This window comes from Sphaeramia orbicularis, chromosome 9, assembly GCF_902148855.1.
Source record: "Sphaeramia orbicularis chromosome 9, fSphaOr1.1, whole genome shotgun sequence".
NCBI lineage: Eukaryota > Metazoa > Chordata > Actinopteri > Kurtiformes > Apogonidae > Sphaeramia > Sphaeramia orbicularis.
In genome coordinates, this window is record NC_043965.1 from 5,748,101 (window position 1) to 5,890,061 (window position 141,961).

General features: G+C 33.1%; 6 protein-coding genes across 7 annotated transcripts; 4 read left to right on the forward strand and 2 right to left on the reverse strand.

Annotated features, from left to right (window-relative positions):
• Nucleotides 1-17,555: 17,555 nt before the first annotated feature.
• On the reverse strand, nucleotides 17,556-35,998 carry mrpl1 (mitochondrial ribosomal protein L1). 2 transcript variants are annotated; one of them, XM_030143130.1, is made up of 10 exons: nucleotides 35,869-35,998; nucleotides 34,208-34,316; nucleotides 33,154-33,421; nucleotides 31,577-31,660; nucleotides 29,392-29,463; nucleotides 29,173-29,284; nucleotides 28,980-29,080; nucleotides 26,994-27,075; nucleotides 18,048-18,172; nucleotides 17,556-17,958 (listed from the first exon to the last, which is right to left on the reverse strand). In XM_030143130.1, the coding sequence occupies exons 1-9, from the start codon at nucleotides 35,972-35,974 to the stop codon at nucleotides 18,060-18,062; spliced, it is 1,047 nt and encodes a 348-aa protein (XP_029998990.1). In that variant the 5' UTR covers nucleotides 35,975-35,998; the 3' UTR covers nucleotides 17,556-17,958; nucleotides 18,048-18,059. The 2 variants fall into 2 exon arrangements, with proteins under 2 accessions (XP_029998990.1, XP_029998989.1); XM_030143129.1 differs by lacking the exon at nucleotides 17,556-17,958 and having other exon boundaries at nucleotides 17,972-18,172.
• A 2,110-nt stretch (nucleotides 35,999-38,108) lies between these two features.
• On the forward strand, nucleotides 38,109-77,265 carry cnot6l (CCR4-NOT transcription complex, subunit 6-like). Its single transcript, XM_030143128.1, has 12 exons — nucleotides 38,109-38,266; nucleotides 41,417-41,538; nucleotides 44,219-44,405; nucleotides 48,531-48,616; nucleotides 51,032-51,121; nucleotides 51,244-51,312; nucleotides 52,800-52,957; nucleotides 61,502-61,656; nucleotides 63,039-63,190; nucleotides 65,460-65,687; nucleotides 68,617-68,819; nucleotides 75,048-77,265. Exons 2-12 carry the CDS (start codon nucleotides 41,427-41,429, stop codon nucleotides 75,267-75,269), a joined length of 1,662 nt encoding a protein of 553 aa, XP_029998988.1. The 5' UTR covers nucleotides 38,109-38,266; nucleotides 41,417-41,426; the 3' UTR covers nucleotides 75,270-77,265.
• An 8,568-nt stretch (nucleotides 77,266-85,833) lies between these two features.
• On the reverse strand, nucleotides 85,834-90,475 carry cxcl13 (chemokine (C-X-C motif) ligand 13). Its single transcript, XM_030144590.1, has 4 exons — nucleotides 90,342-90,475; nucleotides 89,206-89,323; nucleotides 87,086-87,166; nucleotides 85,834-86,186 (listed from the first exon to the last, which is right to left on the reverse strand). Exons 1-4 carry the CDS (start codon nucleotides 90,406-90,408, stop codon nucleotides 86,090-86,092), a joined length of 363 nt encoding a protein of 120 aa, XP_030000450.1. The 5' UTR covers nucleotides 90,409-90,475; the 3' UTR covers nucleotides 85,834-86,089.
• Nucleotides 90,476-123,899: 33,424 nt separating this feature from the next.
• LOC115426490 (nuclear factor 7, brain-like) lies at nucleotides 123,900-125,761 on the forward strand. The gene has a single exon (XM_030144634.1). It carries the CDS (start codon nucleotides 124,058-124,060, stop codon nucleotides 125,495-125,497), a length of 1,440 nt encoding a protein of 479 aa, XP_030000494.1. The 5' UTR covers nucleotides 123,900-124,057; the 3' UTR covers nucleotides 125,498-125,761.
• Nucleotides 125,762-128,307: 2,546 nt separating this feature from the next.
• Nucleotides 128,308-131,151, forward strand: LOC115426489 (nuclear factor 7, ovary-like). The gene has a single exon (XM_030144632.1). The coding sequence runs from the start codon at nucleotides 128,462-128,464 to the stop codon at nucleotides 129,899-129,901; it is 1,440 nt and encodes a 479-aa protein (XP_030000492.1). The 5' UTR covers nucleotides 128,308-128,461; the 3' UTR covers nucleotides 129,902-131,151.
• Nucleotides 131,152-133,184: 2,033 nt separating this feature from the next.
• Nucleotides 133,185-134,745, forward strand: LOC115426491 (nuclear factor 7, ovary-like). Its single transcript, XM_030144635.1, has one exon. The coding sequence runs from the start codon at nucleotides 133,312-133,314 to the stop codon at nucleotides 134,716-134,718; it is 1,407 nt and encodes a 468-aa protein (XP_030000495.1). The 5' UTR covers nucleotides 133,185-133,311; the 3' UTR covers nucleotides 134,719-134,745.
• Nucleotides 134,746-141,961: the final 7,216 nt, after the last annotated feature.

Genomic DNA, 141,961 nt, shown 5'->3' on the forward strand with positions numbered 1-141,961 from the left:
CACAGGAACATTTTGTGATATAGCATTAGATCCTGTTCTGATTAAATAAAAATGTGTTTAGTATTTGTGCATAATTCTCTAATGTAATTCAATTCTTCAAAAAGAAACAAAAAATTGCCTTTTTAACAGTATCATGATATATCGTGATACACCATATCGTGATCCTAGTATTGGGATTTGTATCATATTGCCAGATATTTGCCAGTACACACCCCTACTGCTAATTCATTGTGCTCTGCACTAGTGGGTTGGAATCCCATCCTCATCGACACTTTTCTTAATTTCTGGAGTACTTAACCTGAGGGATCATTAAAACCTGATTTACTGATCGTCTAAATCAGGGATGTCAAACATGTGGGATGAAGTTGCAGAAATTACAAGGAAGATTTTAACAGCAAAGGCTGTAAGATTCTCTGTAGTTTAGTTCCACATACAGACCAATGTGATCTCAAGAAAACTAACTTGTGGATCTACAAAACATTTAGTATATTTAGTAACATATGCTACAATGCACTAAAATATACAAAAAAAAAATCGGACCAATGGTCCTGTAGCTTACCGGCCAAATTACAAGCTTTGGGAAATGTATCCAGATGCCATTTATTCTCACCCAGTTCTGCGTATTTATTCTATTACAGAAATAGCCCATGTTTTGGTCATATTCCAATCAGATCTGTAAAAAATTCAAATTCCAGTTTGATAACATTGATACTGATTTATTGGATCAATCCACTTCCTATCTGTTATAATGGGAACATTTTTCAAAGTGGCACCAAATCCAGAATCAGATCCAGATCAAAATAATTTCAATACCTTGTGTTGACATCATCATACAGAAGCTGTATACCAAGTTGGAAGTCAATCAGAACTGGAGTTTGGGAGAAAAAGACCATTGAAATGTTTTCCCCATAAGAGCCCATGTTAAATTTTCCATAAGTTCCCGGATCCAGAAGAAGATCCTGATCAGCATGTGGACATTATGTTTGGGTCATCTCCCCATCAGGGCTGAACTGGAGAAATTTACACTGGATATCATTTATATTTACTGACTTATTGCATCCATCCACTTCCTATCTCTTACAATGGGGAAATTTTTCAAAGTCAGATCCAGATCCAAATAATTTCACTAACTTTGTTGACATCATCATGCAGAAGCTGTATACCAAGTTTGAAGTAAATTGGAATTGTACTTTCGGCGAAGAAGACGATTGAATTTTTTGTAACGGACGACGACAGATGCCGCCGCCAATGGGCGCCGCAGACATTTTTAGCTTGTCGGCCGGTAAGCTAAAAATGGCTTTTCTGCCTCCCTCCCTAATAATATACATTATATAGCCTAAATGTCGTCTAAAATTGAGGTTTATTTACAACATAGTACACTGTAAGCCCGGAATTTGTATTTACTAAAATGCTTTAATTACAATGCACTTAAATGATTTAAGTTTCATGACGTCACTATAAAATATTCAGTATATTCTACTCATTTGTAGACATAGTTGAAAGTACGAAAAAGTTGAAGCTGAATGGAATTAAATCACTCAGTTTTAGTCATGACCACACCTTTTTATCTCTGCATTGCATTGTGGGTATTGGGCATGTTGTTGAAAATGTGTTCTTTTTCTGTGCAGGGGTTCAGCAGGGTTGTGGTGTTAGTGTTCATTTGGATTTAATGTGTGTATGGCAGTGTTTATCGGCCTTTTTGTGTTTGTTTTTGTATTTTTGTAGAGCTGCACCATGAGTCAGAGCCAGAGGAAGAACAATGGCTTTACTGTTCAAATAAGACTATTACTGTATAACAAAATTCTTTGTGATATGTTAAAATAAAAGCACTTCCTGTACTGACAAGTGACATTGAGCTAGTTTCTACTCATACTACAATAAATTAAGTCGAATAATTTCATAACAATTTTGCTCAGGAATAGAATTTTGAGTTGGAGTAACTTAAAAAAAGTTGTTTAATCAATGATAAATAAATCTGGCTGCAACTGAGAAAATTAGTCAGTATAACCTAAAATGCTGAATTGAATGGTTGGATAGTGGGGTTGATTTTACAACAGATTTAAAGTACAAATAACTTAGTGTTTTCTACCTAATAGTTTAAGTTCAATACTTTTAGCATTAAAGTTGAACCTACTTAAACCAACTGATTAGTTGATCATTACTCAAATCATTTAAGTGCAATCACTTGCCTCAAATTTTTGGAGTAAACTCTACTTATCCGGGCTTACAGTGTATATCAAACTATTACACGATCAAAAATAAATTAATTTTAGCAAAAAAAAAGTCTGTGTTTTGAATGTCTGGGGTTGCCAGAAATTTGTGAGGTTAAAACGGGGTCATGAAATAAAAAAGTTTGAGAACCACTGCGTTAATCACAGCTGCTTTTACTTGTTCTATTCAGGTCTTGAGCGTCTCCGAGGTTCCTGAACATGCTCAGAACCACTAGATTAAATCCTATCAGGGTCAAAGCACATCCGTCGACTTCTCTCCAACAGGAAACTCATTGAAAATACTGTGATTACTTCGACTTTCCCTCCAGTTTTCATTTCTCCTTCCCTCCCTTCCTCCCACCCACCTGCCAAATCCTATTACATTAGCTGCTGCAAGAGCCTAATTTCCCCACAGAGAGCAATAAAAGTACCAACTTATCTCAATCTTACTATCAACCTGCGCAGCATCAGAGGATTAATGTTCGATTGGCGGCGTTAATTCAACACACGCAGTTTGAGACGACACCTGGAAACATGGCGTATGTAGTTAGCAGAACATAAAAACGGCTGTTGTAATCAGAGTAGGGGAGCAACAGCAGCCTGGAGTCACGCAATAAACGCTTTTTTTTTTTTTTCCTCTGTATTCCTGAGCAGGAAAAACTCCGATAACACAATCTAATACAGCTGGAGGAGTTTAAACTCAATAAAATGAGCTTTAAATCTGCATTTTGGAGGTGAGACATCCCCAAACTTCAGTTCTACTCGCCAGGAAGTTTTGTCCGTTGAACTTTGCATTAACAGAAATATCAATCTGTGCTTTTTAATTCAGGATGGAAGTGCTGGAGAGGAGAAAAACAGGCTCTTCAAGGTGATTTTCAAGCAGTTTTCCACACATTATTCAGTCTTTGTTTACCCTCAGATACATTAACGTCCGCTGAAAGGATTTAGATCAGGGGTGTCCAAACTTTTTGTCCAGAGGGCCAGATCTGATAATGTGGACATGGCCAGGGGCCAGTGGTCCCTTCAGACATTTTTTAAACAGTAAAAATTACATATAAATGCGCTGTTCTACAACAATTTTATTTTCATTGTCACAATATTGTTTTTTTAAATGGCAATGTAACCAAATCTAAGCCACTCAGGTGTGAACAAATAGAAAAAAAAAAAAAAAAAACAATTCTGCCTTCCTTTCACATCTGGAGTCAGATAACATAGAACAAACTGTACAGCGTATCTTAAACTTCCAAGTTGATAAAAATCTTAACCCCACATTCATTTTAAACATGACTTATATGAGTAATCATTACTCATATATTACTCAGTAATGTAAAGTCTGTTAACGTTTAAGATTAAAACAAATGACTCTTACTCTTTGAAAAAAACATTCAGAAAGTAATATTTTGTGTCACATCTATAAGTACATAACACCAGCAGTTAGAGGCAACTAACCTGGCAACTTGGTAGCCTGCCTTGGTGGTGAATTCATTGAACTCAGGTTCACATGAAAAGTCACTGTTGTGAGTTTAAAGCAGCTTGAATTTGCTTCACTTTTTCGGAACGCTTACTCCCTGCTAGCTTGTCGTATGCGTTAGCATGTTTTGTCTGCTCGTGTCTCTTTACATTGAATTCCTTAAACAAGGCAACAGTCTCTTGACAAATTAGGCAAACATAATTGCCTCAATTTTCAGTGAAAAAAAATTGTAATATCCATCTCTCCTGGAAGCGGCGGCCCTCACTGTCAACTTTCGTTTTTTTATTTACAGGCGCCGTGGTTAGAAATTAGCGAAAAAGGGTTCACGGTGAGGTCACAGAGCCAGATAGAGTTAGAGTGGTGCTGCCACCATGAGGTGAAAGGAGGAACTGCATTTTGAACCTTTTAGGATTCATGTACTCGGTTCAACAGTCCAAGCGGGCCATAAATAATACATTATAAAACTGAAGCTGTGGGCCGTATAAAATCTGACCGCGGGCCGTGATTGGCCCCCGGGCCGGACTTTGGGCATGCCTGATTTAGATCTTGTACTTGAGTTAAAGTATTTTCTATTTCTGTCTATGATTATATTTGGCATCATTAAGTTATTAGTAGTGAAGCATCAGCTGCTGTTTCTGCAGATTTAAATACTTTACAGACACAGACGACAGATAAATCTAAGGAATACTAATTAGATGATTAATGGAAGAGCAAAGAACTTAGTGGAGTTTTGTCTAATCTTTGATGTTTTTTGACAACGCAGATGATTTGAGAGTTTATTAAATGAACTAAAATTAACTTAACCCGTAAAGACCCAGTGCTTCTTTTGTGGCAGTTCCCAAATGAATTTTTCTCTCTATTCTAACGTTTCTTAAGCAATTTACCACAATTTATTCTAATATCATCCTCTGTATTTTCCATTTTTTGTCAATCAGGCATTTTGCTAAATATAATTCACTGATCATGTAGATTATTATACAATATAAATGTAAAATATGTATTATAAAACTGAACTTTCTTTATTTTTTCATCAAGCTCAGATGAAAATGATCAATAATAATCAATGTTTAATTCAGTTATTGAGGTTTTGCAGCCTGAAAATGGTCAATAATACCCAAATTGCATTATTGCTCAAGAAAAAAACCTGCTCTTCTTGCAGTACATTAATTTAGCGTTTTTTTTGTGAAAATCAGGTATTTTCCTATATATGATTGACTGATCATGTAGATTATCATACAATATAAATGTAAAATATATATTATAAAATTGAACTTTTATTTTTTCATCAAGCTCAGATGAAAATGATCAACAATGAATGTTTAATTCAGTTATTGAGGTTTTATCGCTTGAAAATGGTCAATAATGCCCAAATTGCATTATTGTTCAAGAAAAAAACCTGTTCTTCTTGCAGTATATTAACTCTGCTTTTTCTTGTGAAAATCAGGTATTTTACGATATACAATTCACTGATCATGTAGATTATCATAAAAAACTCAAATTAAAGTTGAGGGTTATTACATCAAAAACAGAGAAAACTGAAGAAAAAGTGACTTTTTCAGCAAAATCTCTCATTAACTGAACATAAACCCAGCATGTCCATCCACTTTATGCTCTGTATTTTGCATTTTTAAATGAAAATCAACTATTTTCCTATATTTAATTCACTGATTATGCAGATGTTCATTAAAAGCTCAAGTTAAAGTTGAGGGTTATTACATCAAAAACACTGAAAACTGAAGAAAATGTGACTTTTTCAGTAAAATATGTCATTAACTGAACATAAACCCAGTGTGTCCGTCCACTGTCATTGATCCAACTCCATGGGTTTTACTGGTGAATCAGTGTTGTAGAAGATGACGGTGTTTCCACGGTAACTACGGAGCCTCTGAACGTCCAAATGGGTCATATCTGATGACCATGAAAAGATGAAGAACTGTATTTTAACCATCTACTGATGTAAACTGTTTAATACCTGTTGATACATGAAATAATTGGTGTAAAATACAGTTATTCATCTTTTCATGGTCATCAGATATGACCCATTTGGACGTTCAGAGGCTCCGTAGTTACCATGGAAACACCGTCATCTTCTACAACATTGATTCACCAGTAAAACCCATGGATTTTTGATGACAGTGGATGTTGTTATGTTCAGTTAATGATATATTTTTGAATTTACTCTGAGCTTTAATGAACATCTACATGATCAGTGGATTAAATATAGAAAAATGTGTATTTTTTTTCACTGAAACAGAAAGTTGATAAAATAAAGTGATTAATACTTACACGCAGATGAAAACTTAAGTGCTGCTTTTGTGTGTCAGTTCCCAATTTAATTTTTCTCTCTATTTAACCTTTACTGAAGTGATTTATATTCATTTATTATAACACCCTCTGAATTTTGCTTTTTTTTTTTTTTTTAACTGTAAATCATGTTTGTCCCTATATTTAATTTACTCTTTAATTTAGATGTTCATGAAAACTCAGTGTAAATTCAAAGGTTATTACATTTAACAGAGAAAACTGAAGAAAAATTGACTTTTTCTGCAAAGATATCAATAACTGAATGCAAAAACAAGTATCTCCATCCACTGTCATTGATCCAGCTCCATGGGTTTTACTGGTGAATCAATGTTGTAGAAGATGACGGTGTTTCTACGGTAACCACGGAGCCTCTGAACATCCAAATGGGTCATATCTGATGACCATGAAAAGATGAATAACTGTATTTTACACCAATTACTGATATGTATTGATAGGATTAGTGGATCAACAGGTATTAAACAGTTTAGATCAGTAGATGGTTTTGGTTAATGGTGGATACTTGGGTCTTTATGGGTTATAAATGTTTTAGTTTCTCTGATTTCTGGTGTCAATTTAATTTTATTTAGTGCAATATGTGCAAAAGTAGCTGTGTATTGTGAGAAAAGGTATAGATATAGTGGTTTAAGAAGAGCCTTGATTTACAGAAGATGAAAAAGATAGACTGACTGAATGCATGACAATGGTTCAGTACATCCCATTATTATGAAAATACATTTTATTCTTCACTGCTTCACAGATCAGACCAAAGATTTGCACTGCAACATAATCATTTGAATAGTTTAATCATCCTCTGCAACACTGATTCGCCAGTAAAAGCCATGAAGTTTGACTAAACTGTAGCTGTAGATGCTTGTTTTTATGTTCAGTTAATGATATATTTTGTTGAAACAGTCACTTTTTCTTCAGTTTCCTCTGTTTTGATATAATAACCTTCAGATTTACTTTGAGCTTTAATGAACATCTGCATGATCAGTGAATTAAATATAGAAAAAAAAAACCTGATTTTCACAATTAAAAAAAGTTGATAAAAATAAATAGTGCTAACTTCTTGAGACGGGTTACATGTAGATGAAAAAATCATTATGAATATGCCACAAATATACTTATAGGTCTTTTTTTCTGTTTTTGGTATAATACCCTTTGAATTTACTCTGGGTTTTGGTTAAAATCTACGTGATTGGTAAATTAAATATAGGAAAATATGATTTAGACTGAAAAATGCGGAGAATAAAATGATAAATAATAACTCCTTTAGGTAAGTGTCTGTAGAGAAAAGATAATTATTGGGAAGTCACTACAAAAATAGCTGTAGGTCTTTAAAGGTTGAAACTATGAGAGGTTCAGAGCGAAAAATCCTTATTTTTTAATGTTGTTGATACAAAAAGGAAAGGAAATGATGGGTTCAGTCTTTGCCAGTGTGTTGGATTATATCAACTGTAACAAATCTCCATGTGAAAGTGGAGTAAATCCCCAATATCTGCCTCTGAGATGCGATAGAGTAAAATAAAATGTAAATAAATAAACAAACAATGTGGAGGCAAGGGGTATTGATTTGGTTTAGTTTGTTTGTTTGTTTGTTAACACTCTAGCAGCAAAACTATGGGTTGAATTCATACCAAATTGGGTTTGTAGATTGCCAGTGACCCAGAATAGATGTGATTACATTTTGGGAAAAGTAGGTCAAAGTTTCAATTTTTAGGAATTTTTAAAAATCTTGTTTCTTCTCTCATTTACTTATAATGGGCGAGATTTCAAATGTCAATAAAAACATCAGTTTTGTTTAAATTTACTTCAAACTTGGCACATTATATAGAGGCAACTGATGGGCTGACATCAGCACACGCATAGACATGATGACATCAGCTGTCTCTTTTAATTTCATTGTACATATTTATAATGACAATAAAGGCATTCTATTCTATCCTATCAGCTGGATCGATGCCAAAAGCAACAATATGTGTGAGGGGAGGGGTTTGTTGTGCCTGGAACCACTTGTTTTGGCATCAATCCAGCTCATGTCAGCATATCAATTAACTCTATATATGTGCCAAGTTCGAAGTAAATTGGAACAAAATTGATGATTTTATAGACATTTCAAATTTCGCCCATTAAAAGTAAATGGAGAGAAAATAGATTTTAAAAAAATTAAAAAATTTGTACTTAACCCTTTCATGCATGAATTATGAGACCCTTAATCAAGATTTTTTTTTTTTTCCTGAGTGTTTTTATTCCTCTTTAGGCATGAAAAAAAACAATGCAATTGATCTTTTATGACCCCATGTTTCATGTAGTTACAAAAATGCCCACTCAGCTGGACCTCATGTATTTAACCCTTTCATGCATACTGGTCACTACAGTGGACAGCTATTCTACAGCTGTTCTATTGTTTTTTCATGGGTTTTGTTGTTTTAGTTCCATATCAGCCGACATAGTGGAGCTTATGCATCATCCCAAACACTGCAATTCATACAATTACTGTAACTTTTCTGCTTTTGATAAACCTGATCTGCAGTAACATGTTTTAGTGTAAATCAATTGCTAATTGTTATTAGACTGTAATAAACAGTTTTCTGAAACAATTTTTTTTTTTTTTTTTTGCATATCCACCTGAAACCCAGCAAAGCATTTTGTCCTCTATAGGGGACAAAAGTTTGACAGGTTTACTTTAAAAATGCAATGCATTGCAAAGGACATTCCATTAAAAAAAAAAATCAGTCAATAAATAAAAATAATTTTAAAAATGTATCTGAAAAAACTGTTGCATTATGCAGTTTCCAATCAAGACAATTTTTTAATGTAAAACAGCTAAAACTGTTAATTTCCTGGGTCTCAGGAGGATATTATTTCCATGAAATGAGTAATAACTAATATCAGAGTATGATAAAATGTGAGAAAACATTAGCAATTTAGCAATTAGCAGCATTAAAATTTTTTTTATTTCATAGTTTTCACACAGTATATCACTATCTGATGATGATTTTTTTTTTTTATGAAGGTTCATTAAAAACAATTTCAATTGCATTCTTATTTTCATGCCTAAAGAGGAATAAAAACACTCAAGAAAAACATACTGACTAAGGTTCTCATAATTTATGCATGAAAGGGTTAATTTTTGAAGCAAAGAAACATGTATTTGCTGATATACTGTGAGAAAACTATGAAATAAAAACATTTTTAATGTTGCAAATCTGATGTTTTCTCACATTTTAACATACCTGCATGGAGATATGAAAACAATAATTAAAAACAAAACAACATAACAAAACTGTTAATTACAGTCTAATAACACTTTTTTTTTTTTTTTACACTCAAACATGTTAGTGCAGATCAGGTTTACCTAGAACAGTAAAGTTATAGTAATGGTATGAATGACAGTGTATGGGATGATACATAAGCGTCCACTGTGTTGGCTGACATGGAATTAAAACAACAAATCCATGAATAAAGAGAACACCTTTGAACAGCTGTCCACTGGAGTGACCACCATGCATCAAAGGGTTAAAGCTACTTTTCCCAATATGGAATCACATCTATAGTGGGTCAGTGGTAATCTATAAACCCAATTTGGTATGAATTCAACAAATAGTTTTGCTGCTAAAAGTGTTAAACAAACAAACTGAACCAAAATAAATAACTTGTGCTCAAACCAGCATCAGCATTTACACTGAAGCACATGATAAAGCTGATAAATTATGAAGGAGAACATCTTCGATATACAAATCAATGACCATGTTTACAGCTACTGACACTTTCCCAGTGAGAGCAGCGTTTGTTGCCCCTCAGGCTTGTGTGAATTATTGAGCAACATGTCAAAAAAATAAATAAATCAGAATCATCTGTTTTTTTTATTGGCAGTGGGCATGATGCTGAGAAAAGTAGATTCAACAGGTTGTAGTTCCTGCTATGCAGCGTGAAGCTGCATGGAGAAAGTCCATACTGCCCCCATGTGGTTACAAATGGAACTGCACCTGAAGAATCAGTTCAGTTCTTGTAGTTTAATTTAATTTAATTTAATCTCTATTGAAGGAGATGTTGGAATGTAGGAAAAGTCAGCACAGCCTCAGAGGAACAGGCATTTTAAAAAAAAAAAAAAAAAAAAAAAAAGCTAAAGCAAGAACATAAAAAAAAGTATTTGTGTTTCTGTTAGAGGGGTTAATCTGTGGAATGGCCTGGAAGATCGATTCAAACAGTCTAAAACAATTAAAACTTTTAAAAACGTACAAATTAACTATTATTAAAAATATAGAGCTCAGGATTGACTAAAAACATACTTGTTTAAAAGACTAGGATCAATATTGGTAGTTGAAATAAGGACATGATTTACCTGAACTAAATTAAATATGTATTCTCTTCTGTTGTATATTTAGCAATGATTGCATTGAAATATTTTTTTTGCTTGCTTTCATGTGGAAACATTGTGTTAATTATAAATAGGTTTAGGCAAAATAAGTCTGTACTTTAAGCCTAAACCCTTTTGGTTGCACTGTATATGGAATAATTATTATTATAGCCTTTATTTAACCAGGAAAAAAGCTCAGTGAGATTAAAAATCTGTTTCAAGAGTGTCCTGGACAAGACAGCAGCAGAAGTTACACAAAACGGAAATCACAGCCAGACACATACACTAAAAATATACATAAACACTATGAAAGTCAGTCCTAAAAACAAACTTAAAACTGATAAGAACATACATATAAAACATCACCATTATTATAAAAGGTACTCAAAATGTAACGACAATGCTCCTTAAAAATATTTCAAAGCTGAACCCAATTAATCAATTAGAAAAACATCTACACCCACATTTAGTCCTTTTCCCACTGATTTAAAATGACTTTGAATGGATTAAAAGAGACCAGTTCCAGCAGTTTAGTGTCCTTCTGTATGGATATGTTGGTTTTTTTTTGTTGTTTAAAGTAATTAACGAGCAAATAAACTACTACTACTAGTACTACTAGTAAGTTTTTCCAGAATAAATGCAAACAGTCAGCGACACTATGTTCACAATTATTAGACGAGTGAGTTTTCTGACCTTACCTTTAAGTCAAAGCATATTTTTCAAATCCAAACCATATAAACTTGAGCGCTTGTTGAATTTAATTATTCTCAGGTCATTTATATTTGTATAATGAGGAGAGGGTGTGGCCATAAGTGATTAAGACCCCATATGAGCATGTGCAGAATTATCAGGTAGCTTGTGTACTTTTTGTTTTTTTTTTAGTTTAGTTTAGTTTATTTCAAATATGCATCAAGACAAAGTAACCTTATTTAGTCCTTAGAAATAAAACATAATAAGAAGTCATGGGAAAAAAATACTTATACATATACATGACTTCATTTGCACATTTGAAAAGGAGTGGGAGGAAGTTTAATTTATTTAATCCCACCCCTTCTTCCCACAACAGTCTATCCTTTAGCTTCCGATCAGCATAATATATGAAAAGTCAAGTCCTTTAGTTCTTTTTTAAGTAATTAACCTCACTTATCATCCTCTTATACACATGCATGCACACCCATGTTGACATACCAGAAAAGTAAATAAATAAATAAGTACATACATACATACATTAAGTGCTTGAAGGCAACACAAATGAATACATAATAAAGTAAATAATAAGACAAAGTAAACAAAAACAGCAATCAAACAAAACATAACAATCAACAAACACACAAAAAAAACAAGGCGCAAACAAAATAAGACAAGACAGAATATTAATGTACCTACTTCAGGTAAAACGGCTGAAAAACAGATTTAACTGACAGTGAAAAGTCAATAAATGTAAAAATAATGGAACATTGTTGAATTAGTACACCTATCAGATTACGCCAGTCGACAGTTTTGTAGAAATTATCTGTCTCAGAGCTTAAATGTGCTAAATCTTATATATTTTAATAAGATGAACACAAATGACAAAAGTGCTGGATATCGGATGTTTTCAATGTATATGATAAAGTGTTTTTACTCGTATGTATTGATTTATTTCCATTTATCCGACAGATTTATAAATGCTCCAGTATAAAGAACCTGTAAAGTGAATGTATTGTAATGAACAGTGTTTTTCTCCAACATAAATATTCCTTTAGACCAAAGGTGTCAAATATCCAATCCAGCCCCTGGGATGAATTTTTAAACAGAAGATATTCAGTCAAAGGTGTTTTAGTTCCAAATGCCAAAACTGTTCCAATATTCTGCCTGTTATTTAATGTTTTGTGTATTTGTAGATCCACTGTGATCTGTAAGTTGTAATGCACATGTGTAAATGTTAAGATGGGGCATAATATTGTTAAAATCGCATTTAAAAAAAAAAAAGAAATGTCAGGTTGTTCATGGTTATTCACATGTTTTGTTGAAGGATAGCTTGTAAATGTAAACACTTTCACAATTAAATCTTGCTTTTTTTCACATAAAAGAACAATTTGGAGTTTTCATTATTTATTATTAGTTTTTATTTTTATTATTATCATCACTATTATTCACTTTGTTTTAATTCTTGGGTTCTGGCTTATTCTAACGTGGTCTTAACTTATTTATCTATTGTCCTTTGTATTATATCATGATGTTTTTATCATGCTTTTTACAGGTTTTATATTGACATTTTTAGTGATGTCTGATGACTTTTATTGATTTTAGTCTGTTTTTTTTTAAAAATCTATTTATTTCTAGTCTGTTTTCACCATGATCAGCGAACTGCTGGGAGTACCTGTTCATGTCTTTTGTCTGTGCTGTTTTTAATCTGTCCCCAGTATGTGTCCTGTGGTTATAGTGTTTTTTGTGTTTGAGATGCCCTCTCCAGACTGCAGAACAAATCTACCTACAGGTATTAATAAATTCACCTTGAACCTTGATTATTGTTATTATTATTTTAGTATTACTTATTAAGCTATTACTTTACTGGTCCGGCCCACTTGAGATCAAATTGTGTTATATATATTTATTATTTGTATATATTTATCTTTTACATTTTAACGTAAGACTGTAGCTTGAAACTACAACCAACCAGAACTTGGACTGATTTGTTATTAGTGACTTAAACTTGGTAAAGTTTCACAACTGTTATTCTGAAGGCTGTGTACTTGTAAACCAGTGCTATTTTGTTGAAAATAGTCAAACAGGGTTGGATGCAAATTAACCGCAAAGACCTAAGAATCAAGCAGGAAGATTCCAGTAACCCTCTGTCCACAGGTGAAACCTACCTGGAGGTTCCAGATGTAAACAGCTCAGGGACACAACCACTGCTGAATATGATCCACAAGGATGAGGATCAGGACAAACTGAAGCACCAGCAGACCCTCCTGTGACACCTGATGATGGTCCGGTAGAAAGAAACCACGTCCACCAGGCAGGTCAGCCTGGGCTCCATCCTCCTGATGAACAGCTCCAGGTGGTGGACAAATGAAATGAGCAGACAGGTGGACCTGAGGCTGGATCACTGACGGACACAGGGCGCCGTTTCCAGTCAATGTGGAGGATGGGCATACAAAATACACTAAAATACACTGAGAAATGCAAAACAGTGCACTACAATATACAAAAAAATATGCTAAAATGTACTAAAATATATAAAAAATATGCTACAAAGGACTAATAAATAAATAAATAAAAAAGCTAAAATACAGTAAAATAGACCAAAATATGCTAAAATACACTGAAAAATGCAAAACAGTGCACTAAAATATACAAAAATACACTATAACGCACTAAAACATAGAGGAAAAAAAGCTAAAATACAGTAATATAGACCAAAATACGCTGAAATACACTGAAAAATGCATAACAGTGCACTAAAATATACAAAAAATATGCTGCGACACAGTAACATTAAAAAAATATGCAAAAATGCCCTAAAATATACAAAAAATGTGCTTCGATGCACTAAAATATACAAAAAAATATGCTGCAACACACTAAAATATACAAAACATATCCTAAACTGTACTAAAATACACAAAACATATGCTACAACACACTAAAATATTCAAAACATGCTACAACGCACTAAAATATACAAAACATATGCTACAACGCACTAAAATATACAAAAAATATGCTACAACGCACTAAAATATAGAGAAAAAAATCTAAAATATCGTAATATAGACCAAAATATGCTAAAATACACTGAAAAATGCATAACAGTGCACTAAAATATACAAAAAATATGCTACAACGCACTAACATATTAAAAAAAATACACTAAAATGCACTAAAATATACAAAAAAATGTGCTTCGATGCACTAAAATATACAAAAAGTATGCCGCAACGCACTAAAATATACAAAAAAATATGCTAAAATGTACTAAAATATATAAAAAATATGCTACAAAGGACTAATAAATAAATAAATAAAAAAGCTAAAATACAGTAAAATAGACCAAAATATGCTAAAATACACTGAAAAATGCAAAACAGTGCACTAAAATATACAAAAATACACTATAACGCACTAAAACATAGAGGAAAAAAAGCTAAAATACAGTAATATAGACCAAAATACGCTGAAATACACTGAAAAATGCATAACAGTGCACTAAAATATACAAAAAATATGCTGCGACACACTAACATTAAAAAAATATGCTAAAATGCCCTAAAATATACAAAAAATGTGCTTCGATGCACTAAAATATACAAAAAAATATGCTGCAACACACTAAAATATACAAAACATATCCTAAACTGTACTAAAATACACAAAACATATGCTACAACACACTAAAATATTCAAAACATGCTACAACGCACTAAAATATACAAAACATATGCTACAACGCACTAAAATATACAAAAAATATGCTACAACGCACTAAAATATAGAGAAAAAAATCTAAAATATCGTAATATAGACCAAAATATGCTAAAATACACTGAAAAACGCATAACAGTGCACTAAAATATACAAAAAATATGCTACGACGCACTAACATATTAAAAAAATACACTAAAATGCACTAAAATATACAAAAAATGTGCTTCGACGCACTAAAATATACAAAAAGTATGCCGCAACGCACTAAAATATACAAAAAAATATGCTAAAATGTACTAAAATATATAAAAAATATGCTACAAAGGACTAATAAATAAATAAATAAAAAAGCTAAAATACAGTAAAATAGACCAAAATATGCTAAAATACACTGAAAAATGCAAAACAGTGCACTAAAATATACAAAAATACACTATAACGCACTAAAACATAGAGGAAAAAAAGCTAAAATACAGTAATATAGACCAAAATACGCTGAAATACACTGAAAAATGCATAACAGTGCACTAAAATATACAAAAAATATGCTGCGACACAGTAACATTAAAAAAATATGCAAAAATGCCCTAAAATATACAAAAAATGTGCTTCGATGCACTAAAATATACAAAAAAATATGCTGCAACACACTAAAATATACAAAACATATCCTAAACTGTACTAAAATACACAAAACATATGCTACAACACACTAAAATATTCAAAACATGCTACAACGCACTAAAATATACAAAACATATGCTACAACGCACTAAAATATACAAAAAATATGCTACAACGCACTAAAATATAGAGAAAAAAATCTAAAATATCGTAATATAGACCAAAATATGCTAAAATACACTGAAAAATGCATAACAGTGCACTAAAATATACAAAAAATATGCTACAACGCACTAACATATTAAAAAAAATACACTAAAATGCACTAAAATATACAAAAAAATGTGCTTCGATGCACTAAAATATACAAAAAGTATGCCGCAACGCACTAAAATATACAAAAAAATATGCTAAAATGTACTAAAATATATAAAAAATATGCTACAAAGGACTAATAAATAAATAAATAAAAAAGCTAAAATACAGTAAAATAGACCAAAATATGCTAAAATACACTGAAAAATGCAAAACAGTGCACTAAAATATACAAAAATACACTATAACGCACTAAAACATAGAGGAAAAAAAGCTAAAATACAGTAATATAGACCAAAATACGCTGAAATACACTGAAAAATGCATAACAGTGCACTAAAATATACAAAAAATATGCTGCGACACACTAACATTAAAAAAATATGCTAAAATGCCCTAAAATATACAAAAAATGTGCTTCGATGCACTAAAATATACAAAAAAATATGCTGCAACACACTAAAATATACAAAACATATCCTAAACTGTACTAAAATACACAAAACATATGCTACAACACACTAAAATATTCAAAACATGCTACAACGCACTAAAATATACAAAAAATATGCTACAACGCACTAAAATATAGAGAAAAAAATCTAAAATATCGTAATATAGACCAAAATATGCTAAAATACACTGAAAAATGCATAACAGTGCACTAAAATATACAAAAAATATGCTACGACGCACTAACATATTAAAAAAAATACACTAAAATGCACTAAAATATACAAAAAAATGTGCTTCGATGCACTAAAATATACAAAAAGTATGCCGCAACGCACTAAAATATACAAAAAAATATGCTAAAATGTACTAAAATATATAAAAAATATGCTACAAAGGACTAATAAATAAATAAATAAAAAAGCTAAAATACAGTAAAATAGACCAAAATATGCTAAAATACACTGAAAAATGCAAAACAGTGCACTAAAATATACAAAAATACACTATAACGCACTAAAACATAGAGGAAAAAAAGCTAAAATACAGTAATATAGACCAAAATACGCTGAAATACACTGAAAAATGCATAACAGTGCACTAAAATATACAAAAAATATGCTGCGACACACTAACATTAAAAAAATATGCTAAAATGCCCTAAAATATACAAAAAATGTGCTTCGATGCACTAAAATATACAAAAAAATATGCTGCAACACACTAAAATATACAAAACATATCCTAAACTGTACTAAAATACACAAAACATATGCTACAACACACTAAAATATTCAAAACATGCTACAACGCACTAAAATATACAAAAAATATGCTACAACGCACTAAAATATAGAGAAAAAAATCTAAAATATCGTAATATAGACCAAAATATGCTAAAATACACTGAAAAATGCATAACAGTGCACTAAAATATACAAAAAATATGCTACGACGCACTAACATATTAAAAAAATACACTAAAATGCACTAAAATATACAAAAAATGTGCTTCGATGCACTAAAATATACAAAAAGTATGCCGCAACGCACTAAAATATACAAAACATATGCTAAAATGTACTAAAACATACAAAACATATGCTAAAATGTACTAAAATATACAAAACATATGCTACAACGCACTAAAATATACAAAACATATGCTACAACGCATTAAAATATACAAAAAAAAAGGCTTTTCTGCCTCCGTCCCTAATAATAGACATTATGTAGCCTAAATGTCATCTAAAATTAACATTTATTTGCAACATAGTACAGCAAACTGTTACATGATCAAAAACAAATTAATTTTAGCAAAATAAATAAATAAATAAATAAAGTCTCCGTTTTGAATGTCTGGGGTCGCCAGAAATTTGTGACGTTAAAATTGGGTCACGAGCCAAAAAAGGCTGAAAACCACTGCTTAGGGTCTACAGACACCGCCCCATGTGGTCTGGAGAACATCGCCTTTATAACCCTGTGGAAAGTGAGCTGAAACTATGTCATACATGAAAGGGTTAATATTCCAGAACACCTGAAGGATAAACTCTGGAGCTGTTACCAAAAACAAATAATCACTGCTGTTTTAAAAGGCGTTTGAAGGTGATTAAAACCAAACACCGACGGACCAGAAAGTGAATCTGATAAGAGAAATGAAGAGTGTTCATAAAAGCAGACCTGAGGCTCCTGTTCTTTGAATTCTAAACCCTTTTCCAGCTCTGATCCAGACTTGTTTACGACTCTGGAGCTGATTTATGAGCCGTCACTCTCCTCTCCTGGTCACCTTGTATGATGAACCTCTGATTCACCTGGGGTTTTAACAAGCAGACCATGTTCAGGAGTCTACACACACTTTATTGCTTACACATATTATATCTATATTTATACACAGACACACATCTGAGGTCGGTCACTCCTCCTTTTCTTCCGTTTTTGCTGCTGGTTTGGGTAAAACGTCATCGCTCCTGAACCACAGAGCTTCACTGGTGCGACTGGCGATGATGGCTCTTTCAATGAACGGACCTGAGACGAAGAAGGAAAAAGAAACTGTCACTGACTAAAACACACAGAGAACTTCAAGAAGGTTTAATCAAATACAATCTACACCACAGGTGTCAAACATGCGGCCCGGGGGCCAAAACTGGCCCGCCAAAGGTTCCGATATGGCCCCTGGGATGAATTTGCAAGTAAAATAATAGCAGAATAATCTAAAAATAATGACTCCAAATATTCTTTTTGGTTTCATGTGAAAAAATAATATATTATGCCTATAAATAGTGACATCTTCATTTTTTCCCCTTTGTTTTAGTGCAAAAAATAATAAATTATTAAAATATTTACATTTACAAACTATCCTGTAACAAAAAAGATGTGAATAACCTGAACAAATATAAGCAATGTCTAAAGAAAATTAAGTGCATTTTTAACTATATTCTGTCTGTTACTAAATGTTTTGTCCCTTTGTAGATCTGATCTGTAACGCACATGTATAAATGATAAGTTTAGGCAGAATATTATTAAAATTGCACTTATTTTTCTTAAGACATTTCAGTTTTTTCATCTTATTCACATCTTTTTTGTTCAGATAGTTGGAAATGTAAATATTTTCATAATTTAATGTTATTTTTTTGCGCTTAAACAAAAACAAAAGTTTGGAGTTGTCCTTATTTAAGGCTATTATGCTGCTATTTTACTGGTCTGGCCCACTGGAGATCAAACTGGGCTGTATGTGGCCCCTGAACTAAAATGAGTTTGACATCCCTGATCTACACTATGTGGACAAAAGTATGTGGACACGGTGAATTCAGGTGTTTCTTTTCCTACAAGGGTCTGGGATACAAAACAATAACAAATAACATAATATAGTTTAGATTAGATTAGATTAGATAGAACTTTATTGATCCTTTGGGCAAAGACCTCAGGAAATTGAGGTTCTAATAGCAGCACGACACTGAATATACACACAAGAAATAATACAAGAAAACAGCAAAATAATAACTCTAAAAAAAGAAAACAGCATTGAAAAAAAACAGACAAATGCACATTATTAAGCACTAGTAGAAATAACAAGTAGCAAGGTGGTAATAATAAAGAAATAATAATAATTATAATACTAGATAGCTAATTATGTTGTATGTACGTACAGTATATTATATCTATATATGTATGTGTGTATGTATAGTTTAATAATCACTAGGGGTGTTAGAAAATATCGGTTCTCCAATATATTGCTGTACTGATATTAAAAAGTACTGTATCGATACTTTTTAGGTATTTCTTCAAATGCAGGTATTGCTGAGGTTCATTTTTGTTTTTTTATTTTTCTTTTATTTGTTATTATTTAATACCTTTATTAAAGAATGTTAGTTCCTTTGTTGGGATTGCACAAAAATAATGTTCTGATGTTAGTTCTGAACTAATAGAATATGAACATTGGAACAGGATCTTAAACTGTAATGTCTGTAAAACATAATTTAAGTTTGAACACAGGAACATTTTGTGACATAACATTAGATCCTGCTGTGATCAAATAAAAATGTGTTTAGTATTTGTGCAGATTTCTGGTGTAATTCAACTCTTCCAGGAAATAATCATTTAAAAAAAAGAAACAAAAAAAAAAAAATAGCCTAGTATTGTGATTTGTATCGTATCACCAGATTCTTGCCGATACACAGCCCTAATAATCACAGCATAAAAGTTATAATAAGGCATGTTTTTATGTATGTATGTATGAGGTGTGTGTATATTTTAGGTTTTTTCTCTATAACATTTTTAACGTATTTTAACTTATTTATTATAGGTCATGTATTTTATGTATTTTTAGTAGCATGTGTTCTGTTTTATGTGTTGCAGTGCAGCTTGTTTGCGCTCTTGTTTAAGCCAAATTTCTCCCACGGGAAACAATAAAGTGAACCTTGACCTTGAGGTGGTAACAGTATTAGTCAAAATTATACATTGCAATAATAATAATATTAACAATGTATATATTGCGATAAATATCATCGCATTGGTTAGTTTGGTTTAAATTGTTATCTTTGCTTCTAAAATGCCTCAGTGGTGGTTTTGAGTTAACATCTCAACATTGATTTTATTTTATTTTTTTATCCGTGACTATAATTTTAAATGTCCTACCTCTAAATTTCTAAAATATGTTTCATGCCCTGACTGCAAATAATAAACTACGTGGACATAAATATTGGGATGCATCATGTCTACAGCTGTGAGACATCCTGTTCATGATGATTTGAGATAAAAACATCAATATTTCCTTTAAGTTTCAAGGGAGATTTTTCTTGATGGGATGATTTAGTTCATTTTCTTGGTTATTTCATTTATTTCTATCTGTTTTTTTAATGTTGTTATTATTTTGTAAGTCTTTTGTTCATTGTCTCAATTGTTTTGTTCATTTTTTTTTTTTTTTTAGATATTTGGTGCATTTGTCCATTTTATTTATTATTTTCTGAATTTTTTTGTTCATTTCGTTAACCACTTCTTCATTTTTTGCTGATTTTGTGATTTTTTTCCCTGAATTATGTATTGTTTTGTCCATTATCTTAATTATTTTCTTCATTTTTATCTATTTTACTGTCTACTCTCTAAATTATTTGTTCATTTTTTCCATTTAGCCCTTTCATTTTTATTCATTTTTTAATTATTTTATTCATTTAATTCCTACCAGTTGGAAAAAAGCTGTTACTTCATTATGTCAATTGTTTTGTTCATTTATGTTAATTTTCTAGATTTATTGTGCATTTGTCCATTTGATTTAATATTTTCTGAATTTTTTGTTAATTTTGTTGACCACTTCCCTCATTTTTTGCTCATTTTTTAAATTTTTCCCCTGAATTATTTATTGTTTTGTCCATTAACTTGATTATTTTCTTGATATTATCAATTTTACTGTCTACTCTCGAAATGATTTGTTCATTTTTTTGTGTTCATCCCTTTCATTTTTATTCATTTTGTTATTTATTTCATTCATTTAATTCCTACCACTGGTGGAAAAAAGCTGTTTTTCGACCAAAATGAAACCCTCTAAGCTCCTTTGATGCTTCAATCTAGAACTAATCAATTACTTGACTTGATTAAAACTAAATTAAGTCAAGAGCGCTTCAGTTTCCGGCTCATTTACCGGAAACTTTGCTGGTATTTAGTGTTAATTATCAAGAAATGTCAGTGCACTTTGGTGAAAATCAGAAAGGAAAAGGACAGACAAAACCACATTTCATATCAAAGAGGACAAGGGGGACCAGTTGATTATTAAAATATGTGGTGGGAGTCTTTTTTTTGTTTTTCATCTCTGTGAAAATTAGAAGAATAAGCAGACTGTGGATCCATTTCCGTCTGGTATCAGTATGCATGACATTATGTTAAACAGCTTCTTCAGTCTCTCCCCCACAGTTCCGTCTCCATTATTCCAAAAACATGCACAAACTCCCATTCCCTCCGGTCCTTAAACGCCTCTCTTGTATTTACATTTAACTAACTTCTGAATAGTTATCTCAGCATCGCTCAAACTTTATTATGGTCTTGATTTAGCCGCGTAGGGTTGTGCTTTTGTCATGAATAATTCCCATAAGCCCCTTGGGGTTCCTCTGGCTCACCCACACATTGTGTCTTTTCTCAGTTTTAAGTGTTTTTTCTGTGAAGTCTCCTCCAGTTTTTTTTTTTTTTTGCCCACGCTGCAGCCATTAGCTTCAGTCCAAATGGCTCTCTAAAACACATTAATGGGAATGAAGAAGCAGCTCCAGCGCCTCATGCAGCTCATTCAAGTTAACGCTAAGTATTCCACACATTCACGTCTTCTGATCCTTGACTTCTGGGTGCAGAGGTAATTAAATTCCTCCCGGTCCTTGTACGCCTCTTATCAGGGAGCTGAACTGCTGCATAATGTTTGCTGGCGTGAACTGAAAGAGGGTTCTACCACTGACAGAGTTCAGAAAAACCCAGATGGCTCGACTTGACACGACGCCTTCATCAACCAACAGCGCCCGGCGATGAAAGTGACGGAGTCAGAGTGAGTTTAACGTCTATAACAGGACGTTTCAACCGCCTGCTCTTGCTCGTACCACTCCTGGAATTTCCCCTTGTGGGACTAATAAAGGCAGATCTTATATCCTACACCGGGGATGTCAAACTCATTTTCTTTCAGGGGCCATATTCAGCCCAATTTGATCTCCAGCGGGCCGGAACCAGTCAAATAATAGCATAATAACCTATAAATAATGACAACTCCAAATTTTTTAGTGCACAAAATAACATTAAATGATGGAACTACTTCTGTCCAAAACAAAAAAAAAAGATGTGAATAACTGGAAAAAACTGAAATTTCTGAAGAAAAATAAGTGCAATTTTACCAATATTACACCTCATCTTATGATTTATACATGTGCATTACAGATCACATCTACCAAGGCGCAAAATAGGCAGAATATTGTTAAAATTGCACTTATTTTTCTTTAGACATTCCAGGTTTTTCATATTTGTTCAGGTTATTGACATTTTATTGTTAAAGGATATCAGAATTTAATGTTCTTTGCAATAAATCAAAGAGAAAAAATTGGTGTTGTCATTATTTAGAGGCGTAATGTCTTATTATTTTTCTCACATTAAACCAAGAAGAACATTTGGAGTCATTATTTCTAGGTTATTATGCTATTATTTTTGAGTTTAATGCCCTTGACTGTTAATATCTGCAGGGTAATTTTTGCATTTTGCACTTTGCAAATTCATCTCGCGGGCCAGATTGTTTGCCGCGTGTTTGACACCTGCGTCCTGCATCATATGGACAAAAGTATTGGGACACGTTGAATTCAGGTGCTTCTAAAACACAGTGTGGATGAAGCCTATTTCGTTATACACTAGTCAACATTTGCTAGGGATCAGGACTATAACTTTGCTATATTCGTGGGTGTAATTCTGGAAACTTGAAAATTTACTTTCCCAGTGGAGTACAGCCTGCAGATGCAGATGGTGGCCACACACATTACTGACATCACACCGTATGTGTTTCAGAACATTCTGAGTGGTTTCAGTGAAAACAAAATTGGAAGAGTAATTGTTGTGAACTCTAATTTCTAGGGTTGTATCACCCTTTTGCCTGAAAGTGCAATAAAAATGTATGTTTTTTTACCTTTTGGTCCATTTTTCTTTACATGACTAGCCAAAGTACACACATAATATATGAAGTCACTCAAAATATTATACAACATCAATTATTGTGCAAATATAAAACTGATCCCTAGCAAATGTTGACTAGTATATTTTGCCTAAGGACTCAACATTCTGAAAGTTTTCAAGGTTCCCTCTGTGGATCCTTCTGATTGTATAATGTTATCACCCTGCCCCCCGAAAATGTGGCAAGGGGGCTTGTTTTTGGTTCAGTTTGTTTCGCTGTTAACACTTTAGCAGCAAAACTGTTGGTTGAATTCATACCATATTGGGTTTATAGATTGCCAGTGACCCAGAATAGATGTGATTACATTTTGGGAACAGTAGGTCAAAGTTCTAATTTTTTATGATTTTTTTTCCCCATTTACTTAAAATAGGAGAAATTTGAAATGACTGTAGCAGTAAAACTACGGGTTGAATTCATATCAAATTGGGTTTATACAGTCGCGGAAAAAATTATTAGACCATCAAAAGTCATCAGAAACAATGGTTATGCAATTAAGTACTAACTCCTGTGAGTGTCATGTGACTAAAACAGAGAAAAGAAAACATGCAATGCCTAGAAGCACTGTTTTTGTCAGTACAATGCCATAGATATTGATGTAAGAACTGAAATGGTTTTGGTTATTAACAAGAAAACATGGAAAATGGATAGATATCAGCTCTGAAATGAAACTCTTATGAGCTATTTTTGTTGTTGTCATTATATTTGTCCAAACAAATGTACCTTTAGTTGTACCAGACATTAAAATGAACAAGAATTTTTCCGCGACTGTAGATTGCAAGTGACCCCGAATAGATGTCATTACATTTTGGGAACCGTAGGCTCAAAGTTGACATTTTTTATTTAAAAAAAAAAAAAAAAAAAAACACAGCAGAGTGGAAACTCCAGGAGCCTTTAAGGTCCAGAAGGAGCAGATGTGCATAATGTAAGTACCACCTTTAATTACAAAATGTTCAACTGGATAAAATGCACAAATATAACAAACACACAACTGTAACTTCACTACATCCCAGCTTCAGTCGGTGCTATGGTGATTATTACAGGACCTTCATCGCCACATATTAATAATAACTATTTCAAGTGCATGTGTTACTGAACCATGAAATTGGAAGCAGGAACGTTTCGATGACCTAAACCTCACTAGACTGTTTCATTATGTGTCTCTGATTGGAGGACGGACTCTGGCCCGGACAGGAACCCAAGGAACTCTGACTATTGAAGTTTGTTGTCATCTTGAAACATGATATTTCCATGTGGGGTTAATCTGCTTTGCTCATCCTTTTCAGTGAATCCAGGAGGGTTTATGTTTGGGAGTGGATTACTGCTTGGACATTTTTTCATTTCTTGGTGTTTCAGGAAATAAAAAAAAACCAATTAAGATTGCCTTTTTCTGTGTCAGTTTTGTATCCAAATCCATGTAATCCTTGTCAATAACATGCATCTCTTTGTCAAATCACTTTTTCTTAAGGATAAACATTATTAAAAGAATGATATTTTGCTTTTTTTTAAACGGAATTATGCATTTTCAAATATTTCCCTGTGGTCTCCATAAACTGGAAATGCTCTGCTTGGGTCTGAATCCTTCATTAATTCAACTCCACAGGTCCATCTTCAACCCTATTTCTGAGTAATGACACCAGAAAGGTGGTTTCGAGCCCTGGCCCTTTAAATGCACATGAGCCACTTCAGGCCCCACCCCCTCAAGTTTGTTGGCTATGCTGCTCTGTCCAGTACAACCAACAACTGAACATTTAAGCTAATGGGCTCCAGGTTTGGACATATTTTCAGTATGGACTGCAACTGCTGCTGCTGATAAAATGTTCGTCGGACGTCTTGACCTTATATGTGCAAATGTCGTGACGTAAGCCTCAGAATCAATCTCACCTGTGTAGAAGAAACACTTACATTTCAGCGTCAAACTTAATTGTTTACATTTACAGCTGTGTCCAGTAGAGAAAACAACAGCTTCGATTTTAAATACTTCTTTTCTCTGAGTCTAAAAAGTTTTTTATTTCAATTTTGTTGCTGTTTTGTTAGTTTTTCTCACCATGTTAGACCAACAGAGTGACTCACTACTTCCTCTAGTGGTCACATAAATCCCCATTTCTGAAAATACAGTCGCGTACAAAAAATATTAGACCATCAAAAGTCCTCAAAAACAACGGTTATGCAATCAAGTACTACCTCCTGTGTGTGTCATGTGACTAAAACAGACAGAAAAGAAAACATGGAATGCCTAAAAGCACTGTTTTTGTCAGTACAATGCCATAGATATTAATGTAAGAACTGAAGTGATTTGGGTTATTATCAAGAAAACCATGGAAAATGGATAGATATCAGCTCTAAAATTAAACTACTATGAGCTATTTTTGTTATTATATTTGTTCAAACAAATGTACCAGGCATTAAAATGAACAAGAAATTGAAGAAAACAAGGGGTGGTCTAACAACTTTTTCCGTGACTAAATACAGTTCACATCGCTACAATATGATAATTTTAGGTAATTTTCATAATATTTGAAAGTAGAAATACTACACATCGACACTTGAATCTTGAAATTAATACTGACTCGCTGGCGGGATGTGGGAAAATCAAAGTCTGTACTAATTTATTGAAACTGGAGTGAAAATGACTTTGAGCAGTTCTGGGTTGTTATGTAATGAGAAATGGCCACAGAGTTAATAATAAGAAACCTATTAGTCAGGGTTCTGCTGAAGAGACAAACGTTTATAGTCCTCAGGAGAGAGATTGGAGATAAATTAGAAAGGAAAGATTCCTGATATGAGAACCGGCGGGTCACACCGGGTCACTGCCTTTAAAGAGTCCTCTGTCAGTTTTTCTAAAAGCGCTGCACATTTAGAACGGGGAGGGCGCCGCTAATGACATTTTATTTAGAAAGCTTAATTATTTTTTAGACAATTTAAGCCTCGCGCACTAATGAGGCGTCGGCTGATGATTACAGTCGGAGTCTTATTACTGAACTCTCCTTCGTTCATATCAGCGGCGTCGCACCAGGACCAGGCTCATTTTCATAACAAGGCTTTTCAGGTTTACACTTAAAAGGAATTTCATTACCACCTTTAAACAGACACAAATACGGAGCAGTATGGAAAATGCAAATGAAATAAGAAAGCAGCGATGTCCAGGGTTCGTATATATTTTTCAAAGATCAAATTCAAGCACTTTTAAGGGTCACTTTCAAAATCTTTCCTGCACAGCCCCGTATCACTGGGGTAAAATAAATACCTACAGGAATACATATAGTTAGGATTATTTTTTCACTTTTTATCACAATGATGTACATCAATGCATGTAAATAATTGGTGTAAAATGCAGTTTGTCATCTTTTCATGGTCATCAGATATGACCCATTTGGACGTTCAGAGGCTCTGTAGTTACCGTGGAAACATCATCATCCTCTACAACATTGATTCACAAGTAAAATCCATGGAGTTGGATCAATGGCAGTGGATGGACACACTGGGTTTATATGCAGTTCATGACAGATCGGACAGAAAAAGTAACTTTTTGTTTAGTTTTCATTGTTTAGATTCCCATTTAACTTCCAGTTGAATTTACTCTGACCTTTAATGAACACAGTCTGTGATGGAACTGAGGGAGTGGAAGCTGAATGTATGTTTGTGTTTTATTGGTTTTTGTGAACATACCTAAATCGGCCGGTCGGTGTGAACACACGTCCATCAGAACCGTCTGCAGGTTGGCGTAGATGTGCTCCTTAGGCATGTCAAGCTGCACAAAAGAGAATTAAAGTCAGATGCTGATTCCCCGGGGTTGGGGGGGTGGGGGGGGTGGATGAGATTTTAAATTGTATGTTTTTGGGGGTTTTTTTGTCTTTTTTTCCTTCTTCTTTCCTTCCTCTTTTTTCACTCTGTCAATGTGGGTTATTTCTGGATGTGCGTTTGTTGTGTTATGTTGATATTAAAAATGAAGCATAATGTACCAAGCGGGGGATTTCAAACCTGTACTATGATAAAGCTTTGAAAAAAAAAATCTGAAACAGATGCTGATTCCTGTTTTCTTTAAAGCTGCGTATGACTTTCATCACCAATTTTTCATCAAATCTGTACAACCCGAGTGATAGCTGAAGTATCGCAAATCCGTTCGTCTTTTTCCGTGATTACGTTCCTCAATCACTTCCCTCACAGTGAACAACTTCAAAGTGTACTCCATCACAAGCAGTCCATTTGTTTACATACCAAACCGTTATGTCACTTGGGTCTTTTCAGAAATTTTGCTGTGAAGTGCATTGTGGGAATGGGAATTCCACGCAGCTGCAGTATGGCTGCAGCAGCAACAAACACGGAAACAGCTTCATTGCTTCTTGCTGCTGCAGCTGCATGAAAAGGCCCACGTGACGGTTTGGTTTCAGTTTGGTATGTAAATAAACAGATGGCTTGTGATGGAGTACACTTCGAAGTTGTTCACCATCAGCCTGGTACACCCTATAAGGACTACCATTACAACAGGCTGTCTAGATTGCTTCGTTATTTTTTACAATTAAAGTGTCAGAAAATGTCTTTTTTGCCGATTCTTTTACACTGTTTTTCCAGGAAGAACTTAACTTTCAATATTTGGGCAGTAATTATTATTATTATTATTATTATTATTATTATTATTATTATTATTATTATTATTATATGTAATAAACACTTAAAACAGTGTGTTATAGCAAAAAATTTAAAACTGAATGTGAATTGCTTTCATATTTATTATGAAAAACAAGTGAAAATCTTCAGAACAAAAATTTATGATTAAAGAAATAAACTTTCAACTATTTTATATGTGCTCAAACATTTTTGTTTCTCTAGATCATTCTGTGTCCGTGTTCTTCTTATTATTTTTAGTTATTTCTAGTCATTTTTTATCCTGTGTGACAGTCTGTGTTCACTTTCTGTCTAGCTGTAGACAGAGCCCCTCATTTCACTGACAAAAACATCAATGATCTGCTTCTTTTACAGACACTGAACATATTTCTGCCCTGGCTAGCTCTCTGCATATAGATTTACAAAAATAAAAATAAAGATTTATATAATATTTACAGCTAAAATACAACTATCAATGAACTATACAAAACAGATAAATACAGATGAAAACAGTGGAAAAAACGCCATCAAAACACACTAGTAGAACATTTCAAAACAGCACTATCACTATAATATACAAAACACGAATTCACAGTTAAAAGTAAGTAATAAAAATCTTCCATCTCTCTCTCAATGATTGCACTCTGCTGCTCTCTGCTCCGCCCACTTCCACCCCTCTCCCTCAGCCAATGCAGACCTCTACCCTAATGTGTTATAGACCAATAGAAAGCTCTGAATCTCAGCTTTCAGATGCTGTTTTCAATTCAATTCAACTTAATTTACAGAGCACGTTTCATGCTCAAGGCAGACTCAATGTGCTTCACAACAGGTATATAACATAAAAACAAAATAAATAAATAAATAAATAAATAAAACAAAAAACAAAAACACAGGGCTTTACAGAATTAGTTGGATACGAGTTGGCTGTTTGAACTTTGTCAGGAGTTATAATAACTTCAATGACAGTCGATGCAGAAATGTGGACGGTGGAGGGCAACATCGTCCTAAAAATGTTAACGACGCTGAATATTTTAACTTTTGTCGACGTACCGTGGCGATCTGCGTCTGGACGTAGCAGTCGTTCATCACCAGGTACTCATGTCCCGTCTTAAACAACTTCAGCATCTCAGGAATGTTGTTGCCGACTGAGCCTGAGCGTTAACAGACAGTGAGATGAATTGAGACGATGAGTGAAAACCAACAGAGGGATTAAAGACTAGGGGGAAGCAGAGTCTGATGGTACCTCTCTTGCTCTTGGGAAATTTCTTCCTCAGTTTGTTTTTCAGCGGTATGAGCTTCGGGAGCATGTCTGGCACGGCTACGTAAAAGTCTGCAGAGATCTGGTCCTCTAAGATCTGGAAGAGGAAAACAAAGTCACGTCAGTGTTGATTTGAAGACAACACTTTCATCCGGCCCTAGAGGAGCCAATCTGAACAAGGACTGTACAGTGAAAGTTATGCACCGGCTCTATGAGCTCTGCTCCTCCGACAAACACCGCTCCGTTGTCCTGGGCAGCTTTGGCCTGATTCGCATCCTGCAGAGACGACACAGACAGAGTTCACTATTAGATCTGGGTGTGTTCAAGTCTGACAGATCCCAGCAGTGTCGTTCATTATAGTCGTTAAGTCGCAGGTCTGAGTTACAGCCCACAACCTGCACCCATCAGCAGCCATATTCATCAAACACCCGCTTTGTGTTCCGGCGTCTCCTTCATTCAGACGAAATGAAAAGGCGCCACTGCTCATCTGAATCACATCAAAATTAAAACACTTCATCATCGTTTGGCTGCAAAAGTTGCATTTTTATTACACCTCACATAAAAGTCAACTATTACAAACAGCAGGGATTTCAGAGGCGGCGTGGGAACATCAATATGCATCAGACTGTTTTTGGCTGTCTATGAAAATGAAAGTGTTTTGCTTCAGAATGCATTTACAACAGATGTTATGATCAGGGTTATTATCGTTTATAAAAAGTAATGAAATAATGAAAATTATGGGTGGAAAAACATTTTCATTAACTGTTATAAAACTGTTTACTAAAAAGTGTGTTTAGTTTTTATCTTAAACTTTATCTTCTATAATCAAACTTAAGATAAGACTTTATTGATCCCACGATGGAGAAATTTCACAGTTGGAAAAAAAAAAACAAAAAATGATTTGAGTAATAGATAAAACTGGCTATCTTCAATCAAGTAATCCATTTTTGTAGGATCTGGTATCTTAAAATTTCCTGATATTGTAGATTTAAAAGCAATGGACATTATTTATCATCGTAAGAACAAAAGTCTTCTTGTTCGTATTCTTTTTTTTTTTTTATTTAAGAGAAGGGAATTATAATTTAAGAGGGTTGTTTGTTTTTAAAACACGTCAAGAAAAAACAAATATCGCTGTGTTTCTGTTCTTGGTGTCAAATTATGGAATCAGTTGAAAGATGAATTGAAATTGTGTAGCTCGTTGAGTTTCGAAAAAGTTTAATTTGTCAAATTCTCAAGGGCTATAAAGGTAAAATGATCTCTAAGTAACTTAAGAAATTGATGGTAGATTAATTTGTGTTAATGTTTTATTTGTATTATTTCAGGTGACTCAAAGGATGGGAGTAGGAGAAGCAGAAATAAGCCTCTGACTCCAGCATCGTCCTGTTTCAGTTATTAAATGTGACAATATATGTTTTTTATGTCAAGTGTTTTTGTATGTAACCGAAATAAAAATATTCATTCCTTCATTTCTGTTCCACTTATTTCATCCATAGGCATTTTGTGTAAAGGTGCAGTCTGTTTATTTATCTGTCCATCTATCTATTTATTTATTTATTTATTTATTGTTGACTGTGGCAGTTTGACACCAGCAGAACCGTTTTTCACATCCAAAAGGTAAAAAATACACTAAATTAGAAAACATATTTTAATCTCATTCAAAGTAAACAAAAAGTGACAATGAGTTACGATAAATACTAAAGATGAATGCAAAACTGGTAATAATGAAAATGACCAAAAACAGAACATGTTCCTCTTTAAAATCATAATTAAAAGTAAAATGATGAACAGAAATTGGAGGAAAAGTCACCTTATGGAGCCAAGACAACAACTGAATATCTGTAGATAAAATATACAGTGAAAATCTGCAGAGAACTAAAGTTATATATTGAATGAATTTGATAAATCGAGTAGACGCTTGATGAAATTCGTGAAAAATCGTGAAAAAACGTGACAAATTACAAAGGAGCAACAACTCACCCGGCTACTATATAATTTTATTATTTTACTCTAACTAATTTTGATTTTTAAAATGTTTTTTTACTGGCTTTAATGGTTGTTGTTAATCAATAATGTACATTAAATATAGAGTTTATTAAAACAGAATTAAACCATGAGCTGTTGATTAAATTTAAGAAAGAAATTAAAAATTATGGTTTAATTTTTTCCTCAATGCTGAAAAAAACTAACTTTAATAAATGAAGAAAATAAAAAAACAGTTTTACTCTCAGCTGAGAATATGTTTTAATTATGAACAGACTAGTACCACATTAATAAAAGCTGAAAATAAATTAATGGAAAAAAGGAAAGAAAAATTAATGAACACCAACAGTAAATGCTTGTGAAATTAAGCTTCTGTGATGCTAAAGGCTGAACAAACAGCAACTCTTACCTCTGTAAAAACTAAAACTCTGTTCATCTCCGTCTTGAATGAATGTGGTAGATGAACGGTGCTGACGAACGGGTCAACTTTTTTCTGGCGGGGGGGACAAAGCAAAACATGCAGTTATTCAAGGTTCATACACATTTTTCAAGGTCAAATTCAAGTACTTTTAAGGGTCATTTTTACATTTTTCCAGCACAGCACCTTATCAGACCTTGAAAACATAAAACTGAAGTTCAAGCATTTTCAAGGATTTCAAGCACCCGTACGAACCCTAGTTATTACATTTGTCATCTCCTGCTAAACTGATTTTCATTGTCCCTGTGACAGTGACAATAAACATCTATACTATTTTATTCTATTACCCAGACTATTTTCAGTTCATTTATGGTACAACATTACAATGTTTCTGAAGCAAATATCGTAGTTTTTAATTCACCACGTCTTCCATACTTTGAGTATATTTTTAAGATAACATAATAGTTCAAAAAAATAATTTCCATTAAAGTTTACTGTGTTTTACTTTATCTAAACTTGACTGTATAATCTGTACCCACTTAATGTTGATACAGTGCTACAACTTATCCATGTGTTACTTATATATGGGATGTAATATGTTAAAGTGCATTCATTAAAAACTTCAGTACATGTAGTAGATTATAACACAATGTAAATGCCTATACACGTTGAGAAATGAAGCTAAAATGTTCATTATTTTATTATTAGAAGGTGTGTTTTGAAAAAAGTGCTCACTGAAGTAAACATAAGTTTCTTTTAGTCCCATATTTTCAGTTCTAGTATCTTACAATCATAGTGACACTGTATAGTGTTCATATAGGAACAGCTCCTTTAGAGCCATTATGAAAACAATGGGAGTTCAGGTATCCTACAGGCTTCTACTAATTAAATTTAAGACCTTTTTAAGACTACTTAGAACAAAATTGAATGCGCATTTTATGGCCGTACTGGCAAAAATCTGTGACTCCTAGAATTTAGGAAAATGTATTTATTTACTCCACTGTCTTGATTCCCACCATTCCGAGTCATTTCTCCCTGGAGGCTGCAAAGTTAGTCATGATTGGTTCCTAGTTTCAATATAAATTGTCGAGTTGGAACAGGTAGAACTGAGTAGAATAACGTTTCTTTCTTTGCAGTTTGGACATTTCCCATGCACACACAAACACAACATGGCGAACAAGTTTATGGCAACATAACTTAAAACCAACCATACCACATTCAACCTTTTAAAGACTTTTTAAGGTACTAAATAGAGATTTGTATATTTCAAGCCTTTTAAGACTTTTTAAGACCCCACAGGAACCCTGGAGTTATGCATCTAACATGAACATTAGTGTTGAGAAGAATTACCACTGGTTAGAGCTGAAGAGTGTTAAGTATTTACAACACAAAGAGTGAATGCTTAATCTGTGTAGGTGTTTAATTACTAACACGCTTTAACATGTGAACACACAGACACCTGAATGTTGAAATTAACTCTGACAGTGTTAATTTGTGTATTTGATCAAGAATCACTTCAGGTCTGATCTGGATTTTCAGCGAACAGAACCTTAACCTTAACCATTTACCTTCTTCTCCAGCTTCATGTCCAGCCTCAGGTCGATGTAAACAGGCTGGTTGTGCGGAGTGAAGTCCAACGCCTGGAAGCTCTTCAGCAGGTCGATGGCATCTGTGACGCCATAGATGGTCCGGGGATAAAACCTCATGATGTACACATCATCCACAGGCGCCCACGCAGTCTTCCCGAAGGGTTTGTGCCTGTCTTTGTCATCGATGATTTTCTTCTCTTTCTTGGGCTCCTTCACTTCTTCCACTTTCTTATCTTTCCTTCGAGTCCTGAGGATATGACCAAAAAAGTATTAAGATAAAATAATCTAAGACACAATGAGATGAAAATGGCATAAAAGAAACAATGAGGCAAAAACACAGTTAAAGATGCAACAGGAAAAACACAAGATGAAAAGTGATGCTAAAGATGTTTGAGACGCAAATGTTTAATATGCAGCAAAATGCAAATGTCATAAAAGAGCTAACAAGATGAAAACAACATACAAGATGAAATAACACAAAAACACCATTAAAGACATAAGATGAAAAAGAAAAAACATGCAACAAGACAAACTAAGAAGGCATAATGGATGAAAAAGATGAAACAACAAAGAAGACGAAACACGATGAGATGAAAAAGACAGAATACGGAAGAAACAAAATGAAAATGACTACAGTAATTCAAGAATACATGTTCAGCATCAAAATAAAAAAGACAAAACAAGATAAAGACAATGTAAAAGATGCAACAAGAGAAAGATAAAAACATCAAAAAAAGACATAATGAGAAGAAAATGACATAAAAACAAATGAATTACGCTGGCAAAATATTAGTTCCACATCAAATCATGTGAATTAATTTAAGTAAATTAAAGAAACATTGGGACATTTGTTAAGTTTTAAACTGAGATTGTGAAAGAGACAAAATAAAGACAAACTAAAGATGTACATTGAAATAAATACAACCATTATAATCTCATGTGTCAGCCTGAACTGAGATGAGCATCAGCTTAGAGGCAACAAAACCCCAGTTGGAAGACAACATTTGACGCTGGATTCTATTTGCAAACATACTTGAGGGCAGCAAAAGTCCTCACAGGGAGTTTGTTTGTTGCAGTGTGTGAGATGCCCAGGTAGGCAGGACCACCGGCGGTCAGCAGCTGCCTCTGACATCCTGCTAAAACTGGACAAAAGAGAAAAAAATCACATTAGAATTAATGTATAAAAACAAGAATTACAGATGAAAACCTTTGTCTTCACACTGCTGTACCCTGATTACACTCAAAAAGAACACCAACGCTTGATAAATTTATAATCTTGATTAAACAAACTTTGCCTAAAGATCTGTAACTAAATTAACTTATGCCGTTATTAGTCCCAAGACAGGGAAATCTGCAGTGTCTCAGTAGCATAGGAATAGTAATATTAAAAATATTAAGGTATTAAATATAGAATGTGTTACATCATATACAGTACTGTGCAAAAGTCCTCCTCCAACATTATGTTTGTTGGTTTAGTAAAATTCTAATGACCACACCTATGCATTTCTCAGTCTCTGCAGTTTCCAGGGTAAAAACAACTTCTATAAAGTAAAGTGGTCATATGTGATGTGACCTCCCTGCACACAACATGTCTTTAACCCTTTTGTTCAGACAATATGAGGTTCATGACATTAATTTTGTGATGTTTTACACCAGATTTCACTCAACATATGTTAGATGTTTCTAATTGTTTATGCTACTTCTTGTCACAGGGTCAGAGGTCACATTAAATAGTGACTTTAACATTTACAACACATTTAGTTTGTTTTTTTATGTGTCTGTTAAGGCCATGCACATATATCCTGTATATTTTTGTTGTATGTGAAGAAAAGAGAATGAGAAATAGATGTGTATGCTCATTTCAACCCAGCAGAAAAACTTTTGCACTGCACACTATAGAAAAATACAAAATTATATACCAAGTAGCAGTCAGTAGAGACAGTAATAATATATAAATACAAAAACATGGGTAAAAGAGCAAAAGGTTAACTATTACAACACCTTCCTGAGAACCACATAATCATTGCACATTGCAAGAAAATTTGTGCTCATTATCTGGATAAAAAGGTCCAGATTCAATAGTTTTATGTCCCTCATTTGCGTGTGCATCCATAATTAAGATATTTTTTACACAAAAAAAAGGCTCATTTAAAGAAAAGGGGTGCATTCGCATCATATTTACAAATTCCTGTTTCATCCACTATATTAACCAGCAACTGCATTCATAAATCTGCCATATCAAGCGTCCCTAGTAACACAAATCCACATGTAGTTTAGCTCTAATCGGAACCTAAACTCTACTAATGATATCTGTTAATGTCAGCATAACATAATACAGCAAATGTCAAAATTACTTTAACATTTAAGCTGATCTTTATGGTTCAAAGACGCTCAGAAATGTCAGAATAAGCTACAACAGAATTGTGTTTCTTTCACTGCTCCTTCGTTTATTGGATGAGAACCTAAATATTATGTTATTTAAGAAATATTACGAAAAAGAGGACACTGTCTACGAATGAGTTTTGCTAATGATAGCAGTCAAGCTAACAGGCTAAGGGTTTTTTTCGCGCTTTGAACGAAGAAAATAAGTAAAAATTTGGTCATAAATAAATAAATCTTAGCTCGGTTATCACACATAAAGTATTGAATAATAATGTCAGGTGGAAGACAGTAAATTATACAAAAACATCTGACCTTTCCACAGAGTGCGCGTGCTGCTCGCCATGTCCGGGAAACTGACCAGTCCGTAAGGAAACAATGATAACAACAATAGTTCCGGCTGAGAAATAAACGTTCCCATTAAAACACAAGACTGAAGCAAAAGCACATTATTCACTATTTCCATCACATTATATATGTTATCGGTAACTATTTCAACGTATTCAAAAATAAGAGACATTCAACCGTTAACAACAATGTAATGGGGATAATTTTACCTATGTCTTGAGAAAAAATATGCAAATTACGATTCAAATTTCTTCGCAAGAAAAGAAACAACAAATAATAAGTAAATAAATATTGACATTATACAAAAAAGTCAGCATTATAGAGAGGGATTCCTTTTGACAAATTATATCTTTTATTTATAATTGCCTATGAATGTTGTATGTTTGCAATTTTTTGTGTCCTTATAGTTTATTTATAGAAATAGAACTTTTAAATAAACTTATAAATTACTTTAATGCATTCATTTTAGAGGACTTCATCCAGGATTTCTGGTTTTATCATTTGCGATATATTTAAGGAATGACACACCAATGCCATTGTGGTGTAACCATAAAAACTTTGCTTCAAAAAAGGGGAATTTCTCAATAGTAAAAACTAAAACTAAGTCAAAATGGAAGTGAAATATAGATAGTACTTTAGCAGTTACACAATTTGACATTTTTCTTACGTCTTGCAGGATGTTTCTGCAACATTTTCCAACAATAAATGTTCCAAACACATACGTTATTTGCTATTGAGATGAGTATTTTGTCATAAATACAGTATAATCGCATAGTCTCTCACATTCATGCATAAGAAACTCTGATAATTTGTCACATTTACAACAACAGTTGCTGCAGTGTTTATCAAATATTAGCTTTAACAAGTGTTAATTACATGTTTTTATTTATTATTATCAATTTTAAAACTTTGTCTTTACACTGAATTATAGAATTAGTTTCTGTGCATTACATTTTGTATACTTTTAACTCAACTCTGTTTTGATGATTATAGTTAATTTGCATCATTATAGAACTGAAGAGGCCTGATTTTCTCTTGCCTTATTCAGATGTGTTGTGTCACTGTAGATTAAACTAAAACTAGTTTAGAAATTTGTTAATAATAAAATAAAAAAAAGTGACATAAATAAGAATGCAGCAGGAAAATTAATATACATTAAAATACAATAAGCATCCACAATCATATACTGTTGTATGTAGGTATATATGTATGTATGTGTGTGTGTGTGTGTGTAAGTAAATGTATATATATTTGTTTACATATATAATCTTTGTTACTGTTCTTGTTACTATTCTGCAAAAGTAGGATGGCCATGAGAAGCATTGATTTTACACTGTTTTGTATTACACTGGAGAGTCTATATTTATATGCCAATATACATGCAACAAAGATTCACAATTTACCTTTTTTTTTCTCTCTCTCTCTTTCTGTGAGTAATATCAACACCCCTATGTTCCAAAAAACTGAGTTGGGACCTGCCTAGGGACTGCAGATGAAAAGTAGTTATTTTTTACTAACTGTCATATTTACATAGGTGTATTTTTTTATACAGCAATGTTCATAAATGTGCATGGTCCCTATTAAATAAACCAATAAAATAAAATAAAACTAGAAAAGCACTCGGAGAACGCAAACCTCCGCCAAGGCAGATCAGTGTCCCCATCCCCACCAAAATTTAATCATTTGTTCCTTGTGCCAGTATCAACATTTCCTGAAAATTTCATCCAAATCCGTCCATAACTTTTTGAGTTATCTTGCACACAGATAACTCAAACAGACAGACAGACAAACAGACAAACAAACAGACCAACAGACAGACAGGCAAACAAACAGACAAACAAACAGACAGACAAACAAACAGACAGACAGACAGACAAACAGACAGACAAACAAACAAACAAACAAACAGACAGACAGACAAACCAACGCTGGCAGAAACATAACCTCCTTGGTGGAGGTAATAAAAAAGTTGAAACATGTTGTCAGACTGCTCTGAATAAAATTTTGAATTAAAAAAAAAATACAACAGACATAATATTTTGTTGTTCAGTTTGTTGATTTCTGCTCCTTTTGCTGTGAAGTTGAATAAGTTGACACCTGGTCATCCTTTCCATCCACTGTGTCCCTGAACTGTGAACCAGACCCAGTCTGACCAGTAGGGGGCCACATCTCTCTGCTTGGCTCTAACTCACCGCTAAACCGCAGAAGAAGACGTGCACAGTTGGGACGGGGACGAGCGGAAGTCGCGTTTGTTGTTCTTCCTCCTGTTTCCGAGACGTTCAGGGTCTAAACGGGTTCACCAGCCGCGTCTGCATGTCTCTCCCGATTCCCCCCATAACCCGTCATCTACCGCCCCCGAATGAAGGTAAAGTCCAGTCTGAACCCGCCCCGCCGCCGCCTCCCTCCGGGTCCGGCTCCCCCCGGGCTGCGTTGGGCTCTAAATGCGGCTGCGCCTCCTCCAGCTGCTCCGGCTCCGTGCGCCCCGGACGCCGTGCGCCCTGCAGCCGCCACACACACAAATCCAGCGCCGTGCTTCGAGCCCCGCCGCTCGGTCCGCGTCTCCGCACCGTGTCGGGACTTTAACACCCGGGGGATCCAGAAATAGACGCTCCCGGAGGAGGAGGAGGTGGAGGGGGGTGGGGGGGTTACCTCGGCGTCAGGTGTGGACGTCCCGCACGGGCCCGTCAGTGCGCGTGCTGCTGCTGTCACTTCTGACATTAGTGCGTCTATGTTTGGACTCAGCTGTGGGGCCAGGTGCCACCGCTACACAGTTTCCATTTGCAAAACTCCCGCCTTGTACGAAGAATAACTCCCAGTTTCCAAAGCCACAGATCCGGGTTTAAGCCCCAGTGTTTGATGTGTGTCAGACGGACCGCAGGTTGGGATCGGTTCGGATCCGGATGAGCCCCAGGGGGGACGGACCCATCCCCGGTGCGGTGCGGCTGATCTGGGCCGGTGCCAGCAGGCCGTGTATCTCCCTGCGGCCGCTTACTTGTGACCCAGCAGAGTGTAAACAGGTTATGTAAGCCTTCTCCAAACTTATTCACCCCCAGTCAACCCCGGGACACAGGCGTGCGTAATAAAGCCGCACGCTCCTCCTGCGCCCGCGCGCACGGACGCACCGGGCCAGAGGACGCGGACCGACTTCTGCGGGTTTTTCCAACTTTAGTTCGTCTTAGTTCTGGTGTGTGTTTTACTGTTTCAAACCGAAAGCTGACGGGTTAAATCACCTGCAGCCTGGGAGGGATTCAGCCCACACCTCCTCCTCCTGCTCCGGGTTTAAGGCTTTCAAACCGGTTGGAGCCGCGGAACCGCCTGAGCTGCACTTCAAGCAGCACCTTACCCTGGTTCACACTGATGGGGACTATCGTGATAATTATTATATTTGTCATGATATGTATCATTCTTTTCTCTTCCCTTAGGGTTTAATAGGTTCACATTGTTGATAATGACACTGAAACAGGTGCTTTATTCTACTTAATTATAGTTTCTCTTTAGTATCGCAGTTGTTTTATTTCATGTCACTGGCTGTCACTACATTAAATCACATTTAAATGAACAAAATTAGGATGAAATAATGAGATCACAGACCACAAATAGTTTTTTTTGTTTGTTTGTTTGTTTTGTTTTGTTTTTTGCTTCTTGCTACTTTTACATAGTTTATCATTTTCAGTTTATTGCGTCTTTTCCAAATAATTTACTGGCTGCTTCTTTATTTTGTGTTTAGGGTTCATTTAGTTCACATTGTTGATAATAACACTGAAACAGCTGCTTTATTTTGCTTATTACGAACTGAGATCATATTTCCTCTTATTATCGCAGTGACTTTATTTCATATCATTGGCGCTCATGGCATTAAGTTAAATTTAAATTAACATAATAAGGATGAAATCCATAGGTGTTTTTGATCTATTTATTTTTTTGTTTCCGCTTGTTGTGTCTTTTACAAATCATTTATATTATAGTTAGTGGATTCTTTATATCGTGATAATTATATTTGTCATGATATGTATCATTGTTTTCTCTTCCCTTAGGGTTTAATAGGTTCACATTGTTGATAATAACATTGAAACAGGTGATTTCTGTTGCTTAATTATTTTTTCTCTTTATTATCGCAGTTGTTTTATTTCATGTCACTGGCTGTCACGACATTAAATCACATTTAAATGAACAAAATTAGGATGAAATAATGAGATCACTGACCACAACTTTGTTTTTTTGTTTTTGTTGCTTTTTGCTCCTTTTACATAGTTTCCATCATTTTTAATTTATTGCGTCTTTTACAAATAATTTACTGGCTTCTCCTTTACTTTATGTTTGGTTCATTTATTTCACATTGTTGATAATAACACTGAAACAGCTGCTTTATTTTGCTTAATAAGAACTGAGATCGTATTTCCTCTAATCGCAGTGACTTTATTTCATATCATTGGTGTTCATGACATTAAGTTAAATTTAAATTAACATAATGAGCATGAAATCATAGGTGTTTCTCATTTTTTTGTTATTCGACTCATTTTCGTCATTTTCAGTTTGTTGCACCTTTTACAAATCATTTATATTATAACTTACTAGTTTCTTTATATTGCGATATTTATATGTTGTGATATGCATCATTCTTTTGTCTTTATTGTTTAGTTTATTCGTATTTTTGATTAACCACCCGTTTCAGTGTTTTCATCCTGCTTAATAAGAACTTAATAATAACATTATATTTATTATCATTATTGCAAGGATTTTATTTCATGTCACTGGCATTTGCGACATTAAATTAGATTTGAATGAACAAATTTAGCATGAAAATCATAAGAACAAAGTCCACAGGTTGTTTTTATGTTTTTCTTGTTGCTACTTTTACTACTTTTACGTTGTTTTCATCATTTTCAGCTTCTGCGTTTTTGTTTTTTTTTTGTTACAAATAATCCACTGGTTTCTTCTTTATATCGTGATAATTATATGTATCATGACATACATCTTTCTTTTGTCTTTAGGGTTCTGCAAGTTTACGTTGTTGGTAAACCGACTGCAAAAAACGTAAACCACAAAACAGATAAAAGACAGAAATGACACCAGATGAAAATTAGGAAAACAAAAAACACGGTGAAAATGACACAAAACACGACAAACATGAGACGATAAGATGAAAATGACACAAAAACTAACAAATGTGAAACAAACCCACTCCTTTGTTTTTTTGCTTAAAGTGAAACCTCTGTGCCTTTGACAACGCTCAGTCAAAATAAATAAAACATGTATGATCTTCCTCAAAACAATAAAAACGGATTTATGTAGTCGATAATGTGAACGATACTGATATTGATCACACTGATGATCGATGTCATCATAGTTTTATTATTTAACCTCGTCATTAATCATCTGCACCTGTGTCCGACTAGAATCACTTACACACACGTACAACTTTAGCTTCCATTACTTCCTCCAATCGCGGCTGCCTGTTGCCATGGTTACCACATGTAAACACTCTGTTTTTGTGTGTTTGTGTGTGTTTTCTCAGATTAACAGGTATGCCAAAGGAAAAATATGATCCTCCAGATCCCCGCAGATGTTACACCATCATGTCAGCCGAGGAGGTGGCCAGCGGGAAGAAGTCTCACTGGGCCGAGCTCGAGATCTCTGGTCAGTTCAAAAAACACACAGACGCACTAAAAACGGACACTTTAACCTTGTAACACTACCAGATTGTGTGCAGACATTTTTTACAGTGTCTGAAAGTAAATATGAGTTGGGAGATAGATGCAAATTTTTGTCACAAAAAGTTAAAAAAAGAGGTTAAAATTACACGGGGTTACAAAAAAATGTTTTTTGCAAGTTGTCTAGGTTTTTTCAACTGAATTAGGACCATTTTGCACCGCTAAATCCAAAAATGACATGTGTTTTTCTCAATCAAGTCAGGTTTTTTTTGCTAATTTGATTTTGAAAAATTTGATCTTCTCACAAAATATAATAATTAATACCAAAATAAGGTTGGTAAGCACACTTTATGAAACTTGTGACTTGATTCCTGTTAGGTACAATGGTGTATTCACCGCAGATGTAGCAGAATACATCAGGCTTATTTTTGCAAGATCTTCTAGTCGAAGCCATTTCATTCACCTGTAATATTAAAAAAAACAATCATAAATTGGCAGAAGTAAAATCTTCAGAACTCGTTTATTGCAAGAAATATGAAAGAATTTTGTATCATATGATGTGAAAATGCCCATAAATGTAAGCAAAAATGTTAAAAAGCCAATATGTAGCATAGTTCAGAAAGTTGACCTGATTGAGCAAAATTAATGTGATTTTTGGACTCAGCACACCAGAATTATCCTAAATCAGCTCAGAAAACTTAAACAATAAATTTGTTGTTGACCAGTGTTATTTAATATATTAAGCCCGAGGCAACAATTACAATATTTGGTATTACATCACATTTTTTCCATTTTAACCAAAAATCTAAAATTTCTGATTGCCTTCACCACTTAACTTTGCCGTTCTTCATAAACCTGATCTGCACTAACATGCTTGAGTGGAAATCAGTTGCTTATTATTATTATTAGACTGTAATTAACAGTTTGTTTGTTTGTTTGGTTTTTTTTGCATATTATCTGTTAAAATGTGAGAAAACATCAGATTAGCTGCATTAAAAAAGTTTTTATTTCATAGTTTTCATACAGTATATTAATAAATATATTTCTTTACTTCAAAAATTAAATGCATGGTTTCCAGCTGAGTCGACATTATTGCAACTCCATGAAAAATTGGCTTGCAAAAATTTTTTTAATCGCATTGTTTTTTTAATGCCTAAATGAATAAAAACACTCAGGAAAAAAAGAATCTTGATTAAGGCTCTCATAATTCATGCACGAAAGGGTTAATAAATCTAGGGGTTCAGAAGTTATTAAAAGTTTAGACCAGTAAATGGTTTTGGTTTTTTTTCTGTTTAGGTCTTTATGGGTTAATAAACTTTTCTTCTACCTGAGCCTTTTTCAGTCAAATTGTATTATTTCTCTCTTTTTCTGTTGTTTTGAAATGCATATGTGACTGAAAACTAACTAACTAACTTACATTACTCACCACAGTCATCTGCGTATGTTTGTCTTTATTGTGTTTAGCTCTACAGTGGCTGGATTAAAGTTAATAATTAATCCTAAACCAGGTCCTGAAATCATGAACAGGAAGTGCAACAGATGTAAAGCGTTTTAAAGACCCAAAAGTATCCACTGATCTAAAATGTTTAAGAACGTTTGAGCCATTAACCCTATTAATACATGTGAATAATTGAGGTAAAATGAAAGTTCTCAGCTTTATCAACAGCATCGGATTTTTTTTTTTTTTTTTTTTTCCGGCTGCATCCATAGTGTCTGTAGTTTTTGATTGATTGATGTATTTATTTCGAACATAAATGTCAAACAGAAGAAAATAAATGAACAAAACACTTAAACATAAGACATATAATACATATTCAAAAAGGAGTGAGAAGAAGTACAACTTATAAACTCCCACCCCTTCTCCTTATATAATTAATAACAATAATAATCTTCCTCGTCTAATCATATCTATACACTATGCCATAATATGACTGATACTTACTTGTAAATAATTAGGTTTACGGCTTTATATTATTATGAACAAATATAATATGATTTCCATAAACACATAATACAATAACACATATATGGAAATACATATTCATACACAGATCTATACACACATATACACCTACATATATATACACACACACACACACACACACCTATACATACATTTACACACACTTACCACATACTTGTACATCTTTATCACACCCAGTGATAGTGATAGTTACCGTGGAAACACTGTCATCTTCCAAAACATGAATTCACCAGTAAAACCCATGGAGTTGGATCAATGACAGTGGATGCACACACTTGTTTCTATGTTCAGTTAATGATACGTTTTGCTGAAAAAGTCGTGTTTTCTTCAATTTTCTCTGATTTGATCATGAAAATAATGCCTTTTTAATTTACTCTGAGCTTTTATTAACATGGTCAGTGAATTAAAAAATAGTAAAATATCAAATTTAGGCAGAAAAAATGCAAAAGATAATATAATAAAGGATTAAATCGCTCGGTTATGTTTAAACGTAGAGAAGAAAAAATAGAATATTATCAGTGGTTTTACTGTTAACTGTGTTTCTTTGGCCTCAAACACATGAGTCTGGCTTTAACAGAACTTCCACTGGATCCGCGGTGGCTTTTCTGATCTTGTTTCTGATTGGATGGGAGGGTGTTTTGCGTGACTTTGACGTGTCTGACCTGTTTTTTCGTGACCTCAGGGCGGGTGAGGAGTCTGAGCAGCTCGCTGTGGACGCTCACCCATCTGACGGCGCTGCACATCAACGACAACAACCTGACCCGCATCCCGCCGGACATCGCCAAGCTGCCCAACCTGGTCTACCTGAACCTGTCGTCCAATAAGCTCCGCAGTCTGCCCGCCGAACTGGGCAACATGGTCTCTCTCAGGTGGGCGGAGTCACACTGGTGACATCAGAAGTACATGCACTAATTATGCAAACCGGTTTCCAGGGGGTTTAGATGCTTATTTTGACAGTGTTTTCCCTCTTAATGTGGATTTTACAGTATTTTGGCTTAAGTTGAGCCCAAAATCCATACAAACACAATTAACGTTCTCCTAATGATGGTGTTATGACACTGAGAGTAGATCCAAAGTACACTTTAAATACCAAAATAAGGTAAATGTTACTAAAAAAACAATCTAATGCAATAAGTATGTCCTTTATGCAGGATAAATATTCAGAATATGTTGAAAAAATTATAAATTTGATGATAAAAACATGAAAAAATATTATTATATCTATGTACTTAGATAAAGTAAAAGATAAGAAAAACCGAAAATGACAGTGAAACAAATCTGAGAAATAACTAAAACCATTTCCTCCTCCTCAGAGCAGTTTTTTGCAGCTGGAAGTTCAGTTAAATTGTGTTTTAGTTTAGAACTATGTTGAATATTTTGCGTTTTTGTGCTAAAATGATGATGTAAAAAAAAAAAGATGATGCTTATTTTCCCAGTATTTTCCCTCTTCATATGGATTTTACAGTATTTTGGCTTAAGTTGAGCCCAAAATCCGTACAAACAGACTGAATATTTTTCTAATGATGGTGTTATGACACTGAGATTAGATCCAAAGTACACTTTAAATACCAAAATAAGGTAAATGTTACTAAAAAACAATCTAATGCAATAAGTATGTCCTTTATGCAGGATGTAATATTCAGAATATGTTGAAAAAATGATAAACTTGATGATAATAACATGAAAAATTATTATTATATCTATGTATTTAAATAAAATAAAAGATAAGAAAAACCGAAAATGATAGTGAAACAAATGCGAGAAAGAACTAAAATCATTTCCTCCTCATCAGAGCAGTTTTTTGCAGCTGGAAGTTCAATTAAATTGTGTTTTAGTTTAGAACTATGTTGAATATTTTGCGTTTTTGTGCTAGAATTATGATATAAAATGATATAGATCCAAAGTACACTTTAAATACCAAAATAAGGCAAAATGTTACTAAAACAATCTAATGCAATAAGTATGTCCTTTATGCAGGATGTAATATTCAGAATATGTTGGAAAAACTGATAAATTTAATGATAATAACGTGAAAATTATTACTATATCTATGTATTTAAATAAAATTAAAGCTAAGAAAAACAAAGATAAGAGTGAAAGAAATGTCTGAGATAACTAAAACCATTTCCTCCTCCTCAGAGCAGTTTTTTGCAGCTGGAAGTTCAGTTAAATTGTGTTTTAGTTTAGAACTATGTTGAATATTTTGCGTTTTTGTGCTAAAATGATGTAAAAAAAAAAAAAAAAGATGATGCTTATTTTCTCAGTATTTTCCCTCTTCATATGGATTTTACAGTATTTTGGCTTAAGTTGAGCCCAAAATCCATACAAACAGACTGAATATGTTTCTAATGATGGTGTTATGACACTGAGATTAGATCCAAAGTACACTTTAAATACCAAAATAAGGTAAATGTTACTAAAACAATCTAATGCAATAAGTATGTCCTTTATGCAGGATGTAATATTCAGAATATGTTGAAAAAATTATAAATTTGATGATAAAAACATGAAAAAATATTATAATGTCCATGTATTTAGATAAAGTAAAAGATAAGAAAAATCGAAAATGATAGTGAAACAAATGTGAGAAATAACTAAAACCATTTCCTCCTCATCAGAGCAGTTTTTTGCAGCTGGAAGTTCAATTAAATTGTGGTTTAGTTTTGAACTATGTTGAATATTTTGCATTTTTGTGCTAAAATGATGATATAAAATGATGTAGATCCAATGTGCACTTAAAATATAAAATTAAGATAAGATGCTACTAAAAAAACAATCTAATGCGATAAGTATGTCCTTTATGCTGGATATAATATTCAGAATATGTTGAAAAACTGATAAATTTGATGATAAAACGTGAAAAATTATTATTATAGCTTACCATGATCCATATCTATGTATTTAAATAAATAAATAAAAAAGGTAAGAAAAAACAAAGATAAGAGTGAAAGAAATGTGAGAAATAACTAAAACCATTTCCTCCTCATTAGGGCAGTTTTTTGCAGCTGGAAGTTCAATTAAATTGTGTTTTAGTTTAGAACTATGTTGAATATTTGCGTTTTTGTGCTAAAATGATGATATAAAATTATGTAGATCCAAAGTACACTTTAAATATAAAATTAAGGTAAGATGCTACTAAAAAACAATCTAATGCAATAAGTATGTCCTTTATGCTGGATATAATATTCAGAATATGTTGAAAAACTGATAAATTTGATGATAAAATGTGAAAAATTATTATTATAGCTTACCATGATCCATATCTATGTATTTAAATAAAAAAAAATAAGAGTGAAACAAATGTGAGAAATAACTAAAACCATTTCCTCCTCATTAGGGCAGTTTTTGGAGCTGGAAGTTTAATTAAATTGTGTTTTGGTTTAGAACTATGTTGAATATTTGGTGTTTTAGTGCTAAAATGATGATATAAAATGATATAGATCCAAAGTACACTTTAAATACCAAAACAAGGTAAAATGCTACTAAAAAAAAACAATTTAATGGAAAATATCTGACATTTATGCACAATACAATATTCAGAATATGTTGCAGAACTGATAAATTGATGCTAAAACATGAAAAATTATTTCTACAACTTACCATGATCGATACATATCTGTTTAAATTAAAAAAGATAAGAATGGGAAAAAAATGTGAGAAATAACTAAAACCATTTCCTCCTCATCCGAGCAGTTTTTTTGCAGCTGAAAGTTCAATTAAACTGTGTTTTAGTGTAGAAGTATGTTGAATATTTTTTGTTTTTGTGCTAAAATGATGAAATAATTAAATAATTAAACCATCTGGAGAGTAAAATATGCAGTCTAGCAAACAAAAAAAGCAAATTATGTTAAGAAAAATGGCAATACCTGTAGAATTGTGTGACAGAATGATGCAGAATTTGGTGTAAATGTTGATTATCTGACTGTAACTCATTAAAATCAGTATATTTTGTGAATGTAAATCATTAAAATCGGTATATTTTCTAACATTTGTCTACTTATTTTTACGGATCAATAACTGGTTTGTTTACCTAAAACACAGGTGTCAAACATGCGGCCCGGGGGCCAAATCCGGCTCACCAAAGGGTCCAGTCCGGCCCTTTGGATGAATTTATGAAATGCAAAATTTACCCTAAGATATGAACAATCCTTTTAGTTCAGGTTTCACATTCAGACCAGTTTAATCTCAAGTGGGCAGGAACAGTAAAATACTATCATAATAACATAGAAATAATGACAACTCCAGATTTTTCTCTTTGTAAATGTAAATATTTTCATGTATTTACACTAAAACAAAGTATAACTTCCCAAAAAAAGTGAATAACCTGAACAAATATGAACAACCTGAAATGTATTAAGAGAAGTAAGTACAATTTTAACAAGATTCCGCCTGTTATTAAATATTTTGTGTATTTGTAGATCCACTGTGATCTGTACGTTATAATGTACATGTGAAAATGATAAACTGAGGCAGAATATTGTTAAAATTACACTTATTTTTTTCAGTTTGTTCATGTTATTCACATCTTTTGAAAGGATACTTTGTAGATGTAAACCTTTTCATAATGTAAATTTACTTTTTTTGCTCTAAAACACAGAGAAAAGTTTGGAGTTGACTTTATTTATATATTATTATGTTATTATTTTTACTGGTTCAGCCCACTTCAGATCAAATTTAACTGAAATTTGGAACCTGGACTAAAATGAGTTTGACACCCCTGGCCTAAAACCTCTACTTTGTTTATTTTTTGCTGAAAAGTAGAGTTTAGTTTGGAATTACGGAAGGGTTTGGTGGCAAAAAGTCTTAAAAGTCTGGCCAAAAACATCATTAAATGCAACTTCTCCTTCAGTTTTGAGAAACAGACCGCGTTACTTATAAAAATAACAACTAAACTGAACAATGTAGATGAAGAAACATTAATGACAGTCGGTAGAAAGTGTGAGAAGGAAACAAAATATACTAAGAATTGTGTGTTGTTGTTTTTTTTCTTGCAGGGAATTGCTTTTAAACAACAATCTTTTACGAGTTCTGCCTTATGAACTTGGGAGACTTTTCCAGTTACAAACCCTGGGGCTAAAAGGTGAGAGACTGATTCAATTCTGTTTTTGTTTTGGTTTTTTTTGTTTTTTGCAAAGAGCATCTTTAAATGTATCTGAACAAGTCTTGGTTGTCGTCTGTATTTGGCTGTAAAAACACTATATAGACAAAAGTATGTGGACACGTTGAATTCAGGTGTTTCTTATGACTGTCATAATATAGTTTTATATTGGGATTTTATATTGGTTAGTTTGGTTTATATATTTATCTGTTTCCAAACTGCGTGCGAGATGGTTTTTACTTCATTTCTCTCAACATTGATTTTGTTTTAGTTTTTTTTTTTATCCATATCTATGATTTTAAATGTTCTACCTCTAAATTTCTCAGATATTCTCCCTGCTCTGACTGTAAATAATAATTTTCTACCACAACTAACCATCTACTTTCTTCACATCTCACTGAGGAAGAAAAATCTGCCATTAAAGTTTAAAGCTGTGCATGATGTTCGTCACCAGTTTTTCATCAAATCTGTAAAACCCAAGTCATGGCCTAAGTATCACGAATCTGTGAGTGTTTCCGTGATTACGCACCTGAATCTCTTCCCTCACGGTGAACAATTTCAAAGTGTACTCCACCATAAACAATCCATGTGTTTACAAACAGAGTCGGTAGGTAACTCGGGCATTTTTGGAAATTTGTCGCAACGTGCATTGTGGGAAGCGGAGCAGACAAATTTTTTGATTACAGATTTGATTAAAAACTGATGATGAACGTCATACGCAGCTTTAAGGAAATATGGATGTTTTTATCTCAAATCCTCATGAACAGGACATTTTACAGCTGTAGACATGATGTGTCCCAATACTTTTGTCCATATAGTTTATAAACATCAATATTTCCTTAAAGTTTAATGGGAGATTTTTCTTCCTCGGTGAGATGTGAAGAAAGTAGATGGTTAGTTGTGGTAGAAAATAATTTACAGTCAGAGCATGTAAAATATTTTAGAAATTTAGAGGAAGAATATTTAAAATTATAGTCATGGATTAAAAAAAAAAAAAAAAAATTAACATTGAAAGAAATTAACAACTAATAAATCACTTAGGAAAAGCTAAATATAGAGAAAAACATATTTTGGAACTGCCACAAAACTAGCACTGGGTCTTTATTACGGAGGACCAACCCTGCCATATTTAAAAATAAATACAGAAATGTAAAAATGGCTCAATAAATTAATTTCCGTACCATTTATTTATCTATTTTGTCCTTATTATTCTTTTTCCGTGTTTAGTTTTTATCACTGCATTTATTTCTGCCTTGCTTTCTATTTACATTTTCTTTATCTCTTTTCTTATTTATTTCTATATTTTATTTTCATTTGACATCTTATTCATTTATTAGAACATTTAAAATCAGTCATGGATTAAAAAAAAAAAAACTAAAATAGATAGAAATTAAGTAAAAAACCATCTCAGAAGCAAAGATAACAATTTAAACCAAACTAACCAATGCAATAATATTTATCTCAACATGAAACTATATTATTTTGTTAGTCATTGTTGTTTAAAACTGATCAATTTGATGATAAAAACATGAAAAATTATTATTATATCTATGTATTTGAATAAAAGATAAGAACAAACAAAGATAAGAGTGAAAGAAATGTCTGAGATAACTGAAATCATTTCCTCCTCATTAGACCAGTTTTTTGCAGCTGGAAGTTCAATTAAATTGTGTTTTAGTTCAGAACTATGTTGAATATTTTGTGTTTTTGTGCTAAAAATGATGTTACAAAAAAAAAAAAAAAAAAAGATGCTTATTTTCCCAGTATTTTCCCCTCTTCGTATGGATTTTACAGTATTTTGGCTTACAATGATGTAGATCCAAAGTACACTTTAAATACCAAAATAAGGTTAAATGTTACTGAAAAAAACTATCTATCTACTATGAAGATTATTATTATATCTATGTATTTAAATAAAATAAAAGATAAGAAAAAACAAAGATCAGAGCATTTTTTTCTGGCTGGAAGTTCAAATAAATTGCGTTTTAGTGTAGAACTATGTTGAATATTTTGTGTTTTTGTGCTAAAATTATGATATAAATCCAAAGTACACTTTAAATACCAAAATCAGGTAAGATGCTAATAAAAACAAAACAATCTAATGCAATAAGTATGTCCTTTATGCTGGATATAATTTTCAGAATATGTTAAAAACTGGTAAATTTGATGATAAAACGTGAAAAATTATTATTATAGCTTACCATGATCAATATCTATGTATTTAAATTAAACAAAAGATAAGAAAAAACAAAGATAATGTGGGAAATAACTAAACCCATGTATGTATCCCAGACCCGTTAGAAAAAACAAACACCTGAATTCAACGTGTCCACATACTTTAGTCCACATAGCGTAAGTGTTGATTTGTGGGGGGGTTTTTTTTGTTTTTTTTTTTAGGAAACCCTCTGTCCCAGGACATCCTCAACCTGTACCAGGAACCAGACGGAACCAGAAAGCTTTTGAACTACATGCTCGACAATCTGGCAGGTAAAGGTCTCAGGTGTTGAGCCTTCGCCGCCGCTCATGTATATTTGAGCGGCTGTTTATTGTCGGGCCTTTGTGTTTGTCACGCACAAACGAGCGCTGAGTTTTTGCTGTCGTGTTTCCAGTGCATCCGGAGCAGCTTCCCCAAAGACCGTGGATCACTCTGAAAGAACGAGACCAAATGATTCCCACAGGTACGGTGGTGGACGACGCAGGAAAGTTCAGGAACGCCGTTCAAAACTACAGTTATATAAAATATACGGTGGCGTTACAGTCGTATGAACTAAAGCAGTTTAAGCTCCACCCATTTCTGCTGATTTTAGAAAATTATTTTCCTCATTGTAGACCTGAAAAACCTCTGTACAGCAATTCACATTTTTAATTTCAACATATTTTACCCAATTTGTTGTAACTTCTTTTAAATGTAATAATTCAATATTTTTTTTATTTGGCTTTTATTGTTTCCAAACTTAATTGTTTTTAATCGTTTTAATCATTTTTAATCGTTTTATATAACAAATAAGGCCTCCACTTCAATGTATTCCTTAATAATAATAATAATAATAATAATAATAATAATAATATGTTAATGATAATGATAATAATGATGATGTGATAATGATAATGCTTATAACAATAATAATAATAATAATAATGATGATGATGATGATGATTATGATGATAATAATAATAATTCTTACAATAATAACAATATTAATAATAATAATGATGATGTGATAATGATAGTAACGATGATAATATTGATTACGCTTATAATAATATAATAATAATGATGTGATAATGATTATTATGACATAATAATGATAATAATGATGTGATAATGATAATGCATATAATAACAACAACAACAACAATAATAATAATAATAATAATAATGATGATGATAATAACGATAATGCTTATATTATTATTATTATTATTATTATTATTATTATTATTAATAATAATAATAATAATAATAATAATAATAATAATAATAATAATAATGATGATAATAATGATAATGATAATGATGATAATGCTTATATTATTAATAATAATAATAATAATAATAATAATAATAATAATAATAATAATAATAATAATAATAATGAGGATGAGCATAAGGATCATGAAAAACATGTTAAATATTAAAATAATCTACCATTCCAAGTGAGATAAGATTTATATGCTTCAATATGGACAAAACTGATAATATATTTATGTGAATAAGGTGAATGGCAGATGCTTCTCATTGGTGTATTTCCTTTCTGAACCCCATCTATTTTCATTTTGCTGTAAAGTCATGATTTTGGACTTTTTCTTGGGTTCGACAACATAGATTAGGAATGTCATATGATCTCTAGTCATAAAGAGTAGTAGTAGTAGTAGTCGTGGTAATAATAATTCTAACAGTAATAATTTTAGCATGAAAAATAAAAAACATTTCTCTTTCCAGGCTGGGAAAAGTCATTAAAATCAAGTAAAATTGTGTGTATTTGTGAAAAACTCTTGGAATTGAACTTAAATGGATACAGCTTTGATCCCATGAAACAGTGAGAGCTTTATCGTACCATGAAAATGTGTCGTTTTATAATTAGAAGAATAAACAGTGAGGAGCAGACGTGTTTAGGACTTGACCTGCTCACCACCTGTGCTGGTTTTCCATCCTGTTTCGCAGCCGTCTTCACCGTCATGTGCTACAACGTACTGTGCGATAAATACGCCACGCGACAGCTGTACGGTTACTGTCCGTCCTGGGCTCTGAACTGGGAGTACAGGAAGAAGGGCATCATGGAGGAGATCACCAACTGTGACGCCGACATCATCAGCCTGCAGGTAAAGCCAAGGCGTCAGACGTCACCGAAAAAGAGCAGAAATTAACCCTTTAACGTCAGACACTTTACTAGGTTAATTAGAATTAGTAGTTTTAGTATTAGAATACATTATAAGTATTATTTAGTATCAGATTTACCATTAAAAAGAACCCCAAATAAATCGTAGAAAATTTTACCATAAAAATCAGCAATTTTTATGGTATCTTAGCTTTACTAGGTTTTTTAGTATTATTATTAGTATATATTATTAGTATATTTTATCAGTATTCTTTAGTATCAGATTTACCATAAAAAAAAAAGAAAAATGTACCCTCAAAATCAACAATTTTTATACTACCTAACCTTACCAAGCTTATTTAGTATTAGTATAGGTATACATTAGTAGTATTATTAGTATATCTTATTAGTATTATTTAGTATCAGATTTACCATAAAAAAACAAACAAACAAATCGTAGAAAAATTTACCATAAAAATCAACAATTTTCATGGTATCTTAGCTTTCCTACGTTATTTAGTATTATTAGTAGTAGTATTAAAATATATTATTAGTATTATTTAGTATCAGATTTAACATAAAAAAACAACTAAAAAAATCATAGATTTACCAAAAAAATCATTTTTATGGTACCTTAGCTTTACTAGGTTACTTAGTATTATTATTAGTATATATTATTAGTATATTTTATCAGTATTCTTTAGTATCAGATTTATCATAAAAAAAAAAGAAAAATGTACCCTCAAAATCAACAATTTTTATACTACCTAATCTTACCAAGCTTATTTAGTATTATTATAAGTATACATTAGTAGTATTATTAGTATATCTTATTAGTATTATTTAGTATCAGATTTACCATAAAAAAACAAACAAATCGTAGAAAAATTTACCATAAAAATCAACAATTTTTATGGTATCTTAGCTTTCCTAGGTTATTTAGTATTAGTAGTAGTAGTATTAAAATATATTATTAGTATTATTTAGTATCAGATTTAACATAAAAAAACTAAAAAAAAATATAGATTTACCAAAAAAATCATTTTTATGGTACCTTAGCTTTACTAGGTTACTTAGTATTATTATTAGTATATATTATTAGTATATTTTATCAGTATTCTTTAGTATCAGATTTACCATAAAAAAAAAGAAAAATGTACCCTCAAAATCAACAATTTTTATACTACCTAACCTTACCAAGCTTATTTAGTATTATTATAAGTATACATTAGTAGTATTATTAGTATATCTTATTAGTATTATTTAGTATCAGATTTACCATAAAAAAACAAACAAACAAATCGTAGAAAAATTTACCATAAAAATCAACAATTTTCATGGTATCTTAGCTTTCCTAGGTTATTTAGTATTAGTAGTAGTAGTATTAAAATATATTATTAGTATGATTTAGTATCAGATTTAACATAAAAAAACTAAAAAAAAAATCATAGATTTACCAAAAAAATCATTTTTATGGTACCTTAGCTTTACTAGGTTACTTAGTATTATTATTAGTATATATTATTAGTATATTTTATCAGTATTCTTTAGTATCAGATTTACCATAAAAAAAAAGAAAAATGTACCCTCAAAATCAACAATTTTTATACTACCTAACCTTACCAAGCTTATTTAGTATTATTATAAGTATACATTAGTAGTATTATTAGTATATCTTATTAGTATTATTTAGTATCAGATTTACCATAAAAAAACAAACAAACAAATCGTAGAAAAATTTACCATAAAAATCAACAATTTTCATGGTATCTTAGCTTTCCTACGTTATTTAGTATTATTAGTAGTAGTATTAAAATATATTATTAGTATTATTTAGTATCAGATTTAACATAAAAAAACAACTAAAAAAATCATAGATTTACCAAAAAAATCATTTTTATGGTACCTTAGCTTTACTAGGTTACTTCGTATTATTATTAGTATATATTATTAGTATATTTTATCAGTATTCTTTAGTATCAGATTTATCATTAAAAAAAAAAAGAAAAATGTACCCTCAAAATCAACAATTTTTATACTACCTAACCTTACCAAGCTTATTTAGTATTATTATAAGTATACATTAGTAGTATTATTAGTATATCTTATTAGTATTATTTAGTATCAGATTTACCATAAAAAAACAAACAAACAAATCGTAGAAAAATTTACCATAAAAATCAACAATTTTCATGGTATCTTAGCTTTCCTACGTTATTTAGTATTAGTAGTAGTAGTATTAAAATATATTATTAGTATTATTTAGTATCAGATTTAACATAAAAAAACAACTAAAAAAATCATAGATTTACCAAAAAAATCATTTTTATGGTACCTTAGCTTTACTAGGTTACTTAGTATTATTATTAGTATATATTATTAGTATATTTTATCAGTATTCTTTAGTATCAGATTTACCAAAAAAAAAAAAGAAAAATGTACCCTCAAAATCAACAATTTTTATACTACCTAACCTTACCAAGCTTATTTAGTATTATTATAAGTATACATTAGTAGTATTATTAGTATATCTTATTAGTATTATTTAGTATCAGATTTACCATAAAAAAACAAACAAATCATAGAAAAATTTACCATAAAAATCAACAATTTTCATGGTATCTTAGCTTTCCTAGGTTATTTAGTATTAGTAGTAGTAGTATTAAAATATATTATTAGTATGATTTAGTATCAGATTTAACATAAAAAAACTAAAAAAAAATCATAGATTTACCAAAAAAATCATTTTTATGGTACCTTAGCTTTACTAGGTTACTTAGTATTATTATTAGTATATATTATTAGTATATTTTATCAGTATTCTTTAGTATCAGATTTATCATTAAAAAAAAAAAGAAAAATGTACCCTCAAAATCAACAATTTTTATACTACCTAACCTTACCAAGCTTATTTAGTATTATTATAAGTATACATTAGTAGTATTATTAGTATATCTTATTAGTATTATTTAGTATCAGATTTACCATAAAAAAACAAACAAACAAATCGTAGAAAAATTTACCATAAAAATCAACAATTTTCATGGTATCTTAGCTTTCCTACGTTATTTAGTATTAGTAGTAGTAGTATTAAAATATATTATTAGTATTATTTAGTATCAGATTTAACATAAAAAAACAACTAAAAAAATCATAGATTTACCAAAAAAATCATTTTTATGGTACCTTAGCTTTACTAGGTTACTTAGTATTATTCTTAGTGTATATTATTAGTATATTTTATCAGTATTCTTTAGTATCAGATTTATCATTAAAAAAAAAAAGAAAAATGTACCCTCAAAATCAACAATTTTTATACTACCTAACCTTACCAAGCTTATTTAGTATTATTATAAGTATACATTAGTAGTATTATTAGTATATCTTATTAGTATTATTTAGTATCAGATTTACCATAAAAAAACAAACAAACAAATCGTAGAAAAATTTACCATAAAAATCAACAATTTTCATGGTATCTTAGCTTTCCTACGTTATTTAGTATTAGTAGTAGTAGTATTAAAATATATTATTAGTATTATTTAGTATCAGATTTAACATAAAAAAACAACTAAAAAAATCATAGATTTACCAAAAAAATCATTTTTATGGTACCTTAGCTTTACTAGGTTACTTAGTATTATTATTAGTATATATTATTAGTATATTTTATCAGTATTCTTTAGTATCAGATTTACCATAAAAAAAAAAGAAAAATGTACCCTCAAAATCAACAATTTTTATACTACCTAACCTTACCAAGCTTATTTAGTATTATTATAAGTATACATTAGTAGTATTATTAGTATATCTTATTAGTATTATTTAGTATCAGATTTACCATAAAAAAACAAACAAATCGTAGAAAAATTTACCATAAAAATCAACAATTTTTATGGTATCTTAGCTTTCCTAGGTTATTTAGTATTAGTAGTAGTAGTATTAAAATATATTATTAGTATGATTTAGTATCAGATTTAACATAAAAAAACTAAAAAAAAATCATAGATTTACCAAAAAAATCATTTTTATGGTACCTTAGCTTTACTAGGTTACTTAGTATTATTATTAGTATATATTATTAGTATATTTTATCAGTATTCTTTAGTATCAGATTTACCATAAAAAAAAGAAAAATGTACCCTCAAAATCAACAATTTTTATACTACCTAACCTTACCAAGCTTATTTAGTATTATTATAAGTATACATTAGTAGTATTATTAGTATATCTTATTAGTATTATTTAGTATCAGATTTACCATAAAAAAACAAACAAACAAATCGTAGAAAAATTTACCATAAAAATCAACAATTTTCATGGTATCTTAGCTTTCCTACGTTATTTAGTATTATTAGTAGTAGTATTAAAATATATTATTAGTATTATTTAGTATCAGATTTAACATAAAAAAACAACTAAAAAAATCATAGATTTACCAAAAAAATCATTTTTATGGTACCTTAGCTTTACTAGGTTACTTAGTATTATTATTAGTATATATTATTAGTATATTTTATCAGTATTCTTTAGTATCAGATTTATCATTAAAAAAAAAAGAAAAATGTACCCTCAAAATCAACAATTTTTACACTACCTAACCTTACCAAGCTTATTTAGTATTATTATAAGTATACATTAGTAGTATTATTAGTATATCTTATTAGTATTATTTAGTATCAGATTTACCATAAACAAACAAACAAATCGTAGAAAAATTTACCATAAAAATCAACAATTTTTATGGTATCTTAGCTTTCCTACGTTATTTTGTATTAGTAGTAGTAGTATTAAAATATATTATTAGTATTATTTAGTATCAGATTTAACATAAAAAAACAACTAAAAAAATCATAGATTTACCAAAAAAATCATTTTTATGGTACCTTAGCTTTACTAGGTTACTTAGTATTATTATTAGTATATATTATTGGTGTTATTTAGTATCAGATTTACCATTTAAAAAAAAAAAAAAAAAAAATCGTAAAAAAATTTACCATAAAAATCAACATTTTTTATGCCACCTAACCTTTACTAGGTTATTTATTCTTATTATTAGTAGTAGTAGCATTTAGTATCAGATTTGCCATAAAAAAAGAGAAAACATAAAACCATATAAAAATTTACCATAAAAATCTAAATTTTTTCTAAGTTTTACTAGTTTATTTAGCATTATTATTAGTAGTAGTAGTAGTAGTATTTAGTATCAGTCCATTTCGTTTGGTTCATTTTTATTTATAATTTTAAAATGAGCTTTTTCTGAGAATATTAACTAATTAAATATTAAACAAGATATTCTCATTTTATTACAGCACACGCTGCAGATGATACATATGTTTTCCTCTGGTTTAGGTTGAGATTCAAAAAGAACATTCAACGATTTTTTTTATTATTATCAATTCACTAGATGCGCAGGACATACAGAGAACTGAGGTACCGTTTCTGTCTCCATGTAATTAAAAAGTCACACAATCTTTTTTTTTAAAACAGGGGTAAAAATAGAAGAACAGGTGGTATAAAGAATAAACTATAATAGGATGTAAAGTTGAATATAATATTAAACTGTTTATATTAATATGTATGTAATGTGTTTAACCCTTTCATGCATAGTGCTCACTACAGTGGACAGTTGCTCTACAGCTTTACTCTTGTATATTCATGGGTTTTGTTGTTTTAGTTCCATATCAACCAACACAGTGGACACTTATGCATCATCTCATAAACTGCAATTCATTCCATTATTGTAACTTTGCTGTTCTTGGTTGGTTCTTGAGTGGAAATCAATTGTTAATATTTATTTTTTGCATATTATCTCCATGAAGTGAGTAATAACTAGTATTAGAATATGTTAAAATGTGAGAAAACATCAGATTAGCTGCATTAAACATGGTTTCATTTCACTGTTTTCATATCACTTTATGATATTGGGTTTTAAATACATGTTTCTTTGCTTCAAGAATAAAATTCATGGTGTAGCTGAGTGGACATTTTTGTAACTCCATGAAAAACAGGTTGATTTACAAAAAAAATTCAATCACATTGTTTTTTTTTTCATGCCTAAAGAGGAACAAAAACAAAAAAATCTTGATTAAGGTTCTCATAATTCATGCATGAAAGGGTTAATTATATAATAAAAGTTTAATATTCGGATGTGAAACTAGCATGTACTGGTATTTCTTTCTGCTGTGACTGAGCTCCGACTCCTCTAACGCCGACATATCGACCCGTGGAGTGGCTGTAATTATCAGTTTTCTGCAGAGTAAACGGCAGATCAGGCTCCAGGAGTCCACTGATTCACAGATTCACTGTTTGACCTCAAGACAGGAAACAGATTTATCCTTTTAATCCACCACGCTGCAGGGAAAGTCTCTGCTTAACAAAAAATACCACGAAAAATAATCAGCGTCTTTGTTCACTTCAGACCAAATTATGTTAAAATATGTTCCGTCGATCATGTTGTGGGGATATTTTTGGATTTTTCAGAAAACAATACAGTGAGGATAAAAATCTGATGGGCCAGAGCAGTAAAATAATAACACAATACCCTGTGAATAATAACTACAAAGCTTTCTCTCTTTTTTTCAAACAATATTCTGTCTCAGTTCATCATTTACACATGTGCATTATGACGTACAGATCACAGTGGATCTACAAATACACAAAACATTTAATAACAGGCAGAATATTGGTAAAATTCCACTTATTTTTCTAAGACGTTTCAGGTTGTTCATGGTTCTTAAGATTATTCACATTTTTTTGTAAAAGGATAGTGTGTAAATGTAACATTTTCATCATGTAATTTTACTCCTTTGACACTAAAGCAAAAAAAGAGAACAATTTGGGGTTGTCGTCATGTATACAGTTGTGGAAAAAATTACACTGGTCAACAACAAATTTATTGTTTCGGTTTTTGGAGGTGATTTAGGATCATTTTGGTGTGCTGAATCCAAAAATCACATGAATTTTGCTCAATCAGGTCAACTTTCTGAACTATGCTACATATTGGCTTTTTAACATTTTTGCTTACATTTATGGGCATTTTCACATCATATGATACAAAATTCTTTCATATTTCTTGCAATAAACGAGGTCTGAAGATGTTACTTTTGCCAATTTATGATTAATGGTTTTTTTAATATTACAGGTGAATGAAATGGCTTTGACTAGAAGATCTTACAAAAATAAGCCTGACGTATTCTGCTACATCTGCGCTGAATACACCATTGTACCTAACAGGAATCAAGTCACAAGTTTCATGAAGTGTGCTTACCAATCTTATTTTGGTGTTAAACTTGGTGACCAAGATAAAGTTTGGGCGCAGATTGTGAGAAGATCAAATTTTTAAAAATCAAATTAGCAAAAAAAAACCTGACCTGATTGAGAAAAACAGATGTCATTTTTGGATTTAGCGGTGCAAAATGGTCCTAATTCAGTTGAAAAAACCTAGACAACTTGTTAAAAACATATTTTTTGTAACCCAGTGTTATTAGACCATTAAAAGTTATTAAACACAATGGTTATGTAATCCAGTCCTAACTCCTGTGTATATCATGTGACTAAAACAGACAGAAAAGAAAACATGGAATGCCTAAAAGCACTGTTTTCGTAGAGTACAATGCCATAGATATCGATGGAAGAACTGAAGTGATTTTGGTTTTTATCAAGAAAACATGAAAAATGGATAGATATCAGCTCTGAAATTAAACTACTATGAGCTATTTTTGTTGTTATTATTATATTTGTCCAAACAAATGAACTTTTAGTTGTACCAGGCATTAAAATGAACAAGAAATTGAAGAGAACAAGGGGTGGTCTAAAAAATGTTTCCGCGACTGTATGTTCTTAGATCATTAGTTCTTTAGATCATATTAGTTTGTATGTTTCTCCTGATCTAAAATTAGTTTGACATACATATGTAGACACCAAATTATTAATATCTTGAGTGTAAGTTTTGCATTTTGCAAATTCATCCCATGCCCGGATTGGACCCTTTGTTGGGTCTCATGTTTGACACCCCTATTTTAGATAAATGATAAATCATTTAATTAATTTTTGAGGTTGAAATAATAATAATAATAATAATAATAATAATAATAATAATAATAATAATAATAATAAAAATAAAACTTTTTATCACGTGACAATGCAGCGTTATATGTTTTTTTAATCATGATAAGATAAGATTTTATTTATCCCATTTTTGGGAAATTCACTGTTAACTGCAGCAAAATACAAAGTGGAGTGAAGACTTTTTTTTTTTTAGAAATTTCTAGATACATTTAGATTTAAGCATTATTTACATATTGACAATGTAATTGCATGCTGTGTTAAAAGCTTCCAGTTGTGGTAAAGGTAGAGGTTTATTTTTTTATGTTGCAAAACTGCTTTGAGCGCAGCTGAAAGTTAAACATTACTGAGGTAAAAATTTGTAAAAAGTATCAGTAGAATAGGGTGTATAGAGTAAATACAGTGTAACGTCCCATCAGAAGGTGCGTCGACAGCAGTAACAGACTGTACATGTTGAATTTCCTGCGTTGTGTGTGTGCAGGAGGTGGAGACGGAGCAGTACTACACTTTGTTTTTGGAAACACTAAAAGAGCGCGGCTACGACGGCTACTTCTGTCCCAAGTCTCGTGCCAAACTGGTGTCGGAACAGGAGAGGAAACACGTGGACGGCTGTGCGGTGTTCTTCAAGACCGAGAAGTGAGTTGGACGAACATTTAGAATGTGGGATTTTGTGTGTTTTTATTTTTTTTGGTGTATTTTGTTTAGGTGTGTTTTTATTTGTTTTGCTGTGTTTTTGTGTGTTTTTATTTGTTTTTGTGTGTTTTTATGTTTTTATTTGTTAGTGTGTTTTTGTGTTGTTTTTTTGTGTTTTTTATTTGTTTTTGTGTGTTTTTATTTGCTTTTATTTGTTTTGGTGTGTTTATGTCTGTTATTATTTGTTTTGTTCTGTTTCTATTTGTTTTGGTGTTTTTTTCCATTTGTTTTTGTGTGTTTTTATTTGTTTTGGTGTTTTGTTTCGGTGTGTTTTTATTTTTTTTGTGTGTTTTTATTTGTTTTGGTGTGTTTTTGTGCGTTTTTATTTTATTTTGGTATGTTTTTATTTGTTTTGGTGTGTTTTGTTTTGGTGTGTTTTTATTTGTTTTGGTGTATTTTTGTGTGTTTTTATTTGTTAGTGTGTTTTGTGTGTTGTTTTTTGTGTTTTTATTTGTTTTTGTGTGTTTTTATTTGCTTTTATTTGTTTTGGTGTGTTTATGTCTGTTATTATTTGTTTTGTTCTGTTTCTATTTGTTTTGGTGTTTTTTTATTTGTTTTTGTGTGTTTTTATTTGTTTTGGCGTTCGAGGGATATTCAGCAGGTTATCGGCTTCAGACTTTGAATGGATTCACACTTGAAGAAGAATCCAGTATGACATGGATATAAATGATCTGTTTAAAGTGGTTCTATGCAGTATTCATGTTCCACACTCTGACCAGTAGGGGTCAGTCTGGTACCAGAACACACTTCAAACCAAAACTACCAATGAATCAACCTTATGTATCCACAGACTGTATCAGTCACTTAATAATGTATAAAGCTCATTGTTTACACATTCACATCTGTATTAGGGTATCATCAAATTTTCGTCTATAAACTAAAACTTACAGACGTTTCTTTTAACAGTCGCTCAGAATAACACGGTTTGAACTACAGATTTGTTTTGAACGCAACAAACAAGGTCAGAACGGTCACAGTTTAGTCTGAACCGTGAATCAACAAATGGCAACTTAGCAAAGATAAGAACATCCCATAATAACTTTATACCATCATAAGCCTCAGAATCAAAGAAAGAAATCAGAGAAAACAATGCATCTATTTTTGTCACTTCTTTTCTTTGACTCTGACAGTTGTTTCTTACTGGTTCTCATCCTCAGAGTGAGAATTTTAGGTGTTTTTTTTTTTTTATTTTATTTTAAAGTAAAAATACTACATATAGACCCATAAATTGATTATGCCATGTTAATTTAATTTAATTTAACCTTCAAACTAAAGGAAATAAAGCTGTTAATCTTCACTTCTTATGGTCTGATCTGTGTTTGAAGGTTCACGTTGGTCCAAAAACACACCGTGGAGTTTAACCAGGTGGCCATGGCCAACTCCGAGGGGTCAGAGGTCATGCTGAACAGAGTGATGACCAAAGACAACATCGGGGTCGCCGTTCTCCTCGAGGTCAACAAGGACATGTTCTCTGGTGGTAAGACTTGACCTGCTCAACCTTTTACTGCTCTACTTCCATGAGTTCAATGATGTGATATGGGAATTAATTTAATGAATTAAACTGTATAATATGTAACAAGGTGAAAAAATGTACGAGATAGAGTAAGAAAAAATATTAAACTGCAAAAAATTACAAAGACCACGACGTAAAAGACAAAAATGTTGCAAAAAGAAGAAGAAAACAAAAATATATAACAAGACAAAAATGACATAGGAAAAAAAATATAAAATATATACAGAGATAAAACCAACATAAAAGGTTTAAAAGACATAAGATACAAACTGTAAAATGATTTAGAGCAATGTACTTGGATAAATCAATATTGTCCAGTGTTTTTAAAAAATATTTAAGGTCAGGTTTGTAGGTTTAACCCTCTTCTTAAGTGATTTATCACCATTTGTTTTAATATTATCTGCTGTACTTTGTATTTTTCAGGTATTTTCCTATATTTAATTTATTGATCATGTAGATGTTCATTAAAGATTCAATTAAAGTTGAGGGTTATTATATCAGAAACAGAGAAAACTGAAGAAAAAGTGAGTTTTTCAGCAAAAATATCAATAACTCAACATAAAAACAAATGGCTCCATCCACTGTTATTGACCAAAAAAAGACAAAAATGATGCAAGAAGAAGAAAACAAAACTATGTAACAAGAAAAAAAAAAAAGTAAAATATGTAACAAGATACAAAAAATGTACAAGATAAAGCAAGAAAAAAATATTAAACTGCAAAAAATGACAGACGACGACGTAAAAGACAAAAGTGACATAAGAAGAAAAAAAATTTAAATATTTAAGGAGATAAAATAACTGTATAAAAGGTTTAAAAGCAAAAATGGCATAAAATACATGAAATACATAAAAGATAAAAACTGTTAAATGATTTAGAGTAATCTACTTACATAAAGCAGTATTGTACAGTGTTTTGTTTTTTTAATATATAAGGTTAAGTTTGTAGGTTTAACCCTCATCTTAAGTGATTTATCACCATTTGTTATAATAATATCAGCTGTATTTTGTATTTTTCAGGGAAAATCTGGTATTTTCTTAATTTACTGATCATGTAGATATTCATTAAAGATCTAATTAGAGTTGAGGGTTATTATATCAGAAACAGAGAAAACTAAAGAAAAAGTGACTTTTTCAGCAAAAATATCAATAACTCAACATAAAAACAAGTGGCTCCATCCACTGTTATTGACCAAAAAAAGACAAAAATGATGCAAGAAGAAGAAAACAAAAATATGTAACAAGACAAAAATGACATAAGATGAAAAAAAATGTAAAATATATAAGGAGAGAAAACCAATGGAAAGGGTTTAAAAAGCAAAAATGGTGTAAAACACATGAAAGACATAAAAGATAAGAAGAAAAAAAGTAAAATATGCAACAAGATAAAAAAAAAAAATCTACAATATAAAGCAAGAAAAAATATTAAACTGCTAAAAATGACAAAGATGACAGCATAAAAGACAAAAATGACATAAGAACAAAATTTAAAATATGTAAAGAGATTTAAAAAAGACAAATGATGCAAGAAGAAAACAAAAATATGTAACAAGACAAAATGACATAAGAAGAAAAAAATGTAAAATATATATGGTGAGAAAGCCAATGTAAAAGGTTTAAAAAGCAAAAATGGTGTAAAAGTACATGAAAGACATAAAAAATAAGAAAAAAAGTAAAATATGTAACAAGATAAAAAAGAAATGTACAAGATAAAGCAAGAAAAAAATATTAAACTGCAAAAAATGACAAAGACAACGACATAAAAGACAAAAATGACATAAGACGAAAAAAATTTAAAATATGTAAGATTAAAAAAAGACAAAAATGATCCAAGAAGAAGAAAACAAAAATATGTAGCAAGACAAAATGACATAAGAAAAAAAAAAGAAAAATATGTAACAAGATAAAAAAAAATGTACAAGATAAAGCAAGAAAAAAATATTAAACTGCAAAAAATGACAGACGACTGCATAAAAGACAAAAATGACATAAGAAAAATTTAAATGTATAAGGAGATAAAAAAAAAAAAACTATGTAAAAGGTTTAAAAGCAAAAATGGTGTAAAATACATGAAAGACATAAAAGAAAAAAACTGTCAAATGATGTAGAGCAATCTAATTTCATAAATCAGTACTGTACAGTGTTTTTTTATGTAAGGTTAAATTTGTATGTTTTAATTTGGAAGTGTTTTCCTTTTAGACCAGTGTAATTGATGGTAGTTGGTGGTTTTTCCAGGCATGAAGCCGCCGCAGGAGAGGCAGCTGATCCTGGTGGCCAACGCCCACATGCACTGGGACCCCGAGTACTCGGACGTCAAGCTCATCCAGACCATGATGTTCCTGTCTGAGCTCAAGAGCATCGCCGAGAGGGCCTCGGGCTCCGTGGCGACCGGCTCGCCCACCTCCGACCCGTCCTCCATCCCCATCGTCCTGTGCGCTGACCTCAACTCGCTGCCCGACTCCGGTACGATCAAAATGAAACTAATGCTTTCAGTTCGTCTGGAGCCACTCGTGTCGTTGGGAAATTACAGAAAGTGGAGTTTTGAAATGTGGTTAAACATTGGGTTTAGGTCACATGTGGCTTTTTAACCATTAAAGTATGAAAAAATAAATATATATATGAGAAATAAATAGAGGAAGAAAATGCAAAAGGGGAATACTGAAAATGTAAACAGGCTAAAATGTGCTTAGAGGTCTTATTTCTGTCTTTGTGTATAAATCTAAGTGAATCCCCAAAGGAACTCTGTGTTGGTAAATGCAAGTTCTACAAATTTACAGGATTTCAGTTCTGTTCAACATGTTGATGCTCATATGAACTATGTTTTCAGCTCAAAAATGTCCAGTTTCATCACAATTAATGCTATATTTTCATGTCACAAATGGCCAAGTTATATTTGAACTGAATTTTCCTGAAAAACAAATATTCTATTCTTTTAGATTCCCCAGTTTTTCTTACCAGATTCTCTCCTACATATCACATGTTTTATTTTTACAGGTTCAATCTGGAGTATGGTCCTGATCCATCCTGCTTATGTTACACCAATACATGCATGAAGAATGGCACACGTCACTTTTTAAATCAACAGTTTTCTAATAATAAGCATTTTTATAAAGAAATAACAATTCTATATTGTTATTTCCTCTTTATTCTGATGATAAACTATACAATAAATAATTCAGATCCTAGTTTTTGCACAGGGATCATTAGTGTAAACGGTGACATGGCTGCAGAGCATCAGTATGATGGGATCCACAACAACCATGTCACATCTGTCCACTGACACATTTTGTATTTTTGTGTCAGCTGTTATTGTTTTAGATCCACAATACTAACATTCATGAATAAGAGGAGAATTAGCAATAGTAAGTCTATAAGTTTAATACTAATAAAGTACTGGTACTGACCAGAGCATCATGGGTAATGTCATGTCTGTCCACCAGCAAAAGTTTTCACATACACATGGTATTCAAAATCCAATATTTCTGAAAATAGAGCTTCCACTGTCAAATAATATCAGTAGTCTGTGCACAAATGTATTAGCATTATTTCAACACAGTTCTATGCATTTCTTACAGCTTTTTTTTTTGATGAAAATGGCCACTCATTTGACCCTCTAAGTAAATTTTAGCCGATATATGACTATAAATTAAAAAAAAAAAAGCCAATAAATGAATAAGATGCCAGATGTAAATAAAATATAGAAATAAGAAAAGAAATAAAGAAAATGTAAATAGAAAGCAACACAGAAATAAAGATTAAAGAAGGAAAAATATAAATAAGGAGAAAATAGATGAATAAATGGTAGGAAAATTAATTTATCAAGCCATTTTTATATTTCTGTATTTTTTTTAAAAAAATATGGCAGGGTTGGTCCTCCATCATAAAGACCCAGTGCTACTTTTGTGGCAGTTCCCAAATATTTTTTTTCTCTATATTTAGCTTTTCTTAAGTGACTTATTAACTGTTAATTTCTTTCAATGTTGATTTTTTTTTTGTTTTTATCTGTGACTATGATTTTTTAAGTTCTACCTCTGAATTTCTGAAATATTTTTCGTGCTTTGACTGTAAATAATAATTTTCTAACACAACTAACCATCTACTTTTTTACTTCTCACTGAGGAAGACGACACAAGTGCTTTCCTTCAAACTAACATTAAGTGCTTGCTTAAAACAATCATACGATGGCCCAGAGGTGCAACAGCCCAAAAAATTCTCCACTATAAGAAAAAAAAGAGAACAGCCCAAAAATTAATCCACTTACCCAAAAAATTATCTACTACAAGAAAAAAAAATCATCCATCTTTTCAATTAAGGGGGCGCTGTTTACCCGAAAGGTCTCTTGCTTTAAAATTAAGGCCACCACAAAAAATAAAAGTTAATGTGGCTAATGCTAAGGAAGTAACCCACCGGAAGTGGAGGTCGGTGCACAAAAAAAAAAAAGCTGTTTTTAAAAATGTTTACATTAATATGGCTTGCAAAGCCGTTAAACGATTAATTAAGGTTCCCATACCTGCTTAAGGTTAGGACTGGGTGTTAAATGGTTAAGGTTAGGTTTAGGGTATGGTTGGGGTTATTTCTCATTGGTTAATGGCCCTTGTGTGTACTGTGTGAAGGTTTGTTGCTAAGCTAACGCAAAAAGTGGATAATTTTTTGGGCTGTTCTATTTTTACCTCCGCCAAGGAGGTTATGTTTTTGCCAGGGTTTGTTTGTCTGTCTGTCTGTTTGTTTGTCTGTCCGTTAGTGTGCAACATAACTCAAAAAGTTAGGACAGATTTTGATGAAATTTTCAGGGTTTGTTGGAAATGGGATAAGGAAGAAATGATTAATTTTTGGGGGTGATCGGGGGTGGGGGGGCCCGCGGGGGGGCCCACTGATCAGCCTTGGCAGAGGTCTGCGCTCTCTGAGTGCTTCTAGTTTTTTTTTTAATATGGATCATTTTTTGGGCTGTTCTCTTTTTTTCTTATTGTGGATAATTTTTTGGGCTGTTCTCTTTTTTTTCTTATATGAATAATCTTTTGGGCTGTTCTCTTTTTTTTCTTATATGAATAATCTTTTGGGCTGTTCTCTTTTTTTTCTTATATGAATAATCTTTTGGGCTGTTCTCTTTTTTTTCTTATATGAATAATCTTTTGGGCTGTTCTCTTTTTTTTCTTATAAGAATAATCTTTTGGGCTGTTGCACCTCTGGGCCACCGCACAATTAGCATACCATTTCCCTATATATGTATGTGGTTGCGATATATAAAGGCATCGCAACCATCACATTGACAAGCGAACACTCTGCTTCCTCTACTATTAGAGTAATGATTATATTATTGATGTCATTAAAGCAGTAAAAGTGTACTGTTCTCACCTGGTGGCTTAAAGGTGTTGTGTGACTGTGTTCGATCCAGGTGTGGTGGAATACCTGAGCAACGGAGGCGTGGCCGAAAACCACAAGGACTTCAAAGAGCTGCGCTACAATGAATGTTTGACCAACTTCAGCTGCAACGGCAAGAACGGCAACTCAGACGGAAGCATCACCCACAGCTTCCAGCTGAAGAGCGCCTACGACAGCAATCTGATGCCTTACACCAACTACACATACGACTTCAAGGTACAGTTTAACACTGCAGTTAGATCCAACACATGAATAACAACAGTCAACAATAGTCTGAGTCAGTGGTTCCTAACCTTTTTAGGCTCCTGACCCCATTTTAACACAAATTTCTGGCGATTTGTTTTTGATCATGTAATAGTTTGCTATACTATGTTGCAAAAAAATGTTAATTTTAGGGGACATTTAGTCTATATAATGTATATTATTATGGACAGAGGTAGAAAATCTAGGTGCAGATTACTGCACAAAGGGAGAATTTGATTTTCCTTGGTCAGGATATGTACAGTCAGTCCAGCAAGGTTGACAATTAATACTGAACAAACAAGAACTCAAACTATGAATTATGAAAGAGCCGCAGCATCTGAAACTGACCACAATGAACATTTGACAGATAAACAGAACCACAGTGTTTCAGTTTCCGCTTCACAGTTTGTCATGTCTGGTATGTATTGAGATTGTCTCTGTCAATTTACCATATATATAAATAAGTTTGTTTTTTTTTTTTTTTTTAAATCAATTACTAGGAATTTCGGGCGACCCCACATGGGGTCCTGACCCCAAGATTGCAAAACACTGGTCTGAATGGTATTTATGGTATTTTCCCATCAGTAGGGGTCCGTCTGGGTACCAGAACACACTTAGGACCAAAACCATCAACGAGTAAATGCTATGTATCCACAGACTGAATCAGTCACTGAATAAAGTATAAAGCTCATAGTTTCCACACATCTGTATTATGGTATTTGAAGTTTTCATCTTCAAACTAAAACTCTCAAATGATTATTTTAACAGTCGCTCAAAATAAAACTGTCTTATAATCTTCACGTGTTAAATCAGCTGATAGTTTACATTATAGCTCTGTTAGCTTAGCTCTGTTGTTAGACTGAAAACAGCCACAGTAACCCCACTAATCACCTCTGTTTTCTGTTTGGGTTGTGTCATCAGTAGCTGAACTAAAGATCTGTTTGAATCTAACAAACAAGGTCAGAACTGTCACAGTTTAATCTGAACCGTGGATCAACAAACGGCAACTTAGCAACAATAATAACATCCCATAATAACTTTATACCTTCGTAAGCCTCAGAATCAAAAAAAGGAATTACAGTAAATAATGCTTCCATTTTTCATCACTTCTTTTCTTTGACTCTGACAGTTGTTTCTTAATGGTTCTCATCCTCCACTTGGCCTTGGCCGGCAGAGTCACTCACTACTCCCTCTAGTGGTCTCATAAATCCACCGGCCCATCAGTGGAAATAAATTCACTCTATTTCTACAACCCAATACACGGGCATCTTTGGCAGAATTTCACTAGGGGTGTGTATAGGCAAGAATTTGGCGATACGATACGAATCACAATACTAGGATCATGATACGATATATCACAATACTGTTAACAAGGCGATAGTTTTTGTTTTGTTTCTTTTCTCAAAAGACTATTTCCTGGAAAAACTTATAGTGCAGCATTTAGATAAATAAAATTCTAACATGCAGCTTTACTAGAACGAAAACACAAATAAAGAAGTAAATAATGTTTTACAGACATTACAGTCTAAGATCCTGCTTAAATGTTCGTATTCTATTCAATTCTATTCGTATTCTATTGCGAAAAGAATGCATAGTGGTCAGTCCCTGAATCATCCAACATCAGAACATTATTTTTGTGCATTCCCAATAAAAAAACTAACATGTGCCTCTTTCAGACAGTAAAAAGTGCTTTTAGGGTGCTTGAAATAACCGTTATCAGTTTCAAAAAACTACATGTATGACTTGTAATATCACAATACTACTTTTGTAGTTTACAAACAACAGAGCGAAATACGCATGTGAATATATAAATAAATGAGCATGATAAACAAAAAAGAAAACGGAAAAACAAAAATGAATCTCCGCCATGTCTGCATTTGAATACATACTTAAAAATACTGATACAGTACTTTTTAATATCGATACAGTATCATGAAGTGAAATATCGTGATATATTGCAGAACTGATATTTTCTTACACCCCCGAACTTCACAGTGGTTTATTCTAAACACCAATTATAATTTTGGGTCATTTTCAGTGTATTTGAAAGTAGCAATACGTCATATAGACCCATAAACAAATGGCAACTTAGCAAAGATAAGAACATCCCATAATAACTTTATACCTTCATAGGCATCAGAGTCTGATTCTGAAATGTCACTCGTGTAGAAGAAACACTGACATTTCACCATCAAACTCCATTCTTTACATTTACAGCCGAGTCCAGTTTGGAAAATAACAGCTTCTATTTTGATTATTTCTTTTCTTTGAATCCAAAAATCTTGTCTTTCGATTCTCAACCTCAACTTGGCCTTATTAGCTTTTATCACAGACTCATTTTCGTCCACTATAAAAGTTGTTTCTTAATGGTTCTCATCCCATCTGGTCACTTTCCGATGCTTAGGACAAAGCCCATCATACGAGACCTGTCCTGTGTTTACAGACGAGTCCACATTGTCTTGAAATGTTCGTTATCTTTTAATTTTATTCAGTTTTTCTGTTTGGTTTCAGTTTACTTTTACTTCCAACTGCATAAGTGGTTAAGTTTCTGTTTTTATTCGGGTGAATTCAGTAGTTTGAGTTCACCTTTTCTCAGTTTTTCTGTGGTTTAGTGTCAGTTTCAGTTATGAGGAAACCTTTGTAGGCGCTGAAAAAAGGTCGGATGAAAGAACGCACGACATTAAAATATGACTCATTAAAGGTCCTGTATTGTCCCATGAACTGATTTTACCAGCAGGCCTGTTTTGTTTGCATCCTGTTTGTACTCATGCTCCCTGCTTTTGCATATACTCAGTATGTTCTTCTATCATTGTCTCTGAATGAAGTCATGCAGACTAATGTTAAGTTGTAATACCACTGATGGCCACTAGATGCTGCTCCAAAAAGCCTTTGGTCCCATAGACCCACACTGACCTTCCCTTTAAAAATATTTAGTCAGTTTTCATTCTTTAAAGTGATCTGGTCCTTCCTTAAACCTTTCATCTGTTACTTATTTGCCTCCTGAGACAGAGTTTTGGACTTTCAAATGTCCCAGGGCTTAAACATAGGAAAATACTTGAAAAATATGGTATACTATATGGTGATAAATCACTTGATAATGGTCAACTGTAGAGAAATGAAAATGAAACAACATCCCATATGATCTGTAAAGTCGTGACTGTAATTTAGATGCCCATATTTAGGGGTTCCCAAATATTTTTTTCCTCCCTATTTAACGTTTCTCATGTTATTTATCATGATTTATTATAATATCATCCACTGTATTTTGCATTTTTCAGTGAAAATATGGTATTTTCTTACATTTGATTTATTGATTATGTAGATGTTCATTAAAGCTCAGAGTAAATTGCAAGGTTATTAGATCAGAAACAGAGAAAACTGAAGAATAAGTGACTTTTTCAGCAAAGATATCAATAACTGAATATGAAAACAAGCGCCTCCATCCACTGTCACTGATAAATATACATATATATACTACTAAACTGCTACAAAACTTAATGAAATGTACAAAAAGCTGACTCCATACTACAGATGACAAATATGTACAATAAATAAGGATATAAACAGGCAGTATAGGATATATACAAGGTAAGATTTAGTGACTTATCTCCATTTATTATACTATTATCCTCTGTATTATGGGTTTTGTCGGGGGTGAAATTCATGTATTTTCCTATTTTTCTTTCACTGATCATGTTGATGTTCATTAAAGCTCCGAGTAAATTCAAAGGTTATTAGATCAGAAACAGCAAAAACTGAAGAAAAAGTGACTTTTTCAGTAAGATATATCACTTACTGACCATAAAAACAAGCGTCTCCATCCACTGTCATTGATCCAACTCCATGGGTTTTACTGGTGAATCAGTGTTTTAGAAGGTGATGGTGTTTCCATGGTAACTACGGAGCCTCTGAACATCCAAATGGGTCATATCTGATGAACATGAAAAGACGACAAACTGCATTTTACACCAATTATTTATATGTATTGATAATAATACATTTTATTTATAATGCACTTTTACGTTTTTAGCTAAAATCCTCAAAGTGCTACAAGCAGGATATAAGAAATACGATTAGAAGGGAAGTTAAGAAACAGAAAGCAAGTAAGACAGATAAAATCAGCTAAAACAGGTAAGGCATGCACATGTGTTGACAGAATTAGTGGGTCAACAGGTTAATAAACATTATAGGTCAGTTGATTTTCTCAGAAAAATTCAAAGGATAATATAATACGTGGTGATAAATCACTTGGTAAAGTTTTAATGTATAGAAAAAGTCATTTGGAAGTCAACACAAAAAATAGTTCTAGGTCTTTATGGCTTAAATTCTAAGCGTCTGTGGACTGAGTTTTTGTTAAATACGTTAAACTTTTGTTCAGTCTCGCTGCAAAAATAGAATAGAATAGACTTTATTTGCCATTTGCACAGATACATAGTAGTATAGGCGCATTGGAATTCTTGTGCATTTCCCTGAGCCAGAAAAGGAGCTAAGTAAGGATATGACAAGAACAGACAGATACCAAAACATAAACACAGCTAAAACATACAAACAAAAAACAGTTATTGCACATACAGCTCAGATACACGTTTGTAAAATAGAGTATTAGAGAAAGAGAGTAATAGTAATAATAACACTGGGTTACAAAAAAATGTTTTTTAGAAGTTGTCTAGGTTTTTTCAACTGAATTCGGACCATTTTGCACCGCTAAATCCAAAAATATCATCTGTTTTTCTCAATCAGGTCAGGTTTTTTTTTGCTAATTTGATTTTGAAAAATTTGATCTTCTCACAAAATTGATTACATTTTTGTGACATTATCAGTTGATTTTTTTTATATAGTTCTCACCCAAAATAGGTTTTAAGAGAAAAAAAATCATTTGATCACTTGATTCCTGTTAGGTACAATGGTGTATTCACCGCAGATGTAGCAGAATACGTCAGGCTTATTTTTTGCAAGATCTTCTAGTTGAAGCCATTTCATTCACCTGTAATATTAAAAAAAAAACATTAATCATAAATTGGCAAAAGTCAAATCTTCAGAACTCGTTTATTGCAAGAAATATGAAAGAATTTTCTATCATATGATGTGAAAATGCCCATAAATGTAAGCAAAAATGTTAAAAAGCCAATATGTAGCATAGTTCAGAAAGTTGACCTGATTGAGCAAAATTAATGTGATTTTTGGATTCAGCACACCAAAATTATCCTAAATCAGCTCCAAAAACTTAAACAATAAATTTGTTGTTGATCAGTGTTATTTAATATATTAAGCCCGAGGCAGCAATTGCAATATTTGGTATTACATCACGTTCTTTTCAATTTAACCCAAAATCTAAAAATCTTTTTGCCTTCCCCACTCTTCTAGCTCGTGGACTAATACTACTTAAATGGAAAGATAAACAACCTCCAACATTTAAATCTTGGTTTCTGGATCTTTTACATCATTTAACATTGGAAAAAAACTGATGTTCTATAATTATATTCTATATTATATTTTGGATTCAGCACACCAAAATTATCCTTAATCAGCTCCAAAACTTAAACAACTAGAAGCACTCGGAGAGCGCAGACCTCCGCCAAGGCTGATCAGTGGCCCCCCCCGTGGGCCCCCCCACGCCAAGGAGGTTATGTTTTGTTGTATGTAGTGTGCAACATAACTCAAAAAGTTATGGACAGATTTTGATGAAATTTTCAGGGTTTTTTGGAAATGGGATAAGGAAGAAATGATTAAATTTTGGTGGTGATCGGGCCCACGGGGGGGGCCACTGATCAGCCTTGGCGGAGGTCTGCGCCCCCCCCCCGTGGGCCCCCCTACCCCTGATCACCACCAAAATTTAATCATTTCTTCCTTATCCCATTTCCAACAAACCCTGAAAATTTCATCAAAATCTGTCCATAACTTTTTGAGTTATGTTGCACACTAACGGACAGACAAACAAACCCTGGCAAAAACATAACCTCCTTGGCGGAGGTAATAAACTTGTTGTTGACCAGTGTAATAAGAGTCCTGAGAGGTAACAAACAAGTTATTGCACATTTGAATTAAAAGTACTGAGGCGTAGAGTGGGTTATTGCACATTCGATAAGATACTGGGAGGTAGAGCAGGCAGATAAACAGGGAGGTAAACAGAAAATGAAGCCTCAGAGTCAGTGTCACTGTGCCGTTTCCACTCCACCCGCTCACTTTCCGTCCTGTCTGCAGGGCGTAATCGACTACATCTTCTTCTCCAAGACCCACATGAGCGTCCTGGGGCTGCTGGGACCGCTGGACAGCCAGTGGCTCGTCGACAACACCATCACGGGCTGCCCCCACCCCCACATCCCCTCGGACCACTTCTCCCTGCTGGCCCAGCTGGAGCTGCACCCGCCCCTGCCCCACCCGCTCGCCCCCCTCAACGGGCTGCACCTGCCGGTCCACAGGTAGTGAGTGCAGCCCGGCAGAGCCCCGCCCACCACCGCTAACCCCCCTCCCCCCCCTGCAGCTTTATACACAGGACCCTGTACAGTTTACCATGCTCCGACTCAGACACCATCCAACCCTCACCTTCATAAAGGAGTGAAGTATTCGCCCGGTGTTGCTCCTTTTTGTGTTTTTGCACACTGTAAATGTTTGTTTGTTTTTTTTTCCTTTTTTCCCCCCTCTTTCACCCTTCTGAAAATGCTTGATACCAAATGTTGGACTTGGGATGAAGTTGCTATGGTAACCCCAACGTCAGTACCTTCCAGTGCTTCTCCTCCTATAACTAAATGCCTAATACAATCAGTGTCTTAGCAGGCGTTTCTACACAGATGCATCACCTTTGTGGGCTTCAAATCATCTTTATAAAAACCAACACAGTCATATCGTAATAACTCTAAATCACAACACAGACGTTGTGTAAAAGGCAAATAACTGACACTGACAGGTGTTTTTTAATAAAAGGAGTCACACTACAAACAGCTGAACTGCACCAATGAATGTCATACGATGGAATGAAAGGCTTGTTTATGTCATGTAAGCCAGGTCTTTATTATATTTCATACAAAACACTTTATTTTTTTGTATCTAAGAGAAATCCGACATGTTTTAATGATGTTAAAACACTGATGCAGCCTCACATTAAGGTAACTGACTCTAAATTTGCACATTTGATACAGAAAATGCTCTCACAGCTGCAGGATTTTCTCACTTTGAGTGCTGGTTTGGCTTTTTCACATTTTAAAACTACCTTTTCACAGGATTATCCTTCAATAAGCCTAAAAGACTTAATTTGAAGTCATGCTACTACACTTATAAAGTACGAAAGTGTTATCTTTACAATCCTGAACCTGAAAGACCCCTGAAACCATAATGACTACATTTACATGTGTCGTGTATTCAGCATATTCCCTTTTAAATATTCTGATTTAGGCTTTTTTCAAGCAATTCAAGCCTTTTGGAGCTTGATTTGCTTGTATTATTGTTGTTTTGTGGGGTATTTTTGGACAGAGACAAAGATCCTCTCTGGTAAAGATGGACACTCCACAGAAAAATCCACATTTCAAACAGGTTTTTGGATATCAGCAAATGTCAGAAACCTTTTCCAGAGCACTTAAAACTTTAGTCTTTTTCAGAATGAAGGTGAAAACTGAATACGCTGTTCATGTAAATGTAGTTGCACTCACGTCGATGAACTATTGTCACTTTTTTAGAACTACAGGTCTTGGTTTCCCTCTTTTTATATCACATGGCTTCACATTTGCAAACATTACGATGAGTATTTTGCACTCAAGGATTGTAATTTGCAGCGTTAGAGGGTAATAAAACAATCAACTGAGGCTGAAAATCCAAAATTTTTTTTCTGTTAAACTTGCTTCCTTTTACAAAATCTAATTTTTTCCCTTATATAAAAGACCCTTTAGCACTTTTCCCTGCTTGCCAAAGACTTGTCCCCACTTGTGTTCTGCTGAAAACAAAATGACGAAAGCATTGAGAACAAATCCTGGAGTCTCTTCTCCAGATGCTGGCTATAAAATTGGTCGTCAGAGCCTTATAATGGCAGATTCTTGTTGTACATTTGTGTCAGACGATTCAGAATAATAGCCCTTTATGTAAGTTGGAACTCAGGGCTATACTATGCAATCAGTAGAACCTCGTCATACGAGGAAAAAACAAACAGTGTAAAAACAACACTGTAGAAGCACAGGACTTGGATCATGTATGTACATGTATGTTGTGTAAATTCCACATTATGCTGCTAAGTATTTGGAAACACATTGTCCAGTTTTTGAGCCGATTAGCTGAACTTGTAAAGTCAAATGTAAATCGGGGCTGGGTATCGTAGTGTCAGAGTTTCAACAGTGAAAACAGACAGGGTTTTCTATAGAAGGCTGCACCACTTACCTCAGTCTGCAGATGTTTTCACATCTTCATTGCTGCAGATTTTTTCCGTTCCTGTGAATATAAGACAGAACAGACTCAAAAAAAGGTTCAAACTTCAGCAACTAAATACCTGTTCTACTTGGTAATTTATGCCTTTATTAGGCAGTAACGGAGGAAAGAGCTTAAAGAAATAGACAGACATAGCACTAGTGGTCATAACATGGCACTGGGTGATAGGATTCTTCTGTAGGAAACGGACAGGAGAACTAGATTTTAAGTGTTTTTTAACTGGTATTAGGTAAAACAACAAACAAAATATAAATACTTACATAAAATGCAATAAAAGTGATAAAAATGCTAAATTATTAGAGTAGGTTTAACTCTTCTGCGCAGAAAATAACCACACTCATTCAAGCAGAAAGACTTGCACAAAATGGTAAAAATTCAGGTTAAATTTGTTGAAATGTGGGATTAAACCTGCCTTTAAATCAATCAATCAATCAAACTTTTTTGTATAGCACTTTTCATACATGGTACATGTTGCACAAAGTGCTTCATATCAAACCCCCCACTGTCCCACAGTTGCAACTGAAAATAAAAGCAACAAAGTGAAGCAATGCTTACAGTAAGAGTTTAATTAAAAGCTTTTTTAAAAATATGAACACTCACAGCAGACCTCAGGTCCTCAGGTAGACTGTTCCATAGTTTGGGGCCATAAAAGCTGAATGAGGCCTCACCATGAGTTTTACTGTGGACTCTAGGAACAGTTAAGACAGTGGTTCTGACCTTTTTTGTCTCATGACCCCATTTTAACATCACAAATTTCTGGCGATCCCAGACATTCAAAACAGAGACTTTTTTTTTTTTGCTAAAATTAATTTGTTTTCATCATGTCACAGTTTGCTCTACTATGTTGCAAATAAACATTAATTTTAGAGGACATTTAGTCTATAAAATGTATATTATTGTGGACGGAGGCAGTAAATCCAGGTGTAGATTACTGCACAAAGGGAGAATTTGATTTTTCTTGGTCAGGATATGTGCAGTCAGTCCAGCTGTGATTTACAAGGAGGACAATTAATACTGAACAAACAAGAACTCAAACTATGAATTATGAAAGAGCTGCAGCATCTGAAACCGACCACAATGAACATTTGACAGATAAACAGAACCACAGTGCTGCAGTTTCAGCTTCACAATTTGTCATGTCTTTTATGTATTGTGATTGTCTCTCTCAACTCAAAATATATTTGTTATTATTAATTTTAATTTTTTATCAATTGCTAGAAATTTCAGGCGACCCCATTTGAATTCCAGGTGACTCCACGTGGGGTCCCGACCCCAAGGCTGAAAAACACTGAGTTAAGAGATTACTACCTGAGGACCTGAGGGTCCGAGAGGGCTCATATGTTAAAAGCAAATCAGATAAATAAATAGGGCTAAGACCATTAAGAGTTTGAAAAACCAATAAAAGCACTTTAAAATCAATCCTGAAGCTGACAGGGAGCCAGTGCACAGACCTGAGCGCTAGGGTCATATGCTCGCTTTCTCTTTCTGGTCCTCGTCAGCAGTCGGTGCAATGGTCTTAGGAAGACCAGAAAGGAGAGCGTGACAATAATCAATGCAACTTGTGACAAATGCATGTATCAGAGTCTCTGCACTGGCTCAAGAGAGAAAGGGTCATACTCTGGCAATATTTTTTAAATGATAAAAACCTGTTTTGGTGACAGACCTTATGTGTGGCTCAAAGCTAAGCTCACAATAGAGTGAAACCCCCAGACTTTGAACCCTCTCAGAAGGGTCCAGTGGACCTTATCTTTGAGCCTCTCCCTCTGAGCCTCAGGACCAACTGTTAAAACCTCAGTTTTGCCGTGGTTGAGCTGGAGGAAGTTTGCTGCCATCCAGGACTTAATATCTAAAATCAGAGCAGTTATTATATTAAAAGTCCTGCGTTTCGATACCCAGCCTCGATCCAGGTTTTCAGTGTCCACCAAACCCAGATTAAATTAAAGCATCTGCAGACAAAAAGCCATAATCTGGGGATAAAATGTGTCGGCAGAACACAGCAGTGCCCTCTAAAGTCAGCTTTAAATCAGTCGGAATCGGCGCCGTGGGCTCCGCTTCCTTTGCACATAGTCAATTTACCGCTAACGGTATGGGCTCCGGTGTGGGCGGAGCATTTCGAGGCCTATACTTCACTCCTGCCCTCACTTCACAGGGTTTTTCTGGTTTCTTTTTTTTTGTACGACCGCTGTACATAAACTGTCTCTGACACCTGAGAGGGTCGTGTTCCATCCTCTGAATCCTTTCCTCGCCGTTCAGAGATGTACTTTGTGTTGTACTTTGTTTGCCCGGTGCACTGACAGCTCCATGGGGATACCGCCTGGACCCGTCTCCGACACCCTGGTTTTTTCAACTACGGGCATTTTCTGTCTCTTTACGAACATGCAGTCTTTCAATTGGTACTTTGTACAATTCAGTATTACCAAGTTTTTGAGAAAAAAAGATAAATGTTGTAGGTTTAAAAGCAGTTTGTGTTGATGGCTTTTATTTCTCCACAGTCGTCTCAAAGCTGATGGTGCTCTGAGACGATTTTTATCTAAAAGCTGGAAAGAACTTCATATCCCTTTGTACGACGGCACATTAGGGTCATTGTAGGTTAAAAAAAAAAAAGAAAGAAAAAAGTAGAGACCTGGAAAAGAGGGGTAATATTCAGATGAAAATCACATAAATCTACAAGAATCAACACTATTGGATTTATAGGAAAAAAATAAAAGATTTTACAAGAAAAACCTGGATATTCTCTGAGATTAAAGTGATGAATTTACAAGAAAAACTACATAACATTATGTTATATATTTTTAAAAAAACTCAGAGATTGAAGTCATAAATTTGTGAGGAAAAAAATCATTAAAAAAAGTTTCCCAAGATTTGCAAGAGGAAAAATAGATTAAAAAAAAAAAAAAAAACAAGACAAGATTTAGGACAAACAATGATATACTTTGGTAAAATTATAAGAAAATAGTCTCAAATTTACAAAAAAATACGGGATATTCTCTGATATTTTAAAGTCATAAAGAGAGACAATATTCTGATTAAACTTCTGAGATTAAATTTGTAGATCAACAGGAAACCACTCAACAAATATACAAGAAAAAAAGAAAATAAATTTACATGGAAAATTTGGATAATCTCTGAAACTAAATTGGTAAATTTACCAGAAAAACCCAAATATTTTTTACAAATATTAAGTTATAAATTTTCAAAGAAAATCTCAGGGATCGAAGTCATAAATTTGTGAGGAAATACATAATAGATTTAAAGAAAAATGAAAGTTTATTAAGTCAGAACTAATTTAACTGGGGACTCAAACAATGGATATTCTCTGGTAACTTCACGATAAAAAATGGTGTATTCTCTAAAAGTCTAAAAGAGGGGAAATATTCTGATAAAAATCTGAGAATAAATTTATAAATCTACGGGAAACAGCTCAGCTAATTTACAAAAAGAAATGAAATTTTCCTGGATATTCTCTGAGACTCACAGCAAATTTACAAAAAAAAAAAAAAAAGAAAAAATCGCAAATATTCTCCAAGAGTCCAAAGTTGTACATTTTTGGAAAGAAACTCAAGAGATTAAAATGGTAAATTTACATGAATATGCAATAATTTACACAAAAATACTCAAATATTTGCAGAGATTTTGATGTTTTATGTTTCCCAGAAAAAAAGTCATAGAATCATATATTTGTCAGAAATTTACACGAAAAAGTGATAATATAGAGTCAGAAATCAGTCATAGTTTTCTGAGGAAAAAACATTGAGATTTAATTCATAAATTCATGAGGAATAGCATAAAATATGATGCTCGATGAATCTAGATTTAATGAAAACTTAAAGCAAATGGAATAAAAGAAAGATAAATATAAATAAAATATTGCGGATAAAATATTAAAACACCTAAAAAAAGAGCTGAAATAGAAACTATCTCAGATGATTGAAAAAAAAAAAAAAAAAAAATTAAAAATGACCGAAAGAATTTATTATTTTTTTAATTCCAAGTAAAATATCACTAGTGGTCACAGTTTTTTGCTCTTAGATTTATAACATATTTGAGAAATTATCTTATTTTTTCCTCTTAAATTCACTCCTTTAATCTTACGTTATCTGAATTTCTCTTCTTAAATTTACAGCTAATTTCAATAAATATCAGAGATTTTCTTGTACATTTACATCTTTAGTCTGTAAAAAACTTTCTTTTTTCTGGAAGTATCCCTCCCTCCTCCTCCAGATGTTTTTTTTTTTTTTTTTTCTCAGAGAATATCCATATTTTTCTCCTGCAAGTTTAGATCTTCAATCTTTGTTTAGTTTTCTTATAAATATTTATTGTTTGTCTCAGAGATTATTTAAGTGTTTCCTCTTAGATTTACAGCTTGAATCAGATATTATCAACATTTTTCTCATAAATTTTACATCTTCAGTCTCAGATTATGCAATTTTTATCTAGCAAAATCTTTTTTTTTTTTTTAATTTCAGATTACATGAATTATAAATCTAACATTTTCAGATGTAATTACAGTGAATATTTGATTTTTTTTCTTATAAATTTACATCTTTAATCTCTGTTCTCTGGAAGTATCTCCCCTCCTTTTCCAGCTCTGTTTTTTTTTTATTTTTTTTTAACTTAACTAACTCTGTCGTAGCCTTTCTTCTCTCTCCACACATCATCCAATATCTACGTTTTTCACGTTTCCATGGCGACGCCGTCATCTGTAAACCTGTCATTAACCCTTAGAGCCGCCTCACATACTTTTTTACAAACAACGTGCCTAGTTTGTACAGTTCCTCCAACAGCAGCACTGCCCATGAGACCGAGACGCTCAGAGATCATCCATCCATCCATCCATCCATCCATCCATAGTTTCTGTTTTCATTGTATCATCCCTGGTGTTTTTTTTTTGTTTTTTTTTTCTTTTTTTTGCAGTTTTCTTTGCAGATGACTCACCAGGATAATCACAACCACATCTGAATGTAAAAATCCGTTGTTTGATACATGTTTTTTTTTTTCTTTTTTTTTACTATTAAATCCTCCGTTCAGGTGGAAAGCAGATTTTAGTGTCTGATGAGCTACACTATATGGACAAAAATATTGGGACGTATCATGTCTACAGCTGTAAGATGTCCTGTTCATGATTATTTCAGATAAAAAAGAAAAGAAAAAAAATCAATATTTCCTTAAAGTTTAATGGTAGATGGTTAGTTGTGGTAAAAAAAAATATTCTTTACAGTCAGAACCTGTAAAATATTTTTGAAATTTAGTAGCAGAACAGTTAAAATCATAGTCACGGATTTAAAAAGTTAAATCAATGTTGAGAGAAATTAAGTAAAAACAATTTCTGAGGCATTTTAGAAGCAAACATAACAATTTAAACCAAACTAACCAATGCAATGATATTTACCCCTATATAAAATTATATTAAAAACTATATTTGTCATGATTGTTTTGTATCCCAGACCCCTGTTAGAAAAGAAACACCTGTCCCAATACTTTTGTCCATATAGTGTATATTGAGATCATCCGACAGTATTTAGCACATGGGGTTTGTTTTTAATCTGCTCTAAATCACTGTCTACGCTGAGAAACATGAATTGAAATGAAAATAATGTGAATTATTGGGCTGGAAAACAAATAAAAATGGAATGATCCTGGTTTGGAGAAATAAGATGATGCACATTCAGGGGTAGAATAGTAATAGTGACTGTAATAAAACAATTAGAAAATAAAAAAAATATGCAATAAGGTTTGGATTAGATGCAGAAATTAGGCAATAGAGGGTTTATTAAAGCTGAGTTAAACACAACTGTCATTTCTGGCATCTTGATGCAAAGATGTCAGTGTTTTATTTCCTTTAAAGAGGAATAATTGGTGCATTTTTTTTGTTAAGCAGCAGATTTAATATTTTTGAAGTGAAGATCTGGATCCACCAGCAGCTACATTAAGAAAAAATAAAAAAAAAATAAAAGGATGTGAAAAGGTTACTCTGTCGATGGATGATGTTTCAATTTTTGGCTGAAAATTGAAACGTCAGATCAACATGTTTGCATTTGATGAAGTTAAACTGAGGTCCTGCTGCACATTTATGTTAAAAGTTTGCATTTCTGGGGTTCTCAACAAGTAAAATATGAAGAATTCACCTTAAAGTCACAGTGTTTTTGTGCAAAAAAACAAAAATACTCTGGAAAACAAATAAGATACTGCTCTAAACCCCACGAAAAACAGCTGAAATCTGATCAATGTGTCCAAAGTTTTCCTAAAAATCAAATTTAATTCTTGTGTTTTCTTTGCTCAAGATCTAAAAACATTGCATTTTGGTCATTTTCTATGAATAAACGCTCAAAATGAAAACAATTTACTTTGAAATTTGCAACCATAGACCAATAAAGAGAAAAGTCAGCAGTTTCTTCCAGTTTTCCAGAGCTGTACACATTGATTAAAAATTACATTAAATATCATTAATGTTTAATTAATCATTGAAAGTGAAAATAATTGTAAAAATTCTACTCCATATGGACAAAAGTATTGGGACATATGACCATCACTTACATCAACATAGAGGACATTGTATTTCATTAACAGGCTCATCTGTAATTTTTATTTTCTAATTTGGATTTTTTCGTATTTTCTCAACATCAAAACTGATTTTAGCCTAAACAGACAGAACAATAAATCATATAAAAAAACACCGCTTTTGTGAATCTGTCAATGAATATCCCGATTAACAAAAATGCAAACTAAATTTGACGATAAAGCGGCGTAAAAGTTGAGACGAAAACTGTGAAATGAAACCAAACAATGTAAAAGATATAAGAAAATGAACAAGGTCTGAAAAATAAAACACAAATCTGTAGTTTTTGTTTCGTGCGTTTAAAAACTACGGAGCCCATAAGGGGACATTAAGAGGAAAAAAAAAAAAATTCGGGTCAAGTTTTGCGAGATTTTGTGATACTTTTGTGAGATCTCATGATACTTTTGCGAGATAATGCAATACTTTACAGAGATCTCGCAAAAGTATCACAAGATTTGCAAAAGTATCATGAGATCTTGCAAAACTTGACCCGAATTGTTTTTTTTTCTTTAATTTTTTTTGTTTTTCTCAATGTCCTCTTACGGGCTCTATAAAAAACAGACTCACTAGTTTGGTTCGGAAAGAAATGTCGGATCGGTTTATTTTTATTTCGCATTTTACACTCATTCTCAACATGAGAAGTGACTTCGACTTCAATAGATGGAACAATAAAGACGATCACATGACAAACTTCACAGAAAGAAAACATAACGTAAAAGAATTAAATAAAACATTAACATTTGCAATTTTTGTTTTCTTTCCAGATTTGAAATTTTAGTCAGGAAAAAAAAAAAACGTGGTTCAACCTGTGAAGAGAGCAATCTTTTAGTTTTATTTTGCATTTTGCGCCTGTTTTTAACATCAAAACTGATTCAACAAACATGGACAGAAAAATAAATTATAGCAAAAACAATCACATGGTGAATCCAACGAGAAAATCACATAAAAGATGAAAACCGTGAAATAAAACGACAAAAAAGGCACCAGATGAAAACAACGGAAAGATGAAAATTACATCAAACAGATGGAAACAAAGTACAAATATTTGTATTCTGTCTTTTCAATGTCATTTTCATATTGTTATGTCTTTTACATTGAACACAAAACAAAATGACATAAAAAAACTAAAACCAGACAATATAAACGATGTAAGAGGATTAAAAAAAAATTACTTTTCAATGTGTACTTTTACCACTGAATTCTCTTACATAATTTGTTGATTTGATTTTAGTTTTTTTTTTTAATTGATTTTGTTGATTATTTTTCTTTTTGTTTATTTTAATAATTGTTTTGGTAACTTTTTGGTCTTTTTGTTGATTTTTTTTTTTTTTTTTTTTTTTTTGCTAATTTTGCTAATTTTTGTCCATGTCAGAAGTTATTTTGCTAATTCTTGTTAATTTTGTTAATTTTTTTGTGTGTGTTTTTTTGTTTTTGCTTTCATTTTGTTGATTGTTTTGTTAACTTTTCTTCATTTATTATATTAATTTTTTATTGATTTCATTGATTATTTTCATTTTGCTCAGTTAGTGCTTTGTTCAATCTTCTCTCTAACTGAACTTCCTGAACTTGAAAACACTAAGACGTACAAAGTAGATCTGAGACAATGACCAAGCTTTTAGCAGTAAATATTTCCTCTGAATTAAGTAGACAGTTTGTCCCAATACTTTTGTCCATATAGTGCATATGTATGTTGATAAACTCCTCTGTACTTTAAATAAATTGTGCAGTAAGAGATCAAGCACTTACAAGAAGAAAAGCATTGAATTTATACTTAGTAAATGGGCGTCTTTTTTCAGATTCATGGATTAAAACGAACATATTCTCCGAAGGCTGCAGCTGGATTTAATGTGTGATTATTTTCACCTCAGTTAAAACCAGACATGTTTACTTGTATCATCTCTCCACTCCCTCCATCCATGTCTGTAGGCAATAAAATACACATTTTTGAAGATTTCCTTTGTCGGAGATTTTATTACGTCAGTCACATTGTCAGTTGTCACATTTAAAAAAAAAAAAAAAAAAGAATTAGTACATTTATTTAAAAAAAAAAAAAAAAAAAAAAAAAAACAACAAAAAAAAAACACAATCAGTTTTTTTTCACAGTTAACACATGATACATTGACAAAAATAACTATTTATCTGTGCATATAGGCAGCCAAATCACTCTCTAACTCGTTGAATTACATGTTATACAGTAAATATATATATATATATATATATAAAAAAAAAAGGTTAAGTGGCAGAGTATGATGCATTCTGGGAGTTGAAGGAGGATTGTTCACTTAAGAATGCTGTGACCACCAACACCATTAATGCTGTTGGTGGTAAAGGGTGAGTCAGTGGTGGAACCTGAGGCCTCCTTTGTCTCACCTCTCCTGAACAAAAAAGCAAAAACACAAGAAAAAGTTAGAAAGATAGTTGTGACAAAAGATAACTTAAACAGCAATGACACCAGTGGTTTGGATATGGAAGACCGTTAAGGCCACTGGAAAAAAAAAAAAAAAAAATTAAGGTCCAGTATTTGTTTGAATTATTATTCTGCGGGAAAAGTCAAAATTCTGACTTTTTTCACAGAATTCTGACTTTTTTTTTTTTTTTTTAATTGTTCTTAGAAAAAAGTCAGAATTCTGAGGAAAAAAATGGGTGAATTCTGACCTTTCTTAGAATTCTGACTTTTTTCTCAGAATTCTGACTTTTCAAAAATATTTCTTTTATTGTTGAGAAAAAAGTGAGAATTCTGAGAAAAAAGTTTGAATTCTGACTTTTTACCTCAGAATTCTGACTTTAATCTCAGAAGTCAGACTTTAATCTCATAATTCTGACTTTTTTTCCCTAAATAATCATAAAAAATTTTAATTGAACCTTAATTTTTTTTTTCGTTTTAGTGGCCCTAATTCTCTTCCGTAGTTTGGATGATGTGCTTGTAAAAAAGGAAAATAATCTGGCTTTCTTTTTTTTTTTTTTTTTTTTTTTTTTTAATGATTTTCACATTAACTGATGAACACAAGTCAACAAACCCTGCTTTTAAAAAAACAAAACATTGATGAATATATTTGCTATGAAAGAAGGTCACAAAAATATATGTATTTGGTTTGATTTTCCTTCAGAAATTTGAATAAAAGAAAACTTCTCCAATGACAAAATAAACTAAATTCCCTGTTTTGTTGATTATATATAAAGTACAATAAAGGTCTGTTTCAATTAAACTATTTTTATTTGCATTGTCAGCTTACACCCAAGCAGAAAAATGCAATAAAATGCAAATAATTCTTACTTTTGCACAGTTGCGATGACTTCGCTGACCCATCTCGCAGCTGGATCAACACAAATTGTGTTGCCACGAATCATTGTGAATCTGTAAATAAAAGAAAATCTCCTGTTAAAATATAAGTAATAAATAAGAATCAAAGAGTTTTTTTGTTTTTTTTTCTAATAAATGAATAAATATTGAGTATAAATCAGTGTTAAATTGCTCATATTATGGCTAGGTGATATGGCCAAACATTACTTAGATCATTACTTCTTTCTAGTTTAAAGGCTCATTTTTGGTTCAAAGTGCAAGTTGAAGAAACTAGATGATTATTTCTAGTTTTCAGTGTCACTTTATATCATAGCATTTTTAGAAATATAATAATAATAATAATAATAATAATAATAATAATAATAATAATAATATAGAGAGAGGTAGAACGTTCCTATTAATAAATAATTGAAGTTAATAGAAGGTCCATAACAGAAAATGATGAAATACTAGCTTAATACATGAACATGGATAAGAAAAACTAAGGAATTCTATGTGATTTTTATCTTAGATTAGATTAGATAGATCTGTACTGATCCATCAGGAAATTAAGGTTCCAGTAGCAGCACAACACCGAATGTACACAAATAAGACATATTATAAAACAGGAAAGAAAATAGGAATAACTATGAAAACAGTAATGAAAAACTGGCAATTGCACATTAGAAAGGACACATGGAAATAAGTAATAAAGTAGTAATAAAAATAAATAATAACAAAAAAAGTTATAAAAATTTGAAAAAGACTTAATTAAAAAAGTGTGGCAGTTTGTCATACTTGTATATTTTTGGTCAAGGAACGGACTAACAAAAACGGCAAGTTGATAGGACCAATATTTTGGGAGATATTAGTAATTTTGGAATACAATAGCCTTACAATCACATCCTAGAATCATAGAATCATCATTAAAGTAGGTTACCTAGCAACAGATAAACAATAGGGCCACCTTGCCATGTGTAAAGTTCCTGAAAAATGACTCCAACACAATTTGTAACATTTATATGATTTTAGTTAGCTTCTCCAAAAACACTCCATTACATCTTTTCTTTCTCTCTGTTTTGCTATTCTGCATCATTTTCTTTTGCAGGCTTAACCAAAACGTAACAACTCAAGAGCGCCCCCTTTAGAAAAAATCTATAACATAACATGAACATTATGCCATGATGTCAAATTTCGTGTGCAGAAACAGACATGTCAGCTGAGAGGTTATTCAACTGAAAATGGACGTGGAATTTACCAAGAAAGTAAAGGAATGAACTGGATCAGAGGTCATTTTATTTCACCAATATTTACACCACATCTAAAGCCCGTGGTTATATATATATATATATATATATATATATATATATATATATATATATATATATATATATGTATATATATATAATAAAATGATAAAGTGAAATCTATCCTGATCACCTCTCTGTTTATATCTGTAAATTATATTCATTTTCATCTATATATGCGTATTTGTTTTTATTAGTGGTTTTCGCATTTTGAGATCCAGGTTGGGTTGGTTGGTATGGGGGTCACCATCGGTTCGGGGGGGGGGGGGGGGGGGGTGCAAAAGAGTAAGCCCCTCCACCCCTCCACCCCACTCCCACACACACCCAATAGTTTTTGTTTTGCTTTGTTTCATTTTGTTTTGTCTGTGTGTAAATTTGTTGGTATGAATTTATCTTCAGTTTGTTATCTTTTGAGTAAGTACAATTTAAGTCTTATGACTGTCTGTTGAATGTCTATGTGTCCAATAAATAATTAGGTTTTTTTTTTTTTTTAATTATGTGAATTTCTTTCCTTTTTTTATATTGTACTTTTGGAGATGCACAATGAAAATAAATAAAAATTTGATTAAAAAAAAAATACTAATAATAATAATAACAAAATAAAGTGTTTTAATTCCCCTTCTTTCAGCGCTGCTGTTACTGATCATTTCTGTATTTCAACTTTTCTTCACTGCAACACCAGTAGGATACGAGTACATTTACCAAAAATATGTAAAAAATACTTCCTATTTTAACAACACAACAAATTCTTGCATTAGAGAAAAGGCAGAAATGACTCCTGGTGTCAGTTTTATTATTACTACTTACATGATTTGCGTATGGCGGCAGGATCCGGAAATGGGGATGATCTCAATGTTCTTGATGTGCTTGATGGCTTTGTTCGGGAGGCGGCCGGGAGTTTTCCGAAGGCAGCGACAACCCATTGCTGTGAACAGTTAATGTTAAAGACACGGCTTAATACACGACAGAACGATTACAATGAAACATTCACAGACTTGGCTCAAATCCATAGTGATCTAGAGGACGGAGATGTGGTCATGTGACCTCAGCGAATGGTTCAGTTTCCTCATAAATCACAAATGTTATGAATGAAAACTGAGATGTGGTTGAAAGCCCCAGAATTGAATACAAAGAAGAGCGTGTAGTAAGTTTACTCAGTCACATTGGTGTGTGCAAGGTTAACAATAAACTTAACTAAACATGCAAAAATAAGTGAGTATGAGAGTTTTTTTTTTTTTTAATAAAAATTCATGTAACACTTAATTTATAGTCAAATGTAAAAAATAGTGTATGGGAGAATAGCAATAAATACATGAAATCAGGTAAAATATAATTATATAAAAGCATTAAAAGTACAATGAAATTACTAGTGATATCATTAACTGATTGATTTAATTATAGAAAATTGGTAAAAGCTTTTGCTAATTATCTCCAAAGAAAAGTCGCCTTATTCGTCATTTCACATTCAACTTTGCACAATTATGATGTCCTCAAATAAAAATTTCTATATATTTAAATATTGCAGGTCGGCTTATGTTTAAGTTTTTAAAAGCTGACATGACAACGATTGTTAGAAGCAGGAAAAAGCAGAAACCAGTTTAATTGCATGAAAAAAATTACACAGAAATTAACGAATTCTGACTTGAGAAACTGAATATATTTGTCACTTTTTTTTTTTTTTTTTTACTTTTTCTAAGGAAAACTCACTAAGCTAGTCTTTGAAAAGTCAAATCAAGACTAAAACCAACAAAAATGCCAACTAAAATATCCTTTTCCCCTTCTATATTACTAATATTTACATTCTTTGGGAAATGTCATTAGATGCTGATGATACCCTATTCTGTTGTTCAGGTCAAAATAAGCCTAATCAATACAAGGGTTTAAAAAAAACCCAAATAATTGGACTGAAACCTGGTATAAAATACAGTTGAAGATGTGTTTACCTTCCAGGGAGGTGATGCAGCAGCAGAAAGTCACAGCAGCCAAAAGCAGCAGAACTTTAGTCGTCATCTTGGCGGATGAGTCGGTTTGTTTTGATGTTTCAGGATGTGAGGATGTGATAGTGAATGCAGCACAGTGTGGGTTTATAAAGCAGCAAATAAGGAAGTTTGGGCAGGAAGTACTCTTGACTATCTCCCCGCTCAAAAAAAAAAATGTAAAGATGTTTATTTTTGGAGGGAAGATGCTGGGGTGGTTTTTGCTGAATGAGCTAAAATGGGATTTTCTGCTTTCCTGCACTGAAGTTACATAATTTCACAAATTAATCATTTTCATTCTGAATATGCTCTGTCACACGTGATCATTTATGTCAGTCTTTTAAAATAAGAGCATTTTTAGAGAAAGTTCTCATAAAAATTGTAAAATATATCTATTATTTTTGAAGTTTACTAGATTTTATTCGACACGTCTTTGAGCTGTAAACTGAATCTAATACAACTCCATATAAGTGATATTTGGAACAATATTAAAAATGTAAATTAAAAAAAGAATATAGCAATAGTAGTTGGACTTTGACTTGCATTTCAATGTGAACAGCATGAATACAACATATTTGGCTTTTTTAATTTGTATATACAGTCATTCCTCATATTCAGACTGCATTATTCATAAGGAAGAGGTGAAACCGGAGCAAGTTTGGATGATTAATGGGTTAATATTATGAAATAATGTAATGTGAATGAAACATGATCCAGGAAAAGGTCTGGTATTTAAGTTTATATAAAAAAATAGACTTCCTACACTGTTTTAAAGATGAAAGAGTCAGTAAAAAGGCCAAAATTACATTAACTGAAGATGTAATAGTAAAAGACACAACTGTAAAAGCTGTAAGAAGAATATAAAAGATGCAGTAAAACGTAAAAAAAAAAAAAGACGTAACAAGGTGTAAAAATATTTTCTGACACTAGTCGCTTTTCCATTGACCCTCAAACTGCATGAATATGACTTGCACAACAAAATATTTCAAATGTAAAAATGACAATTTCGCCGATTAAATGTTTTTGCGCTGGTAAGAGACGGTTTTTCGGGCATAGTGCAAATCGTATATCAAACAAAACTGCAACGGAAAGACCTTTTTCCACAAATAGAGTCAGGTGAATAAAAAAAAAAAAAAAAAAAAGAAAGGATGTTGACGGACGTTACAACAAGCGAAGAAGAAGAGTTTTAAAAGAAACATGGCATGGTATGTGTGGACACACCAGGAAAATGAATCTTTTTTTTATTTAGTACGAGATAGAGGAGTAATATATAATAATAATGAATATGTCTGTAAATCAACACGATATTTTCATTTGTCGCCACGTTTATGAAATGACTTCTCGTGTCATCTCGTTATAATAAATAAACAAATCATCGCATTTGTGATTTAATGGAAAAACCGACATTACACACTTTTTCGACATTTAGTAAATATCGGTAAAGTTTTGCGCAGATGTCCAATGGAAAAGTGACTACTGTTTCAATGGTGGAGGACTCAGTAAAAATGCCAAAAATTATGTTAATTCGAGACATATTTTTGTAAATTTGGATCTTGAAGAGACAAAATTGTAGGAAAAACATCATACGTAATAGTAAACAGATTTAGTGTACAATGAACACTGTTTTCATACTTTAAATAGGTTTAGCTGCTTATTCTTACTTTCCTTTGGTAAGAGTTTGTACTTTTATCTACACTTGCCAGACTGAACCCATAAAGACTCAAACATCCACTGGTGATCAAAACCATCTACTGATCTAAACTGTTTAAAACCTGTTGATCCACTAATCCTATCAATACATGTAAATAACTGAGGTAAAATGCAGTTTCTCAGCTTTAAATCATAATCAGATATGACCCATTTGGACGTTCAGAGGCTCCGTAGTTACCATGGAAACACTGTCATCTTCTACAACATTGATTCAACCAGTAAAACCCATGGAGTTGGATCAATGACAGTGGATGGAAACACTTGTTTTACATTGGTTATTGATATCTTTGCTGAAAAAGTCACTTTTTCTTTTGGGTTTTTTTTGTGTTTCTGATATTTCTTTGAATTTACACTAAGTATTCATGAACATCTACATGATCAGTAACTTAATATAGGAAAATAGATGATTTACATTGAAAAATACAACGCACAGAGGATAATATTATTAGAAATAGTATTAAATCACTTAAAAATGGTCAAATATAGAGGAACAATTCATTTGGGAACTGCCAAAAAGTAGCACAGGGTTAAAATCACAGTTGTTCAAGAAAAAAAAAAAAGAAAAAAAAATATATTTTTTTTTTAAAAAGTCACTTTTTCTTCAGTTTTTTTCAGTTTCTAACATAATAACCTTTGAATTTACTTGAAGAATTCATGAACATCTACATAATCAGTAAATTAAATACAGGGAGATATATGATTTACATTGAAAAATGCAACACACATAAGGTAATATAATTGTAAACAGTGATAAGTCACTTAAAAATGGTTAAATATAGAGAAAAATTAATTTGGGAATGGCCACAAAACTAGCACTGGGCCAAAAATAAATAAATAAAATAAATACATAAAGATAGATAGATAGATAGATAGATAGATAGATAGATAGATAGATAGATAGATAGATAGATAGATAGATAGATAGATAGATAGATAGATAGATAGATAGATAGATAGATAGATAGATAGATAGATAGATTTAGCTGAAAAAGTCCCTCACTTCAGTTTTCTCTGTTTTGATATAATAACATTTGAATTTCCTTTGAGCTTTAATGAACGTCTACATAATCAGTACATTTAATAGAGAAAAAACATATGATTTCTACTGAAAAAAAAGCTAAATCCAGGGAATAATATTACAATAAAAGGTTAAATGTAGAGAAAATTGACTTGTAAATTGTCATAAAAATAGTTCTTGACCTTTAAGGGTTAATTTGTTCAACTAGGCATCAAAACAATACAATGACATTAAAAGTGGTTACAGAAAAAGCAGGACTGAAGTTTAACCGAATATGCAAATGAAGACGATGTATTTTCACTTTCACATTAAATACAGTGATTGAAACAGACTGAATTTAAGGATTAATATTATAATTTTGTAATAATCCCACCAGGCTTTATCATATCCATTCGTATTTTAGAATAAGTAATGTTTTCACTACTCTACTACAATGATTTACCACTAGTTTTATTCTATTTTCCAGTGTCTTTTGTCTTGTTAATGCAGTGTAATGTCAGTTCTTATTTCAGTCTACTTCGGTTTCCCCTGTTTTCTGTGACGCTCTCTGAGATTCGGTTAATGATCTGAATCGTACAGATACAGAAGCTGGAAAAACCTCCTGATTTGGCAACAGCAGCCCAAAGTAATCTCGTGGAAATTTTACAAACTAAGTATAACTGGCTCAGTTTAGGGTTTCAGACGGAGTACTTCTATATTTGTCTCCGAGGTCTCTTGACTGATAACCACATCCTTTCCTATCATTAATTTGAGAGAGAGTTATTCCCCACCAGAATTAGACTGTAGTTCCCGTTCATGAAAATGAGACGCACATGTTACAAAAATAAATGCAAATCGCTGTGTCATGGACAGTAAAAACCAAACAGGGCCGTAAACACGTGGAAAATGATGATTAAGGCTGAACTTCTTTTTTATTGTATTAATTATATTAATGCATAAAGTCCCAGCGCTTATTTTGTGACTGCTCCCAAATAAATTTTTCTCTAGATTGAACCCTTTAAAGGGCTCATATTTATCTAAACCCACTTTTATTAGTCTGTGGTTCATTTATTTGTGTATTTGGACAAGAGCTGCAACCGATTAATCGATTTATACATATGCATTACAGATCAGATCTACAAAAGCACAAAACATTTATTAACAGGCAGAATGTTGTTAAAATTGCACTTAATTTTCTTCAGACATTTCAGGTTGTTCATATTTGTTCAAGTTATTCACATTTTATTGTTAAAGGATAGTTGTTAATGTAAATATTTTCATAATGTAATGTTTTTTGCGCTAAATCAAAGAGAAAAAAATTGGTGTTGTCATTATTTATAGGTTATTATGATATTATTTTTTTGTTTTATGCCCTAACTTACACTTTGCAAATTCATTCCCGTGGGCTGGATTGGAATCTTTGGCGGGCCGGTTTTGGCCCCCGGGCCACATGTTTGACACCTGTTATGTAGAGGGCTTCAAAACTCATAATGATAATGATAATAATAATAATAATAATAATAATAATAATAATCATCTTTATTTATACAGCACTTTTCATACATTAAGACTGTGGCACAAAGTGCTTTACATATCAGTTTAAAAATCAGTATCACCCCCCACCCACACACCTACCCACCTGCACATACACACACACACACACACACACACACACACACATATGCAAACCCACAAGTTCACACATACTTAAAAAGACTAACTGAGCACGGGTAGACCAGAAACAAAAAGTAAAAGTAAAACAGGAGGCGCTGTCTCAGGGGGCCATCTGCACCAGGAGGCAGCCGCCGACCCCAGCAACCAGGCACCAGCGACACAGTGCCGCATCCCAACCAGTGGGAGAGGGCCAACTGGGAACCCCACCCACCAGAAAGGAGCGGACCCCAGTGAAAGAAGGCGCCACAGCCACCGGAGTCCGCAGCCGCCCCCCGGCATGGAGGGCTCCCTCTGATGAAACACTGGAGAATAAGAAACATTAAAAAGATATAAAAGAATTGATTAAAAGAAGCTAAATTTAAGACATATATGAAAATAATAAAAATATTAAACATTAAAATGATAAAACAGAAGCACCAGTTAAAAGAATCTTAAGATATATATATTAAATATAACTATAAAACCTTTGAGTGGATAAAACAGAGGCATTTGTTAAAAGCCAAATTAAAAGGTGGGTCTTGAGCCTGGTTTTAAAAATTTCTACATTCTCTGCGGCCCTGAGGTTCCCTGGCAGGCTGTTCCAGAGGCGAGGAGCATAATGCTGAAAAGCTGCCTCGCCATGGGTTTTTGTGTTAGCTTTTGGAACTGTTAAAAGGCCAGTGCCAGAGGAGCTCAGGGTCCGCAAGGGTTCATAGGGTAAAAGCAAGTCTAAGAGATAAGAAGGCGCAAGACCATTAAGACATTTAAAGACTATTAAAAGGACCTTAAAATCAATCCTGAAACACACGGGGAGCTAATGCAGTGATTTTAAAACCGTGGTAATGTGATGTCATGTCATGTATCAAATATGATACGTTCGGCGTTGTAGGGTTAAAGAAGTGATATTTTGCTTCTTTTAATGGAATTCTTAATTTTCCAACATTTCCCTGTGGTCTGCATAAACTGTCAAAGTTCTGCTTGGGTCTGAATTCTTCATTCATTCAACTCCACAGGTCCATCTTCAATCCTATTTCTGAGTAATGACACCAGAAAGGCGGTTTGGAGCGCTGGCCCTTTAAATGCACATGAGCCACTTCAGGCCCCGCCCCTTCCAGGTTGTCGGGTGTGCTGCTCTGTCCAGTTCAACCAACAACTGAACATTTTAGGTAATGGGTGCTTGAAGGAAATGCAAAAATTCCTGATTTGATTAATCGACTCGAATTGATTGAAGGGAAATAAATATTCTATTGCAGTTTTCCTGAACTGAAGCTTCTTTGTGCGTCACAATAAGCGTCCGTGTGAAACACAATAGTGAAACCGATGTTTAACAGTGGAGAAATGAAGGAAACAAAGCTTTGATTCAGGAGAATTGTGGTTGAATTATTTTTTTTCTGGATCACTTTGAGTCGATTAATCGGTTGCAGCTCTAATTTGGCCCCTAATAGTTCAAACAGTTTGAATTTGAACCCTCCAGCTGCTGCAAAACTATCTTTATATTCAATTTGGCAAAAACCAGTGGATTTCTACCACCTGTTCAATTCCTTCTTAATTTGTTATGTTTTATAACTAGTTATGTCACGACATTTGCACATATAAGGTCCAGACTTCAGACGAACATTTCTCGAGTACGACATAATTGTTTGTCAGCAGCAGCGGTTGTAGTAAAAACTGAAAATGTGTCCAAACTTTGAACCGATTACCTAAAATGTTCAGTTGTTGGTTGAACTGGACAGAGCAGCACAGCCAACAACCTGGAGGGGGCGGGGCCTGAAGTGGCTCATGTGCATTTAAAGGGCCAGCGCTCCAAACCACCTTTTTGGTGTCATTAGTCAGAAATAGGGTTGAAGATGGACCTGTGGAGTTGAATGAATGAAGAATTCAGACCCAAGCAGAGCATTTACAGTTTATGTAGACTGCAGGAAAATGTTTGAAAATGAAGAATACCATTTAAAAAAAGCAAAATATCAGTCCTTTAACCCTATAACGCCAAACGTATCATATTTGATACATGAGTTTTGAAGCCCTCTACATGATCAGTGTGATATTTTTTGTCTTGGAAAAACCTGATGTATACAATTATATACATGCAATACCCAGATAATCCACCAGAGGGGAGGAATTCACTCGCCAGAGGCCTTTCCAGTGACACTACAAGACTGTCATTAATGAGGAAGGAGGAAGAACTGGGACAATTTTGAAAAGGAATTACCAATGTCTTAGACATGTTTGTGTTCTATTATGTTTTTGTTTGTTCAAAAATAATAATATTTGAGCATTGAGACCCGATGGGTCAAATATGATACAAAATTGAAACTCATACATGGAAATTGATATTTAAAAAAAAAAAAGTTTTTTGGTTGTTCAGAAGAACCAATAAAAGCTCTAGTGTCAAATAATTATAATTTTCTGTCAGTGATTTAATGGTTCAGGCTTCACAGGGTTAATAGAATAGAATAGAATAGAATAGAATAGAATAGAATAGAATAGAATAGAATAGAATAGAATAGAATAGAATAGAATAGATCTTTACTGTTACTGTCACAGAAACAATGAAAATCAGTTTAGCAGCTCTGTTCTGTTTAACAGCAACAACAATTAGTTTAAAAAGGGACTGTATAAAATATCACACTAAATACTAAAAACTGTAAGCAATGTACAAAAGCTACAACATAAAATATTAAATGTACATACTAAAGTACTACAAAAACTACTGAAATACACAAAAAGCTAACTCTATACACAGATAAGAAATATGTACAACAAGTAAGGATATATACAGGCAGTATAGGATATATACAAGGTAAGATTAAGTGATTTATCTCCATTTATCATAATATTATCCTTTGAATTTTGCTTTTTTGGGGGGTGAAAATCATGTATTTTCCTATTTTTCATTTACTGGTCATGATGAGGTTAATTAAAGCTCAGAGTAAATTGGCTTTAATCACTTCAAAAACTGCTCCGTAATCATTTTAATGACCCAGTGCTTCTTTTGAGGCAGCTTCCAAATACATTTTTCTCTCTATTTAACCTTTCTTAAGCGCTTTCGCACCATTTACAACGTTATCCACAATATTTAAAACTTTTCAGTGTAAAACATGTATATTCTCTAATATTTATTTCACTGATCATGTAGATGTTCATAAAAGCTCAGAGTAAATTCAAAGGTTATTATATAAAAACAAAGAAAACTGAAGAATATATCATTTACTGAACATAAAACCAAGCATCTACAACCCTGTTTAATTCATTTTTTATTCATTCTGTTAATTTTATTTCGTATTCTTATCTTTCAGTTAGTTGTGTTGCTTTTTTAAACATTTTTTCTTCAATTTGTGGTTTATTTTGATCATGATAGTTTTTATTTTGTTGATTCATCATTCATTTTTGTTAATAGTTTTGCTTATTTTATGCCTTTTTATTTAATTTTAGCTAATATTAATTATGTTATTTAGGACTTTGTACATTTTTTTATTTCATTTTTGTTCATTCATCTCCATCCACCTCTGAGCCTCCAAATGGGTCATATCTGATGACCATAAAAAGACGACAAACCATATTTTACACCAATTATTTACATGTACTGACAGGATTAGAGGTTCACCAGGTATTAAACAGTCGCCAGTGGCTGTTTGGGTCTTTATAGGTTAAATTTCTCTGATATTTCCTCTTATTTTGTTCGTTCTTACCTTCCAGATCTGTTCTTTTCCAGGTGTGATGAGTGCTGATTGTAAACATGCCAGGTGTAGCTGATTGTATGTAATTAGCACTTGACCACGCCCACTCAACACCATAAAAGGGCAGGTGTTGTGCCGTGTGCAAACAGCTGACTTTGGATCAGCCATTTCAGAGATGAACCAAAAAAAGAGCACCAGGAAACAGAACTCCAGCAGCGAAACCAGAATACTTTTAAATCCAATCAATCAAATGAAACATATGAACTTTTAAAGTGTCAGTACTCTAATTATGCTTAGAATTATTATTATTATTATTATTTTATTTCCAAGAACATCTTAAAGGACTTATTGGACCTTTTTTTTATGTATTTATTTTTATTTAACAAAAACAAATCTGAGAGAAAACTTTTTATTTCCACCATGCCCCAGAGATGTCCTTATGTTTAATTAATTATTTTTTTAAATTATTATTATTTCTGAAACAAAACAGTCTGGTCAGATGCTCCACTTCAGTTAATGAACAAGATATTTTTCAGTCACAAATTTAATAATCGATCATAGAAATTCCACTAAAACATAAAATAATTCGAATTAGATTGTATTATGTGGTTCTGTGTTTTCTGTTTGCATTGAACAAATACTTCCTGGGCTGTGATGTTTTTTCTATTATCTTGGTAAAATGTACTCGACTAAACACTGGAGTAACAGAAAAAAAACAAAACAAAAAAACAAAAAACATTGGTCAGTTTCACAAATATATGCATATGTTAGGTGCTGCTGTGTGCTATTTCTCGCGTCTTTTCCTTCTTTTTGACTTGGTTTATTTTGTTTAAAAAAAATCCACGAAACAGCGAGGCTGCGAAAGGTGAATCACATTATTGTGAGGGACAACTGTACATCAGGTTTTTCAAGACAAAAAATATCACACTGATCATGTAGAGGGCTTCAAAACTCATGTATCAAATATGATACGTTCAGCATTATAGGGTTAAAGAAGTGATATTTTGCTTTTTTTAAATGGAATTCTTCATTTTCCAACATTTCTCTTTGGTCTCCATAAACTGCAAATGCTCTGTTTGGGTCTGAATTCTTCATTAATTCAACTCCACAGGTCCATCTTCAACCCTATTTCTGAGTAATGACACCAGAAAGGTGGTTACATCAGGTTTTTCAAGACAAAAAATATCCCACTGATCATGTAGAGGGCTTCAAAACTCACATATCAAATATGATACGTTTGGCATTATAGGGTTAAAGGGTTTTTCTCATTATTGAAAAACCCACTCATTCGAGGTAAAGAAATTAAAAACAACAAAGAACAAAAAAATAAATAAAAATCAAATAAAATAAAAGTTTTTTTTTGTTTGTCTGTTTTTTTAATGATAGCCTTCGACTCCTGTGTCTTTTTTACATATGTTTCACCCTCGGGTCATAAAAGCGCACAAACAAAATAAGAATAAATGGGATACAAAGAAAAATTTGAGAAAAACGTGCTCATATATGGTTTCTTGCATCCAGTGAGTGTAAAGTTATGTTAATGCTGATGTATTTATTGTCATTTATGTCTGTAGTTTTGTGTGAAGATTTTACACTTGTCTTTTCCCATCAGTGACAATAAAGAGATTAAACTGAAACAACAAAAAAACTATATCATTAATACAAGTACATGGCTGTTGTGAATGAAAATTAAATGAAAAAAAAACCAAGCTGTCACTTTTTCAAAAGAGATATTTTTGTGCGTCTCCTAACAAAACTTGGAGGGAAGGGACTTTTGACATGCTTTACAAAGATCCCCATTTCTCCATGTCCACTGAAGCAAATCGAATGGGGTTTTCTGCAAGATGTAGGTAATAAGTTATAGTTTCATGCCCTGAAATTGCATTTGGATTGATTCACTGTTTTTAAAAAATAAAGTTATCATCGCAGAAAATCTGATTGCCATTTTTTTTTTTTTTTTTTTTTTGGGACATACGGTACAGGTAATAAAGGATATATACAAGGTAACATATATTTCTTTAGCTAAATTCCACATCATCCAAATAATTTTCATTTTGCAGGTTTCGTACATATGCAAATCTTGTATTTTTCCCTGCTTTATTAATGTATTCCAGTGGTGTGACACTCATTTTAGTTCAGGAGCCACATTCATCCCAATATGATCTCAAGTGGGCCGGACCAGTAAAATAATACCAGTGAAAAAAGTAAAATTACATTATGTTAATGTTTATATCTACATCATTTCCTTAAAAAATCTGAAACACGTGAACAACTTGAAATGTCTTAAGAAAAACAAGTGCAGTTTTAACAATATGCGACAGTTTACCATTTGCACATGTGCATTACAGCTTACATTACAATTACAAATACACATAATACTGATAAAATTGCATTTACTTTTCTCAAGACATTTCACGCTGTTCATGTTTCTTCAGGTTATTCACATTTTTTATAAAAGGATAGTTTGTTAATGTAAACATTTTCATGTAATTTAACTTTTTTACACTAAAACAAAGATCAAATCTGCAGTTGTCATTATTTATCGAATATTATGACAGTATTTTTCTGGTCTGACCCAACTGAGATCTAATTGGTTTATTTGTGTATGTACGGAACCTGAAATAAAAATGATTTTTACACTATTGATTGTTAATATCTTCAGTGTAATTTTGCATTTCACACATTCATCCTCCAGGCCAGATTGGACCCTTTGGTGGGCCAGATTTGTCCCCCAGGCCGCATGTTTGACACCTGTGATGTATTCTATTTATATTATTTATTGCTTTTATCTTTTCACACTGACTTACCTTTCCTTTTTTTTTTTTTTTGCTAGTATTTTTATATGTAACTGATCTATTGTGACCAAGTAATGTCCCTTGCGGATCAATAAAATGAGTCTAAGTCTAAATAAAGTTCAGGAATCACTTGACTGTAGTCGACATTCACAAGAGAAATTTCGATAAAATACATCGAGAAAACAAAAGACGGTTTGCAAAGTAAGAAGTAAAGGTGTAATCGTGACCCAGTTACATTTGCTTTTGCACAGACACACAATTTCACACCATCTTGAAGTCATAAATAAAAGAAACTGAGAGTCTGCAAATGTGGGAAAACAGAGATACAGGAAATCCTACAAGCAATGCTGCATAAAGTAGATATTTATTTAAATAGATTTGTTTTAACCTATAAAGACCCAAACATCCACCAAAGACCACAACCATCTACTGATCTAAACTGTTTAAAACCTGTTAATCCATTATAGTTTCAGCTTCAGGTTGTTTCGAAGGCTTTAGTACGTCTTTGGTCTTTGGTGGTTACCCCAAAAATGTTAATTTTATACTGGATTTAGTTCACATTTAAATATTTTCAATGGTCTTTAAGGTATTTAAGGCAGCTGCTGTCTGAGGTGGTTCAGGTTGTCTCTGTTGTGTTGTTTCATATTGTGGATTAGTAATATGGTACACAGAAAACCTGCCTGAGTAAAATTTACTCAGATAACATTTAGTCCCTCTCTAAAAAGAGTAAAAGTTACTCTTTGGGTAGAGCTCTCCAAACTCAATAGAGTCAAATTTACTCAATATAGAGCCAAATTTACTCAATGTAGAGCCAAATTTACTCAATATAGAGTCAAATTTACTCACTGTAGAGCCAAATTTACTCAATGTAGTCAAATTTACTCAATGTAGAGTCAAACTTACTCAATATAGTCTAATTTACTCAAGATAGAGTCAAATTTACTCAATGTAGAGCCAAATTTACTCAATATAGAGTCAAATGCACTCAATATAAAGTCAAATTTACTCAATGTAGAACCAAATTTACTCACTATAGAGTCAAATTTACTCAATATAGAGTCAAATGTACTCAATGTAGAGTCAAATTTACTCAATATAGAGCCAAATTTACTCAATATAGAGTCAAATTTACTCAATATAAAGTCAAATTTACTCAATGTAGAGCCAAATTTACTCAATGTAGAGTCAAATTTACTCACTGTAGAGTCAAATTTACTCAATATAAAGTCAAATTTACTCAATATAGAGCCAAATTTACTCTTTTTGAGGAAAATGCTCAGTAATTTTTCCTGTGTAGCAGATGCTCTGAAACTGTAACTAGTAACTTCAAAACAATGAAATAGAAACATGGAACTGATTTATAATGCGTAGTATTGGACAGACTCTATGTTTTTAACCCATAAAGACCCAAACATCCACTGGTGACCAAAACCATCTACTGATCTAAACTGTTTAATACCTGTTGATCCACTAATTCTATCAATACATGGAAATAATTGGTGTTTAATGCAGTTCTTTATCTTTTCATGGTCATCAGATATGACCCATTTGGATGTTCAGAGGCTCTGCAGTTACCATGGAAACAATGTCATCTTCTACAACATTGATTCACCAGTAAAACCCATGGAGTTGGATCAATGACAGTGGATGGACACTTGTTTTTACGTTCATCTATTGATATCTTTGCTGAAAAGTCACTTTTTCTTCAGCTTTCTCTGTTTCTGATATAAAAACCCTCAGCTTTGTTGTTACATATTAGGGTATGGATTTAGGGCTGTGCAATAGTTAGATTCTCCATTCAGATTCAAGTTTATTTGTCATTTCAGCATATAAAAATACACAGAAACAAAATATTGTACTCAGGTCCCCGACTGTCAGCAGCATTTAGTAAAAAATAGTATAAATTACTGATAAAATAATAAAAATAATAAAATACTGATATAAAAACAAAATAGTAATAACAATAACACCCCCCCTAACAATTACTTATAAATAACTAAAAAAAAGTTTTCTAATTTGGTTTAGGACTATTTTGTTCGTTGTTGTGGCTTGAAGTCTAAGGACAGGAGTGAGGATTTAAAACTTTATTACACAGGTGTCAAACATGCGGCCCGGGGTCCCAAACCGGCCCACCAAAGTTTCCAATCTGGCCCGTGGGATGAATTTGCAAAGTGCAAGTTAGGGCATCGAACTCAAAAACAATATCATAACAACCTATAAACAATGACAACACCAATTTTTTCCTCTTTGATTCAGTGCAAAAAACATTAAATTATGAAAATATTTACATTTAGAAACTCTTCTTTAGCAATAAAATATGAATAACCTGAACAAATATGAACAACCTGAAATGTCTAAAGACAATTAAGTGCAATTTTAACAATATTTTGCCTGTTACTACATGTTTTGTGCCTTTGGAGAGCTGATCTGTAATACACATGTAGCTTGTAAATGATAAGTCGAGGCATAATATTGATAAAATTGTACTTATATTTCTAAACAAATGTAATTTTTCAGGTTATTCACACCCTTTTTGTTTGGATAGTTTGTAAACGTAAATATTGGCATAATTGAATGTTATTTTTTGCACCGAAACAATTCGGAGTTGTCACTATTTGTTGCCTATTGTGCTATTATTGTACTGGTCCGGCCTACTTCAGATTAAATAGGGTGTGAATGTGGCCCCCGGAAGAAAATGAGTTTGACAATTATTTGATAATGAGAATGGTGGGATTAAATAAGTTTTTCTTCTTCCCACTCCTTTTCGAGTGTAAATGAATGATTTGGGGATTTTGAATTTGCATGTATTCTGTAAATGCTCGAAATAAACAAAAAACTGAATGAATGAATGAATGAAAAACTATGATGAATAAATGTGGAAATCTAGTAAGTCTTGCACCAAAATCAACATGTTTAGTAGAAGAGCAAATGAGCACAAAAACACAAAGTAGGTTTCATTTCTGTGCAACAGTTCTGTGCAGAGGTGTCACTTTGCAGCAGAAGTAAAAGTAAAAATCAAGCAGAAAAAACAATCAATCTGCAGCAGATACTTCCTCATGGCTGGCAGAGCAGTTAGACCAGTCTGTGGTCTATTAATGCCACGTTGAGGGCACCGCTCTGGGAAACCACTGAACTTCAGCTTCCCGACTGTACACATCAGAATAGAAATCACACCTCCTACAAACAAACTGCTGAGCGAAGAGCGGACTGGAAAAGCAAACGCTGAGCTCAGCAAAGTCATGAAACCTGTTTAGCGCTGCAGAAGATCAGTTCTCTTAAAGTTTTTTTTTTTTTCATGGAAGGTTGGTTGAAGTTGTTATTCAAGGAATCTGTGTTCAGCTGCTACTTCCTCAAAGACCTGTGTGCTTTACAAAAAACATCAAATTTTACACTTACGACTTAATTTTGATGGGTTTTTTTTTGTTTTTTTTTTGCTGAAATCTGTCTTTTTTGTGTGGTTGTGAACCCTTTAAGCACCAAAGTCGCAATATTGTGATAAGCGACACAACTGAAACAGACCATAGAGGGGACAAATGGGTGCTGATAAGGGGTGGGGGGTGTGAAAATGACAAATTCATGGGGCTCAGCATTTGTGGGGGGCCCATAGAGCAGTGGATACAGGTTCAAAGTTGTGAAAATTATGAGTAAGATCCGTTGTATAACAGAGGCATAGAAGTCAGGAGTCGGTTCAGTTTTGTTTCACGCTAGCGTAAGTGACGTTATGTGCGACCCCCCCTCCCCCCTCCTCCCGTCTGACAGATTGAGAAGATACTGTATTTATGAAGGATCCGCAACATTTATGCTTTCATGGGGCCCATAAGTGGTAGCGGCACCTTTGGATTTGGATGGCAGACATGTGATCCTTTAATATAGCGATGGGCAGTCCCTTTTTTTTTTTTTTTTTGCTAACTTCATTCTTTTGGTTTGTTCATCTATTGTGAATTGATTCCAAATCAATTCATTTAATTCACCAATTTAAAAAAAAAACAAATGAATAAAAAAGTCATCTAGCAGGCACTGGTCATGAACTGGCGACGCTAAATTGCTAATTGTACGCTTAATCCATTATGCTACAGTGTTGAAAATCTCTCTGTCAGGACACTTTAGAGACAGTTTGACAGATTAGTGTTACTAAATGACCCACATTTTTACTTTTACATTCATTTTTGCTTTAGTTGGACCATAAGGGATTATCCAAAACAAGGAGCTACTTTATATTGAAATAAATGTTGGAATGGCAATCAATTAAAGTTCGCTCTCTGACGGGACATTACTGTGTTTAGACCCTACTTAAACAGAAGTAGCAGTAGGTCTAACCCTTATTATCGCTCTTTCCTGTCCATCTATGAATGATGTAATTAGAAAATTACAAAACTTAATATAGATTTTCTGCTTGTATATGAATGTAGTACTACTTTCCCAATAGTAAATAGTAATAGTATTTGGTATGCTTTTGACTATCTATCTATCTATCTATCTATCTATCTATCTATCTATCTATCTATCTATCTATCTATCTATCTATCATTGCTTAAAAGAACTTTGTCCTCTGTGTGTTTAATTTTATTTTATTAGTGTACTTTCTTTCTGTTCTGTCTTCTTGCGGTATGGGTATCTAGTCTCGTTCAGCGGTTCAATAGACTAAGTGACTCAGCTAGTCATCGATTTGTGTACGATTCAGTGAGTCATCAATTTGTGAACAATTCAGCGAGTCATCAATTTGTGAACAATTTAACAAGTCATCGGTTTGTGAGCGATTCAGCAAGTCATCGATTTGTCAACGAAGCATCAGTTTGTGAATGATTCAATGAGTCATCAATTTGTCAGCGATTCAGCGAGACATCAATTTGTGAGCGATTTAGCGAGTTAGTTTGTGAGCAGTTCAGCGAGTCACTGATTTGTCAGCGAAGCATCAATTTGTGAACGATTCTGCGAGTCATTGATTCGTGAACACTTCAGCTAGTCATCGATTTGTGAGTGATTCAGTGAGTCATCAATTTTTGAGCGATTAAGGGAGTCATCGATTCGTGAACGATTCAGCTAGTCATTGATTTATGAACGATTCAGCGAGTCATCAATTTGTGAATGATTCAGAGAGTCAGCAATTCGTGACCGATTCAGCAAATCATCAATTGGTGAATGATTCAGAGAGTCAGCAATTCGTGAATGATTCAGAATCATTTCAGTGACTCAGCCAGACTCAGCTCTTCTCTGCCACTCTTTCCTTCAGCGGTTCTCTACCTCAGCTCGGTCCGTCCGTCGTCTGCCGTCACCTAGTCGTGGAGCCTACCTGCGTCACACAGCATTTCCACCTCCGACTTAATGAGCGATTCTGACTAATTTATGTGATAATAAAATATTAGCAAAGCGCAGCTGAATCAACTCAGTTACGTTCGTGAATCGATTCAGCTCGTTCACTTAAATGAATCGATTCTTTTGGGCAATTCTTTGGACAATAGCCCATCACTAATTCAAAGTGAAGAAGAAAATCCAGTTTGAAAGGCGCAGATGTTTATTCAGTGTTGATGAAGCACTTGGAATCATGTTTATTATCATTTTCCACAACATGATTTCATTAATAAACATATTTATCTACACATTTGTCTGAACATTAGTCTGTATAAACTGAAATCTCTCAGAATATTCTACCAGTGGTCGTCCATGGACTCAGAGCAGAGTCAAACGATGCCTCTTCTTCCTGGAATAATCCACAGAAGGACCTGAAACTGTCAGAACTCGCTACATTCAGAGAAATTTAGTCTATTTTAATGGATCCAATCACTTCGAAACCTGCATCGTGATCATTTCAATGTATAATTAAACCATAAAGACCCGGTGCTACTTTTGAGGCAGAATGAATTTTACTCTCTATTTAACCTTTCTTAAGTGTTTTAGCACCATTTGTTACAACGTTATCCACAGAATTTAACATTTTTCAGTATATTTTCCTATATTTAATTCATTGATCATATAGATGTTCATAAAAGCTCAGAGTAAATTCAAAGGTTATTATATAAAAACGAAGAAAACTGAAGAATATATCATTAACTGAACATAAAAACAAGCATCTACAACGTTGTTTAGTTAATTTTTTATCCATTCTGTTAATATTATTTGTTATTTTTAAAATCTTTTTGTTAATTATGTTGTTTGTTTTGTTATATTTTCTTCAGTTTGTTTGGTTTGTGGCTTATTATGTTCATGATACGTATTATTTTGTCGATTTATTCTTAATTTTTCTTCATGTTGTTGCTCATTTTATTCATTTTTATTTCATTTTAGTTCATTTTTATTTTGTTATTCAGGACTTTGTACATCTTTTTTTAAATTTGATTTTGTTCACTCATCTCCATCCACTGTCACCGATCCAACTCCACGGGTTTTACTGGTAAATCAATGTTGTAGAAGATGACAGTGTTTCCATGGTAACTACGGAGCCGCTGAACGTCCAAATGGGTCATATCTGATGACCATGAAAAGACGAATAACTATATTTTACACCAATCATTTACATGGATTAGAATCGGATAAGATTTGAATGATAAGATTGAATGAAGCAAAAAAAATCTTGAATTAAGCAAAAAAAAAAATCTGCCAATGGAGCAAGTGAAAATTATCTTGTAAGATTTCTTGAAATAAGATTTTCAAGACCTATTGTCTAAAAATCAGTTCTCAATTATTGACATGTGATCTACTTTTTTTTCTCATGTTAGGTAGGTAAGCATCGTGGGTTCAAATCAGTGGTTTCCAACCTTTTTTTTTTAATCTTGTGACCCCATTTATCATCATAAATCATCAGACATTCAAAACGGAGCCTGCTTTTTTTTTTTTTTTTTTTTTTTTGCTAAAATTAACTTGTTTTTGATCATGTAATAGTTTGCTATACTACGTTGTAAATAAACCTTAATTTTAGACGACATTTAGTCTACATCTCCAGTATGTATCTATATCACACAGTAAAAAATGCAGCATCAATATTTCAGAGTCAAACTATTTTAACCTAGACAGAGTATTTATAGCTCTATGGAGAGTAAACCAGCTCTAACGGAAGAGTTAAAAGTCAGTGTAAAGTGTCAAATTCAACTCTACAGAGTGATGATTAGTGCCAGTCTGCCGCATTGCATTGTGGGTACTGGACATTTTACTCATTGTGTTCTATTTTATGTGCAAGGGTTCAAGGAGTGGGGTTTGTATTAATGTTTATTTAAGTTAATGCAGTGGTTTCCAACTTTTTTTGGCTCATGAGCCCATTTTAACATCACAAATTTCTGGTGACCCCAGACTTTTTTTTTTTTTTTTGCTTAAATTAATTTGTTTTTGATCATGTAATAGTTTGCTATACTATGTTGCAAATAATCGTTAACCCTTTCATGCATGAATTATGAGACCCTTAACCCTTTCATGGATAGTGGTGACTACAGTGGACAGTTGTTCAAAGGTGTTCTTTTGTATATTCATGGATTTTGTTGGTTTAGTTCCATATCAGCCAACACAGTGGACACTTATGCATAATCCCATACACTGAAATTCATACCATTACTGTAACTTTGCTGTTCTAGATAAACCTGATCTGCACTAACATGTTTGAGTGTAAAAAATTCCTTATTGTTATTACATTTAATTAACAGTTTGTTTGTTTGTTTTTTGCATATTATCTCCATAAAGTGAGTAATAATTACTATTAGAGTATGTTCAAATGTGAGAAAACATCAGATTAGCATCATTAAATTTTTTTTTTTTTTCCCATAGTTTTCACAGTATATCAGTAAATACATGTTTCTTTGCTTTTAAAATTAAACGCATGGTGTCCAGCAGAGTGGATATTTTTATAACTCCATGAAAAATAGCTTCATAAAAAAATTCAATCACATTTCTTATGCCTAAAGAGGAATAAAAAAAAAAACACTCAGAAAAAAAAGTCTTGATTAAGGTTCTCATAATTCATGCATGAAAGGGTTAAACAAGATTTTTTTTCCTGAGTGTTTTTATTCCTCTTTAGGCGTGAAAAAAACATGCCTAAAGAAAATTTTCTTCTGAACCTATTTTTCATGGAGCCGCAAAAAATGTCCGCTCAGCTGGACACCATGCGTTTAATTTTTGAAGCAAATAAACATGTATTTACTGATATATTCTGTGAAGTCTATGAAATAAAAACATTTTTAATACTTATTGAAGGTAATTCATTTATCAGACAGAGGTAGTTGTTTGTTTACTTGCTTTAAAAGTTTGTCTGATAAATTAATTACCTACAATAATTACACTGGTCAACAACAAATTTATTGTTTAAGTTTTTGGAGCTGATTTAGGATCATTTTGGTGTGCTGAATCCAAAAATCACATTCATTTTGCTCAATCAGGTCAACTTTCTGAACTATGCTACATATTGGCTTTTTAACATTTTTGCTTACATTTATGAGCATTTTCACATCATATGATACAAAATTCTTTCATATTTCTTGCAATAAATGAGTTCTGAAGATTTTACTTTTGCCAATTTATGATGAATGTTTTTTTTTAATATTACAGGTGAATGAAATGGCTTCGACTGGAAGATCTTGCAAAAATAAGCCTGACGTATTCTGCTACATCTGCGCTGAATACATATGAGTACATCCTGTTAGAAAATTATTTTTTTTCTCTTAAAACCTATTTTGGGTGACAACTATATAAAAAATCAACTGATAAAGTCACAAAAATGTAATCAATTTTGTGAGAAGATCAAATTTTTCAAAATCAAATTAGCAAAAAAACCTGACCTGATTGAGAAAAACAGATGTCATTACCATAATACATTGTGGGATCAGAATACCCATCCCTTCAGTTACTATAGGAATACCTACACAATATATTTTTTATAAGTTAGTCTTTTTTAAAATCAATTACTACAGATTTCAGACAACCCTATTTGAATTCCCAACCCAAATGCTGAAAAACACTGGTTTAAAGTATTATCTTGTTTGTTACTTTCTTTACTTTATCACTTTTTTATATTCTGGTATAAATACATAACTCAAATTGCAGTTTGGTTGATTGCTGGTTGTTTCTTTTTTAATTTGCTCCCTTTTATTAAGGGACATGGACAGAGGGAAGTCTCATATCATGTTTACACCTCTGTAACCCCTTGAACGGGCGTAACATGCAGTGAGTAATATTTCAAGATAAAAACACTGATGCATTTTTATTTCATAACCCACGGGCGTAGATATAATCACAACACCCAATGTTGCAACATCTAAAGCGGAACCGATGACTGGAGAAGGAGTATGACCCACAGCAATGTATGCTGATGAGTAAACTGTGGTGAAAGTTCAAATATGCAAGTGAAGGAAGGGTAGAAGTACCACACAGTTTGTCTGCTGCAGTAAAAGTGAAAGCACTGGAAAAAAATCTACATCTGACCAAGTGTATTTGTCTCATTTCTAGTCCAAATATCTCATCACACTTAAAATAAGACAGAATCACCTAAAGCAGGGGTGTCAAACTCATTTTAGTTCAGGGGCCACATTCAGCTAAATTTGATCTGAAGTGGGTCAGACCAGTAAAATAAAAAAAAAAAATAAAAAAAAAAAAAAAAAAAATATATATATATATATATATATATATATATATATATATAATGTCAACTCCAAACTTTTCTCTATGTTTTAGAGTGAAAAAAGTACATTTACATTATGAAAAGGTTTCCATCTACAAACTATCTTTTCAAAAGGTGTGAATAACATGAACAAACTGAAAAAACAAGTGTAATTTTAACAATATTCTGCCTCAGTTTATCATTTACACATGTACATTAAAACTTACAGAACATCGTGGATGTACAAATACACAAAACATTTCATAACAGGCAGAATCTTGTTAAAATTGTACTTACTTGTCTTAAGACATTTCAGGTTGTTCATATGTGTTCAGGTTATTCACATTTGTTGTGAAATTATACTTTGTAAATGTAAATATATTCATGTATTTACACTAAAACAAAGAGAAAAACTTGGAGTTGTCATTATTTCAATGTTATTATGATAGTATTTTACTGGTCCCGCCCACTTGAAACTGAATAAGTCTGAATGTAGAAACTGAACTAAAAGAATTGTTAATATCTTAGTGTAATTTTTGCATTTCACAAATCCATTCCAAGGGCCAGATATGACCCTTTGGCGGGCCAGATTTGGCCCCCGGGCCACATGTTTGACACCTGTGACCTAAAGAGTAGCTTTTCAGTGAGATATAAGAACTGATTTATAGACAATAGATCTGGAAAATCTAATTTCAAGAAATCTTACCGAGATAATTTTCACTTGTTCTATTGGCAGATTTTTTGTGCTTGAATTAAGCAAAAAAGTCTGAAAATGGAACAAGTGAAAATCAAAACAAGAAATTTTGATAACATTTAAGAATATTTGACTTATTTCCAGTAGGGCTGTTTTTGCAGTGTGCACTTGACAGAGCTAACACTGCTGTAGAAGCCAATAATGTAATAACAACTGATAACGTAATAAGGGCCGATAATGGGATAAATTTGCTATTTTTAAAATGTAATATGCCAGTAACGTAATATCTGGCCAATAACGTAATAAAAGTCCTGAACCGATAACATAATAGCTTTTGGCCAATAATGTTATAACTTATTACGTTATTGGGTCAGTTATTACATTTGCAAAGAATTTTTTTTTTTTTTTTTTTTAACAGGCTGATGATGTAATAACCAGCCAATAAGTTATAATGTTATTGGCCAAAAGTTATTACGTTATCAGTTCAGGACTTTTATTACATTATTGGCCAGATATTACGTTATTGGCTTGTTACATTTTAAAAATGGCAAATTTATTACGTTATTGGTTGTTATTACATTATTGGCTTCTACAACTGCAAAAATCTAAATCTTACCAAGCGCATTTTAATCATTTCTAGTCCAAATATCTCATCACACTTAAAATAAGACAGAATCATCTAAAGAGTAACTTTTCAGTGAGACATAAGAGCTGATTTTTAGACAATAGATCTGGAAAATCTGATTTCAAGAAATCTAACCAAGATAATTTTCACTTGTTCTATTGGCAGATTTTTTAATTTTTTGCTTGAATTGAGCAAAAAAATCTTGAATTAAGCAAAGAAAGTCTGACAATGGAACAAAGTGAAAATGAAAACAAGAAAATTTGATAACATTTAAGAATATTTGACTTAATTCCAGTAGGGCTGTTTTTATGGCGTGCACTTGACAGAACTAACACTGCAAAAATCTAAATATTACCAAGTGCATTTTTCTCATTTCTAGTCCAAATACCTCATCACACTTAAAATAAGACAGAATCACCTAAAGAGGAACTTTTCAGTGAGATATAAGAACTGATTTATAGACAATAGATCTGGAAAATTCAATTTCAAGAAATCTTACCAAAGATAGTTTTAACTTGTTCTATTGGCAGATTTTTTTTTTTTTTTTTTTTGCTTGAATTAAGCAAAAAAAAAAATCTTGAATTAAGAAAAAAAGTGAAACAAGTGAAAATTTGATAACATTTAAGAATATTTGACTTATTTCCAGTTGGGCTGTTTTTACAGTGTGCACGTGACAGAACTCACACTGTGAAAATCTAAATCTTACCAAGTGTATTTTTCCCATTCCTAGTCCAAATATCTTATCCCAGTTAAAATAAGACAGAATCACCTAAAGGGTAACTTTTCAGTGAGATGTAAGAACTGATTTCAACTTATTTCACTTTATTCAAGATTTTTTTTGTGTGTATTTCAAACAAAAAAATCTGTCAAAGGAAAAAGTGAAAATTATCTTGGTAAGAGTTCTTGAAATCAGATTTTCCAAATCTATTGTCTAAAAATCAGCTCTTATATCTCACTGAATCTCACTCTTCTAGGTGATTCTGTCTTATTTTAAGTGTGATGAGATATTTGGACTAGAAATGAGAAAAACACACTTGGTAAGATTTAGATTTTTTTCAGTGAGGACACAAACCTCTGAAAGTAAGTGCTAACCTAAAATCCTCAAGTTCCACCCTCCAACACATTCACTTTATAGGTTCTTTATTCTGAAACATTTATAAATCTACTGGATAAATGGACATAATATATAATATTTTGATATGGCTTTAGGGTTGTGCAGTAGTATTTACTTATCTGCTGATGCTGTATACTGTCCCACGCTTCAGGATGCCACGTCATTAGTTGTTTAGTGTTATTAATCGTTGTCATGTGTCTGTACTGTGATGTCTTTTTGTTTTGTACTGTGGTTTTTTGTATGGCTTTGAAGCTCCCTTGCACTTTTACTCACAAAGAATTTCCCCCTGGGGAACATAAAGTATATCTTATCTTATCTTATCTTATCTTACCTTATCTTATCTTATCTTATCTTATCTTATCTTATCTTATCTTATCTTATCTTATCTTATCTTATCTTATCTTATCTTATCTTATCTTATCTTACCTTACCTTACCTTACCTTACCTTACCTTACCTTACCTTACCTTACCTTACCTTATCTTATATTATAAACATATTTACTATATGGACACACTGAATCCAGGTGTTTCTTTTCTAACAGGGGTCTGGGATACAAAACAATAATAACAAATGTCATAATATAGTTTTACGTTGGGATAAATATTATTGCATTGGTTAGTTTGGTTTAAGTTGTTATCGGTGCTTCTAAAATGCCTCAGAGATGGTTTTTAATTAATTTCTGTCAGCATTGATTTTTTTGTTTTGTTTTGTTTTTTAACCCATGACTATGATTTTCAATATTCTACCTCTAAATTTCTAAAATATTTTTCGTGTTCTGACTGTACATAATAATTTTCTACCACAACTAACCATTTACTCACTGTGGAAGAAAAATCTTCCATTAAACCTTAAGGAGATATTGATGTTTTTATCTCAAATCCTCATGAACAGGACATCTTACAGCTGTAGACATGATGTGTCCCAATACTTTTGTCCATATAGTTAATAAAATCAATATTGATATATATTTATCCCAATATAAAACTTTGTTGCATTATTTTGTCATTATTGTTTTGTATCTCAGACCTGTTAGAAAAGAAACATCTGAATTCAATGTGTCCCAATACTTTTGTCCATATAGTGTATGTTGTCAGTCAAGGCCACTAATAATGATATTCTGGAAATATTCATCTTACAATAGGAAAGACAGTTTGGCTAAAAAATAAGCCCTATGCTCCAGTATTTAGACTTAGCCTTAATTAGCCTTTAGCTTTATTTCGGGCCCAAAAAGGAACACCTGAATTTAACGTGTCCCAATACTTTTGTCCATATAGTGTATATTGTCAGTGAAGGTCAATAATAATGATATTTTGGAAATATTAAATCTCACAATAGGAAAGACAGTTTGACTAAAAAATAAGCCCTATGCTCCAGTATTTAGACTTAGCCTTAATTAGCCTTTAGCTTTATTTATGACCCAAAAAGGAACACCTGAATTCAACATGTCCCAATACTTTTGTCCATATAGTGTGTGTGTAATAACACTTAACACCAGCACTTTTGTCATTTGTTTTCAACTCGTCTTATTAAAGTACAGATTTAGCACATTTAATGCATGAGGAAAATAATTTATTAACATATTTTTTTTTTTGTTTTATTAGAAAGTTTGACCGTGTCTTATCTGTTTAACATTTTTTACAGTGTGCTTTTTCCGATGCACATCAATAATTCTGCAAATCTCAGTATATTTATGCCCAGAACAGGCAAAATGTTCCATCCAGTGTGTTTATGTATCTATATTTTCCACTGTAGAACATGTCTTTCACACGTCTTATGTATGTGTGAATGGCGCTAACGCTGCCCACTTGTAAAATTTTGACTCACGAGATACAGGAAACGGGCTTTAATTTGATGTCAGAGATGATGGAGATAAAGCCACAGATCATACAGTTAGAATTTTAACCACAACCACAAGTCAGCTCTTCAACTATACGTGGAATCACATGTCGCCTGAAACAAAGGGAAAAAAAAAGTTTCTCAGAAATGTGGAAATGTAACTTAAAGAGTCTGGACGTAAAAGGTTGTCAAACGGTAAAAGTCAGCAGATGCAGACGGAGGCGCAGGCATACAGACTCCACTGAGATGAAACATTTGTTCTTCCTTCGCTGAAGTCGTCAAACCTACTGTTATGTAAAAAAATGTTTCCTGAAAAAGGTTTAAACTGTTTTCTTCAGATAAGATAAATATTTATTGTCATTTCACAATCATACTTGGTGCAACTGTGCAATAAAATCTGAATACTGTCCTATGTCGATACCAAAAAGAAAGGCAGACAATAATCACAATACATGCAGAATAAAATATAAAATATGTGCATGTAAAATAGAACAGATATGATGCTGATTTAACCATTTCATGCATAGCGGTCACTACAGTGGACAGTTACTCTGCAGCTTTACTCTTGTATATTCATGGGTTTTGTTGTTTTAGTTCCATATCAGCCAACACAGTGGACACTTATGCATCATCTCATAAACTGCAATTCATTCCATTATTGTAACTTTTCTATTCTTGATTGGTTCTTGAGTGGAAATCAATTGTTAATATTTATTTTTTGCATATTATCTCCATGAAGTGAGTCATAACTAGTATGAGAATATGTTAAAATGTGAGAAAACATCAGATTAGCTGCATTAAACATGGTTTCATTTCACTGTTTTCATATCATTTTATGATATTGGGTTTTAAATACATGTTTCTTTGCTTCAAGAATAAAATTCATAGTGTAGCTGAGTGGACATTTTTGTAACTCCATGAAAAACAGGTTGATTTAAAAAAAAAAATTAATCACATTGGGTTTTTTTTTTCATGCCTAAAGAGGAATAAAAACACTCAGGAAAAAAAAATCTTGATGAAGGTTCTCATAATTCATGCATGAAAGGGTTAAAGAATTTTTTTTTATCTACTTTAAGAATTTACACATTACAATTAAGGATATTTTATTTTGACCAATTTATCTATTAAGGTACATGACTTTTAAGCATCTAAGTCACAGGTGTCAAACATGGGATGAATTTGTGAAATGCAAAAATTACACTAAGATTTTAACGAGCCTTTTAACGCAATTCTGCCTGTTACGAAATGTTTGGTGTATTTTTTATATTATAATGAACATGTGTAAATGATAAACTGAGGCAGAATATTTTTAAAATTACACTTATTTTTTCCGTTTGTTCATGATACTCACATTGTTTTGAAGGATAGTTTGCAGATGTAAACCTTTTCATAATGTAAGTTAACTTTTTTCGCTCTTAAATGTAGAGAAAAGTTTGGAGTTGACATTATTTATATATAATTATGTTATTGTTTTACTGGTTCGTCCCACTGCAGATCTAATTTAGCAGAATGTGGAACTGAACTAAAATGAGTTTGACAGACCTGATCTAAGTCATTTAGTTCGTTTCAAAGAAATTCTGTCTTTATGGGTCTTTGGACCTTTCTGTGTGGAGTTTGCATGTTCTCCCCGTGTCTGCGTGGGTTCTCTCCGGGTACTCCGGCTTCCTCCCACCATCCAAAGACATGCACTGATAGGTTAATTGGTTAATCTAGATTGCCCATAGGTGTGAATGTGAGAGTGATTGTTTGTCTCTATATGTTCAGCCCTGCGATGAACTGGCGACTTGTCCAGGGTGTACTCCGCCTTCGCCCCTATGCAGCTGGGATGGGCTCCAAGCGACCCCCGTGACCCTAGTGAGGATAAAGCGGGTTCAGAAAATGAATGAATAACCCATAAAGACCCAAACCTCCACCAGCGACCAAAACCATCAACTGAACTAAAATGTTCCATATCTATTGATCCACTTATCCTATCAATACATGTAAATAATTGGTGTAAAATACAGTTATTCGTCTTTTCATGGTCATCAGATGATGTTCAGAGACTCCGTAGTTACCATGGAAACACCGTCATTTTCTACAACATTGATTCACCAGTAAAATCCATGGAGTTGGATCAATGACAGTGGATAAAACGAACAAAAATGAAGAAAAAATATACAAAATGATAAATAATGTGGAAAAAATGAGCAAAAACTGAGTAAAATAAAGTCAAAAATAATAAAATAAGCAACAAAATTAACAAAAAAATCAACAAAATAAGTAATATTGACAAAATAAGCCACAAACTGAACAAAATTAAAGAAAAAAATAGTGAAATAGGCAAGAAAATGTTGAAAAACAAACAAAAAAATAAAAATTTAAAAAAAATTACAAAAATGAAGGAAAGTTAATTAAACAGCCAACAAAATAAACCAGAAGAGCCAAAAGTAATCAATAAAATGAACAAAATAAATAAAAATAAAATGAAAAAATAATCAGCAACAAGAACAAAATAAGCCACAAACTGAACAAAACTGAAGAAATATGTTGGAATTGGTGTAAAATACAGTTCTTTATGTTTTCATGGTCATCAGATATGACCCATTTGGACGTTCAGAGGCTCCGTAGTTACCATGGAAACACCATCATCTTCTACAACACTGATTCCCCAGTAAAACCCATGGAGTTGGATCAATGACAGTGGATAAAACGAACAAAAATGAAGAAAAAATATACAAAATGATAAATAATGTGGAAAAAATGAGCAAAAACTGAGTAAAATAAAGTCAAAAATAATAAAATAAGCAACAAAATTAACAAAAAAATCAACAAAATAAGTAATATTGACAAAATAAGCCACAAACTGAACAAAATTAAAGAAAAAAAATAGTGAAATAGGCAAAAAATGTTGAAAAACAAACCAAAACATTTTTTTAAAAATTACAAAAATGAAGGAAAATTAAACAGCCAACAAAATAAACCAGAAGAGCCAAAAGTAATCAATAACATGAACAAAATAAATAAAAATAAAATGAAAAAATAATCAGCAAGAAGAACAAAATAAGCCACAAACTGAACAAAACTGAAGAAATATGTTGGAATTGGTGTAAAATGCACTTTGTCATCTTTTCATGGTCATCAGATATGACCCATTTGGACGTTCAGAGGCTCCGTAGTTACCATGGAAACGCCGTCATCTTCTACAGCACTGATTCACCAGTAAAACCCATGGAGTTGGATCAATGACAGTGGATGGAAATGTTTATGTTCAGTTAATGATAGATTTGACTAAAAACAGTCACTTTTTCTGCAGTTTTCTCTGTTTTTGATACAATAACCCTCAACTTTAATGTAAGTTTTTATGAGCATCTATATGATCAATGAAATAAATAAAGGAAAATACCAGACTGTTACTAAAAATGCAAAATACAGAGGATAATAAATTCATGAAAAAATGTAAGGCTGTATATCACTTGATTTGTATTTGATGATTTGTAATTGGATTACATTTTTATTGTTTTTACTTTGGTTTATTATTTCAGTTATATTGTATTTTTTAATTATTTTTTGTGTATTGATTTCGGGGGAGGTATTAATATAAGCCTTTTTTTTTTTTTTGGCTTCTAACCTCTCCTGCACAATTTTGTTACTTGTTTGAATGTTGTTGTTTTTTCATTGCTGTTTTTATTATGTACAAATAAATAAATAAATAAATAATATTATAATAAAGGGTGATAAATCACTTTAAATAATTCGGAAGCTGATTTACCACCACTGATTTAAACCCACTATGCTTACCTACGAAACATGAAAAAAACTACATCACATGTTAATAATTGGTGTAAAATACAGTTATTCGTCTTTTCATGGTCATCAGATATGACCCATTTGGATGTTCAGAGGCTCCGTAGTTACCGTGGAAACACCGTCATCTTCTACAACATTGATTCACCAGTAAAACCCATGGAGTTGGATCAATGACAGTGGATGGAAATGTTTAATTTATATTCAGTTAATGATGGATTTGACTAAAAAAAAGTCACTTTCTCTGCAGTTTTCTCTGTTTTTGATACAATAATTTTCAATTTTAATCTGAGCTTTTATCAACGTTTTCATGGTCAGTAAATTAAAAACAGGAAAATACTTGATTTATACTGATAAAATGCAAAATATTGAGGATAATATTATAATAAATGCTGATAAATCACTTAAGAAAGGTTAGATATAGGGAAAATTCCATTGGGGAACTGACACAAAAATAGCGCTGTGTCTTTATGGGTTAAATTTAACCTGTAGTTCAGGTTTTATTTTATCCATACACTAAAAAAGGAAATATTCTGAAACTAGAGATTATTACCTTTAAAATGAATCATCATTGGTTCAGTTATGAGGTTTGGAAGTCAGTCAATAGGAGATAATTAACACATGTTATGCAGGAAATAACAGGTTAATTAACAGATATAATATTGATATAACAATTTGATATAATAACCTTTGAATTTACTCTGAGTTTTCATTAACATCTAAATTAAATATAGTAAAGTAAGTATAGGAAAATACATAATTTACAGTGAAAAATGCAAAATACAGAGGATATTATTATAATAAATGGTGATAAATCACTTAAAGGTTGACCAGAGAGAAAAATTCATTTGGGAACTGCCACAAAAGTACCACTGGGCTTTTATGGGTTAAATCTCCACAGTCGTTTCTGTATTTTTAGAAACTGCTTAGATATTAAATGTTTAAGTCAGCTCAATCAAGAAAGGAAGTATTCAGTTTCAGTTTTGGTCACACTTATTTGTCGCTTTTCCATTGGACATCTACGCAAAACTTCACTGATATTTACTAAATGTTGAAAAAACAGAAGTGTGTAATATCGGTTTTTCCATTAAATCACAAATGCGTTGATTTGTTCATTTATTATCGCGAGATGACACGAGAAGTCATTCCATAAACATGGCGACGAACGTAAATATGGTGTTGATTTACAGATATATTCATTATTATTATTTATTACCCCTCTGTCTCGTACTAAATTAAAAAATGATCGGGTTTCCTGGTGTGTCCACATATACCGCCACATGTTTCTTCTTCTTCGCTTCTTGTAAAGTACGTCAACATCGATTTTTTAAAATGCACCTGACTCTAGTTGCGAAAAAAGGTCTTTCCGCAACGCCCGAAAAACCACCTCTTTTAATCGAAAAATTAGACTTTTGGCGAAATTGTCGTTTTCCCATTAGGTAAATTTTTATGCACAAGTTATATTTGCACAATTTGAGGGTCAATGGAAGAGCGACTAGTGTCAGAAAATATTTTTACACCTTGTTACGTCCTTTCTTTTCTTTCTTTTTGTTTTTTTTACGTTTTACTGCATCTTTTATATTCTTCTTACAACTTTTACAGTTGTTTCTTTTACTTTTACATCTTCAGTTTATGTAATTATGGCCTTTTTACTGACTCTTCCATCTTTAAAACAGTGTAGAAAGTCTATTTCTTTTAATAAACTAAAATATTAGACCTTTTCCTGGATCATGACCGTTAATTAACCTGTTATTTCCTGCATAATATGTGTTAATTATCTCCTATTGACTGAGTTCCAAACCTCATAACTGAACCAATGTCGACTCATTTTAAAGGTAATAATCTCTAGTTTCAGAACATTTCCTTATTTAGTGTGTGGATAAAATAAAACCTGAACTACAGGTTAAATTTAACCCATAAAGACCCAGTGCTACTTTTGTGTCAGTTCCCCAATGAAATGTTCCCAATATCTAACCTTTCTGAAGTGATTTATCAGTATTTATTATCATATTATCCTCTGTATTTTGCATTTTATCAGTATAAATCAAGTATTTTCCTGTTTTTAATTTACTGACCATGACTACTTTTGGTGTTCACACAGTAAAAAATGCAGTGTCAATATTTCAGAGTCAAACTAGTTTAACCTAGACAGAGTATTTTTAGCTCTATGGAGAGTAAACCAGCTCTAACAGTCGAGTTAAAAGTCAGTGCAAAGTTCTGCAGAGATGCAGAGTCAAATTCAACTCTACAGAGTGATGATTAGTGCCAGTCTGCCACATTGCATTGTGGGTACTGGACATTTTATGTGCAAGGGTTGGGGGGGTGGGGGGGTGGTGTTATGTCAATGTTTATTTAGGTTAATGCTGTGGTTTCAAACCTTTTTTGGCTCATGATCCCATTTTATCATCACAAATTCAAAATGCAGAAATTTTTTTGCTTAAATTTGTTTGTTTTTGATCATGTAATAGTTTGCTATACTATGTTGCAAATAAACGTTAATTTTAGAGGACATTTAGTCTATATAATGTATATTATTCTGGACGGAGGCAGTAAATCCAGGTGTAGATGACTGCACAAAGTGAGAATTTGATTTTCCTTGGTCAGGATATGTACAGTCAGTCCAGCTGTGATTTACAAGGCTGACAATTAATACTGAACAAACAAGAACTCAAACTATGAATTATGAAAGAGCTGCAGCATCTGAAACTGACCACAATGAACATTTGACAGATAAACAGAACCACAGTGCTGCAGTTTCACACTCACAGTTTGTCTTTTATGGATTGGGATTGTCTCTGTCAACTCACCATCTATTTTTTATTAGTGTGTTTTTATTTTTATTTTTATCAATTAATAGAAATTCCAGGTGACCCCAAGTGGGGTCCCAACCCCAAGGTTGAAAAACTCTGGCATAATGTGTCTATTTTATAATATTTATTGGTCTTTTTATGTTTATTACCGCCGCCAAGGAGGTTATGTTTTTGCCGGTGTTGGTTTGTTTGTCTGTCTGTTTGTGTGCAAGATAACTCAAAAAGTTATAGACAGATTTGCATGAAAATTTCAGGAAATGTTGATACTGGCACAAGGAACAAATGATTAAATTTTGGTGGTGATCGGGGTGGGGGGTGGCGTGTGATCTGCCTTGGCGGAGGTCTGCGCTCTCCGAGTGCTTTTCTATCAATACTAAATAAAGACCTTCCATATTTTCCTGATTCTTAACCCACTGACTAGAACACATATCCTGGGACAGATATTCTACTGCTTGTTTTTTTTCCCCATTGTGATGATGTGAACAGACGTTAAAGGACAGGTGTATTGAAGTAAATGTAGGTGAATTCATGGTTCTGGTTGTAATATGGGTTCAGATACTGATTCTTCTGCTCTTTGGACCAGACTTATCACTCTGTTCTTCTGTCTTTTAATAGAAATAATGTTCTGCTGGATTTATCTGCACTCATTTTCTATCAGGTGCTGAGATTTACATGAACAGAAACAGAGGAAACAAAGTTAAAAGTTAAAGGTTGAAACTTCATGTGTTTGAATTCAAACAATCCCATGTTATTTTCCACAGTTTCGTCTGTTTCCTGCTTCAGAAAATCTGCACCGGATTAGTTTCATTCACAAGTCTGAGAAGAACATCACAGAAACATTTGATATATTTCAGTAACTGCAGACTTTGTCCCATGTACAGTTTATTTACATTTATAAGTTTAAGGTGAACGGTGATTGATTGTCATGTGTGTGTCACTGATGTAATAAAGGGATAAAAGTGGAATGTTTGTGTTGTGTTTTATCTGTTTGTCTCATTTTACACAGTTTTATTTCAGTCACGAGTTGAGTTAAAGACTAAGTCATTAAATCCTGAGTTAACAGAAAAGAATCTGCAGATGAAGGATTTGTAGAAGGTCTGAAACATGTCAGGATGGAACAGATGTTTAAAGATCAGCATCTGGGAGATTATTGGCAAAACTGGAGACAAGATATAAAACTCAGTGTTCCTATTTACAAAGTACAAACAAATAGAACATATTTAAGTTTTAGGTGAACGTTGATTTATTGTCATGTGCGTCTCATTTATGTAATAAAAGGATCAAACTGGGATTTGAATTTCCAGAACCTTCCAGTGTGTTTAGACACTCAGTGAACCTGGCGTCCATTTTTTTTGTTCAAATGCCATTTTTTTCTAAAGATTATCAACATAAAAATTATTATATATCTTACAAACAAAGATGGAATAAAATAGATTTTTGAGTTTAAAAGTTGAAGTTCTGTTCTTTCTTTTGATATATTCAGTGTTCACACACTCCTAACACAACATTTTCAATTTAGTGGATTTGATCATAAAGGCTGGTGTTGGCTGGAAACAAACTGTAAAACACTCTGGCAGTAAAGAGTTAAGAGACATGTGAACCGTAGAGAGGTCTAAGATTTAAAGGGAAAAGAATTATTGTTTAACTTTGGAGGACCACAGACAAAAAAACAAAACCAAACCAAAAAAAACCCAAAAACTAACCTAATTTAAGGAATAACTCTATGAACTCAGGGTGCTCCCTATAGAACAGGGCATATAAAGAACTCCATAAAGACAGTCAAACAAAAGACAAGAGGAGCTGAATCTGATCTGAAGTCAGTGAAATGACAGCATCACTCATGAAATTTGGACATCCATGATATAATTCTGCTGCTGGTGGTTGGAAGTGGTTTAAATATAGGATAAAGATAGGCAAAAAAAGTAAGATTTTGCTTCTAGCCTATTCCTTTATTGGTTTTTATGTTTATTATAATTATTGAACTAAGTGCAATGATTAATGTACAAACCAGAAAAAACAATTCATTCATTCAAATATAACTTTGTGGAGGTTATAATCTTCACATTTTAATGTCATTGATAACAAACCCAGATGGTATCTTATTGTTTAGACAGAACTAAACTGTCCATTTGTGAGTTAAACAGTGTCCCTCCAGTTTATTACTTTAAAACATTTTGTTTAATTCAATAGCACCACCTGCTGGTGAAAAATAACACTTCAACTGTGAATGACTTGAAGTACATACAAGGAAGAAATGAAATAGAAAGTAGTGTTGACATTCTTGAACGGAGCCGAGGCGCCATTACAGGGTGTTGGATGTAAAAACACAGACCAGGAGGATTGAACTGTAAAACCAAAGACACAGAGGTTTGGTGAGTCTGTGTGTTAAAGGATAATTCACATATCAGAGAAAATGGCTGAGAAGAAGATTGAACTATTTGAAAGTTTCCTGAGTTGTCATGTGTGTTCAGAGACGTTCAAAGACCCTGTGTCTCTGAGCTGTAACCACAGCTTCTGTTCAAACTGCCTGAAGGAATTCTGGGAGAAAACTAAGAACAAAAACTGTCCCATTTGTAAAAGAAAATCTTCAAAGGATGAACCACTTGTGAACTTCAGTCTGAAAGAACTGGCTGATTCATTTGTTGGGAGACTGAACGTTGGATCATCTGAGACAGAAAAAGGAGAAAAGAAGGTGGAGGTGGTCTGCAGCAAACATCAAGAAGAACCTAAACTGTTCTGTAAAGATGAAAACAGAGCTGTGTGTTCTATCTGTGATTTTCCTCATCATCGTGAACACACTGTGGTTCCTGTAGAAGAAGCAGTTACTGAAATGAAGGATCAGCTGAAATCTGACTTAAAGTCTCTACAGGAAAAGAAGAAGAAATATGAGGAAACACAGAAAACATACGATGCAATAATCCAACACTTAAAGAAACAGGTTTTGTTCACAGAGAATCAGATCAGAGCAGAGTTCAACAAACTGCACCAGTTCCTGAGAGAGGAAGAGGAGTCCAGACTGGCAGCTCTGAGGGAGGAAGAGGAGCAGAAGAGGAGGAGTGTGATCAGAGAGATGAAGAGGATTGAGGAGCAGATGTCCTCTGTGTCAGACAGTATCTGTGCTGTTGAAGAAGAGCTGCAGAAAGCCAGAGCTCCATTCCTCATCAGTTGTAAAGACACTCAGAGCAGAGCCAGAGCCCAGTGCTCAGTGTCAGAGCCACAGCTGATCTCAGGAGCACTGATCCATGTGGACAAACACCTGGGCAACCTGTCCTTCAGAGTCTGGGACAAGATGAGGGACAAGGTCCACTTCAGCCCCGTCATCCTGGACCCAAACACTGCAAACGGATGGCTTCATCTGTCTGATGATCTGACCAGTGGGAGATATGGAGACACAGATCAGCATCTTCCTGATAATCCAGAGAGATTAATTTACTTTGCTGATGTTCATGGCTCTGAGGGCTTCAACTCAGGGAAACACAGCTGGGACGTGGAGGTGGGAGACCATCCTGACTGGATTTTAGGTTTGGTTAAAGAGTCAGTTGACAGGAAGGGAAAGGTGTTGGCTTCACCAGAATATGGATTCTGGTGTTTAAAGCATGGCAGTGGAGAATACACTAATGGTGCTGGTCGGACTGTGACAGTGCAGACGAGTCCACAGAGGATCAGAGTTGAACTGGACTATGACAGGGGGAAGGTGTCCTTCTACAACGCTGAAGACAAGACTCACATCTACACTCACATAGACACTTTCACTGAGAAACTCTACCCTTATTTCAGTATTGGAAAGGCTGGTGATGCTGAAACCACTGATGTTAAAATCTGTCAGAGGAAGATTTCTCTGTTGTTTACGTAGAAATGAAAATGTGAACAATAGATTGTGTTTTCATTTTTCCAAAACCAGTCATATTAATACATGTAGATGTGAAATGTATAAAACCTGTTTAACTGAGTAGAATGGAACAAACAGTGAACACTGAGGTGATTTATAATATGTTAATTATATGAAAAATATTATGTTGTATTGATCAGATGAAATGAAAGTCACTTTGTCTTATTACCTCCGCCAAGGAACAGGAGGTCATGTTTTCATCAGGGTTTGTTTGTTTGTCTGTTAACAAGATAAGTCCAAAAGTTATGGAAGGATTTTGATGAAATTTTTAGGAAATGTTGATTCTGGCACAAGGAACAAATGATTATATTTTGGTGGTGATGGGGGGGGCAAACTGATCTGCTTTGGCAGAGGTCTGCTTTTCTAGTTTTATTCATGTTATTCATATTTTCACCTGCAGGTTTTTTCAGTCATATTCAACTATAGAATGATTATTAATGTGAAAATGATGGTTTAGTTTGAATCAATATTAAATAATTGAACCTCCATATTGTCCTGATTCTTAACCCACTGACTAGAACACATATCCTGGGACAGATATTTTCCTTTTTGTTCATATGTGAGTGTTTTCATCTACAGCCGTTTGTTTCTGTCGCCACGTTTTTATCATAAAATGATGTGATGATGTGAACAGACGTTAAAGGACAGGTGGATTGAAGTAAATGTAGGTGAATTCATGGTTCTGGTTGTAATATGGGTTCAGATACTGATTCTTCTGCTCTTTGGACCCCACTTATCACTCTGTTCTTCTTCCTTTTAATAGAAATCATGTTCTGCTGGATTTATCTGCACTCATTTTCTATCAGGTGCTGAGATTTACATGAACAGAAACAGAGGAAACTGAGGAGTTTTTACACCTTTTACTTTCAGATTCACAGCTTTTAAAAACAGTTCAATCAGACGTTTGACTCACTGGGATTCATTTTTGGAGACAAAATCCACGTCCTGGTTCTCTGTAAAGGTTAAAGGTTGAAACTTCATGTGTTTGAATTCAAACAATCCCATGTTATTTTCCACAGTTTCGTCTGTTTCCTGCTTAAGAAAATCTGCACCGGATTAGTTTCATTCACAAGTCTGAGAAGAACATCACAGAAGCATTTGATATATTTCAGTAACTGCAGACTTTGTCCCATGTACAGTTTATTTACATTTATAAGTTTAAGGTGAACGGTGATTTATTGTCATGTGTGTGTCATTGATGTAATAAAGGGATAAAAGTGGAATGTTTGTGTTGTGTTTTATCTGTTTGTCTCATTTGACACAATTTTATTTCAGTCACGAGTTGAGTTAAAGACTAAGTCATTAAATCCTGAGTTAATAGAAAAGAATCTGCAGATGAAGGATTTGTAGAAGGTCTGAAACATGTCAGGATGGAACAGATGTTTAAAGATCAGCATCTGGGAGATTATTGGCAAAACTGGAGACAAGATTTAAAACTCAATGTTCCTATTTACAAAGTACAAACAAATAGAACATATTTAAGTTTTAGGTGAACGTTGATTTATTGTCATGTGCGTCTCATTTATGTAATAAAAGGATCAAACTGGGATTTGAATTTCCAGAACCTTCCAGTGTGTTTAGACACTCAGTGAACCTGGCGTCCATTTTTTTTTTTTGTTCAAAATGTTTTTTTCTAAAGATTATCAACATAAAAATTATTGTATATCTTACGAACAAAGATGGAATAAAATAGTTTTTTGAGTTTAAAAGTTGAAGTTCTGTTCTTTCTTTTGATATATTCAGTGTTCACACACTCCTAACACATTTTCAATTTAGTGGATTTGATCATAAAGGCTGGTGTTGGCTGGAAACAAACTGTAAAACACTCTGGCAGTAAAGAGTTAAGAGACATGTGAACCATAGAGAGGTCTAAGATTTAAAGGGAAAAGAATTATTGTTTAACTTCGGAGGACCACAGACAAAAAAACAAAACAAAACAAAAAAAAACAAAAACTAACCTAATTTAAGGAATAACTCTATGAACTCAGGGTGCTCCCTATAGAACAGGGCATATAAAGAACTCCATAAAGACAGTCAAACAAAAGACAAGAGGAGCTGAATCTGATCTGAAGTCAGTGAAATGACAGCATCACTCATGTCATTTGGACATCCATGATATAATTCTGCTGCTGGTGGTTGGAAGTGGTTTAAATATAGGATAAGGATAGGCAAAAAAAGTAAGATTTTGCTTCTAGCCTATTCCTTTATTGGTTTTTATGTTTATTACAATTATTGTACTAAGTGCAATGATTAATGTACAAACCAGAATAAACAATTCCTTCATTCAAATATAACTTTGTGGAGGTTATAATCTTCACATTTTAATGTCATTGATAACTAGAAGCACTCGGAGAGCGCAGACCTCTGCCAAGGCTGATCAGTGGCCCCCCCGTGGGCCCCCCCACCCCCGATCACCACCAAAATTTAATCATTTCTTCCTTATCCCATTTCCAACAAACCCTGAAAATTTCATCCAAATCTGTCCATAACTTTTTGAGTTATGTTGCACACTAACGGACAAACAAACAAACAAACAAACAAACAAACAAACAAACAAACAAACCCTGGCAAAAACATAACCTCCTTGGCGGAGGTAACAAATCCAGATGGTATCTTATTGTTTAGACAGAACTAAACTGTCCACTTGTGAGTTAAACAATGTCCCTCCAGTTTATTACTTTCAAACATTTTGTTTAATTCAATAGCACCACCTGCTGGTGAAAAATAACACTTCAACTGTGAATGACTTGAAGTACATACAAGGAAGAAATGAAATAGAAAGTAGTGTTGACATTCTTGAACGGAGCCGAGGCGCCATTACAGGGTGTTGGATGTAAAAACACAGACCAGGAGGATTGAACTGTAAAACCAAAGACACAGAGGTTTGGTGAGTCTGTGTGTTAAAGGATAATTCACATATCAGAGAAAATGGCTGAGAAGAAGATTGAACTGTTTGAAAGTTTCCTGAGTTGTCATGTGTGTTCAGAGACGTTCAAAGACCCTGTGTCTCTGAGCTGTAACCACAGCTTCTGTTCAAACTGCCTGAAGGAATTCTGGGAGAAAACTAGGAACAAAAACTGTCCCATTTGTAAAAGAAAATCTTCGAAAGAAAATCTAGGTGTGAACTTCACTCTGAAAGAACTGGCTGATTCATTTGCTGGGAGACTGAACGTTGGATCATCTGAGACAGAAAAAGGAGAAAAGAAGGTGGAGGTGGTCTGCAGCAAACATCAAGAAGAACCTAAACTGTTCTGTAAAGATGAAAACAGAGCTGTGTGTTCTATCTGTGATTTTCCTCATCATCGTGAACACACTGTGGTTCCTGTAGGAAAAGCAGTTACTGAAATGAAGGATGAGCTGAAATCTGACTTAAAATCACTATGGGACAAGAAGAAGAAATATGAGGAAACACAGAAAACATACAATGAAATAATCCAACACTTAAAGAAACAGGTTTTGTTCACAGAGAATCAGATCAGAGCAGAGTTCAACAAACTCCAGCAGTTCCTGAAAGAGGAAGAGGAGTCCAGACTGGCAGCTCTGAGGGAGGAAGAGGAGCAGAAGAGGAGGAGTGTGATCAGAGAGATGAAGAGGATTGAGGAGCAGATGTCCTCTGTGTCAGACAGTATCTGTGCTGTTGAAGAAGAGCTGCAGAAAGCCAGCGCTCCATTCCTCATCAGTTGTAAAGACACTCAGAGCAGAGCCAGAGCCCAGTGCTCAGTGTCAGAGCCACAGCTGATCTCAGGAGCACTGATCCATGTGGACAAACACCTGGGCAACCTGTCCTTCAGAGTCTGGGACAAGATGAGGGACAAGGTCCACTTCAGCCCCGTCATCCTGGACCCAAACACTGCAGGCGGATGGCTTCATCTGTCTGATGATCTGACCAGTGTGAGAAATGGAGACACAAAGCAGCATCTTCCCGATAATCCAGAGAGAAACACTAAATATTCCAATGTTCTTGGCTCTGAGGGCTTCAACTCAGGGAAACACAGCTGGGACGTGGAGGTGGGAGACCATCCTGACTGGATTTTAGGTTTGGTTAAAGAGTCAGCTGACAGGAAGGGAAAGAGATTTGTTTCACCAGAATATGGAATCTGGTGTTTAAAGAATCGCAGTGGAGAATACACTAATGGTGCTGGTCGGACTGTGACAGTGCAGACGAGTCCACAGAGGATCAGAGTTGAACTGGACTATGACAGGGGGGAGGTGTCCTTCTACAACGCTGAAGACAAGACTCACATCTACACTCACACAGACACTTTCACTGAGAAACTCTACCCTTATTTCAGTCTTGGAAAGGCTGGTGATGCTAAAACCACTGATATTAAAATCTGTCAGAGGAAGATTTCTCTGTTGTTTACGTAGAAATGAAAATGTGAACGATAGATTGTGTTTTAATTTTTCCAAAACCAGTCATATTAATACATGTAGATGTGAAATGTATAAAACCTGTTTAACTGAGTAGAATGGAACAAACAGTGAACACTGAGGTGATTTATAATATGTGAATTATATGAAAAACATTGTTTTTATTGATCAGATGAAATTAGAGTGCCTTTGTCTTATTACCTCCTAATGTTTTCATCAGGGTTTGTTTGTTTGTCTGTTAACAAGATAAGTCAAAAAGTTATGAAAGGATTTTGATGAAATTTTCAGGCAATGTTGATACTGGCACAAGGAACAAATGATTACATTTTGGTGGTGATTGGGGTGAAATGATCTGCCTTGTTGGAGGTCTGTGCTCTCCGAGTGCTTTTCTAGTTTTATTCATGTTATTCATATTTTAACCTGCAGGTTTTTTCAGTCAGATTCAACTATAGAATGATTATTAATGTGAAACTGATGGTTTAGTTTAAATCAATAGTAAATAATTGAGCCTCCATATTGTCCCGATTCTTAACCCACTGACTAGAACACATATCCTGGGACAGATATTTTCCTTTTTGTTCATATGTGAGTCTTTTCATCTACAGCCGTTTGTTTCTGTCGCCACGTTTTTCTCATAAAATGATGTGATGATGTGAACAGACGTTAAAGGACAGGTGTATTGAAGTAAATGTAGGTGAATTCATGGTTCTGGTTGTAATATGGGTTCAGATACTGATTCTTCTGCTCTTTGGACCCGACTTATCACTCTGTTCTTCTTCCTTTTAATAGAAATAATGTTCTGCTGGATTTATCTGCACTCATTTTCTATCAGGTGCTGAGATTTACATGAACAGAAACAGAGGAAACTGAGGAGTTTTTACACCTTTTACTTTCAGATTCACAGCTTTTAAAAACAGTTCAATCAGACGTTTGATTCACTGGGATTCATTTTTGGAGACAAAATCCACGTCCTGGTTCTCTGTAAAGGTTAAAGGTTGAAACTTCATGTGTTTGAATTCAAACAATCCCATGTTATTTTCCACAGTTTCGTCTGTTTCCTGCTTCAGAAAATCTGCACCGGATTAGTTTCATTCACAAGTCTGAGAAGAACATCACAGAAACATTTGATATATTTCAGTAACTGCAGACTTTGTCCCATGTACAGTTTATTTACATTTATAAGTTTAAGGTGAACGGTGATTTATTGTCGTGTGTGTCAGTGATGTAATAAAGGGATAAAAGTGGAATGTTTGTGTTGTGTTTTATCTGTTTGTCTCATTTGACACAGTTTTAAGTTCAAAGTCATTAAATCCTGAGTTAACAGAAAAGAATCTGCAGATGAAGGATTTGTAGAAGGTCTGAAACATGTCAGGATGGAACAGATGTTTAAAGATCAGCATCTGGGAGATTATTGGCAAAACTGGAGACAAGATTTAAAACTCAATGTTCCTATTTACAAAGTACAAACAAATAGAACATATTTAAGTTTTAGGTGAATGCTGATTTATTGTCATGTGCGTCTCATTTATGTAATAAAAGGATCAAACTGGGATTTGAATTTCCAGAACCTTCCAGTGTGTTTAGACACTCAGTGAACCTGGCGTCTGTAAACATTTGAGCCTCTGAGAATGTGATCAAGTGAAAATAAAAACTGGAAATAAAGCATCTGTCTACACTGACTCTGAAATTCAACATAATGATAAGATTTAGATTCATATATTTGACATGGACATAACAGTAACAGTGGAACTGATATATACAATATGAATAAGAACCAGATGAACTGTTTTAAGTGTTTGCAGAGAAAAAATAATTTACTAAACCTGTCCACTGGAGGCTTTTTATTAAAGAAGTAAAAACAACACAATACAGATAATAAAACACTACAATCTACGACAAATAATCATGTGAGAACAGCATTAGTTCAGTTTGTCTCAATTTAACACCTCTATGAAAAACATGAAAATATTCTGTGTTTTTAACCAATAAAATGGCAGTTACCACTGAGTGAGTCCCATGAACTGACTCTGTTCAACTATGATAATGTGAAATAAATTCATTCAGTGAAGAACATGTAGATGTTAAAACCAAGAATTAAGTCTGAATTATTTATGACGCTTTACAAGGTGAATGTATTGTGTTTAAGCAGTGGTTTTTGTACATATGTTTTATTGTCAGATTTTTTAATGATTTAACAGGTTTTATAGTTTATTGTGAGGCTTTTGATCAGGACATGATACAGTGACAGGAATGGAAATAAAACTGTTGTAAAGACAGATGCTTTGTCATAAATATAGAGAACTTACATCTGATTTTTTGCAGATATTTTCAATTATTTATCAAACTGCAGATGTGAATCTAAGGTTATTCCTATATATTTATCACTGTCAACCTCATTGATGATATATTTTTTATTTCTACCATCAGTTTTTCATTTCTTGCAGTGTTTCCTTACAGACAAACAGACTGAAACTGTTTTTTCTTTCAGTCAGTGCCCAGTGGGAGGACTTGGTCCACTCTGATTCAGAAGCTGCTCCACCACCTCGATGGTTGTTCTATCAGATGCATAAATAATCCTATCATCAGCCTTCATTTGGCAGCTGACCCCAGGACGTGACTCAGACAGATCACTGACATAAACCTTAAATATCATAATGCAGTATTTGTTCTCTCTGAACCAAAAGAATGAACATATATTGAAATGAAAAGTTCAGATTTATAAAAAGCTGAGTTGAGGTGTGTGTAAACGTCAGATGTCAGCTGTAGAGTTGACTAAACAGAACACAACGACACTGTTTGACATCTGCACATATATATCATTCAGCTATCTAGACTCAAGACTTTACAGATACAAAAATAATTTTAAAATATGGTAAAAAATAATGCATAATTATAGTTAATTCATTAATGAGAACGTGAACACTTTCTAGATCAACACAGAGTCATGTTTAAAATTGTACATGGTCCCGAATAAATAAAGTAAGTAAATGTATGGACTGTGTCAATATTTGTTATGATGGTGGAGGTTGTGAATGATTTAAATGTTGATTTCTGTGGCTTTGACAGTGTTCACATGCTAATATTACAGATGATAAACCTGTTTTATATGTAACTGGTGCTTTAACAGGACTGAATTGTCAGTTTCACTGCAGTGATGCTTCATGTTGTTCAATTCTAAATCAAATAGCACCATCTAGTGGTTAAAGTAAAAATCAGGATGCTGTTAAAGATTGATCTACAAAGAAGAAGTGAAATAAAAAATAGTGTTGACATGCCTAAACGGAGCCGAGGCGCCATTACAGGGTGTTGGATGTAAAAACACAGACCAGGAGGATTGAACTGTAAAACCAAAGAGACAGAGGTTTGGTGAGTCTGTGTGTTAAAGGATAATTCACATATCAGAGAAAATGGCTGAGAAGAAGATTGAAGAATTAGAAAGTTTCCTGAGTTGTCATGTGTGTTCAGAGATGTTCAGAGACCCTGTGTCTCTGAGCTGTAACCACAGATTTTGTTCAAACTGCCTGAAGGAATTCTGGGAACAAACTAAGAACGAAAACTGTCCCATTTGTAAAAGAAAATCTTCAAAGGATTTTCTTATAGTGGACTTTGCTTTGAAAGAACTGGCTGATTCATTTGCTGGGAGGCTGAATGTTGGACCATCTGAGACAGAAAAAGGAGAAAAGAAGGTGGAGGTGGTCTGCAGCAAACATCAAGAAGAACCTAAACTGTTCTGTAAAGATGAAAACAGAGCTGTGTGTTCTATCTGTGATTTTCCTCATCATCGTCAACACACTGTGGTTCCTGTAGAAGAAGCAGTTACTGAAATGAAGGATCAGCTGAAATCTGACTTAAAGTCTCTACAGGAAAAGAAGAAGAAATATGAGGAAACACAGAAAACATACAATGAAATAATCCAACACTTACAGAAACAGGTTTTGTTCACAGAGAATCAGATCAGAGCAGAGTTCAACAAACTCCAGCAGTTCCTGAAAGAGGAAGAGGAGCAGAAGAGGAGGAGTGTGATCAGAGAGATGAAGAGGATTGAGGAGCAGATGTCCTCTGTGTCAGACAGTATCTGTGCTGTTGAAGAAGAGCTGCAGAAAGCCAGCGCTCCATTCCTCATCAGTTGTAAAGACACTCAGAGCAGAGCCAGAGCCCAGTGCTCAGTGTCAGAGCCACAGCTGATCTCAGGAGCACTGATCCATGTGGACAAACACCTGGGCAACCTGTCCTTCAGAGTCTGGGACAAGATGAGGGACAAGGTCCACTTCAGCCCCGTCATCCTGGACCCAAACACTGCACATGGACGCCTCCATCTGTCTGATGATCTGACCAGTGTGAGATATGGAGACACAAAGCAGCATCTTCCTGATAATCCAGAGAGAAACACTGAATATACCAATGTTCATGGATCTGAGGGCTTCAACTCAGGGAAACACAGCTGGGACGTGGAGGTGGGAGACCATCCTGACTGGAACATCGGTTTGGCTAAAGAGTCAGCTGACAGAAAGGGAGAGACATTTGCTTCACCAGAATATGGAATCTGGTGTTTATGTCAGTACAGTGGAAAATACACTAATGGTGCTGATCAGACTGTGACAGTGCAGACGAGTCCACAGAGGATCAGAGTTGAACTGGACTATGACAGGGGGGAGGTGTCCTTCTACAACGCTGAAGACAAGACTCACATCTACACCTACACACACACTTTCACTGAGAAACTCTACCCTTACTTTGGTATTGGAAAGGCTGGTGATGCTAAAACCACTGATATTAAAATCTGTCAGAGGAAGATTTCTCTGTTGTTTACGTAGAAATGAAAATGTGAACGATAGATTGTGTTTTAATTTTTCCAAAATCAGTCATATTAATACATGTAGATGTGAAATGTATAAAACCTGTTTAACTGAGTAGAATGGAACAAACAGTGAACACTGAGGTGATTTATAATATGTGAATTACATGAAAAATATTATGTTTCTATTGATCAGATGAAATGAAAGTCACTTTGTCTTATTACCTCCGCCAAGGAACAGGAGGTCATGTTTTCATCTGGGTCTGTTTGTCTGTCTGTTAACAAGATAACTCAAAAAGTTATAGAAGGATTTTGATAAAATTTTTAGGAAATGTTGATACTGGCACAAGGAACAAATGATTACATTTTGGTGGTGATGGTGGTGAAATGATCTTCCTTGGCAGAGGTCTGCGCTCTCTGAATGCTTTTCTAGTTTTTATTAATGTGACACCGTTAGTCAAACCTGTATGTAGAACAATGTCTTACCTGAGTGTCATTATGGAAGTCTAGGCTCCTGCAAAATAAAAGCATATCCTGGAGAGTTTAAAACTGATAGAGCAAAGTTTTTATCTTGTGAGAATAACAACAAAATACATAACTTATCATTGCTACCTAAAGAACCACTTCAAGAAAATTCTACACGTCATCTCATTACCCCACTGAGGGAACTCCTCTAATTCTACATTATTTTAATATTAATTAGTTAATATTAATAATTAAATTTGGAGTAAAAATAGCTCTATAAATTGTAATCACATTACTCTCAACAGTGTGAAAAATATCTTTACACATTTCATTGTTAATTTTGACAGTGAATTGAGTAGAATTAACTTTGAAAATTTGACACTGGCCATAGAGTAAATTTTACTCTAATTCTGAGTGGGACCAAATGTTATCTGAAAAAGAGTTAAATTCAACTCTCTAAAAATAAACTGAGCAACTGGAGAATCTATGCTTTCTGACAAGGTACTCAACATCCATAACCAGCTTTATTAACTTACTAATCACCGACATCACTCATCATTTCAGTTTTCTGATGATTATGAGTGGAATCATCTGTAACACACACTAAAACTCTGTTCATTCATTCCACTCTTCTTTTAAAAAGTTAGTGAAGGCAACATTATGTGGTTGATTTGATCACATTTCATTTAATTACATGTTTATGTATCCTTGTGTGTTGACTTTTGTACCTGAGTTTCCTCTGGTGAGTGTGCAGGTGTTTGTGTTGGATCTGTTAATACACATTTATCAGGTATATTATTGATCATCATGTATCAGAAGCTGAAAAAGTCCAGTTTTTAGATGGTTAAGAGTCTTGTCTCATACCTCTTGCCTCATCTTTTTCTCTGAGTCAAATCAGAGAAGTTAACACACATTCAGGATGTGATGGAGTTAACAGGTAGAGGTGATAATGTTGAGAACAGCACCCTCTACTGGACACTTACTGAATCCATTTTCCTGCTTTATCCATGAATACGTTCATTCATTTACTTATTTTTTGGCTCCAGGTGTAGATTATGTTTTTTTTATTATTAATTTTTCCAACATTTTTTGTTGTCAAATCAAGGCTCAAGTTATTTATGATGCAGAAGTCACAGGAATGTGCTCCCATTCAGATATTTACCGATCTTCTCTGGTTTATACTGGTGAAAAGTTAACCTTCTGGTATCCAGGTGAACACATTATGGACTTCGTGTTATTAAAGGTTATATTTTTTCTCACAATTTGTATTAGGTCAGAATTCAAAAGTTGTTCATTTTTGTCAGATTTGTAAAATTCTGACCCTGCCACTAAAATCAGCACATTATAAACTATGTTAAATTATTACATTAACACCCTTTTACCAAGTGAGTAAAAAGTGCTCATTTTACCATTTAACATTTGACCTAGCATGTTAATGCTATTAATCACTGACATATGCCAGGATGAAAAAATAAAACAAATAATAAGTAATCCAATTTTATGCAGTATATTGAAAAAAAAAAGCTTTTTGTGTTTTTTGCATGAAAAAATATGGTTTACATTACAAACATGGCATTTAAAGGGTTAAAACTATGACAATTAGTGAGTATTTTTGTTTATGGCTGAAGTTGATGAAAGACAAAAAAAAAATGTAAAAAGAAAAAGTTTAAAAATAGGACCAAGGGTCGTGTAGTTCAACAGCATATTGAAAGAGTAATTTTTGTTTGAGCTTTCAAGGTCTCTCAAGGTCAAAGGTCATGGCAACAAATGAAGGCCCATATGTGACTCCCCATCTATTGTCAATAGTGATTATTTCAATATCTTCAACTGTTTTCAAGTTATAGCACTCTGAACTGTGTCCCATTATAAACCAATGAATGAATGGGGATTTTTAAAATAAAAAAAAAAAAAAAATCATTAAAAAAAAAATAAAATAAAATGAATAAAATAATAAATTAAAATAAAAAATAAATTAAATAAATAAATAAATAAAAAATCAATATTTCTCAGTTCTTTGAGCACACTTGGTAGGCCTTACCCCAAAGAACCCCTGCTATGACTTTCAATTGATTCTGGCTGATGGTTTTGGAGAAGTTTCAAGAAATTTGGACATAGATGACCTTGAGTTTGACCTTTCATGGCACCAAATGAAAGCCCATATGTGACTTCCCATCTATTGCCAAAAGTAATTATATCAATTTCTTCAACTGTTTTCAAGTTACAGCACTTTGATATTTCTCTCATTATAAACCGATGGCTATTTTTAAAATTTCAAAAATTCATGAAAATGTCCTAATTCTTTGAACAAACTTTGGTAGACCTTACCCCAAAGATGTTCCACAACAAATATCAGGTCGTTCTGACAGACGGTTTTGAAGAAGATTCTTGAAAGTCCCCTCGGCCGTCGGACTGCACAGATTATGTGCTTTTGGTGATTAGGAAGGACCTCTGTGGGGGGTTAATATATCTGCTGCAAATAGCCCTTCATTCACATGTCTTCTGCTGGAGATAGTGTTCAAATCCTTAAATCCCTGACACTACAAAAGGAAAAGTTGTGCTTTACTTACATTACTTTTCATGTACGTAAGTATTATCAGCTAAATGCAGTTAACCATTAAAGACGTGGGCGAGGAGGGAGTTGACTTAGATTAAGGAGGAGGATCTCAAACGTTCCATCTTTCATCTGGAGATTCATCACTGGAAAGAGATGGAAAAACTTAAAGGATCTAAAACTGTGACATGTAGTGGAGTAAAAAGTACAATATTTACCTCTGAGATGGGGTGGAGGAGAAGGATAAAGCTGCAAAAAAATACTCAGGGACAGACAAAAACAGACACAAAAACACCTTAGATTAGTTTTGTTTTTATTGTTTAGACATCGTTTCTGCAGAAATGCAAAAAGTAGTTACTACTTAGTGATTGGACATGGAACACATCCAACACATCTCTATAAATTTAGGTTATACTAGCTTTGTTACAATACAATAATTTGTTAGAATCACTAATAGAAAAAGCAGAAGGAGGCTTAGATGTGTGCATAGCTTATAACCAACCTCCAGACCAAAAAAAAAAACAATAAAGTGAGGGACAAAAGTGTATAAATAAATGCTTTAAAGGACTCCTGGTGACCATACGATCAGTGGTTCATCCCCAAATGTGACAAAAACCAACCCAACGACGTGGCTTTAGGAACAAACGGCTGCAAACAGAGCTGTAACTGACGGATACAGAACGCAGATTTGTAAAAGAGGTGAAAAGCTGCCAGATGGAACTTCAACTGATAAAAATCTGCTTCTCCGATGTGAAAATTTAGTTTTTTAATGCATCGCAACGTAAATATCCTGAATTAATCGAATAAGATAATAAATTTAGTGGCCACATTAGTCCCATGGATCAGTTTAACCACTTTGCGATATTTTATTTGCATGATTGACAGCCAATATAAGAAGAGCGTGACATTTTCACACCGAAAAAGCAGCAGTGTTAAGCAATAATCGACCAAATTCGTCAAGTGATAAAATGACAAATTGAGAAACTGAAGAGTAACGTCAGATTCGTTAAATCTTCTGCATTATTTATCTGACTTGATGATATTTTCACGTTTCTTACAAAGTGAAATAAAAGATTTTAAGACTGTAATACAGCCTTACAGCCCGCTACAGGTTCCAATCTGGCCCGTGGGATGAATTTGTGAAATGTGAAAATCACACTGAACTTATTTATGGTCGAGGGTGTCAAATTCACGTTAGCCCAGTTTGATCTGAAGTGGGTTGGACCAGAAAAATAACAACAGAATAACCTAGAAACAAGTGGTGCCAGGCACAACAAACCCCGCCCCTCGCATGTATTGTAGCTTATTTTGGGATTGATCCACTTTTTCATCCATATTCAATATTTGTTAAAAATAAAAATTATATATGTGCTAAGTTTGAAGTAAGTTGAAGCAAGATTGATTTGGTTTTTATAGACATTTGAAATTTTGCCCATTATAAGTAAAGAAAGAAAAATTTCAAAAGCAAGCCATCACTTAGATATTTCTGCAGAGTGATGTCTAAAATTAACCTCTATATCTCTACAATGTTTTAAGTAAATTGAGTTAAAATTTAAGTTTTTATAGTGATTTGAAATGTTGCCCATTACACTGGTCAACAACAAATTTATTGTTTAAGTTTTTGGAGCTGATTTAGGATCATTTTGGTGTGCTGAATCCAAAAATCACATTCATTTTGCTCAATCAGGTCAACTTTCTGAACAATGCTACATATTGGCTTTTTAACATTTACATTACATTTATGGGCATTTTCACAGCACGATACAAAATTCTTTCATATTTCTTGCAATAAACAAGTTCTGAAGATTTTACTTTTGCCAATTTATGATTGGATTTTTTTAATATTACAGGTGAATGACATGGCTTCGACTAGAAGATCTTGCAAAATTAAGCCTGACGTATTCTGCTACATCTGTGCTGAATACACCATTGTACCTAACAGGAATCAAGTCACACGTTTCATAAAGTGTGCTTACCAATCTTATTTTAGTATTAATTATTATATTTTGTGAGAAGATCAAATTTTTCAAAATCAAATTAGCAAAAAAAACCTGACCTGATTGAGAAAAACAGATGTCATTTTTGGATTTAGCGGTGCAAAATGGTCCTAATACAGTTGAAAAAACCTAGACAACTTGCAAAAAAAACGTTTTTTTGTAACCCAGTGTTATAAGTGAATGGGAGAAAAAAAAGATTTTAACAATTTAAAAAAAAAAAAAGAACTTTGATGTACTTTTCCCAAAATGTAATCACATCTATTCTGGATAACTGGCAATCTATAAACCCAATGTGGTATGAATGCAACCAATAGTTTTGCTGCTCAAGTGTTAACAAACAAATAAAGAAACAAACCAAATCAAAAACAATACCTCTTGCCTCCCTTTCAGGTAATAATGACAACTCCAACCTCAAAACTGAAATTTTAACAACACTATGTCCGCTACTAAACTTTTTGTGCTTTTGTAGATGCACTGTGATCTGTGATGCACATGTGTAAATGATAAATCGAGGCATAATATTGTTAAAATTTTGTTGAAATGCCAGGTTCAGGCAACTCACATTTTTTGGTGAAGGATAGTTTATAAACGTGAACATTTTTCTAATTTAATTTTACGTGTTTTGCATTAACACAAATAGAAATAGGCAATTTTTCTATTATTTTACTGGTCCGGCCCACTTGAGCTCAAACTGGGCTGAACGTGACCCCTGAACTAAAATGAGTGACACCCCTGCAGTAACAGATCAACTCCTTCTCCAAACAGAGGAAGTGCATGTAACGCTCCTGAACCAGCCAGCTGGTTTCAATGTCCTCGTCCTTTTTCGATGCCTCTTTGGTGTTTGTTCGTCTGAAAATGGCTGTAAACAAACCCAAAGTAAACGCATTTGCGTGAGTAAACACCGGGGCGCAGTACACTGCTGCTCCACCAGGGGGCAGCAGACACCTTCACTGTTGGAGACGGACTGGTTTTGGACCACACAAGTCTGGAACACGTCCTACATCTGAGTGTCTGAGAGCTAAGAAGTGAGGGAATCTGACTTTAATCCTTCAATACGGTGCAGCATTAGTTCAGTAACGGATCACGCAGTAGGTGGGATTCCAAAAAAAAACAAAACACTTCAAAAACACAAACATACACAAAACCAGTTATTTCCCTCCTCGCCGTCACCAGCACAGTTAATGCTTTAGGGTCATTCGAGAGAAAACACCGACGACACAGGCACAAAGTGGCTCTGCTGACATTCCCCGATCAACAGGGAACAAGGACAAACTAAAAGCCGTAGTTTTTAAACGGATTTCCAGTGGTTTCTATGCCTCTCCAACACATGGAGGTTAAGGCTGGAAATGAACATGTGACCGGTTACTGGTGGAACCAAACCCACCGTGACATAATAAACGGAAACCGCAAGGATTCACTTAAGGCTCCACCTCTGGTCAAATGTAGTGTTTGATCAGCTCAAATACTGATTTCTTCAACAGTTTAGAAGATTTGTGTAGAAGCTGCGGACGCGTTTACATGCACATTAAACTCTCTCCCCTATCCCAAATGTGACGATATTCCAATCATGTAAACTGTGTATTCCATTTGGATATTTTACCAATGGTGGATAAAGGATTTTCTGATGAAGATGTGAAAAACAGCAAAATTTCTGAGTGTTTCAGAGCACACTAATTGTTTTAACCCATAAAAACCTACTTATGTGTCAGTTTCCGAATGATTTAAAGCGATTTATCACCACTTACTATAATGTTATCCTCTGTACTTTGCATTTTTTTAGTGAAAGTCTGGTATTCTCCTATATTTATTTCACTGATCATATAGATGCTCATGAAAACTCAGATTAAAGTTGAGGATTACTGTATCAAAAACAGAGAAGACTAAAGAAAAAGTGATTTTTAAAGCAAAATCTATTATTAACTGAACCTAAACCCAGTGTGTCCATCCACTGTCATTGATCCAACTCCATGAGTTTTACTGGTGAACCAGTGTTGTAGAAGATGACGGTGTTTCCACGTTCACCATGGAGCCTCTGAACGTCTAAATGGGTCATATCTGATGACCATGAAAAGACAAATAACTGTATTTTACAATAATTATTTACATGTATTGATAAGATTAGTGGATCAACAGGTATTAAACAGTTTAGATCAGTGGATGGTTTTGTTTTTTGAGGGTTAACAGACCAAATACAGGGTTCTGGATGTCTTGAATTACGCAAAAAAAAAATCTTGAATTAAGCAAAAAAA

Coding starts and splice junctions, on each gene's coding strand:
- mrpl1 (XM_030143130.1), bottom strand. CDS start 35,974: ATGGGAACGTTTATTTCTCAGCCGGAACTATTGTTGTTATCATTGTTT. Junction 34,317..35,868: donor CACGCGCACTCTGTGGAAAG/GTCAGATGTTTT, acceptor TCTTTTGTCCAG/TTTTAGCAGGATGTCAGAGG. Junction 31,661..33,153: donor ACATGAAGCTGGAGAAGAAG/GTAAATGGTTAA, acceptor CCCCCCCGCCAG/AAAAAAGTTGACCCGTTCGT.
- cnot6l (XM_030143128.1), top strand. CDS start 41,427: ATGCCAAAGGAAAAATATGATCCTCCAGATCCCCGCAGATGTTACACC. Junction 52,958..61,501: donor CCGACATCATCAGCCTGCAG/GTAAAGCCAAGG, acceptor GTGTGTGTGCAG/GAGGTGGAGACGGAGCAGTA. Junction 68,820..75,047: donor ACTACACATACGACTTCAAG/GTACAGTTTAAC, acceptor TCCTGTCTGCAG/GGCGTAATCGACTACATCTT.
- cxcl13 (XM_030144590.1), bottom strand. CDS start 90,408: ATGACGACTAAAGTTCTGCTGCTTTTGGCTGCTGTGACTTTCTGCTGC. Junction 87,167..89,205: donor TGCCGCCATACGCAAATCAT/GTAAGTAGTAAT, acceptor TTTTATTTACAG/ATTCACAATGATTCGTGGCA. Junction 86,187..87,085: donor GTCATCGCAACTGTGCAAAA/GTAAGAATTATT, acceptor TTTTTTGTTCAG/GAGAGGTGAGACAAAGGAGG.
- LOC115426490 (XM_030144634.1), top strand. CDS start 124,058: ATGGCTGAGAAGAAGATTGAACTATTTGAAAGTTTCCTGAGTTGTCAT.
- LOC115426489 (XM_030144632.1), top strand. CDS start 128,462: ATGGCTGAGAAGAAGATTGAACTGTTTGAAAGTTTCCTGAGTTGTCAT.
- LOC115426491 (XM_030144635.1), top strand. CDS start 133,312: ATGGCTGAGAAGAAGATTGAAGAATTAGAAAGTTTCCTGAGTTGTCAT.